Raw genomic sequence first — 126,107 nt, 5'->3', positions numbered from 1 at the left:
GGTTTCCGCCAGAACAGAGAACAAAAAGCTGTCGGGTCCAGCTGGGGATTTAAGGTGGCACTCGGTTAAAGGTGGCGCTCAATGGCTCCTCGCCCGCCGTCATGCACGGCCTACTGGCAGGACAGCAGGACTGTGTAGGTGCGGCTTTTGCTATTTCTGTGCCGATGGTGAGAAAACGGGAGAAAGGGAGGCACAGTGCGTTTCTCTCTCCTCTTAACATGAAGATAAAATAATGTAGGCTATACCAGCAGGAGAGCGCGGTTAACCTTGTTTACATAACCCCCCCAAAAAAGATCCCAGCCAACAGCTTTAGTCTTTAAATAAGTAAAGTAAAAACTTGCCCCTCAGTTTGGACCCAGATCCCGTGAGGGGCTTGCAATACGCTGACGGAAACCCTGATCTTGATCTTCATCGTGGACGTGTCTGTCTTCATGGCATCTTGTTTTTAATGTGAACCTTCTCTGCAGGAACATACGTTACAGTGATAATAAAACGCTCATCTCAGCCCTCACCAAGTGCCAATAGTTCAAAGATAAAGAGTTGGCACATTTCAAGGAGTGAATGAATTTTTTTATTTTATTTTTTCTTATCAAGACCTAAACATTTTCTGTTGTGCTTAATCAGACCCGTTCTTTGCTCGGTCTTAAAGATAACCCATTATCGGTGACTCCACGGCTTAAATGAACACGCCCCGCTAAACTTCACACTCTGAAAATGATGTTTGTAAAGAGTGGTGACCGTTTGGAAAGTATGAAATGGGGCTGTGATTGGAGATTTGCAGGAATCACCGTTTGAGATTGAAGGCTAAACAAGTCAATAAAGCCAAGTTTAGTCACAGCTGGCTCTCGTTCCTGCCTCGTCAATCAGCGTAGACGTCCTGACACCTGTATGTCTAGACATGTTTACTGATATTTGTCTGTTTCCATCATCACCCCATCAATCATTTCATTTTCCACCTCAGACTGCCATTAATTCTCAAATGGAAACCAAAGCATTTTTTCAAGGCTGGGCTTTTCTATAAGAGCCGCAGCCAAGACACATGAACACAATACAGAGACAGAGGTGGAGATGAGGGGGGCGGGGGGAGCTGAGAACAGGAGGGTAACACTGGAAGAAGCCCCCACTCCCCTCTGCTGTAATCCCCTCCACCCGGCCCGTCCAAGAAACCCAACTCGGGAAGGGGGGGTTTCTTTATTTATACGGGACTGATCCTTTACTACAACAAAGAAGGGTATGCTGGGACACGCTGTAGTGAGCAGGGAGCAGGTGTCACATGTTTTTTGTTGTTTTTGCTTTTTTTTTTTTTTTTAAAGAGGATACCAAAAATAAACCCAAACCAAATAAAAACCAAACAAACCCAAAACCCAAGGAGCGACAGAAGCAAACCAAAAAGAACCCAAACCAAATGTGGCTGGAGGGAGGAGGACGGGAGGAGGACACGGTGCAGGAGATGAAACAAACGAAGCATCGCTGTGTGTCTGTCTGTAAGCGTCAGGGCTGCAGTGCCAGCCTGTCTGAAACTGTGTAGCATGGATGGAGGCGACTTAGAGGAGCAACAGACGGCTCCTCCCCTCCTCTGCCCCCCCTCTCCAGCTCAGCTCTCTGGTCCTGGATGGAGCTAAACGCAAATGACCTCACTGAACTGAAATCTTATTTAAAAGGAAAAAAAAATCTGTTTTTATTTTTCTGTTGGTTGGTTCCGATTGTTTTATCTTTGCTGTGTCTCTTGATGCCGTTTTATGTACTGTACTTTAGTGCTTATTATTACTTATTTGGGATAACATACTCGCTTACTTACTACAAGAGCTATTTTTTTTGTAGTCGTGCTAGAGATTTTTATCAGGTGGTTGGAAAAAAATACTGTGAAAATTTAGCTTCCAGATTTTTATTAGATAAAGAAACGGACTGTCTCGGCAGAAAAAAAAACTGAAGACGAACACAATAAGCCAAAAACGAAAAGAGTTGAATAGCAAACCTTAAAAAAAATTAAAAAATGCCAAACCAAATGAACCAAACCAAAAACACAAAGTGGGCAGGGACAGATACCGCCTTTTCTGCACAAGGGTGGAGAAATGTGTTGGTCTCAGTTAGTCTGAGTGTGTTTTTCTGTATTTAAGCGGTGAGAAAAATAAAAGGTTAGCAGTGATCTCTTGTCACTAATCCCGAAACCCAAAGACAGCAGCGTGAAACGCGCTCACAGATACAGAACAACACACACAGCGAAGGCCTCGGTTAAAGTGATGTGTTGCAAGTTGGACGCAAACGTATCCAAAGAATATTTGGTTTGATGCGCACCGGAAAAAGACAGTCGACACACGAGAATCGTTTCACAAACCAAGCTTTAGATGTGGGGAGAAGGGGCGTGGTCGCACCTTAAAGGTGAATCCTTTCCTCCACGTTGACTCTTAGACGGAATGTACCTGTTAGTGCTTCTATAGATTTTGTAGAAAAAAAAGATCTATGTTCTACTGCTTACTTATCGCTAATGTATTAAAAAGAAAAAATGCTTACAAAAAAGACTTTGAGAAAAAAAAAGATCCTTAAAAAACATTGATGATAATAACTTGATTTTAGACCAAAAATTTAAACTATCTCTCTTTGGATTTTTCTTTCTCCTTGTTAATCATGATTTAGACTTTTGATTGTACTATTTATTCAGGGTAGAGTTGGTTTGTTTGCTTGTCTTTATCTTTGCTATTTATTTGGTAATTTATTCCTATAGTTGTTTTTTCATTTTCCTATTTTGGGGATGTATTTGTCATGTTTTTCTTTTCAACACCCTTCTGAGGTTCTTTCTTCTGTCTTCAAACCAAATAATACCAGAAATGCAAACGCAGGTTCTGTTAGGGGGGGTTATATGAAGATATTCCCTTCCTTTCCTCATCGAGACGACTTTCCTCTTAAAGGGGAAGGGAAGCACGCAGCGGTGAGAGGTAGCACTGTGCGGACCGACGCTTCATGATTTGCAGGGGCGCAGGTTTTGTGGACGTACTTTGTGTCTGGGTGTAATTAAAAGAAAAAGTCGGTCTAAAATCCAGCGTCGGTGCAGGGAAAGGATAAATATGATTTGTAGCATGAAGTGTTCTTTGAGGCACAATGCTGCCTCTGTTCTCTATCTTTTCTCCACAGGGAGAACACACAAAGCTTTACAGCTACACAACCAAAAACACAAAAGAAGAAGATCAACTAGGGCCAAGGCTTCGCTGTTTTTTACATGATAGAGAGGAAAGAAGGAGGCAAAGGAGAAAGAGGGTGATTTTGAATTCCCAGCTGTAAATTGCCTTCTAACGTCTCACTTTGTCTCCGTTTCTGTTTTTTCTTTCCGTTTCCACTTTTTGTGTAAGGTGCTTTTGCCTTCTTTTTAAATTTCCTCCATCCACTGTAGGATGTAAAAGAGAGATAGTTCATCATATACCTCATATTCTTTGATGATAAACCAAATAGATGAATGCTTTAAATCGCGGGGCTCCAGTGGGTATTGGGGTATGGGGACGTGTGGACTGTGTGCTTGTACTGACTGGAAGCGGCACGGTGAGGTCAAAGGTCATTATTCTTTATGGACAAAAGGTTTGGGAACAATTTGGGAGGGGACCAAATCCTTGGATGGATTGTAGTTTTGGTGCAGTTTAGGGTTAAAAGGCCCCACTGGTTTACGCTCCAGTCTACACTCTCACACACACACACACACACACACACACACACACACACACACACATGCCTTGTCCCCCTGAAAACCACCCCCGCTGTCTGTGTTGAGCTTTGAACACAGCCCTCTCCTCACATCCTACCCTCACTGCTGCCTCCCTGTCAAACATGCACTATGGGCTTAAAGCTGCTCTTCTGACATCAAATCTGGATCTGTTATAGACTTTATAAAGCTTCCAGGTTTGTGCCTCGGAGCAACTTTAGCCCTCTTTCGCCTTTGGGTCTTTATTGCCCAATCTGATCAGTCCACGTGCATCAGGAGGCGCCGTAGGGCAGGTAGCCACGGGGACGGCTGAACCCGAGCTTGCTAGGTGACGCATCCAAACACGTTTCACAACTCTGTGTGTGTACGTGTGTGTTTATGTGTATGTGTGTTGAGAAAGTGGAAGTTGGAGGGAGAGATGTACACATGATCAAAACATCTGGATTCTTCCTGAGAGTTCAGATGTTTCATCTTTTTTTCCCTACTCTCTGTCTCTCTCGAACCTCGGGGTTTGAGGGACCGGGTGCAAAGTGCAGGTCTCTGTGGCAGGGATACCCCCTTAGCGAATGATACCAAAGTCAATGCCCTGCCATGTGACCCAGCGCGATGTTCACGCTCCCAAAAATCCTGACGTTGCAATAACTGTCAGGCATTCTCCTCCATAAAATCTTTACAGAAGTTGTTCTTTGTTTTTAAACACAGTTGCACACTGGAGGGATGAAATGTTCGCTTTCTTGCAGAATGTTAGATAAGGTTACAGTAGCATATAAAGCCAATGCGGCCATGGTGATGCCAAAGATTGTCTTGTAAAGTTCAGCTGTGAAGCCTCAAGTTTCATATTTTGGTTGTCGCCTTCTTTTAATCAAAAACAAGCCGTCACATTGGCAGAAATGGAAACTGAGGGTGGCTGCATCCTCGGATAGTAGCAACTGTCAGTCACACTAAATCCTCTTGACTTATTTCTTGCAAATGGAAGAGTCTCCTCCTGCTGGCCATTAGAAAGAATGCAGGTCTAAGGCACTCCCCCCCCCCCCCCTCCCCCTCCCTTCTGGCTTGACTTTTCAGACCCATCTTTATATACAGTCTTTAACATTTTAACCACTGAGCTTAAGAGGTGTGGGTTGGTGTTTTGTTTTTTTTAACCTGTGGATTGTAGAGGTGTTGAACTGAATCTTTTCTCAGTCACGCATCCCACAGTGGAGACTAGAAGTGCTGTTGTCAGATCAGCCTTTGTACACGGTAGATCAAACTGGCTAAAAAAAAGCCACACATGAACAGGTTTAGATTTTGCACCAACCTGAAAATAGCTGCTTGAATTTAATGCAAATGTTAACGCTTCTGCTCTCTGCTGGATGTACCAAAGTGCATTTAAACTGTAGTGCTTCACTTAGAGTGAAGCTTTGATGACTGACTGCCAATGCAGTGAGCCAGCATGTGACTGAGGGTAAAGTTGAGAGGATGGTGGTTTATGTCGGTGTGACTTTTCTGTTCATGTTTCTCAACACCAGCTCTCCTTGTGGATGTTAGGAAGGAACCTTGTTGCACGCACCCGTAAAGTATTACTAAGGCTCCCTATAGCACCATGAGTTATTACATCCTGGAACTTAGAAGAAAGTGAATGCTGCTTCCTTTCTTTATGCTACACCAGTCTACCGACAACCCTGGACTGTAGCTTCAGATCTACCCTACAGTCACGATCATCTTATCTAACAATCAGCAAGAAAGCGAATGAGCCCATTTCCCATCTAAAACGTCTGACTATTCTTTCAAAATGTGAGAAAGTAGTCAAATTTTGTCGCTGCGCACGAAGCCATGAGAGATGTAACTGCTGAAGAGTGAGAGACACAGCAAGCTGAGCAAAAGAAAGCTCGTCTTCCTCTGCCCACTCTCATCCACACAGACACGCTCTTCCGCTCCTTCATCCATCCCTTCTCTCTCTCCCTCTTCCACAATGCAGCTTTAATCCAAAGGTTCTCCTGCAACACAGCAAAGCAAGTCAGATGTTAAAGAATAAAACCAAAGAGCTCTAACTTGACCTTCTCTTCTACACAAAGCTTCTCCGCTCCATCCTTCACCTCTCTCTCCCTCGATCTCCATCCCACCCTTTCTGTCGTCTCCCCTCTGAATCCTTATGTCACCTAGCGAGCCGGTCTGAAGCATTAACCTCAGCTATCCAAAGGGATATAATAATAATGATAATAATTAAGATGATGATGATGATGATGATGAAATGTATATTTTTAAGTATTTGTCATTGGAAAAATAATCTTAAGCTTCTCATAATTATGATGATCACGGTGATGACGACGATGATGACGATGATAATGAAGTTTCTCTTGGTATCTTTGTAGCTGTTCTGATCCTTCTTAAGTTTGTGTCCTTTCTGCTTGTGCTGCCAGAGTACTGCTTTAACTACCATCACCTCCCTCCCTCCCTCTGCACCCACCTACCCCTGCTTTTCATTTGCTTCACCCCGATGTTTGGTCCTAACATCTACCTGTATGACCTTTACCCCTGGATGTTTGTCTACACCTGTGTGTGCGTGTGTGTGTGCAAAAGAGAGAGCGGGAGAAAGAGTGAGCTGTAAAACTCTGACGAGGGGAAGTTTGAGATTTTTTTTGCTGGAAGCGGTCGGTGGGCCGACCTAGTCTGTTGAATCTACCTGTGGGTGTGTCTGTGTGTTTGTCTGTGTGTGTATGTGTGTGACTGGGTGGGATTTGGGTCGTTGGAAAGTGGGATGGGTGTGGCAGACAAAAAGATTGTTCTTTGGAGAATAACGAACTCCAACACATGACCTGTTATGTCAACTGTAACGTGCTGTTTGCCAACTTCCCAGTACATGTAGCTTTAATTCCCCCTGCCACAATAGTCCGTGTGTGTGTCTGAGTGTGTGTGTGTTACTGCGGGTAGGGCTGCGTGACTGTCACTCCTCCCCCTTTTGTGTCTTCCATCCTGTGAGCAGCCCCCCTCCCCTTCTGTCTGCCCCCCTTTATTCTCCCTTGTGGTAGCAAGTTAGCCTTTTACTGTATTTATCTTGAAAACCAAAAAAAAAGGAAGAAAAATAACTGCTTGTTCATTGTACAGTGTTGTTCATTTTAAGTCATTTTTGTAACTGAAAGTGTTTCATTCATCCAAATAAAACAGGAGACAAAAACTGTACAGACGATCCCCGGCTGCCTCTCGTCTGTTCTTCTTTCTGTGTTGAACCACAGGTTTCACTTGGTTTGGTGAAACCTCATCACCGAAACAGGAACTGTACCTCAGCTTGTCATGCTGGGATTTATCCAGAGGAGGGCACTGTTAGATTTGATATCTCTCCTAACAGGGGCCCGTTTACCATCCTCAGCTGATGAGCTGACCTCCTCCAGTATGGAGGACAACATGTGCCAAACATAAAATCAGTGAATACTTTAAATAGCTGCATGAATTAATCAGTTTTCCTAACCATAAAGTGACCATGTTAAGTCACTTATGTGACAGTTCCAGATTTTGAAACTGAAAAATGTTTCTTGCCATGTGTTTTTCTGCTGTTTCTACAGCTTTTCATGTTTTTAGCTATAAAAGGCTCTGGGGTATTGTCGTCACCATGGCAGCGCAAACACGCAAATTTGTGAATGTGATAACACGTAAGAATTTGGTGCATCTGCTAAAAGTCTTGGACAAGTTCAAATCGCAGTGACCTTGACCTCAAGGTCAGAGGTCAAGTTTTCTGAAAACCTTGTGAATGCAAAAGCTCAAGAATGAGGTAACGTAGGATTTTGAACTTGATACCAAACGTTTATCTACTAGGAGTGCTGAGGGGCAGCACTTTGAATGCCACCGCTATTCTTATTGCAGGAATTGGCTCACTCATATGGCATGGACTAGAATGTTATCCGATCTTAAACAAAGATTGACAGCAGGGGTTCAAACAGAGAGTCATTTCCTCCTAAACTGTAAACCATTCAGTGAACTAAGTAATGCTTACTTTAACCAATCACGCACTGTATTTCCATATTTCAACGAGCTAAACAACATTTGATCATTAAAAAGTCACACACGTCCTTTCTCTTCCTACTTCCACAATACAATTAAGTTATATTTCAAGTCAAACCACTCAATAAACAGCTCTGTAAACAGCTATACATCATAAACACACACACAGAGCTGTTTATTGATTTGGGCTGAAATTTTATTTTGTTTTATTGTTCTTTTATTCCTTTATAAAGTATATTTTGGGTTGGAGCATGGACCAGAGAGTGTAGAGAGCCAGCTTCACCTGACAGTTTTACTCATTATTCGTGGCTATAAAGTCATCAGGTTAGAAATAAACATCAGGACCGCAGTTTAATTTTTTACAAAGCTTTATGTTAATTTTCATTTATCCTTTGAGTTATTAACCAAAGCTAAACTATAGCGTGTTTTACCATCGCATTTACTAAAAAATTATATGGCAACAAATCACAACAACAGTTGCCTCAAAACACTTGAGGCGCTATCTGTAACTTTTTTCACTTTTAGGTCATTGCTGCAATAACAAATGCAACACACTGGATGGTTAGTGCTTCTCACTTAGTGAATCCATCACTTTTCCTTATCTTGCATTATACACGGATGAATATTTTTATGTTGATAAATAACACATTTGATGGCTGTAGAAACTAGTGCAACAGAGAATCCAGGCTCCATCCTGTCTTATATCAACGCTGAAGGCTGGTGGTGGTGGTGTATTACACGCCACGGTCCAGAGGAGTCAACATCCATGTTTTCCAAAAAGAATTCCAGATTTCCATTGTTATAACTGCATAAAAGTTTGCCGGGTTTAAATGCAGTGGGTCCAAAGACTGCGGGCATCCAGTATTGATTGGATGCAGCCTTGTCCCTATCACACAGAGATTTTTCCAGATTCTCAGAATCTCTTGATGATATATACTCTAGATGAGATATTAAATGTCTTTACGATTTTACACTGACTAACATTATTCTGAACTTGTTCCATAATTTGTAGAAGTTTCTACAGATTAGTGAACTTCTGAAAAACTCTCTACGATGCCCACGATACTGCTCTTTTCCTAGTGGATGTGCTGATGGAGGACATGCAGAGGGTTGCTGTGACAGAGGTGGATGTAGAGATGAGGTGAGATGGAGCAGAGTGTCCACTGTGACGACCTCTAAAGGGAGCAGCCAAAGTAAGAGGAAGAAGAAGAAAAAGATGCAAAATGTTCCAAAAGGGTGAACAAGGGTGATGACATTTTCAACTTTTTTTTTTACCCCATCACAGATTTTTTTGAGACATGTTGCTGCCATCAAGTTCAAAATAATCTTTTTTAAAAATAATATTTTAAACATTTGATTTATTGTTATGTTTTTCTGCATTTTATTGTGACTAAATTAATACATGAAATACGAGGCAGCAAAGTGGTGGTTAGCAGTGTTGCATCACAGCAAGAAGGTCCTGAGTTCATTTCCACCATCAGGCTGGGGTCTTTCTGTGTAGAGTTTGCATGTTCTCCCTGTGTTTGCATGGGTTCATTCCGGGTACTCCGCGCTCTCCAACAGTTCAGAGACATGCAGTTAGTGGGGATAAGTTAACTGGAAACTCTAAATTGCCTACAGGTGTGAATGTGGGTGCGAATAGTGGTCTCTGTCCCTATGTGTTAGCCCTGCGACAGACTGGTAACCTTTCCAGGGTGTACCCTGCCTCTCGCCCCCTAAGACAGCTGGGACCCTAAAAAAATATAAGCAGTAGAGAATGGATGAATGGATGAATGGATGAAATATGGGTTCATGAGATTTGAAAAAGAGGTATTCTGTTGTTCTGTACTTTTGGAATAGTTGTATCACGAGCGACCGATATAGGATTTTTAAGACCGATACCATAAACAGATTTCACTCAGATTTGTTCTGTGTATTTATTTATGATTCCCCTTTAATAATATAAGAATATATAACAATTCAGTTTAAAAGCAATCTTGCTTTACTGGCGCAAGTCATGGATTACTCATTTACACTGTGCTCAGATCTGCTGTTACTGCATTAAGTCGCGCTCCTGGATAAATCGGAAGTCAGAAATTCCGAGTTCCCAGTCAGAAATTTTTTGTGGCGCATCCCCTCAACTTGGATTTACTGCTAGGGAAGTGGAAACAGACAAACGTACCCAGAGTTAGCCACTGTGTGTAAATAGCAGTAAAGATTTTAATCTGTACTGCCACTATTGTGTATTTGTGACTAACTAATCCATTTGCATATAGAGCAGGCTCTATCTGTGAATGTGTTATTAAAGTGCAAGAAAAGAAGTATAATGCTGTATTGCTAGTGATAGGCTCTACCTTGCTAAGAACTAAAACAAAATCCAGTTTTCCTCACTTTTCCTGGAATGCGTTAACTCGGGAGTGACGGCATCCGATTTCCGAGGTATCTGGAATGTGTCATAAGTGGGAAGTTGTAGATGTTCATTTGGTGGGCAAGCTATGCACCATCAACCTCTACAACATAGTTTATTTTTGTGAGTTTTCAACTATCAGCCGTTATAAATACAAACACCGATATTGGCAAATCGCTAATATCAGTGATATCTCAGCACCCACGATACATCGTTCAGGCTCTACTACCTACTGTGTTGTGGATGTCAGGAGTACATGCTACAAGTTAGAGAGAATAAATCTATCAAAGTTGCAAGTTAAAGCTTCAATTTACATTGGACACATTGTTCTATTATCCATATTTTTCATGCTGTAGATAATTAGTATTTTCAGTACTGAGCCATATGCTGATTATTTTAACATCCATCACATGCTTGGGGGGGAAGAGCCATCACAATTTACCACAGGTGATTCCTTTTTCCAGCTTGAACCAGCATGCTATCAATCAGCTGATGAATAAATTGATTAATTGTAGCAGATCTAAACCATATTAGTTACACATGAAAAAAGTGGGTCAAAACAACCCACCGCCTTGAGTAAAACCGATAAAAATAAAAAACATCCTCGGCACACCGGCTCAAACTGGATCTATTTAATGTGAGACGAGCTCATGTAGGCGAGGGCTGCAGACTCTCATCATGTGTCCCCACACCCTGAAGATAAGTTCTCACCCAGCACACTGGGAGGTGGGGAGGAGACAAGAAGTCACGTCATCCTCATCTCTCCCTCCATTTATTTTCTCTCAGCTGCGTCAGGGGGCAGCTGCTAAATGACAAACAGCACTGCATACATTTGGCCTTCCCCGATCTTGTTTCCTCATCCAGAAGTGCATGTGTTTGTCTCCTCGTCTGACTCTTTTGGTGTTTCTTTCCTCGTTCAGCTCTTCCTCCTCCTCATCATTCCTCTCCCTCTCTTGTTAACTCCTCTCCTTGAGTCTGTCTCCCTCTTCCTCTCTCCTGCTCTCCCCTGCTGTGTGGCACAGTAGGTGGATGATTAGGTAGGATGCTGGAGTGTGTAAGTGTGACAGCTTTCAGACACCCACCTCCGAGTTGAGTCACGGACGGCGGTGGTGAGCATGTGATCCTATCACCAGGGTGACTCGGGTAGATCTGTGTTGCTGTGTTGTCGCTTCGATATGTAATGTTTGTTGTGCTCCAAAATGTCGACTTCTTAGAGGTAGCTGAGAAATTGTATTTATACATCTAAAGAACATGAACTTTGTTTCTGATCGTTCATTGCAAATGCAGTTTTCAAAGGCTGAGTTTTCTGTTCCACTGTGTATTTGAGGTTGTTTCATTTAAAAGCTGTTTCTAACCCAATCACAATATGCCTATAAGCATTAAGAACCCATTTATATAGACTTAGATCCATTAGTCTTTGGATGATGACACAATGTTTACAGTTTTTGTCACTGTATGTCATCAGAGGGGATTTTAAATCAAACAATAAAGATGTTATTGTAGTGCAGACATTCAGCTTTAATTCAAGGGGTTCAACAATTTTTATACTTAGTGTCTCCACTTTTAGAGACTCAAAAGTTAACTGTACAGCTGACTGGGAGTTTCAGGTCAGGCTAGTTTGTTATTTCGTGATAAATTAAGCAGACAAACGATCTGGAGTTGATTCCAAGTGTTCAAGTTGAAGGATGTTTGCACTAAAACTCTCAATATATGTCCAAAGATGTGGATGCAAGTGAAGGAGGCCATCATTAAGCTGAAAAAGCCAAATAAACCTCCCAGAGAAATACACTGTAAAACCTGACCAGTTAAGTTAACGCAAATGATTTGGGGAAACCGATTGCACCAATTGATTCAAGTTTTATAACTTAAACAGTTTTGGGTTATTTAAGTACTTTATTAGAGTCCCGAGAACCCAAAGCAAATATGATAATGTAACTCAAATGCATTATGTTTATTTACTCATTGTTTTTAGTATGTTTTAACTTAAACCATTAAATTTGTTGTACTAAGATGCTGTATTTATTCAAACTTATTTAAAGTGTTACATGCTCATATTCAAATTAAGTTAAATTAACTTAAATAGTTGTATTTAAACAACTTAATCCATTTGGGGAAACCGATTGCACCAAATGGTTCAAGTACTATTAACACAAAACCAAGCTATCGTTCTTTCCAATCAGTTTTTATTAACTTTAACTGCAGAGAAAATACAGAATGAATACAACCATACTTTGAGTCATAACCTATGACTGCTAAAGCCATTATCAAACAAACAAATAATTAGGCATTTTAAAACTTGCGCTTTTAGGGAATTTTGAATGTTTTTTGTAGCATTTTGAAAATCAATTAAATATACAAAACACAAATTTAGGTGTACATCATATAAAAAACAATAGTCTAGAGGCAATTAGAGCCATAACAATCACAATTTTAAGTAACATTTAGTATAATAATGAAATCAGATGCACTACAGCAATGCAACTATAGAAAACAGCTGAACTAACAAAAAATATTCTCAAAAGTATTTGTGGCTTCTCAACAGTTTTGCCCAGACCTCGAATCAAGTAAACTGGCACTCATCACACAATTAAAAAAATAAAGCTTGAAAGTATACTGTACATATTGACTAATTATCAGTTATCTTCCAAAAGATTTCCATGTAACTAAAAGGTGTTTTTAGAAATAAGCTTAAGATTACACACTATGTAAAGATTTTTTTCAATCACAAACAAAACGTCAAATATGGATTGTCTCCTTATTCTTAGCTTTCTCCACATTGCTTTTTAGAAAGCTAATTACCCTGAACAAATAAAACTATTGAAGCCATTCACAGATAACTGAAAAAGCATGACTATACTGACAGTGAAAAACAAACATCATCTACACAAGCTCATTTTTTAGTGTCTGCAATTTTGGTTTTAGTTGCTTTCTCTCATCGTCTAGCTTCAGCAACACTACTTGAATGAACTCAAAAAAGCCAGTACACTTCTCAGGATAGCTCAGATGCAGAGCATAGATTAGCCCAAACAAACACACCAGAGCATCAGTCCATGAGTGATGAGTCATAACAACCTGATCTTCAAGTACTATGAACACTTGGCGTGGTGAGAAAGGAACTCCTCCAGGCACCTCCTCTTCATCGACATCAGCAACCAGAGCAATTGTGGCTTCATAGAACTCAATTTCCTCCTATAATACACAGTGCACAATTATTCATCTGTAATACCTCTGTTAAAAGTATAAATACAAATGGTCAAGCACCTTTCTTCAGTTTTTCAAATTCTATATATCATAACATGTTTTAAATTGACAGTGAAGGTTCATTTTTCATTCATCCAGTCAAATCAAGGATGAAAGAAGTTTATAAGTCATTCAACTTCACGTCTTCAACTTTCAACCCAAGTCCAGATGACTTATAAACTCCTTTCAACCTTTTTTAAATTCAAATGTGCAAATTATTGTAATACCCAAGTACCTTGCATGTTTTGAAAATCTCTGAAGAATCCTCCTTGAGGTACATTGGTAGGCCGGCCAGAGCTGCTGTTCTAGTTGCATAGATGTCGTTTTTGTCCTAAAAACAAAACAAATAAATAAATAAAATAAAGATATATATATATATATATAAACATAACAATGGCAACTGCCAAGCAAGCAGAATAATAATTAGTATTTTTAAATACCTGTTTTCCATATGCCAACAAAAGCTGCTCCATCCTTTCACCGACCCGTCCAGTTTTCCTCTTTTTGTAAAGTCCAATCAGCTGAGGAGCATAATCATCCAGTGCAGCATAAAACACATGTGGCAGATTCTGATTGGTGATCCGATGAAATTCAAAGTAGAGCTGAGGAGAATTCCAAAAATATTATAAGCAAAACACAGCATACTATATGAACAGCAAATGTTATATACGTAGTTGTACTTACCTGTGTCTCATGAAAGAGTGCTGGCCATCTGTCCTTGAGCTCTGATACAGGAGGAGAAGTGGTGACAATCTCTTCACGCCGGAGGGCAAAAGTGCGCATCATATGCTGATGAATGAGAGGGATGTCTCTTTCTGCTGAGGTCTTCTTGAACTCCTCTACCATCTCAAGTCTTCTGGTTTCCAGAGACTCCCTTGTTTCTCCAAAAGGATAAGAAGGAAGGAAGTTGACCTCACCTCTCCTAGGTCTTTTAATATTGGCCCTTGGTGAAGCTCCATCTGGGTTTGTTCTGCTGCGCTTTCCAGCATTCACAGCAACATCCATGATGCCAGCTTTAGCCAACTTCTTTCTTTGGTTTCCCATTTTATATCTCAGGCTATTCTTCCACCCTTCCCACCCAGTGTCAGAATTCCTCTCTTTCAGACAGGGGTGTTTTCTAACTAAAGCTTCTGCAGCCTTGCCAATTTGTGTTGTACTAGGGTATGCTTTTAGTTTGTAGATTTCTTCCCCCATTGTCTCAAGTATGTTGTGTTTTTGATCTCGTGTCAGCGTAATTACTTTCCCATTTTTATCAAATGCTGCATTACCCTCTCTTAATACATGTTCCACTTCATAAGAAAATGGCGGAACAATAAAAACTTCTGGCCATCTACTAATACGTTCTGGTGAATCTATGGTATCAGTGCTATCAGTCTGAAGGATTGTGTCATCAGTGCTCGTTGAAATCCGGTCCAGCTCAACTAACCTGACAACTTTAACAGATGCTACAGCTGGCAGGTCTTCTATTTTAACCAAATTACACAAGGCATTATCAAAATCTGGGTCATGAAACTGAAGCCGAAAGTCAAAATTAAAATTTAGCCTACATTTGATCTCATCTATGAGGGCTTGCACACTGTTTGGACGAGATGGCAAAATAAGTTTTTCAGCATTATCCTTATCAAGGATGACCCTTAGCTTCAATATTCCTGTTGCCTCCATCTGAATTTGTTATTTCTGTAACAGACAGGTTTCACATATTATAGTGGCATTTTAATGCATGTTTGTGTTTACAGTTATTTACAAAATATTAATTGTGCAAAAATATAAAAACATTTATGTGAATACAAAAAAACTGAATAGATGAATTACCTTTGCATTGGTTCAGAAATTGGTGGAATCAGCTGATGTCTCAGTTCTGTTTCTTTAGTCAGACACTGGAATGAAATGGTTTGTTGTTAGAATGAGTTCATTTGCTATCTTGTAAGCAACATGCGGCATGTGGTCAGACAGTTGGCACAGAGATTTTACACTGTGACGGAGACCCCTCTGTTGATTCTCTGCTACTTCATATGAACGCAAGTGCTCAACGTAATAAGTGTCATAGTCTTTCAAGAGAAAATAAATGTTGTTTCTGATGAGCAGTACATTAAGAATCTCTTTGAACTCTGGCAATGCAGCATAAGCACCTGTGCATACAAACATGCCAATTGCAAAGTTTGTGCCATTAATTGTAACCTTTTTTGTTGCATATATTGTGTCACTGTCAGCAATACCTGAAATAAATAATTGTGTATCTGCAGGTAATGATGAAATGTACAAAGACTCCATTTTGGATGTTTGCACAGGTGGTTTGAAAAACGTTGATGAGGACAAATAAAATGCCATCATGCTTTGATGTCTCTCTGCCAAAGTTTTTAGTATATTTTTGTAGTTGTGAGTGTCATGAACCAGAGGTGTGGACTCGAGTCACATGACTTGGACTCGAGTCAGACTCGAGTCATTAATTTTATGACTTTAGACTTGACTTGAAAAAATGTTCTAAGACTTGTGACTTGACTTGGACTTTTACACCAATGACTTGGGACTTGAATTGGACTTGAACCTGTTTACTTGAAAAGACTTGATATTTTACCCCAAATATAAAATTTAACATGCATATTATATAGAGATTGAAAATGTGACGTCATTCACGGGTAGAACCGCAAAGGATTCTGGGAACTCGTGGCAAGCGGTACTAGCGCACACAGGCTTTCAATTAAAATCAGTCACACAGCGATAAAAAGAAACACAAAAATGTCAAGAAGCTGTTGTATTATTAACTGCAATAGCCGGTCGCATGACAGCCACGGGAAGCCGACGGGTAAAGAGATCGGTTGTTATCGGATTATGTCGTTGAAGAGAAATTGTTCGAGCCATGTTTCCGAAGTAACAAAGACGCGACGGATGGCCTGGATTGCAGCCATTCAAAGACCAAATATAACGTCCCAGAACACTCCAGCTCACAGGTTAGTCTGCTCCAAGCATTTACACGAAGGTCAGTGTTTTTTAGTAGTTAATACGTCATTTTCATAACATAATTGGTGATATAGGTTACAAGCAAGTCTGGCGCTGAACAGAAATTGTCGCGCTATGCTCCTTTATTTATTGTGCATAAATAGTGAATTGTCCTGACACAATATTGCGTTTCGCTTATGTTATTATGGTACATTGACAAAAACATATACGTTTATTCACAGGATAAAACAGGTTTTTTTGTATCACTAATTGCCCAGTACGATTACAGCATACAGTATTATTGTCACTGCTACATTTCTGTGATGAACCAGAAATTATTTCCACTACTAATTAATTACCGTTGAGCTCAAAGGTTATATTAATAAACGGTTAAGGAATGTGTATTTATGATGACGATTTGTGAGATTGGTAAACTTATGATACGTACGATGGTCTTTCGTTCTACACGGTGCATTTCAAGGTCCTGCACCCATCCGTCGGTAAACTGTACCTGGACTTGTTGCAGTGACCGGAAGTTACTAAACTTCATGAGTGTATGCACTCACTCCAAGAACCGTATGATTATTAATATGCATATAAATAAAGAAGCTATTTTGTGCAAAGATGTCAACTGTAAGAATGCTGTGCATAAACATTTACTCTGCTCCATGTATGATGATATAGTGACTGCTCTGTATAAAAGTGGCACACTGCTTGATAAACAATATAAGCATAAGAAACCTAACATCAGACCTGGCTGGAAAGAACATGTATCCATGTACCATGATGAAGCTCGCATAGCTTATAAATGTTGGGCCATGGCTGGAAGACCTAAACAAGGCCCAGAATTTGAACAGAAAAAATGTGCGAATGCCAGATATAAGTACGCTGTTCGCTTTATAACTAAAAATGAGCAAATGCTAAGAGCAGATTCTTTGGCCAGGAAAATGCTGTGTAATAATACGGCAGATTTTTGGAAAGAGGTGAAAGCTCTTAATAACTGTAAACCATCTCTACCATCAACTGTTGAAGGTGTTTCTGGGGCAGATAACATTGCAGCATTATGGAGACAGCATTACAGTGCGTTGTTTAACTGTATAAAAAGTGATCCATATGAGGACAATCTTGACATGAGTAATGACACAATAAGTGTAAGGACACATGAAGTATATGAAGCCATTCATAGGTTGTCTGATAATAAATCCTCTGGTTTGGATCACATCACTGCAGAACATTTAAAACATGCTAGTGTAAGGCTAGCTCCTCTTTTAGCACTCTGTTTCACTGGGTTTATGATTCATGGCATATTACCAGACTCAATGCTGTGTATTTTACTGGTACCAGTTATGAAGGACAAAGCTGCAAAAGTGAGCTGCTTGGATAATTACAGGCCAATTGCACTAGCCAGTATTTTATCTAAGGTGTTAGAAAGAATCTTGTTTGACAGAGTTAGTGAGTTCATCTCTTCTCTGGATAATCAGTTTGGCTTCAAAGCACGGCACTGACATGTGCATATATGCACTCAAGGAAATAGTCAGTTTGTACAGGGCTAAAAATTCATCTGTCCTCATGTCTTTCATTGATGCCTCTAAGGCTTTTGATCGAGTGAACCACAGAAAACTTTTTGATAAAATGAAGAGATGGGGAGTTCCTCAATACATCGTGAGGATTCTCTCTTACTGGTACGCTCATCAGAACATGCAGGTTAAATGGGGAAGCAGTATTTCTGCCCCCTTTGGTGTCAGCAATGGTGTTAGACGGGGTGGGATTTTGTCTCCAATTTTATTTAATTTGTATGTTGATGATTTGTCCATACAACTGAGAGCCTGTAACACTGGGTGTATATTAGGTAAAGCACTGATAAATCATCTTATGTATGCAGATGACCTGGTTGTTTTTAGTCCAAGCAGTGCTGGGTTACAGGATCTTCTTAATGTCTGTACTGAATATGGTGTGCAATATGACATTGAGTACAATGCTGCTAAAAGTGCTGTTTTGATATGTAGAACCAAGCAGGATAAACAGCTAAATTTCCCTTTGTTTAAACTGGCACAAAAAACTCTTGAAGTTCATAAAAAGGTGAAATACCTCGGTCACTTTATTACTGAGCAAATGAATGATGATGATGACATATACAGACAACGGTGTAAGCTCTATGTGCAGGCAAATACTATTGCACGCAAATTCAGCTTTTGTTCACTTCCAGTTAAAGTGGCTTTGTTTAAAGCGTATTGCACACCGCTATATACTGCCCCCTTGTGGTCATCCTACAAACAATGTAGCATGCAGAAGCTGCATGTTGCATATAATGATGCGATGAGAATCCTTTGCAGGATACCTAGAAGTGGTAGTGCCAGTCAGATGTTTGTAGCTGTGGGTGTTTGGACTTTTAAAGCAATTTTAAGGAAGCTAATGTTCAATTTTAGAGAACGACTGGATGGTTCGCGTAACAGTATAATTTTAGCACTCACAGATCCGACAGTGAGTGGTTCCCGTTACTCATCCAGTCTCAGAAAGCACTGGTTAAAGTGTTTGTGTATTTATTGATTTATTTTAAGTAATTGTGTTTTATGTATATTATGGTTTTATGTTTTTACAAATGTTTTAGATACTTATTTATATACATATATATATTTAATGGTGTATACCTTGTGTTGGGGGGGGGGGGGGGGGGAGTGTTGTGTGTGTGTGTTTTGTTTTTTTTTTGTCTTGTTTTTATGGACATGAAGTCTGCCAATTAAGATTGAATTGAATTATAAAGATCCATTAGAGTGTTCATCATATCGTCCTATATCACTCTTAAATGTAGATTTAAAAATACTGTCAAAAACACTTGCTCTCAGGCTAGAACAACATCTACCATTGTTAATTTCTCCAGATCAGACAGGTTTCGTGAAGGGTAGGCATGGTTTTTTCAACCTGCGCAGGTTTTTGAACATATTACACACCAAGTCAACTACAACCCCTGAAATTGCCTTATTACTCGATGCTGAGAAGGCATTTGACCGGGTGGAGTGGGATTATCTGTTTTATACTCTGCATAAATTTGGATTTGGCCCTAATTTCATTTCATGGATTCAGTTACTTTACTCCTCACCTATGGCACGTGTTAGAACAAATTCGTTATTCTCTTCTTATTTCCCACTTCTCCGTGGTACGAGACAAGGTTGTCCCTTATCCCCTCTTCTTTTTGCATTATCAATTGAACCACTGGCGATTAAACTGCGAGCTGACAGTTGCATTAAGGGCATCTTCAGAGGTGACCAGGAGCACAAAATATCCTTATATGCTGACGACCTCCTGCTGTATATGTCAGAGCCTTTATGCTCTCTTCCCCGTGCTCTTGCCATTTTTGAATGTTTTGGTAATATTTCAGGTTACAAGTTAAATCTGCATAAAAGTGAACTTCTCTGTGTCAACTCTATAGCCAGAAAGATTTCATTTTCAGGTTTTCAATTTAGCGTTAAATCAGGGTATGTGACCTATCTGGGGGTTAAGGTTACCCACTCATACAAAGATCTTTATGAAAGAAACTTTGTCCCGCTGCTTAAAAATACTGAGACAGATCTTCAGAGGTGGAACAATTTACCACTGTCATTAATTGGCCACGTCAATTCTATCAAAATGAACATACTTCCCAAGTTCCTTTACTTATTTCAATGTATCCCATGCTACTTACCCAATAAGTATTTTATAACACTGAATAAGCATATCTCTGCATTTATTTGGAATGGCAAAAGTCCACGAATTCGTAAAGATTTCATGCAGAGGACTAGGCCAATGGGTGGATTAGCCTTTCCAAACTTTCAGTCTTATTATTGGGCAGCAAATATTCGTAATATGCTGTACTGGATGAGTAATGTTACTACAGAGACTCCAGCTTGGCTCCAAATTGAGTCATCCAATTGTGGCAAAATTTGCCTATCAGCTTTGTTGAGTTCAGCTCTCCCATTAGAACTATACACCTATAAACGTAACCCTTTGTTGTATGACTCGCTCAGAATCTGGGTGCAATGTAGGAAAAGGTTGGGGTTACACTTAATGTCAATTAAAGCACCTATCTGCTCAAACCATATGTTCCCACCCTCCATGATGGACTCTGCCTTTAAAATATGGGAAAGTAATGGCCTTAGAAATATCAAAGACCTTTTTGTAGATGGGATTTTTGCCTCATTCACGCAGCTCCTGAAGCAGTTTAATGTTCCTCGGCAACATTTTTTCCGCTATTTACAAATTCGTCACTTTGTAAAGAGTCGATTTCCTTCATTTCCGGAACTACCTGAGGAAACTTCTTTGGATAAAATTATTAATATAAACGTTCATAAGAGAGGGGCGATTAAAGAAATCTATGCTATACTATTAGATCTTCAATCTCCTTCTCTCTTCATCCTTAAAGCACAGTGGGAGAAAGACCTTGGGATGACTATAACAGATGAGCTCTGGCAATCTTTTCTCCAGAGGGTACACTCTTCTTCGATATGTGCCAGGCATGGGCTCCTTCAATTTAAGGTCCTACACCGATTACATATCTCCAAGGAAAAGTTAGCCAAGTTCTATCCAGGAGCTGACCCTCTGTGTAACAGATGTAAAGCAGAAACAGGTTCGCTCCTTCATACCTTTTGGACATGCCCCAATCTTCATACCTATTGGGTGTCTATATTTAACACTCTGTCAGAGATGTATAACGTTAAATATGAGCCTTCTGCTCTAACGGCTATCTTTGGGGTGATACCTCAAGACATCACTTTGCCAAAATGCTATTCGAATTCTATTGCCTTTGCTTCACTTATCGCAAGGCGCCTTATACTTTTAAGATGGAAGCAGGAAGCTCCTCCCACACATGAACAGTGGCTTGCGGAGCTCATGAGGTTTTTACATTTAGAAAAGATGAGATATACACTGGCAGGTTCAACCACCAAATTTCTTAGGGCATGGCAGCCATTCTTGATGTACATGGAAACATTTAAAATGACCACCTTATCATGACCAGATACCATATCTCTATATCGCTATCATAGCTAACTGTACGCTGAATGTCCCTTATACATTTTATTTTTCTATTTGTTTGTTGTTGTTTGTTTGTTTTTTGTTGTTTTGTAGGGGTTTCTTTGGTTTGTTTGTTTGTTTTTTCCTTCTCTATTTCTGTTATCTTTTGGGGTATTGTAAATACTGAACAGCAAACTACTGTATGTTCAATGTTTTGTTGTTAACATGCTGCTGTGACTGAAAATAAAATTTATAAAAAAAAAAAAAAAAGATTGAATTGAATTGAATTGAAATAAATATGCTAAGATGAGATAGCTGACTTCATCTAACTAGCAAATGTTGTCCAGGCTACGTTGGTGATGCAGTTTTTTTTAATGTGTATGATATTTTTGTCATGCGATTTTAAAGCTGGTCCTACAACCGCATCCAAGAATAACATGCAGCGTATCTCAGAACTGTCGGTGAAAATTATTCTTGGAGCTAGGTTTAATTGAGCTGCATTTTAAAGAGGTGCAATTTCACAATTTGTGTATATTTTCTAAGTTCACTATTTTGTCATGTGTTGAGAAAAACAGATTTTAAAATTACATGGTCTAATATTTACATTTAGCATAACTGCAACATTATTTTTTCGTTTTTTTTTTTAAAGACTCGAAAGGACTTGAAATTCAAAGTTTCAGACTTGTGACTTGACTCGGACTTTTACACCAGTGACTTGAGACTCGACTCTGACTTGCCTGACATTACTTGAGACTTGACTTGAGGATAAAGACTTGAGACTTACTTGAGACTTGCAAGACAATGACTTGGTCCCACCTCTGTCATGAACTATTTTTTTGAAAACCTTATGCTTTCCCTCAAATCTCATTGTCCAAAGATGAACTAAGGGACCAAAGCACTTTATTAAGTGTGGGTAATGCTCGATGTAATGATGCTTTGGCCTGAATCGAACATTAGGAAACACTTCCTGAAAGAGTTGTCTGTGATCTAATATTTTACAGGCCATGTACTGAATGGTCTCGTCACTAAAAGTATGAGACATGGCAAGCTGAACTACGTCCTTTAAATCCATTAGCACTTCCCAAAAAGTGTCTCTTTCTGGAACTTTGGAGCCAATGAGAAGAGGCAACAGTCTAAGAAGGGCATGATTTTCATGCCCGTTCCCACCAATGGTCCCTCGCCTGGCAAAATTTGAGGGTATTGGATGAGGGCGATCAACTTTGTCAGAATGTTGGTATGGAAAGCGCAGAATTGCTCTGTTTAAGTCTTCTAAGGTAAAATATCTCTTAGAAATCAAACCTTTTAAACAATGTGCCAACTCCACAGGAACGACACCTTCAAACAGGTCGTGTAGGAGGTCAGGTGGGAAGCCTGTGACAGGATGGAAGAAAGAGAGATGGTCAGAAAGAACACAGGGGTTTTTAACACCATAGTTTTCCTCAATGTCATCATTCTGAAGCTCTTGCACAAGATTATCATGAGCATCTTTTGTTCTCATTACATAATTCCCTGTAACAGCATTTTCTGTTTGCATTTCTGTTTGGGTGGCATGACAAAACCTACAGAAATATGTAGACCTGAAACTCTCATTGAAACCAGCAAGTCCATGGGCAGCAAGGTTGTCTGCCACAACAGAGTAGACAGTGCCTTTAAGACATTCACCAAGAGTCTCAATGTAGACACCTACTTCTTCAAGAGTTTTCAGATCATTTAAGAGTGGTGACAACATTTCCTTAAACCCAAACTGGCGTACATCATTGGAATTGCACAGCAGAGCAAGCTGAGTGCAGTGTAGAGCAGAACGAGATTTAACTGGAAAGTTTGCCAGTGTCCAATAAACTGCAAAGACTTTATGTATTTTCTTTGAGGTACCAAGTGGGTTTGCGATTTCAAAATCATCCACATAAAGTATTATTGACAATTTCTGTCCCTCTTGTGACAGTAGAACATTTTCCTGGTAGTAGGATCCATCACAAAATGACATGAAATGTCCAGGAATCTGTGTGGGTGCTTGTTTAATTTCTTCAAGCACATCATTTTTTTTCAACAACAATTGCAAAGATGTGAGAATAGGCACATACATATAAGTGTGCTTTGACGATTCAATTAAATACTCCACAGGTTTGACATATGGAAAATTTGCTTCGTAATATGATTTCCTCCTCTTTGCTGTAGATAGTGGTCCTTCAGATGTGACACATTTATGTAAAACATTACTATCAGAAACTGCCTGACAAATCTCATCCACCAGTTTGTCCGTATATGTACAGTTGTGCTTTTTCAGTATATCTACAACTGATTTTCTAACCAGAGGTACTGATAACAAAAACAACTGATCAATATGCTCAATAATCTCCTGTGTTGCTCTCTGGGACACATGGAGAATGGTCTGCATTTTCAAGAAAAATCCAGCCAGATTGTATTGCAACTGCTCTTCTAAACCCTCAATTCCACTGATTTCACTGGTGGATGCCACTTGATTGTCATCTGATGACTCTATTGAATCAAGTTGCATGTCATCTTTTTGTTCTACATTTATAACACTTTGCACAATGCCTTCATTGTAACTTGTTGAATTTTGGTGGTCTCTGCATTTGTGGGCATTGAAGGTTGTGTATACATTGGTTTTAAAATTGCAGTTCTTGAAAGGACATGGAACAGTTTCTTTTCGTTTTAAATGCCCCCTCAGATGGATAAACATTTGGCTTTCAATAAATGGCTGCTTAAAATTACACACAGGGCAACAAAATCCATATTTATTCAAATCTAGATAAGAACCGTCTTTTCTTTGTGTGGGAGTGTGCATTCTTGACATGTGTATCTTTAATGAATTAAATGTACTAAATGTACACATGCATGTGTTGTAGAGACAGGGTAAGGGTGAAATTGTGGAGTACTGACCATGGTTGAGCCGATAATGCTTCAACAACATGACTTTTATGGCAGTAGAAAAACTACACAACTTGCAATTCCACATTTTGATGCCAAATCGTTTTAAAATCACCTTTACTGGCTGTCTTTAGTGCAGTGCTGGATGATCTCTCGCATGCTACTGCTCCTTCAATCGTCAGACTGTAATAACACAAAAGCCATGAGGACAGAATGCTAGCAGAACAGTTTTTACTTTTAGACTTTTACTTCACTTAAAAACAGTCAACCTGGATAACACAAGCTTTGAAAACAGTAACTACAGTTCATTTTCAATTCAGGTTGGTCAACTACACTAAATGTTATAAAATAATAAAGCAATTTTACATAAGTGAAGTACACAATAGGCTAACCCTTGGAAAGTACAGAGTCAGAAACGTTTAGGTTTGGTGCAGTGCAGCTTTGAAAAGGTAAATTATTTCACGACTAAAATGCCACTAACCATCATACTTTAAATTTGTGAAGGTGAACTTGTCCAGTAAACTCTTAAAATGAACACTAAATAAATCTTCTACTATTTTCACTGTGTCAAAAGTAGGCTACATTTGAACTTGATAAAGTTCAGAGTCAGAAAAGCCTAAACACTGATTTTACCAAAAGTTTTGTGCCATGCAGTTTGCAAAAATTAGACTACTTACCAACTATTTGATTGAAACAAGCCACCAACCGTTAATTTTTTAAATTGTGAAAGCAGACTCCATACAGCGCTAGGCGGGAATTGTGTGCTGGCAAGCTAAGTTACGAGCTACTACAACAAAGTATGATAAATTACAACAAAGTACAACTAAAACAAAGCAGTCTGATAAATGTACGTTTTGTATGCTAGAAGTAAGCATTAACAAAAAAACATAAAAATAACTTTATCTTGTACTTTCCACTCTTGCAAAATTTCTCTTGACGAGACTTGTGTCTCATGGCCGACAAGTCCAGGCAAAACGCTGGGGGCGGGACAGTTTAAAGCAACAGTACTTAAAACATTACAAAAACATCATGTGTACTTATTACAATAAAGTTATTATAACATATGTATACTTTTGGGTCTACCTAACACACTTCATGAAAGTTACTTTAACTATTTTTCAGAACTGAGTAAGAACAACTTACTTCTTTTAGTAAGATGCACTGTTGGGTTTTACAGTGTAGAAAAATCTTTAAAAATGGTCAAATCAATGCTCCAGCCAGCTCAGACACTTGTGACCCTGTTCAAACCTACACTCATATAACACACAGAGCTGCATACAGAGTCAGGTAAAAGCCCCAAATGTCTTACATTAACAGTATAACAGTAATATTTAAAAAAAATTCCCTGGGAGGCCTGGGAGCTTGTGGGTTCTGCACAGTATCTTTGCTCTTCCTAGGACTGCGCTCTTCTGGACAGAGATCTCAGGTGTTGTTCCTGGAATCTGCTGGAGCCACTCGAATAGCTTGGGGGTCACTACACTGAGTGCTCCGATCACCACTGAGACCAGTGTTACCTTCAACCTCCACATCTTGAGCTCTTCTCTCAGCCCTTGATACTTGTCCAGCCTCTTGTGTTCCTTCTTCCTCATGCTGCTAACACTCGGTATCGCTACAGCTGTCACTATGGCTGTCTTCCTCTGCTTGTCCACCACGACTATGTCCAGTTGGTTAGCCATCAACATGTGTGGTAGGTTAACTAGCTGTAGATGTGAATTTGAGCATGATCTGTTGTCCATCTCTCTGTGTTAGTCTCTCATACGAGGCAGGCTCCCAGCCCTCTGCGGCGGGATAAGTGGTTAAGGAAATTGATGGATTTGCTCCTCTGGAACATTTCCACTTCCCTGAGCACACGTGGAAATTCAGAGGTGGGGAGGGCGCAAGCACGTCCACCAAGAAAGAACAGAGCAAGCATCAACATCAACAGATATGTTGGAACAAAACAGCATGAATGGAAGCGCTGGGCTGGAAGTCGCTTGCAAAGTGGAGGAAACCCACTTGCATGATGGGGAAAATGTAGAAAAAGAGAGAGAGCGGGAAGAGGATAGATGAAGAAAGTTAGTTAATCGGGAAATGCAGTGGATTAGCAAAGCAGAAGTGAGGAAGTCCACATGACATACATGTGCAGGTATGGCAGGGCAGTGGACTTTTTAAAAAGATTGTTTAACACAGTCCTGGAGAGTAAGAGGATGCCCGAGGACTGGAGAGGAAGTGTACTGGTACTGATTTTCAAGAACAAGGGTGATGTGCAAAACTGTAGCAACTACAAGAAGATCAAATTCAAATACCATGAAGCTATGGGAAAAATTGTTCAAGATGGGTTGAGAAGAAAGTTGACGATCAGTGAGCAGCACTGATTTCATGTCCAGAAAGAGCGCTACAAATGTAGTGTTTGCTTTGAGAGTGTTAATGGAGAAGTTAAGAGAAGGTCAGAAGGAGTTTCACTTTGTCTTTGTGGATCTAGAGAAAGCACATGATAGGATGCTGCGAGAGAAACTGTGGTACGGCATGAGGAAGTCAGGAGCATGTGAGGGTGTTGCAGGACATGCACGAGGACAGCGAGACAGTGCAGTAGGAGTGGCAGATGTATTCAAGGTGGGGGTGGGATTACATGAGGGGTTGCCTCTGATTCTCTTCTTTATAGCAGTGGATAATGGAGAGGCTGACAGACGAGGTCAAACAGGAGTTTCTGTGAACTATGACGTCTGCAAATGATATTGTGATCTGTAGTAAGAGTAAGGAGCAGGTGGAAGAGATCCTGGAGAGGTGGAGGTATGCGCTGCAGACGGGAGAAGAGCGGTTTGGAGATAAAGTCAGAAAGGCAAGGCTGAGATGGTTTGGACATGTGCAGAGGAGGGATAGTGGATTCACTGGAAAAAGGGATGCTGAACATGAAGCTGCCAGGCAGGAGGAAAAGAGGAAGACCACAGAGAAGATTCATGGATGTGGTGAAGGAGGACATGCAGAAGGGTGGTGTGACAGAGGAGGATGTTAGAGATGGTGAGAGATGGAGGCAGATAATCTTTCTGTCGTGATCTTTAAAGGAAGCAGCCAAAAAAAAAGACACATTGCTTATTTTGTTATAATATGAATAACCACAGCTCAGTCTGGAAATAGTACTGGATTTACTGCCGAGCTTAAACCACACATGTTTACTTCTTTTAGGTAAACTCTGCTTGTGTGTTAGCTTCTAATGCAAAATAAGATCACTGCTTTTCTCAGATCAAATATTGTTGCTATGTAACAGCTCAGAATCAAAATGTCACGACATCTCTTGATAGTTATCATATCAGGGAGCAAATTATATCGCTGTGGCACTGATAGGGATCATAACTTTCCTCGTGCCACACTAAATGTTTGACATCATCTGCAAAACGACGCCCGTAAAAGTCGCTCTTCATGACTGTAAAACCGCACGGTGGCATGTAACCGGAGAGCCACATATCTGGTTAGGTGAGGAGTCGGTTAACACAGTTGTAATTCCACTGGGTTTGGAAGAATCCCAGTAAAGGTGAAACTGGCTACAAATAAGGCCTCAGTGGTACGCGAAGACAGAATGCCAGCTGTCAGTTTAACCAGGAACGCTGCCAGAGTGTGTGTGTGTGTGTGTGTGTGTGTGTGTGTGTGTGTGTGTGTGTGTGTGTGTGTGTGTGTGTGTCGGTGGGTGCCAGTGAGAGGCAGTGCCAGCGATGAAGTGCCACTAAACAGATCTGGTTTCCCTCCCTGAGGAGCAGTGCGTACGTGTGTGTTGCGTGTGTGTGTATAAGTTACAGTGTTTTGTGTGGCAGCCACAGCTACTCTCAGGTTGACCTCCTGCTCTCTACTAAAGCCCCACAGAGAAAAAATATTGGTTTATTTAACCCAAACTGTGGCTCATGTGCTAAACTTATCCTCTAGAAATTGTTAAAGGTAGCAGCAATACTTCAGTTCATTCTCACATTTGTGGAAAGGGAAAGTTCCCAGTGAGGATCCCAGTGCTGCAAGAACTGTGTCTGGACCAGACATTTTTCCCCTTTTGTTGTCATTTTTCTTAACATATTGTTGTTTTAAAGCAAAGAAAAATGCACTCGAGGACAGTCGTGGAGCTTTTTCCCATTCTCTGGTGCTGCTGCAGCGTTTCTCTAAACCATAGCTCTAATAAATATGTGTCTGTCTGCTTCGAGTGGGAAAGACAAGGACAGTGTCACTGTTTTTAGTTCTTTGACAAAGTTTTTACTTTGTGTTGCTTACTTCTGCGAGAACCACGGGCTGCTTCGCCTTAACCAAAGAAATATTTCAGCTCTTAATTCTTCCACAGAAATCTCTTTAAAAGCATAAAATGAGTCAATTTTCTTCCATTCATCTAACAGACTTATTTGAACAGTTTATAGACATACTTGGCCTTGTCTTGTCAGCACCATTGTTATTCAATCACTCAAAGGTGTACATGTAGAAAGTGTTTAAGACAGGCGTTACTTCCCAAAGCTTCATGGTGGATGAACTCAAAACATCTTGCTTCTTTGCTTTCTTCCTGTCGTCTTTTCAGTTCACTGAAGTGTTTATAATGTATTTCTTCATGGTAAATCTGCAACCAAGATATAATCAGGATTATATAAATATGCCACAGTTAGCAGTGGATATGTTGTATGACTCTGCTCTCTAATCCTCCTCCTCTTATCTCTCCTGTCATTCCCTCTGCTTTCACCTTGTCAATAAAATACTGAAAGCCTGAATGAAAGCAGGATGCCGGCACTCCATGGAAATTAACATCAGAGTGCTCTGGGAGAGATAAGGACGTGACAGCCATTTAGTGCCTTCTTCATTCCTTCATCATTGCACTTTTACGAGCATTTGAACAAACAAACACATAAACTCCCTATAAGCTAATAGTGGGAACAACATGAGGGCCAAACGCCCCCTGATTGACACGTCACCCAGGGCTCCCGGTGCCCTGAGAATCCCTCTCACCTCCTCACAGCCTTACAGATGATGGCTTTTATTTTGTTCACTCGCTTCACTCCACAATATTCATACCGGTCTGTTCAAACGAAATCAATAAGCTGTTCTGACAGCCCCATCTGCTTAGAAAGACGATAAGAAAAAAAAAAAAAAACACGAAAAAGAAGCCTGCCAGTGGACCTTGTGTTTCGATTTTTTTCTTTCTTTTTTGATTATTTGCTCAAAGGTGAAGCGAACCTTCACAGCCAGACAGGAAATACTGACTCATTTGTGGCTGTTCTGAATATTCCTGTGACAATGTTGGTGAAAAGGTTCAGGGGTACCATAGCATACCAGTTTTGATCTGTTATATGTATTCATCATATACTAGAGGATTACAGCTACAATCCTAAAACCAGTCTTTGCAACCAGGGGTCAGAGCACCAGGATCCCCACCCTCTGGCCACCACTCGATCCACAACTGGCATGGAACTTAACCTCCAAGAATAAGCACCTTAAACTCCACGGCTATGGCTCAGCTGAAGTGGAGGAGTTTAAGTATCTTAGGGTCAGAGCAGGAGAATGGCAGACAGATTGGTTGTATGAATGCTTTACTGGCATGTTGTGATTAACAGAGCTGAATCTGAAAGCTAAGCTGTCATTTACAGGTCGATCTATGCTTCCACCCTCAGCTACATTCATGAGCTCTGGATAGTGACTCTAAAGAGCTCTCCTTTAGAGATAGGCTGAGGAGTTCACTCATTCTCAAAAGGAGGCATTGAATGAGCTTTGGGTATTTTCAACCAGGAGAAGTCCACAAGGTAGATCCAGGACATGCTGAAGAGATTATATCTCTATATATCTCTCAGCTGGCTTGGGAACGCTTTGATACACTGCTTTTGATTACACTGCTTTTGATTACACTGCTTTTGATTACACTGCTAACCCTGCTACTTGTACCCAGATAAGAAAACAGACGGATGGATGGATGATTACAGCCTGCAGAGCTTTTAGATACAAGTTAAAGGTACATTAATAAAAATAAATTCAAGATCAGTGAAACAATAAAAACAAGACCAACCTAAGCCTAAATCTCCAGTTAGGCCCAAATCATCATACTGGCTCGAATACTTTTCTACTTAGCTCTTATGTCCTCATATGGAACCTATCCCTAACCTATCGTGGATGTGTCATGTTCTGTGCATCCACAGATAGATCTACTTAGAAATTGCAAGAAATTGTGTAAGAAGTCCTTATTGTCTGTAAATGTCAAATAGTACATTTTAATAAAGTTATATGTATGAACTTTATCAGACTTTTCACATATTGTTACTGTTTACAGGTGTCTCTGCCACAGTACCAATCAATCATGCTTAACATGTAAGCACCCTTTGAGCTAAATGCGAACAACATGCTGATATTTAACAGACCTGTAGTATCAACATGTCACAGTGCTAACATTTGTTAATTACTCAAGGTTTAAACACAATGTACAGCTGAAGCAAATAGGAACAGCATTGCAGTTTGTTACTCCAGAAACAAAGGTCATGTACAAATAGACAAATCTGGAAAAATCAGCAACCAGCAGGTTTTTATGTTATCGTGTGAAAAGCACCCACGTACAGGACACAGAGGCCGATTTAAATAAGTGAATAATGAGCCTTTATTCAGCTCACAAAGTCCAGAGTTTACAATAATACACAAACCAGGAGTCGAAGCAAGTAAAGGTACAGTAAGATCTGGACAAAAGGAAAGACAAAGCCTTATACACACACAACAGGACACAGGACAGAAGACAGGCAATTAACGGCAGGTGAAAACACGCAGGGAGGTGTGGTCGCTTGTTTCTCACACCGAATTTATATATTTTTATTCATTTATTTTTGCTGTCGTCAAGTAAAAAAATCTTTTTTTTTAAATGATCATGTATGCATGCAAAACATTGGTTCATGACCAAAAGGTCAACTACTTACATAGTTTTCAACTGTACAAAGTTTCCCTTCAGAGAGTCTAAATCAGGCCTTACTGACACAATTCAAAATTGTGAGATTATTTTCATTTACGTATGGCAAAAACATTACATTTTCAGTCAAGAATTCAACAAGCTTCTATATGGAGCAGTCATATAGGAGGGAAAAGTTAGGAAGTAAAACTAGAACTAGACACAACAGGAAACTAGCCTACAAAGTAAAACAGGAAGTAACTCAAAGAAAAAACACTAACATGTAAAGGGTAGCCATAAACGAGTAGTCAGTGACAAGGATACGCGGATGACACATTAAGGAGTAGGAGTCAAGAAGAAGGACTAACAATATAATAACTGTAAAGTCACAAGACACAGAAGGATGAGAAAAAAACTAGAACAGAAATAAAGGAACGAAAATTTTAAAAAAAACACAAGAAGAACTGAAGCTCAGGAAAACTAGAGTTATAATAAAATCACAACAATAATCGAAAATTCACAATAATAATTTTAAAAAATGTAAAAGGGCACAAAATATATGTGTGGGCTTGACAATTTACAGTTCATCCTCTGGGATATTTGTTAAACTCTGATGGCAAACCATGTAGTGTTTGTGTTTTTTTAACAAAGCACGACTTTAAAAAACAGTACAGCAAAACTGACGTTGAGCAAATGACAAACGAGGCAGCTATGACAATGAATAATGCTTCACATCAGCACTCGATACACCTGGGTTACTTGATATGACCTAGCGTAACCAGCCAGCCAAAAAAGGTTAATTGCATGAAGCTAATATAACAAGGTAGGCAATGTGAAAGACGGGTACAACAACTTCAAAGACTGCTTATAAAAGTTTACATTTATTGTCATCTTTCTAAGCAAATGGAGTTATCTAAGGTCTTTTCTATCCACTAAAGAAGGCCACGTGAACCAGCTGGTGGAAACCTTGGACAAAGCTAGTGAGATGACCCTGAGTTCAGACTTTTTATTAAACATCTAACAAAATATGTCATGTTCTGTTGTCTCTATTCTTGAATGAGCTGTACTGGGGGAAAAAGGAGGGAAAAAAAAGACACCGCACACAGACCTCAGCAGCAGGCAGGGCAAAGATAATTAGCTGAGGGCTTACATGATGTAAAAACATGAACCGTCAGACCGCCTCAATACACAATAGCACGCGCGGGTCAGAAAAAATGAATCAGCGCCACTGTATAACAGCAGCTCCCACACTGTGAATGAGCCCACAGCGCGGCACCTCCACAAAAGGACCTACAGTACAGCGACGCAAAAACAATCACACACACACACAAAGGCCCGCACGTATGTGGAGAAATCCGACAAAGCAAAGGATGATGGTGATTATGACACATAGCTATGCCACCCACAGTGGTGCCTGTGCGAGGGCAGAGCACATCAAACTGAGCAAGTGTAACACATGCTCTGTGTCAGTCCTCCTCCCCTGCACTGGCATGTAATGTATGACACATAGCTGAACCACCTACAGGCCTGCTGTCTCCATGCCCAGCTGATGATGATGGTGATGATGGGAGGGGTACCAGCCAAGGGGACAGATTCTGCCTGATTGAGTGAAAGAGGAGATAGTGTGCATGTGTGAGTGTTTACTAGCTGATGCTTGAATGTGTCAGAGAGAAGACACGTTTTCGATTTGGTCAAAATGTTTTTGTTTTGGGGTTGCTTTTTTTTATTTTAAAAATATCTCCAAATGTCATTGTAGCATGGAACGTCATTTGCTATTCCCACCCTGGTTAAACATGTGAATCCATGTTGGAATCAGACCTCTGGGTGTTATGTGGCAGCAGGGGCATCTGTCCTGGGCTGAGGGTTATTCTCTGTATGCGAGGAACGTGCGGTATTGGGTGGGCGAGAGGGGGCATTTCAGTGGCTGGTGGCCAAGTACTTCTAGGAGATCCAATGTGAGTGACCCCGGCTTAGCCCGGTGCGAGGATGTCTAATTGAGGATGTGAGATGGGGGGGGAAGCAGAGGGTGTTACTGGATCTGACCCAGACGTCTTCTACAAATACAGTACAAGCCCAACACACACACAAGCACACAAAACAGGGCGTGATCCAGAAACCTAATCTAATTCTGGTCTTGCTGTGACACACATGGATGGATGAGAGGGAGCAGGCAAGTCATTTGTAGTGTGTGGGGGGAGATGATGCAGAATGTAAAATAAACTGCCTTGTTCATTCATTCATTGCGCATATTTTTATTCACGTTATGATGTTGTTATTATTGCAATCTGTCATTTATAGCTCTACTTTTAAAAAAGGTCATTGTGATTACCACTCCATCTGTTTGTGACAAACATACCTTGAGACCTGTGGAGAAACTGGCATGAAATCTTGTAAGCAGATTTAAGACAGAAACGTGGCTATTTTAAGGAATTTCTGAGTTTTTGTTGCTATCTTCTTTTGTCTTGAAACCACCAGCAAGCTTTCCATTTTAAAAAAGGTAACCTCCTCACCATTTATCATATAAATGCTTCTTATATTGCACTTTTATGCTCTACTTGAAAGCACTCAAAGTGCTTTATATAGCCAATATGTCTGTGAAGGTTCTCAGTCATCCAGGTCATCATAGTCTAACGAGCTTGGAAAGAAAAGTGCCTGGATTTCTTTAGGTTTCTTGAAGATGTTTCACCTTCTTCAGTTCTAAGAGCAATTGGTGGAGAGTCCCTGAATTTTTACAGACAAAAACATGGATGTGCCATGGGCTTCCCTGTGTCACCTACTGTAGCCAACCTTTACATGGAGGAAGTGGAAAGAAAGGCTCTTGGCTCTTTTAAAGGATACCTACCCACTGGTACAGATATGTTGATGACACCTGGGTCAAAATCAAAACCAAAGAAGGAGAATCCCTCACTGCTCACATCAACTCAGTGGATAAGTTCACCAGGGAAGACATAAAGAATAGCAGTTTGCCATTCCTGGACTGTGTTGTATGCATTGAGGAGAATGGAAACCTCAACATTGAAGTTTACCGGAAGCCCACACGGACCAGTACGTACTCTCCGACTCCCACCGTCCTCTGGAACACAAACTTAATCAGGACCCTACAACACCGGGCAGAAAATGTTCTAAGCCAGAAGAGAAAAAGAGGGAACACACACGTTTTGAGAGCTACATCAACTCCTTTTGTAATTTGATATCTAATTGCTTCTTTTGTTACAGAAACCAAAAAGCACTAATCCATCATGCTAGAGTAAAAATATGATGACAGTCTCCTTGCAATTAGGAAAAGTCTGTGGCAACCACGACCTCTGGGCAAGTAGCTGTAGCCACCAACTGATCTGTTTGGGTTGACAAGCGCATCTCATCTGGGTGACATCTCTTTGTAACAGGGGACCCGACTGAGATGGTTTCCAGTCGTTTGTATTCTGGTTTAATTCCTGAGCACCTATTTCACTTTGCAACTAAATTGCTGTCTTGCAGCAACTACGTCACTATCTGTGGAGGAAAGTCTGACTTCTATTGCAAATTCACGAGGTTCTGACTGCACTCTGAATGTAAGAAGTTATGGTGAGTTTCTGTATATGAAGATGGCAACATATTTGTGATTTTCTCCATATTATCACAGACAGATTGAAAGTAATTACCAACTTGACCTATTTGATCATAAACTGATGGCGGACTGAGTCCATATTTTTTCCATTTTGGTGCAAAGCACCAAACTCATTTTAAAGACAGCTACTGACTGCAAGTGGTCACAGATCAGGTCCTTTCCTAGAAAGCAACAATTATAAAGGCAACAATCCAGCAAAGTCATTGCACGTGGTTGCAAAACTTGTGTTATGTGTCATGTGGTCTCTAGCTACTGCTTTCCCCAGTGTGACTGCAGCATTGGGCACCGAGAAATTTAAATGCAGCCCAGATTCTTTCATTTCAAGTTATTTCTGTGCCTCTTTTCCAAGGTAGCATCCATGAAAAACAGAGTTTACAAGCCTTATCAGAGTTCAAACTAGTAACAACCTTGCTAACGTGTTGACACATACCATGTTCTGGCTGAGGGGTGTTTTAAAATGGATATTTGCACAAAAAGATGAAAGAGGATTTGAAGGGTTAGTGAAGTTAAGCTAGTGGACATAAATTGATGCGCTACTCCATGGCTAGCGACATTAGGCTAATTTAAACAGGCACAGGTCTTGTAGTTGGGAAAGTTGCAGTAGTAGCTTTGGGGTGAAGGTATTATTATTGAGGGTTAGTCTGTGAGGTAAACCACCTGCAAGTGATCAGTTAGAAAAGATAAATGCTTGCATAAGCAAAACTAAAACAGCTAAGACTGCGAACTGCCAGGGATGAACCCATTCACAACAAGGTTAGTGATTGATGCGTTTCTGCCATCTGATTTGGTCAGTCAGAATCCATCAGCTATAATCTCCTCAGTGAAATCTTAGATGTCCCAAGAGCAAAACCTAAAGGTGTTCTACACATGAACACATAAAGAAGCTGCACAGAGCCAAAATGACAAGTGAAATGTTTTTAGGACTGATGTGTTGGTGCACATAGTAGACTTTTAAATGGTCTGATACCTCATCACATACATCATAACAAGCAGATTGGTTTGTGAAATCCTGTTTTAAAGCCAAGATGTCATCATTTTGTCCTTGTTTCGATTATATTACCATATTTGGAGAGATGATCTAATACTAACGAGCTTAGTCGTTACAGTGCATCTTTAGACTGTATGGGTGAGGTGCACAGAAAAACAGATTCATAATACCAGATTATCTCAACAAAACTGAGCTTGAGCTGGAAGTGAAATTAACCACACAGCATAACTTGTTACTCGTAAGACAGTCGCATTAAAGTGCTCCAAAAGGGATCAGCTCCACAAAGTTGGTGAGACGTCATGTTGAGCCACTCTGAGCCTCTAACAGACAGCCACCTCTGTCGCCACACCTCTCAGCTAAAACAACCACACCCTAATAATTAATAACTTTAAGCCTTGATACAGTTTAAACAGGTGAGTTATAATCCCTCATACCCATTACTGGGTTGACTTGCTTTATTTTGCCAGCCTTAGGTAGCCGAGGAGCTGCATTTCCCACCTGAGAGCTAATACGAAGCAATAATGCCAACTATTTGGAGAGGTGTTTCTTTCCTTTCTATGGTTGCATGTTTAATATTCACTGTCTTATTATTGCTGATCCTGGAAAGTGGTTGCTCTCAGTCTGCTTTTTAGTGCTGAGCCCGTTCTGAGTGTTTTTGCTTAAAACACAGCTGAACAAAGAACAGAGGAAGAACCACAACAGTCATGTTGCCCGCAGAGGAAAAAACAAAACAAAACAGTGAGATGAAAATCAGCGTAAAGTTATTAAGTCATTACTTAACATTATTTTCCCTTCTCCAGCCCTAGTTAGCTGTAAAAGTGACAGCTAACTAGGACCAAGCCTTGGCAAAGGTCTGTCCTCCACTGAGTGTTTAATTGCTGCTCTTACAATAATGATTGCCTCTCATTCATGCAAATAAAGCATAACTGAATTCAACCGACGCAGAAAGAGGAACAAGATAGAAAAGCACACTGAGCTGAAGTGTTTTAGGCAATCGCGCTGAGTGGAAACAGGTAATAAGACGGATGTAGCGGTGACATTGTGGCTATATGAAAATCAAAGTAAGGGGATGTGTGGAGTGAGCTTGCACTTTGGTTGCTGAGAGGTGGAGAGGAGTTAAAGGGGGGAAGAGGAAGCTCTGTGCTATGCCAATAGGAAGAGTTTGTTCCTCAGTGAGATACAGGAGACAGTGTCAACACACACGCTGTGCTCAATATAGCTACTGTCACACGGCCAGGCGTACCTCTCTCTCCTTCCCAGCCTGACACTTGCACCTTTCCTGCCTCGCTCACATTCTTCTATCTCTTCCTCACACAAACAGGTTGCATTCTTTTCCCCCCCTCCTCACTTTTCCTCAGTCCTCCCTCCGCCTCCCTGTCCATCAATGTCACTTCCCCAGCACTAAATTAACTGATCCCTCTTCCTTTGCTTCCCTCTCCTCTCCCTCTCTGTATATATTACAGGCTTGACACCTTGCCAGACATTGGTTTAATATAACACGCATTCTCTGTGCCTTCCACCCGCTCTCACATTACCCTCTCTTTCCAACTCCCACCGCCCCGCTTTCATATGGGCACTGGCCGCTTGCTTTTTCCATACTTTACCCACCGCAAAAGGAGCTTTTTGTTCTTGAATAGCTCCCTCATTGCCATGGTAATCCAACAGAAAGAGAGTGTGGTTTTTCTGTCTCGGGCCTCATGGATGAAAATAGTAAGTCACGATGGGTTTCTTTCAGTGGCCCTGAATCTCAAAACTCAGTCAGTGCAAATCTGAGTCTGAAGTTTAGAAATGAGTTTGCAGTGTGTTTATATAAATGTCATATTTTAACTGAAGCGGTTTCCCACACAAGTGTCCTTCTTTTTCATCATCTTCTTCTTCCAGGTGGACCTCTTGCTGCTGGGTTAACCCTCCTTTTGATCCCCTTCTTCCTCTATTTCACTTGTCCTCCACTATCATCCTCCCCCTTCCTTCCTTCCCTCCCTTCTCGTCCTCCACTGCCTCACCACTCGCTGTGGTAATCCCATTACTCATGTGCGAATACCAGCTGGGGGAGAGAGGGAGGGAGAATGTGCACAGAGGATAACTGTGTAGGGGCCTCACATCCCAGCGAGACGGTTGGACACTGGGCGTTCTTTGAAACACTTGTTTAGAGAGGAGAAGGAAACATCGAGTGACACTGTAGATTGTTTCAGTTGAAATTAAACCTTTTAACTTAGACTTTTTAAAAAAGAAAAAAGAAAAAAAAGAACTAGGTTTGGCTTATAGGTAGCCTAACCTCAGCATCTGTGATATGACTCCCAGCTCGTTAGGTTTTTCTGTTTGTTTTTGCATTTTATATTTTCTCTCTACATCTCTATTTACTTATCAAACGAAGATCAAATGCCTCCTTTTATAGGGCATAGAATAGGTGAAACAGATACAAAGATTAAAAGGGAGCGTCACAGGACTAATTTGACTTGGTGGTTAAGAGTATCAATGACAAAGCCTGGGGGGCATGCAAAAGTATCTGTAATGTTGCCGCTTATTCAAATGAAGACATTAGTGATCCAAAGCACTTCCAGGGGTATCAAATTGTTGTTTCGTATGTGTTTTTTTAAACAATGATCCTATCGCGGGTAAAGACGGTGAAAAACAGGGACAGAGGGAGTGATATCTGGCCGTCTCTCCCTGACTGTTGGACTGGTAAGCTCGAAAATAAACAAGTTCTTTGATGACAAAGAATCCATTGACTCCCTTATTCCGTCTCTCTCTCCCACTCCTTATTCTCCACAGCTTTGCTCTCTTTTCCTCTCTCTCTCTTTCTCTGGCCTTCTTTTGCTCGTGCTGTTTTGAATGGATGAAGTTGGTGGTGGGTGAGCGTGGTGTGTTTGCAAGTGAAGGGGCAGGAGGAAAGGAGAGGGAGGGGCATTAACCGCCACCCTGCTGCACTTGTTGTCCCCTCAGCTGCCGGCTTTTTCTTTCATCCGGTCTGCTCTCACCCACCCATGCCTTTCAGACTAGCAACCCATCTTCCGTTTGCTTTTCACTGTCGCTCAAGTTAAACCTTTTTCACTTCAGTCAAGGTTGCTCCTTACTTGATGAGTTGAAGCAGATTTTTTTTTTTTTTAAATAAGAGTGAGTGGGTGGGGGGACTTTGCAGGTGTTCGAAGTTGATCATGTAAAATAATTTCTTGGAAATCAAGTCAAAGATAATTGTAGCATGGGTGTATGAAAAGAGAAAGTCAAAGAAGGAAAAGAGGAAGGAAGAAAAAAAATGTGTGCACTTGAACGTCTGAGTGTGTGTGTGTGTGTGTGTGTGTGTGTGTGTGTGTGTGTGTGTGTGTATTGTTGCCTTTGTTCAAGTCACCAGTGGTATGAATCATCATCAACCAGCCTATGTAAATACTGCATTACACCTCTGTTGGTTATTCAACGCCCCGTCCAGGAATTATAATCCTGCCTGGCTTTCACTGGTCGCTGAAATCAGGTTTTGCATGTACATACATTTTGTGTGTGTGTGTGTGTGTGTGTGTGTGTGTGTGTGTGTGTGTGTGTGTGTGTGTGTGTGTGTGTGTGTGTGTGTCTGCAGCACTGCCTGTGGTGGCACTGGTTAGTGGGCTACCACACCCATTGTCCACGGTAATTACACTGACTCAAGCCATCTGTGTTTTAGAGGCACAGACCAGAAGAAACCAGTGTGTGTGTCTGTGCGTGTGTGTTACTGCTGACTGGATGCCATGCTACTGTATGAAGCTACCAACCTGACGTCCAGTGAAAAAAGTGTGCTGTCACAACTGATGCACCATCCGTCTTCTGCATCAGTTGTGACCGTTTGACACAGATCTCAGGTGGGTCATCTGTCCTTACTTGGGAATTTGGGAAACTGGGATGGGATGCATCACTTCAGTCTGATGGGAGGTGCGGCGGGGTGGGTGTATAAGGGTGTGAATCTGGGGATGTTCACACCCACTCAACTTATGCATTCACATATACACAAATACTCCAGTGACAAAATCTCGGTTCTCCCTTTCATTCCCTCCGTCTTTCTTTCGGCGGAGCGTCTGTCTGTCATTCCGATTAGGAACGGGCAGAGTCACATAAAGCTGTGAGAGGATGAAAAAAAGGGCGGGATGGGAGATAGAGGGAGTTACGGATGATGCGGAACCAATAAGACAAGGCTCTTCTGTGATACACTCTGTTTGTCAAATTCACTCGCCACATTATAGCTGCGTCTAATCCAGTGGTTCCCAAACTTTTTGCTGCCATGCCCCACTTCAGAAGCCAAAACGTTTCAAACCCTGAATTTGTTTTGAATTTTATATTTCTGAAAGTTGGATTTCAGTAAAAAAATTAATAAAAAAAAAAGCATCAGTAAAGCTTGTTTTTCTTTTTCATGCAAAAATCAGATTACTTCAACTTAGTTTAATACACATACATGTGTATTTTTGCCCTAGTTATCAACAGCTGCACATGTGGGAAATCACCTTCCTCTAAACTGTAAAGCAAAAGCTTCTGAACACCTTAATATTGCCTCATTTTACTTTAGCTTACAGACAGAATAGATAGTTTCCAATCTAAATTTAGAACTGATGGAACATTTTTATACGTTCACATCAAACAAGTTACAGAAGATTTATATTTTTATAGCACCGCCTCTGTTGCGTTTACATTCAAAAGCTAAAAAGGAAATGAGGAGACGAAGACTGACTAGTGGCCTAACTGATGAGACAAAAGGACACCTGGCTGCTTTTAACCCAGGTCTCTGAAATCTTTACTTTCTTAAGCATATGCCGCAATATTCAGACATCTGTACTTTGAGCTCTTTACTTCTGTGCAAGAATATATAAATATAATATATGTGCACTAATTGGAGCAGATATTCTCAAGTTATTTAGGATGTTGGTTCTGAAATATTCAAAGTTCCATTAATTAGCAAGCTCTCACATCACAATTAGGCTTTTAATTATAACAGTTTAAGGACGAATGAACTGTAAAAGTCCACCATCTGTTTAAAAAGTAATTAAAAGAAGAAGAAGTAAAACAACAACAACAACAAAAAGACAATAGAAGCATAAAGTAGAGGACAAATACACTGCCAGCTAATTGTGCCTAATTGCAATATATAACAAGCTCTTTATACTGAAAATACAAGTTTCTTTACTTAGTTTTCACAAGTCTGTCAACCTTGTAGCTATAGCAGTGACCTGTGGAGAAAAGGTGAGAGCTGGTGTGAGGGAAGGGAAAAGAGACGGAGGCACGGAGAGGTGGCTGATGATGGAGAAGGACGAGGAGGAGGAGGAGGAAGAGAAGAGGTGTGAGCGTGCGGGAGGGCAGATGGGCACATGTATGGATGGGTGGTAAAAGACAACAGAACAATGCAAAGAGGCAATCGGGGGAGAGAAATGAGGAGAGGTGGATGAAGAGCCAGCGTGAGGGAGGAGGAGGTTGAGGAGGAGGAAGCGGGTAGGAGAGAGAGAGAGGGTGCAGAGTGAAGCACCGTGTTTATCAGTGCTCAGAATGTACTGTGCTGTCGGTAAATGTCATCTCCTGTGCTTGAGTTACAATAGTCACAGACAGAGGCACACGTGGATAAGCGTACGCAGGAATATCAAACAGCAGAAGCCATTTGTCCACGCGGCGTTAAATCGCTCTTACTCGACTGTCAGATTTTCTTGTCCCCCGTCAGATCTTCAGCTTTTTCCCTCATCTCCCTCTGTGTGAAGAGCCTCGGAGAGACGCTGTAACGCTCTTCACCTAACCCAGACATGCAGACATCTGAAAATGCAGAACAATTGATAGATATGTGCTGGAGGCAAGTCAAAATAGATGGCAGCAACAAACAGAGGAAAGGGCAATGGTGTGACACTTGTTCCCAGCTGATTGCACTATTGTCAGCTGCACTGTGAGAAAAAGTCACACAGGTCTCTCCTGTGGTCTTCCTGCTTCTGAAGAAGACAGGGCAGGATGGGAAGAAGGTTCAGTGCCCAGTTTAATGGATTTCTTTTAGTCCAGTTCCTTATCAGGCACAGCAGGCTTGGTTTCCTGAGCCTGTCAGAGAATGGCCAGCAAAGGGAGGAGAAATCCTGTTTGTAAATCACACCACAGGGACTTTGTTACCATCAGGGGACTGTTTACTTTGTTTTACTACCACTGTCTTATCCTGTTGACAAGGCAGTGCAGTGCTGTGTGTCGCTGATGTAACAGTGCGGTCAAAAAAAGAAGAAAAAAAGGGGGAAAAAAGCACAAAAACATGCTCTTTAAACCTCCATCCTGTACACCAGGTGCTAGTGTGCAAAAAGGCAAAAAAACAAAAAGAAAAACGGAGATGCACTTCACCTCCCATGTGTGACGCCTCACCCATTACCGGCACAACATGACAGCTTCATATCAGCAGAGGAGGAAGCAGTGTGCGAGCTAACAGTGGCACGACACCTGTCCACTCAGTTAAACAGGTCATTCTGTACATCCAATCAAGACCTTACAAATGGCCAGATGTCTCTGTGCTGTCAGGTGTCTGATATGCACACATAGCACTCCTTTGGTCAGTGTGTGTGTGTGTGTGTGTGTGTGTGTGTGTGTGTGTGTGTGTGTGTGTGTGTGTGTGTGTGTGTGTTTGATGGTGGGTTAAACTCCTTATTGGCTGCAGTTAAAAAAAGAGAGAGAGTAGCACGAGGATTCAAGTTTATTTCTCAAAGTAACCACAAGTTTTGTTTTTGCAGAAAACTGAAAAAAAATGTTAAAACAGGGTTTTTTTCAGTCTGTGCCAAAACTGAAAACAGCAGTGATGTCGAGACAATCAAGATGTATGTTTAATTGTGGTCTCACTGTCCTGTTAATAAGAAACAAGTCAAAGAAACAGCACACACTAAACATACCTAATAAAGCTTCAACACAAATGGGGATTGGCATATTTTACGAATGAGGTACATGCTAACCAAAAGAAACAAGGTGGCATTACTAATGAGAAATATAAAGAAACCGATGCGATGGAAAACTGTTAGAAAACCGACAACATGTGGGTGAAAGTGGGGACAAGTGAAAAGTCTGGCAAACTTTTTACTAGAGAGAGACATGTTTTATATGTATATACTTTAAGAAGGCAACAGGGGTGTGGTGGTTAGAGCCACCTGGTTCCAGCCTTCTGGTTGGAGTTTGCATTGGTTCTCTACTCTAATGCATTGCTGGTTTCCTCCCACAGTGAAGAAGCAACTTGTGTATGGCTACCTGTGCTACCTGTCCAGTGTGTACCCTGTGGCAACTGGGATAGGCTCCAAACCCCACCCACCCCCGGAGATGGATGGCTATACACTCAAAATTATGTGGAACACAGAGCAACACCTTCATAAAGGTTTTGTATGCCTTTTCAATTACCTGTGTATAATACTCGTTTCAATTATGCAAACCTTTCCCTTCAATTAAATGTTCTTGTAGATATAATCTACTATATTAATGCCTCACAAAACTTTTTGTCACACCATCAGTAAATAAACTTAGTTATCTTAAATTTAAAAAAAAAAGTAAAATTACAAGAATGAACTGAATTGAAAAGAAAATACAAATACAGATAAACTAAATATACTACAATAAGGAGCTTAATAGGTAGAAATGTAACCACAAGAAGTACAGGTATTGTGCTATGAGGTGGTGAAAAGTAGTGACTGAGTTATCTTATAGATAGGCTGTATTCTCCATGGAAATAATAATAAGCAGGTGAGAATCGAGTGTGTCTGTACATAACTTGTTTTTGCTCTATTTTTCTGAATATGTTAGCCACCGCTGATTAAAAATTTGTTTCACTTCGTAAAACATGCGAAAAACGATGAGTATATGCCCCCTGATGTCAGCATTAATCACTAACTGACGTTTTCTTGTTGTTTTTCTACTTTAATAAGTGTATCTATCCTCATAGGAAGAGGCCTAATTGATACCTGACTGACGTAAATGAACGCTGCGAGTCAAGCCGCTCTCGCGCCTCTCTCTATCCGCAAGATTCGACGTGAAGTCACCACGGCAGCGGCGCGCTGTAACGGTCTCCCAGGCAACGCCGCGTGCTGCAGTGACGCCAGCCCGGGTCCCGGCTCGTGGTGAGTGGGGGCGTGACTCGCCACGTTTGCCCCCCCCCCCCCCCCTCCCCCCTCCTCCCTCCCTCCTCGTCCCCCGTCAGTGTGGGCGGGCCCCGCTAAAGAAGAGAACGAGCGAAACACGACACTCCGAGGACGGAGAGAGGCACGGGGGGAGGAGAGAGTGAGCGCCGAGTGGTGCGAGAGTGAGTGGAAGACTGAAAAAGTCCGTGAAGAAAGAGAGGTTCCTTTTTAACGTTAATTTCTGTCAGAGAAGTAAGGCGGGTTCGCGGCGGAGAAATGTCAAACAGCGACGAAGATGCGGTTGAGACGGAGTAAACAGCTACCGGACAGTTAGCGAAAGAAGTTGTTGGAAGAGAAGAGAACGACACTTTTCGCCTGGCTCGAGTCGGGACGGTTGACCGTCTTTCTTGAGCAACTTGAGCAGATTTGAGGCTGCGAGTTACGGGACGAGAGGACCGACGAGGTGCGGGCATAAAGCGAGTCCTACTTGTGAGATAGCTGGTTTAGGACCGCACCGAGAGATAGAGGTTGGGGGGGAGAGAGTGCCCGGCGGCGGCTTAACGAATAGAGAGAGCCGCTGGAGCTGAAGCTGTAAAAGTTTGCCTCGTATCTTCAGCGAGTTCTTGACGAGATTGGAAAGCAGAGCGGGAGGAAGAGGCCGAAAGACTGACTTTTCTTTCCACAAGCAGCTTTGTGGAATTTTCCCAGTTTAGCAAACTTTAGCTGTCCTGCCGAAGAGCTAAAGCGGAAAGAATGAAAACACCTGGAGATACTGGTAAGCTTTCGCCTCTCCCCTTATTACGGTTATTTTATTGTTTCTTTTTTTACTTCCAGAGGCTGTAGTCTGCAAAGCTCCACAGTAACTACCGGCACATAGCTGATTGACTAACAAGGCAAGACAGTTAACCACCCGCTTCCAGCCTGAAAGCCACAAATGAAAACCTGTTGATTTGACTCGTTTCTCACGAGCGGCGCAGCAGCCAGTGGTTTCGCTTGATAAGTAATAGCAATCTGGTCCAGGTTAGTACTGTACTCCAGTTTTAAGAGGAAGTGGTTAAACTACTGTACAGTGGTGAAAGCGACATCCTCCGTGTCACCCAGACAACCTGATTTCTCCATCCAGAAACTTTCAGAGAGCTCAGTAAAAATCCTAGAAGCACAATCTCTACGAGATGATGAGGGAGCAGTGTTCAGGTGATTGGATGAAGGCAGGTATGCTCGTAGCAACGTGATATTAACTCAGTAAGGAGCATTGTCAGGTCTGTCACGGTGTTTGAAGTGAGGAGTGTGTGTGTGTGTGTGTGTGTGTGTGTGTGTGTGTGTGTGTGTGTGTGTGTGTGTGTGTGTGTGTTGGGGGGGATTCCCAGCAGTCAGCTGAGGTCTGTATGGGTGTCTGTTTGTCTAATTCCTGAAATGCTTGCATAAGTTTGTTCTTGTTGCTCCCTTTCTCTATTGAAGCCAGTGAATTTTTTTTCTCTGCACAAAAGAGGAAGTGGAAGTACACTCGTGTGCCATCTATGCATTTTATTATTTGAGGACTAGCCATAAAGTGTGTGCCTTAAACTATTCTTTCTCCATTCACAAAGCTACTATTTGTTTCAGCAAAAGTGAAGAGATTTGAGGTTCAAGAGAGAGTGGATAACATCTGAAAGTATATCTCAGTCAATTATACTGCAGTGTTTAGCGTTTTGCACGATTTTTATCTTAGTATTGTTATGCTTAAATCAAAATGCCCGCACCAAATAGACTGAAAAGACAGCAATAACAAGGAACTAGAGCCTGAGTAGTCTCATAACTTACGAATAGTAAGCAAATAATCTGATGCCTTGTCCAAGCTTTAGAAACAAACACTTATTATTAAATAATTTTAATAATAAGCGTGTATCTGCATCTTTAATAAGTGTGCTCTGCTGCCAGAACAATGTGGTGACTTTCTAAGCATTTGGCGTGGGGGCATGTCAAGCAGTGCAGGACACTTCCCACTCGGGACCCCTTCCCCCACCATCAGCCCCTTTACCCTCCACATTCCTACACACACACACACACACGTTCACTCAAAAACACACACTCCCTGCAGCAGCCTGAGTAGGCTGCCGTGACATCACACCACATCCCACCACAAGTAGCCCTTTTATGACAAGGAAATGCATGCTTGTGTGGCAGCAGATAGCCTGAGCCCATGTGGGAAGGCAGTAAAAATTGATTGGGTTTAGGTTATAGGTTTGATGTATGCTGCTTGTGTGTGTTTGTGTTTGCTATCTGTTCAGTAAAAGGTTAACTGTGGCTCTTTTGCATGACATGATCCAAAGCATACACAGACATCCCACCAGTGTTATTTTGCATTTGAGTGCACCGATGGTGAGGCAGTCTGTAAATGACCACTCGTATTTTCTTAATTTCGTTAACATTTTAAGCAAATATCAGTGTTTTGTTTTGTTGGGGTTTTTTTGCTTTAGGAGGTTGGCTGCACATGTAAACATTACTGTTGTGCATGTAGTTAAGGCAAACTGTCTGTGTTACCTTACATAACAGAAGTCTGTGCATTTTACTCCACTTTTTTTTAACCTATATGATAAACAACAGATGTCTTTAAGCTTGAGGAAATAAAAAAAAAAGAATTGGTATTTAAATAGAATAATGTTCCTAAGGTGAAAAATCAAAAGACTACAATTTCTTTTTCATAATAAGCTCAACATTAAGGTTTTGCATTGCTTAAAATTTGAAAAAGTTGTCTGTTCCTCATGATATTCATCACAGATTTCACAAATTTGATTCATACTGCTGCTTAATCATTTCAGCCGTAGTTTATAATTATATGCACGTCATCTCAAAGTCATTATGTAACAGCAAATCTTATCCTATAACAGCACCTTTAAATAGTTGAATTATTGAACTGGCTAATCTGTGCCGCTCTCTTGATCTGTCTGATCTCCTGTTGTTGCTGCCGTTCGTGATCGGCGCTTTAACCCTTAACTCTTTTGTTGGATGTGGAAGGAGCCAACAGCAGTCCGTGGGTAATGTGTGGGATGAAAAATGTAATCATTCATTCCTGGGACTGTTTGATGTGGGATTTATGTCCCATATGATAAGTTCTGCCTCTGTAGAGCTTACGTTCTTTTCTCTCCAGCACTTCCTTTACGCTTTTGTTTTCTACGCCCGCTTTATTAAGCTGAATACATGATAGGATTACTGTTTTGGAAAGTATCCCCATTTAATCATAATCACTGCTGTTTACCTGGTCTTTGTTAGTGCTTGATGTAGTCTGGGGGGATTGGCTGCAAGCATTCCAAGTTTTCTTCAGGTTGCATTAGTCAGCAGTGAGGTGGTATGTACACACATCATTAATCTATCTTTGTGTGGCCCTTGGAGGGTGTGCTAATGATTGATTGAGCTTGGGTGATAAGAGCTTACAGAAACAAAATAATAACTCCCTAATATGTTATCTGCACACTCACCACATAATCTGAACTCTAGCTTTTGTATCTCACCTATTTTCCTCCACTTTTGAGCCACTATCATTCGTTTCCCTCTCTGATGTGATAAGGACTGGTTTGTGTCCTTGTGTGACAGGATTGCATAGTGGGACCCTTGGCTCTGGAGTGGCCATTGTGCGTGTGTGTATGTGTGAGTGGAGTGTGGGACAATGGTGGGAGTGGGGCAGGGCCTGAGAGTGATTGTGTGTGGACTTGTGGGGCTGGAGACCTCTCTTTATGATAATAATGGTGGGGAGCAGCTCATAGTTTGGAGGTGCTTTTGACACACGAAGAGACCGCACTTCAGCATGCCTGTGAAATGTGTGTGTGTGTGAGAGAGAAAAGTGAAGTAAATTTGGACATTTTGACCTGTTTGTCACCAGTTTTAAATGTGACTGTTTTATTCTTCTCCTTGTTTCCCTGGAGTTTGATATGGCAGGACTGGAGACAAAAGGGCTGTTTGTGACCAATGATTTGAGAGTGGATATTTCGCCATCCCTCCCTGTGTGGGTTCACATGTGTGATTGCTAGCATATGCTTTTCAATCTCAACTACTGCTGTGATGATAAGCACAGCGATTAGCCTTATCTGTGAAAACTCCCTTGCAGTGCTGACCACAGCAAAACCACTACCTCCTACTATCCAGTACAGTTTTACAGCCTGCTTTATGGGACAGAGCCCTACTGTGATCAGGCTCAGGAAGCATACTTTCCAAAGGTGTCGTATCATGGTAATTGTTCATGTGAAAAGGCTTGTAAATCTGCAGAGAATTGACTTTGATTGTGTGAACTTACAACTTCTTAGAAATAGTTTAGAAACTATTAAGCTAAAGTTAGTAAAACAATAGTGGACCAAAATTTTATGCAGCCCTTTATCCCTTTTATTGTACTTTTTATATTTTACATTTATATTTATTATTGAATCTTGCACTAAGGGAGTGGCACTCCAATTTCGTTGTACTCTGTACAATGACAATAAAGGCTATTCTATTCTATTCTAATGTATCTGTGCAGCACAAGAAATGAACAGAAATACATAAAATTTTAAAAAAAAGAAGTCTTTAGAAAATATAAATAAATAAATAACTTGACCTATATTTTATGCTTTCAAAACTAACTTCAGTAAAATAAAAATAAACTGGAAGTGTCTGCAGTTTCATTCTTTATCTGTGTGGTCAAATTTGTCAACCCAAGAAGAATCAGGAAGCTTTGGTTTGTGTGTTTATTGAGACACCAATGTTACATATATTTTAACACTTACTCTGAACTTCTGACAAATAACACTTCCATTGTAATCCATTTGCCAAAGCTGGGATCGATACCTATTTTCAGGTCCACATGCTCCTTTAGTTCCGAGCAAACACTGAGGTGCCACAGAGAGTTAAATATTCTTTCAAAGTGTGGCTCAAATGTCATCATATGGCAGGAGAAAGATGCAGAAAAGTTGGCAAAACCTCAGCCCACAAAACGTGTAAACGGACCCATCCATAACATGAGGCTAGTCATTAAATATGCCACTTCATGGTTGGCGTATTTCTCTCTGTATGAAAAAGTGTTCATCCCAAGCTTAATGTATTGCTTATATTGCTTGTTTTACAATCAGTAATAGGTTGATTTTCTAAGCAAGATGTTTCTAATGCACTTGCAGCTTCTTCTGTGTCACACTCTTTTTTTATTGTAAAAGTTTTAATATCATGCTTTGTAGTTGACAAATGACTTCTGGTGTGTGTGTGCTGCGTGCGCGGGGGTGGGGTGGGGGGGTCGTCTTCAAATGTCTGTATTTAGCCAGGAATTTCACCAAAGGGAACAATGTGCTCAGCCAGTCGACACTAATGGACCTCCCCATCATTAGTCCTGTGCCGCCCTTGACCAGGGAGACCAGAGAGAGACAGCAGCCAACAAGGCTGCATTACCCTTGATAGTTCGAACGCCTCTGACCGCTGTCCAGCACCGCTCTCAGCACATTCACCCCCGTGCCCACCCACCCCTGCCTCAGAGACCCACACATTAACCTCACATCTGACCATCTAGTCCTGTAGTGTGCGGAGGAGGACAGAGCGAATTCACAAAGGCACTACATACCCTGGGCACCATTTGTTTCAGATCTTATGTTTGGGTATGCAGTTAAATGTATTTTTAAGTGCTTGCATAAAGTGGGCTTAATTTAATCAAGCATAAAACACATTTTTTGTTTATCAAACAGTCAGAAATCACAAGAAGATCCATAGATATCTTTTAAGATAGGTAACAGTGTTTTTGCCTTGAGATTATATATACCAATCACTTACGTGCTTTGTCAGCGCCCCCACCCAAAAGACCCATTTTGAACCAGGAGAAAACCCAAAACAGTTTATTTTATTGTACAGATTCTTACAGATTACACTTTCTGTGCAGTATTTTACCCCTGTGAATTTTTTACACCCTCCTCAAGTGCACCTTTATAAATATGGTAATCTAGTATTCTAATATTTCATATCTTTTGTAAGTGTTGCTATTTTGTTTTAGTGGCACAATAAAAAGAAAACTTCTTGCATCTTGGTTTCACTCTTAAAGAACTTTTAAGTTTATATAGAAAACCCCTGCAACTTAAGTAAGCGTGTCTTCAGGCCGTGTGCGTTTGTCTGCAGTAGCAATCTGAGCCTAGTTTTACTACGAGATCACTGGCTGGGGTCACTGTATGACCCTGGTATTGGCTTTATTGGTTATTGGTCAGAGGTGGTAATGGGGTGGGTCTGCATGTCTGAATGGGATGAACTGTTGACAGATAAGTGTAACACTTTTGAAGAACATGTGTGTAACATACACAAACACTCGTACTCGCTGCTGCTTTTTATCGGAATTCTTGGACCTCCCACATTCCTGCTTAGAAGGTTAATAGTTGCCGGCTGTGTTGCATTACACATGAGGGGAAAACACAACACTTACTATCTCTTCAAGCTTCTCCTGAACACAGTGATGATGATGTAGAGATATTTTCAGTGCCTCATAAGGATACTATGTGTCTGTTATTCTATGAGAGTAGTTGTACTCTATTTTAAAGCTAGCTGCAGATCCACATACACACAGACAAGGGTCCCTTTTCAAATGGGTATCAAAATACATGTTGAGAATGCAGAGGGGTGTGTTGGTGTGCATGGGTTGACCTGCACTGTTCAGCAGCTGCCTGCGTTTGTGCATGCATGTGCATTGTAATGTAATACGGGGAGTTTACGGAGCTGTGGAGTTGACTCGGTGCGAGGTACAGAATGGCATGTTGTTGTAGAAGAATATGAAGTGTGTACATGAAGGTTTCTGGATGGCCAGCTCAGTAAAGGTATTACTTGTTGAACAAAGCTTGTACAGCGGCACTTGTGGGTGTATGTAACGGCTTTTTGGTGACGGCGGCGCCACTGAAACTGAGCCGAGTCTGATGCCATACACACACACACACACACGCCTGTGTGAAAACCAGGTAACTCTATTCCTCTGATCCTTCCAGATGAGAGGTTTTATTTTGGATCCTCACGATACAATGACCTGTCCTTTAAGTTTGAGCCTGTCTTGTCACCTCTCCACTAGTTGGAGTATAATCAGGGTGTAAGGTGTCAACACTGTGACAGCACTTAGTCAGTTAGCTACCTCTTCCTTCATCCATTACCTCCTCTAACCACACCACAACTGCCTGGCCTGCTGCACACATATATTAACACAGAGTAGTTTGTTGCAATCCTCTGTTGACAGAGCTGCACCCATTGGTTGCTGTTTTTGTTGGGCTCGGCCTCAGGGGTGTTGTAATCTATACTGGTAATCTAGATTAACCCCAATAACAGTGGTTCTGCTGGGGGCATCTTGGCATAAAGGGGTCAGCGCACAATGTGGCTGCTAATTTTCATACCAAGCGGGTTCATAACAACAGGACAGCTTTAAAACAATCAGAACTATGTGGAATTCATGCAGTATGTGGGTCTTGCATGTAAGGTGAATGTGTTTATTCAAACAGTTATGTATGTGTTCAGCAACTGTTAGCTGTATGGTAAAGTATGTTTAATAATATGCTGTTTTTTAACCTCTGTTTTTCATCATGTAGAATAATGGCAATTTGTAGGTCTAGACTGCATCTGACATATGTGCGAGAACTCGGCCTTTTTAGCGTTTCAGTCACAGAAGCATAAAAAGTGATATATCTGGCAACAGTTGAACTCTAGAGGTGTGTGTGTTTGTGTGCCATCTTCACAGATGCATTGAAGCCCATTTTCTAAATCTAAGTACTACTGCAGAACTGTACTGTGCTTGTTCATATGGCTGTCATCCCGTCTTATTATACATCTTGCTTGTTTTCAACTTCCCATCATGCAGAGAGAGAGAGAGAGGAAGAGTTAGTACCGGCGACATTGTGACATCTTAGAAGTAACAGGTAGCTGATACTTCTAAGCTGGTGTTATACATTAATAAAATAACCAACTAGTATTTTTGGTTCTGACTAGTCTAGCCCTCTGTCCACACCCCCTTTGGGATTGGACACTAAACAGTTTTCTAACCTGCTGATGCAGTCTCCCACCTTAGTACCTGCACATATGTCATGTCATTATAGCTATAAAATGAGTTCGACAAAACCTTTAACTGCCCCTAGTTCTTGTCAATACCCTGATCTTAAAACCCTAAGTCATCATCAGTGATAACCACACCCCTAGCCCCATCCCCAACCTTTAGAGAAGAGTATAAATAAAGAAGAGAATAAAGGACTTTTTTTTAAAAAAGGAATTAGTATAAATAATTTTTGATGCATGCCATTTAGACTGTTCCTTTTGTTTCCTGATTTTAAAGACTTTTTTTTTTATCAGCTTTCTGAAGCCAAAAAAATATTTTAACAGCAGAGGGTTGAAATCATCAACCTGTCATATCCGACTGTCCCTGCGTGAGAACAGTGCCAAGTAACTGTCTGGTGTATTCACAGTGAGGAAGTGGGCACCATGGTTCCTGCCTCCTGCACGCTCTAACCAGGCAGCAACTTTGCCCAAACCAGAGTATTTCCAGTAGTGAGAAAGTACCTCGTGCTGTGCACGACATTTGAGAAAGAGCAGTTTTCCACAATGTCTTGGCCTGATTCTAATGTGTGAAAAAGCTTGTGTGTAAGTGTGGCACCGACCGGACTGTACCACTGTCCTCTGATTCAGGGAGGTGCTGAGTAGAGCTCCTAACCCCTCTCTAACCTCTTAAGTCCAGTGCAGTCAGCAGACACTCCCTGCAGAAAGGCAGCAGTGTTTGAATAGTTCCCCTGGCTATTTTTATCTGGGAATCTGCCTCTGTGCTGGACCCAGGGAGCAGGGGTAGAGGGCAAATATCTGATCTAATTCTGGATGATGGGAAGTCACCAAAAGGACTTCTGTGCCACTTGCAGTGCTGATGCTGTGTGTGTGTGTGTGTGTGTGTGTGTGTGTGTGTGTGTGTGTGTGTGTGTGTGTGTGTGTGTGCCCGTGCCTGTTTGGTTGGCTGTCAGCCGGGTTTTGAAATGCTGTCTGGCGCCAAGTTAAACTTTCTCTCTTGTCACCCTCCTCCTCCTCCTCTACCAACCAACCTTTCCCTTCCCCCTTCCTCCCTCTTTTTTCCTCGCTTCTCCTTCCTTCCCTTCACCCCATGTAAGGAATGCAAGATCACATTTAGAGTTTTCTTTTCAACCAGTCTTTCCTCTTTCTCCTGTCTGTCTATTCGCTCTGCTGGCTCTCTCTGTCTGTCTTCCTCCATGTTCAGACCTGTTCTGCTTTGTACGTCAGAGCTTATTTTGCACTTTGAGCCAACTCATCATAGAGTAAGCATGTGAGCGGGAAAGTTATGTGTATTTTGACAGCAGTAGTTTAACCGTAGGTAAACATTGTGCATTTGAATGGAATAAAAACTGCTCTTAATAGAAAGATTTCCTCTGTGTGAGCATTGTTAATTATATTTCAGATTTAAAATCTCCTCTTTTAACCCTCTCGAGGCAGGCGTTGCCGATTTGCAACAGTTAAAAACGAACTACCTGATTACCCCACATACATATTTTATGAGTTTTTTTTTACTCAGAAGTACCACTGCAGGACTTGGTTGTGCATTAGCAACAAAAAGTTTAATTTGAGTCTGAGAGGGTTAACACTGTGAGCACAGGCAAATAGTTCACATTAGCTTTTTGCAGGTGTGTACATGCAAACACCCCATAATTGCTAGGCAAATGTATCCGGTAATAGTAGCAAGATCTTTTTGTGGCACGAGGCTATTGTCTATCTTTTATCAGCAGTTTCTGTTTAATCTGATGTTGTCTTTTAGACAACTTTCTCTTATGGACAAGATTTAGAAACACAATGATTCACTGTATCAGACAAAAATTAGACCCATTAATGCTAATATACCCTAAATCAAAGGACTGCTGCTGAATCCCACTCTTTAGCCTGACTTCTGACTTTTCAGCCAGATGGGGTCACTCTGTAAAGTGTGTGTATGTCCAGGAGAGAGAGAGAAAGAGAATGTTTTCATTTCGAACAGACACACATGCACATGTCCCTGTAGGGGAGTAAAACCTTTTTAGGCATCGATTGACCCTCCCATCCCACCATCCTTTCTTCCCTCTCACTTTCATTTCTGTGTCACCAATCCATGGGTTAATACCCCAGTGGCAGCTCCACTTCCATTAGCTTTCTCCTCCTCTCTCCTGCTTCATGTCACCCTACACTGTCTCTTTTTCTTTCACTGGACACCACTGATTTACCAGATAAGTAGATACAGCTCAGCTGTCTGCCAACATGGCTCGTGTAATATATAAAAACTGTCTGTCACGGTCAAAATGTATCTGAAATAGGTTGTGACTAATGTTCACCTTCATGAATCAGCCTGAAAATTCAAAGAAGGAGCTCAAAGTCAAGTCCAAGTTAAACACATATGTTGTACACATAAACACACACACAGTACTGAATTTCTCCCAAGATGTGTGAGCAGAATAAAATGTGTTGGATTTTGCTCTCGGCTGGAGAGAAATCGGACTTTTTTTGCCCACCTTCTTAAATGTTCATGAGACTTCCTCGCTGCAGGACGCTGGCTTTTTCTGGGCTCTCCAGGTGTGTGTTTTGTGTGTCTGGTCCTCCGCCTGTGTATCTGTGTAGGCCAGTCTAAAAGAAACTGAATAATACATTGGATCATTGGAAAGGTATTTATAGGAAAGCAGAATGATAAAACTTTAATGATGGAGATGACCATCAGTGCTACACACACACACACACACACACACACACACACACACACACACACACACACACACAGATTCATCACACATTTCCCAGGGGGTTTGTCCATAAGTGTGCGCTAGCCAGTCTTGTATGGTCTACCACTCTCCACTCTTTAAGCGACCCAAACATACACTCAAACTTTTTAGATAGTTGCGCTGTTGGTTAGTTGACATTTGAGTGAATTATTAATGCTGGAGAAACATCACAGTTACTCAAGAACAGTGATTTTTTTTTTTTTAAATTCCAATTTATATAATTTTAACAGCACTGTTGTGCAAAACAGCCACTTGGAAAACCTTATTTTTATTAACATTAAGCTGCACTGCTGAGCAGACACGTGCATGTGACTGCCTCTTGACCATGCAGGTATGCTCTTATAGACTTAGCATTGACCTGAGAAGTGAGGTGCACATTCTCTACTTTACAGAGGTTTATGCTACATCAGTTTTTCAGTTACCTTGTAGTTAGTGTTGTCTAGTATGACCAGAAATATGTATAACTATGTATATATTTTTTCACACTCTGGGGTTTGACACTATATTATTTTTTGCTTAAGTGAGTCTTTATAAATGTTTACAGTGGCTGATTCCTATGTCAAGAGTATATAGAATATACTATATATGGAGAAAGATTTTTAATATTTTAATCCATTCATCCATATTCTTAACTGCTTACCATGTCAGGATCACGGGAGAGGGCTTGAAATTATCCTAGCTGTCATTGGGTAAGAGTCAATGCACGCCCTGAACAGGTCACTAGTCTGTCATAAGGCTAAAGGTGCCAATATACCCTCTGCAGTTGTCGCTTTGCTCACTGCCACTCTGTCATCATACAGATGCAGTCATTTATGCCTGCTGTTAAGGTGGAAGAAGCTGCTTCTGGGATTAAAAGACAAAAGAATAAGGAGGAGCTTCCTGCTGTGAGCGCCCTTCACAGAAGCGGTCTCATTTTTAAAACTTGTGAACAGCAGACACAGCTACTTTCTCAGTTACAAGTTCTTTTAGAGCTGCTCTGGTTGCTTTTCTTCATCCGCATTTTGTAGAGTCCCTTGTTCTTATCATATTGTTATACTACCTGGTTAGTTAGGATTATGTGTGCCATAATGTTCATCCCGTTGAAGAGAATTAGCTGAGGAATTTTATAAGTTTTAAATAATACTCTTTTGATACTTTTCACTGCTCTGCTGGTGGCCAGTACATTTAACTGCCTTGACAAAACCACAACAAGCATTTTGTCTATTCATGAGTATAGAGTTTAAATAATGATTGCCTAATGCAATTTTTATCTTTAATTTACAAATATCCAGAAGGATTGAAATGTTTAAATATGATTCCTTTGGTATATACTGCAAAATAGTTAGTATTTCATTCGTACAAATCTTAATTGAGTAATAATCTATTATTTAACAATACCAAAGTTGGATTTTTAGTTGAGGAAATGGTTCTGAGACTTAAATTTGTGGTTAACTGTTAAGCAGCAGGCTCAGCTCTCACTGTATTCTGTGTGTGCTGCAGCACCTCCATACAGTAGTCCTGCCCTAGGTCACAATAGTTTTATGCACGTCCATTTTTAGCATCAGATGTGGCCCAGGGAAATTACGTAACAGGCATGCAGTTGCATGCGGGTGGGCGTACACACATACTATACTAATACTGTACATATACGCAGTGATTGTTGGTTTAGCAGATTAAAGGTTTTGAGAACAGTGAGCTAGATCCCCTGACTAGTCACAGGATGAGAGGGAAAATGAAAGTAGGGAAGAATGAATCAAAAGCAGCAGAGGGATTTTTAAAGCTTCAAAGAATGCAGTAAAAGGCAGTGAGCTAAACAGGGGCTACCACAGGTGTGAAGATAGATAATAATGTGGGCTAAAGGTGCTTCATCTTCAGTAAGAGATCATTAAGAGAATGATGTGGGAATTCAAGCAAGCTACATGTGTGACTAATTAAAAGCTAATCTACCTTCAAGTGTTGGGACCTTAGTTATTGGCCAAAACACATTAATAACAGTAATAACTTGAGCAATGGCAACATAAATCTTGAGCAGCAAATCAATGTTGTGGATGTAGACAAGCAGATTTTATTTGCATATTCTCAGTAACATTTCATGTCTGGTTTGCAGCTGCTAGCATGTGCATTTGTGGTAAATAGTAATGCTTTGTATACATGTTGCCTTGGAAACAAGACCTAAGTGCAGCATCAACAGCTTGCTGAGAGATGCCAATCAAAATATTACACTCATGACTGCAGGCTAGAGAAAGACCGTAGAAAATGAATTAGAGGTGCTGTTACTGTAAATTAAGTGAACTGCTTTTACCCATACTCACACTAGGGTCTTTGTAGTCTCATACATTTTCTCCAGCTAGCCCCCAGCAAGTATCCTCACCGTGAGTGTAGGCGTCATGTTAGTAGGTTTATTGTGTTTGTCTGGCCCAGGAATTAGCCAGGGTCTGTGCTAAGGTACACTCTTTCCCTTAGGTTAGTTGTGAGTGGAGGCAGAGTGCAGAGGTGTGTGTGGGAACGTGGGATCCGTGCATGCGTGTGACTCACTGATGTCGGTGTTTTGAAGTAAACTTGTTTGCAGGAATGAACCGATTGTGAATTTCTTGGTTGTTACAGATTTGTCTAATAGCCTTAATGATACAAGAACAATAATAATAATAATAATAATAATAATAATACACTTTATTTGTGTAATGTAATTACACAATATTTCACAGACCACAATTAATTAATGATAATAAAAAATACAATATACTCGTATAAAATATAAAGATTTAAAACCTGAACAAACAGCATGATTAATATAAGAGGTAGAATAAACAACTAGAATGACAAGAAAGAAAGAAAGAAAGACTGGATGGATGGATGAAAGGATGAAAACAGATTAACTGTAAGATTTTTTTCTGTAAATTTAAATTCTGATGAGTGATTTGAAAGTAGATGATTTTGCTAAACTGATTTGTTTTCTCTTTGCTTATGTTCATTTTGTTTTTATTTTCATTTTTCAAAAGATTATTTTTTCATACTTGAAAATGCTGTTTTTCAACATTTCGCCAGAGCAGAAGTCATATGACACAATAGAAAAATATCAGCCATGGACATTGTTAAATACCATCTATTTTCAAAATTGGTTAATACTAATATTTGGCTATTAATTTGTGAAAGTTTCAGTTTTTCTAGATTTGGGTCATAGACAGTATAAAAGATGGATGCAGTGACCGCGATGTCACCCATTGGTTTGTGAAGTCCTCTTTTGAAGCCTTTGAGATGAGCTTTTCTGCCTGGATGTGAACAGGAAAGTTTGACTATAAAATCGCTTTTTCATTGGCTAATGACTTATGATTGATCCTCAACCAGTGAGCAAGATACTAATCCGTCTTTTTGACACATGGGGTGACCATAGATAGATTTAAGTTTTTATTCTGTATGAATGAGCCACTGCTGAGTGACTTCTGGTCCTACATAGGTTTATGGGCCTTCTGTAGGACCACAAATCTTTTTGCTACCACAGCTGTTGCCATCTGGTGGCCTTCGGAACGAATGTTGCTTTAAGCACTTCGTTAGTTTCATTTTCCCATCCAGAAAGCTACATCTGTGTTTTTTAGTGTCTATGGTTCAGGTCCAATTGATGTAAAGTTTGTCATCAGATGGTGACTATCAATATTTTGCCCCAGTATGGGATTATTTGCTTCAAGTTGACTTGTGACTTGTGCAGCTGTTTTCAGGTGTCACATATAAAGCGATTCACTCATCACGCATCACTCTGTAGCTTATGGCTGCTCACCAGCAAAAATTGCAGGCTCGTGTGGTTGAGATATCCCTCTAAACTTTTTACTAGCTTTTAAACTATTGCAGTTATTTCCCTCCGGTTATTCATATTTTATAACACAGAGACTGTGTAAATACATTGAGTTTGGTCTGTTGTATGCTGTGGAGGTGTAACCAGAAGCCAGTGCAGCTGTCGCTTCATGGGAAACCCCCAGTGCCACCTTACAGCCTGGATGGATGATCAGAGCCATTTGAGCGCTCAGGACAATAGATTTCATGTATGCCATTGGTACAATATGTGAATTCAGGTCTGGGTGCGTGACATGTAACTGAGAGGTATCACCACTGTATGCTCACACTCTCATCCCTACACCCACACACACGCCACATACAAGCACAAACAGGGAGATTGCGCCTCATGTTATGAGTCCTACCGAGCGGAGGTAATCGGTGTGTGTACACTCAGCTCTTACATAACAGTATACTAACTGACGGGAGAAAGTTCATCGTGCTCTCTTTCTCTCTTCCAATCAGTCTTTTATCTCTGTGAACTTCCTTCCCCATCGCTCATTCATTTCTCGTTTTTCACTTCCTTCCTCTTATAGTCTTCTTTCTGTGTCTCCTCACACCTGTGATTTTTTTTTTAAATTTGCAGTTTGCCAAGAAAAAAAAAGTACAAATCTTGAAACATCCACTAATAAGTATATCTATTGTAGCTGGTTTTCACATCACCAGTGTATGAAGTGGGTAAGCTCACTGTTGATAAATATTTATAACAATTTTTCTGGCGGAAGAAGAACATTTACTTTATTATGTATGAATAACATGCGACTTTATCATGCTGTCCAGACCCGGTCCTTGTTCTAACACCCACTTTCTGCTGTCATTCTGGCTCGTATTTGTGTTAAAGCTTTTAATAAATGTTCCTTCGAATGACTTTCCTGTCCCCGTGTAACCTGTCAACAAGTTGTAAATTAGAGAGCAGGAGCAGCAAACAAAACTACTTTGAGTAAATGGTAACTGACATGGAATTGTTTTCAATTAATTCACCCCACATATCCCAGTTCTAAATACACCATCCAGTTAGCAATAATTTTATTTGCATTGTATCAGCTGCCTTGCTGGATGATAAGCTATCAGCTAAATCAAGATTTCTTGTGTTGATAATATTATAATGTGGAATCCAAGCAGCTTCTAAACAACACCAGGATAGAGGGTTTAGTGTCAGGATTAGATGTTTACTTCAGTGCATTTAGAGAGAGAAGAGCACTTGATTAAATTAGTGTAGGACCACAGGGCAAGCAGGATATCACAGTGACAGCACATTTTACCAACACTTAACAGCCTGTCGCACTTTAGTTAACTTACCATTGATTGAATATTAATTTTTTTTCCCAGGGGTGCACAAACAGATGATGTAATTGCATTTGGTCTTTGTTTCGCTACGTTGTAACATTACCAACTGGTGATAGTGTGACAGTGTTGCTCTATGATTTCAAAGACCAGGCAGAGACTTTTCTGAAAATCATAAATCATTATGGTACAATGTAAATACAACAATGTAATGGAACTTTACTAACCTGTCTATAACGTTATATCAAAGACAGAGTAATGTTACTTTATTATGTTATCTAATGTAAAATTTTCAGAGTGTAAATGTAATGTGTTCACATCACTATATTACCATTGCTGCGTTAGGGCTTAGGTTACTGCTAGTATTAAGTGATTTTAAATGTTAAAGCAGATGTAAGACCAGTAGGATAGGTTAGATCTTCTTTGTCCCCCACCAAAAAAAAGATAATTTATGATATCAGGGCAGATATTTATCTTGGTGTGAATAACCTTTTTGCTCGCAAATAATCAAAGACACTTTTGACAAAGAGCTGGTCTTTGCTTCCCTTTAAAGAAAAATATTATTAATTAACACAATCATCATTATTGGTATCAAAGTCTCACCATCAGTGCATTTCAGGTGATAATTTAAATTGAACATAATAAATACAACCCTTTTATATCACAATAATGATATATTCTAACTTCTGCAGCACTTCAGTAACCATTATTCACATATTATCTGTTTTACAATTTAAGCAGTGGGATAGTGTTACTTCCACTGCATTCACTATCCCTGCCTCTCTGCGTTGGTCTGACAGCCCAGCTGAATCACACTGTAGGTTAAATGGGGAACACAATCCCATATGTGTCACTCAGGAAAGCCTTAATGAAACCAAGTATAAGTCTGAGATTAACCTTACATTATGCATTAGTCTGGTTTTGTGTGCTGTTGGTGCAAAGGATGTGCAAGACTGAAGAGGACTGCTCTCTGCCAGTGCAAGGCAGCTGTGTGTTTACAGCTGAGCTCATTGCGTAGCAGTGTAGATCAGCTGCTATTGTTTAGAAGGGTGGCTGGAACCATATAGTACAGTAGGGTACATATTTCAGGCTACAATGGACCTTGGTCATCTGCTCTTATCACAGCTCTGTCTCTTTATCTCTTTCTCTCCTGCTCTTCATCTCTCTATTTTGCTCTTCTCTCAAGTTACATCATCATCAGCCTTTCTCTCTCTGTCTCGCTTTTTCTCTCTCTCTCTTACTCTTGCATAACGTCCAGCTTTATTTGCTCCAGCTGAGGTTTCTAATCTTTCCCATGAGGCAGAGCGCGAGAGCAAACCAGGAGAGGAGAGGAGCCGGCCGAGACAACCTTTTTAACCTGCCTGTGTGCACTGCCACATTAACTCAATCACCCCACCAATTAATCTGGTGCAGGGCTTTCTTTACCTGCACCACCAAAACAGTGTTTAAAGCGCATGTATGCGTGTGTGTGCGTGTGTGCACACCCCTGTGGTTGGTAGGATTGCGCTCTCTTCATTTATGCCTTCGGTCTGTCACATCAAGTATGTCTGTGTGCTTCAGTGTAGGGGTTGCGTTGCCTCTCTTGGCAGCCCAGTGCTAAGAGGGGCATAAGTAGTGATTATCTGCACACCATGCAACAGGAGCAGACACTCGTTTGTCCAACCCTGGGAAGACCCCAATTAAGTGCACGCTCCAGCATTGTGGGGCAGATATGCTCATATCAATGAGATCATGCACTGACTTAGCGCGTGTGCTTGTTGCAACTGCAAATACACCATGCAGTGCAATGTTCACTGAAGTAGTTTCCTTCTCTGATTTCTCCAAATCTCTTGCACACACATACACAGAGCCAGAAAGACGGTATGCTGGCTGGCTGACTTGCTGGCTGGCAGCGGTGTCTGTGCGAGGTGAGTGTTACGTAAGGCTGATCAACACTACTTAATCAGCTTTAGGAGACATGCTTAACAAGCTGACCAAGTGGGTTGGGGTTAGAGGACGAGAAAGAGACTGGAGGAGGTGAAGGTGGGGGATGGGGGAGGGGATCGAGACGAGGGCAAGGGCACAAGAAGTTAGCGTAGGGCAGAAACTGTGAAGGGAAGAGGAGAAAGTGGTGACAGGCGGTGACACTGCATGTGTCTCTTGTCCCTGTTTACGATGGGATAAGCGCACACACATAAACACGCTGCGCTCTGCCCTCTGTGTCCCCCTCGCAGCCCACTGTGACGCACAGCGGTGACTGCCAGGATCCTGTATGTGTGAGTGCTGTGTGCATTTGCAGGCCGGTGAGTGCCTGTCAGTGTTTTCTCTTTCTGGACGTTTGCTCTCTCCATTCTAGGTGATGAAGTACAGGACCGCGTCAGACCACACTAGTTGAGACAATACAAGTCTTTGTTTGTGCCACTTGCAGCCTTTGGTTGCAGCAGAAAACCCAATAAATGTTAATTTCATGAACCAGCCAGAATTTGTTGTTGCAGCTCCATTGATTCAACACCTAAACACCAGATTTACAGTGTTTACGTAGCAATGCACCGTTCCACCTGCTTCCAATCAAATAACCTTGCTTTTGATTCTGCTGGTACCATGTACCAATACAATGTCAGTGTTAAATTATAAATGTGTATCCTCACTGTGAGGATGTTAGGAATAATTTCAGTAAACACAAAAAGAAAAGTTTTTGGTGTTTCAGATATGAACCTACACACTGTTGACCCTTTGATGTTACTTTAGCTGCTGACGTCACATAACATAAGTTGTAGTAAACACAGAACAACAGATCAGATGTTGTCGCCTAATCTAATCCAACCCCTTGAGCCAGCTTTTTTTCAACATTCGGAGAAAGTAAAAATCAGTCCAAAATTTGTGTTATTAACTCACAGTTTGAAGTTACATATGTCAAAATTGTAACTTACTAGCTAAAACCCCTGAGGAAATATCTCAAAATTAAGAAAATATGTCAAACGTTTGAGATAAAAACCTGGATGGCAATAGAGTTTTTTTTATGTACAAATGTATCAGAGTCCCCAACCTCCCATTATAACATAACATTGCAGTCTGTATTCCAGCAGACAGCATGATAAATGTTGAATTTACTGAATCAGCCAGCATTTGTTGTTGTCACTCTCGTGACTCAGCGCTATAAACACAAAGGAAAAGGATCATTTTACAAGGACCAAGCTTTTGCAAAAACAAAACAGTGTTAATGAGATATTTGTTATTTATTGTCAAATATAGACAAAAGTTTTAAACTTAAACTCTACTTCTGTAACTCTAGCAAAAGAAGCTGGAGGGTAATTTAAAACGGCATTAAGAAGCCTGGGTCACCTCTTATCCTGCTCCTGTAAAAAGAAATGTGAGCATCCTTTGTTTGGCTCCTGTGGCCAGCATTCCAAAACTAAACGTTGTGTGTCCTCACTCTCTTTTGTTATAGACTACAAATTATTCCCATTTGGATGATTTCTGGTCATTTGGGTAAATGCTGTTTTTGAGCTCTACGCCGTTACATTTGTCCGCTTGTCTCCGTAAATCAAGCAAAATTATGATGCTTTGTTTATTTCACATTCTCTCTATTTGTGAAGGCAGTTTGTTTCTGTTATGGTTCACCACTGCTGTGTGACTGTAGAGGGAAACCCTGTAAATCGAATTGTATATCAGTCACGATGAACGTTTTGTTCTGGTTGGGACGCTGACTCTGTCTTTATCCTGGTTTCTTTTATACCTTTCCTTTTATTTGCTTTTCAGCACCCATTCCACCTTTTACCAGTTTCCTTTCTGTCTCCTCTCAATCCCAAACACACACATACACACATACACTCGCACACATCTTAAAGAATGACTAGCAGATGTGGACAGAACCTTTTCCTTCATCTAAAATTAGCTGCAAAAGAAGAATGGCAGGAAAGCACACAGGGTTGGATACATAAGCAAGAGGGGTGTGTTAGTCAGGGAGTGGGGGACTGATGGAGGAATAGACTAGGAGTGGAGGAAGGAATTGCTTGATGGGACCTAGTGAAGTAGTGTGTATTTTTGATGCTGTTCACACACATTGCTGACGCACAGGAACCACTGAGGGCACAAAGTCTCCTAGCGTCAGAGGCATTGAATGTGCATGTATTTCTGTGTAATACCCACTGTTTGGTATTGTTGTAGGTGTGACAAAACTGAAAGCCTTAAGGAGCAGTAATTCAAGTGATTCTCTGAGTGCTCCTTTAAACACTTTGTCTGTTATGTAATGTATTTGAGTCCACATAGCTCCATGAAGGTAATTTAAAGGTGCTTTTGTCATAGTTCTTATAACTGTTGAAAGAAGTAACTTTTTTTGTGCGTCTGTGCTGCCAGACTTGAGGAGGATGGCAGTAGAAATCAGTTTTCAGGGTCTTTTATAGTTACTGCATTAGTGTGGTTAATCTCCCACCACAGTGACATAAGTGACTGGTGGAGGATATGAATGCAGCAGTGCCAACTGAAAAACCTGCGTAAACAAGCTGATAAAAAATAAATAAGAGAGAAAATAGCTTCAGGGTCTGAAAAGTAAAGCCTGTGGGGAAATGTTTTAAACCTGCATTCTTTTAAATATCTCTCTAGTTGCAAATAGAAGTCAAGTTATTCTCCCTCGGCTTTGTGTTCTCTGATCTCAGTAAATACTTGGCTGAAGAGTTTACAGTTTTTATCACTAGTTTCAAGTACAAAGCCTGGTCCATCCATAAAGCAGCTGATCGTTGATCTATTAGACATTTCAAAAGTTTAACTCTGCATCCACCCACATTCCATGTTGCTACACTTGTCGCTACAAGTTGCTTAATGTCATTGCCTTCCTGTGATCACTGGGCCCTACATTGCTGCTAGTCTCGTAAAAGAGTTTCCAGGTCTCAAAAGGGAAGCCTTTTGGGAAGTATCTTAAAATTGCATTGCTTATAGTAATTAGTAGGGTGTGACCCCTCTGGCTACAGAAAGAAGAAGTTGTAAAGACGTCCGCCCTCAGCTTCCTAGGTCTATGACCTCAGTAAGTTAGGTCACAGTTTTAAGTCGTAGAGAAAACAATACAGTGTTCATTTTATAAATTTTGGCCCCCATCAGAGTAAAAAAGTGATAAAGATTGGGGTATCGTTTTGGGCAGGGGGTGTCAATAAATCTCCCCAAGGAGGCACATGAGAAAAAGTGGGACTGCTGTGGAGGGCCGCTCTAATAATCTAAATTCAGTTCTGCTTAATATTAATTTTTATCTCTTCATAAGCTGTGGCCCCCTGGGAAAATGAATTGCCCACCCCTGATTTAGGCCATAATTGATGACTTGCTAGCGAGTGTCCTCAGTTTCTCTCAGAGTATTGAACTGCTGGTAAAGTCTTTACTGAGTCCACATGTGCAAGGAATTAAATTTAGTCTTAGTCTTGTATACCAATCTTGGGGTGTACAAGACTAAGAAGGTATGTACTTTGAGGTTCCCAATGGGTAGTTACCCCAGGGAGATACCACAACTGCAGAGTCCAAAAGCACCTTTTGTAACAAAAGTAACTTTTGTAACATTGTAATAGAAAGTATCTTATATTTGTCATAAAGGAATTTGAATTAAGCATGTGATGACCCTAATTTTGATCAACTCTGCACTGCTACTCCATTGTAATTAGCTAAACGGGATAATTATGTTCAGTGTTTTTCTCTCACTGTCATCATGATGCAGTTCACCAGTCAAATCTACCATCCCTAATTTTTTTTTTAGCCATTTATTAGCACCTTGGAAGCAGGATGTTGTACTCTGCTCCAAATATGTTCTCTTCCAAGAAGCAGAAAGGTGTTAAGAACAACAACGCTGGTTGGCAAGCTTCCTGTGTTCCCTGTTCACTCAGCACCCAAGGGCCTGTTTAAAATACCAGGCCGCCAGCCCTCTGCTTCACCCTCAGGTTTATCTCTCCCCTGTTGAAAGTCTGCATGGGAGCGCTCATCAGTGTGCACGTGTGGGGCAGGGATATTTTGACCGTGGTCACCAAGTGATGCTTTGATGTTTTCTGCACACAGTCGCACACATTTGTAGAAACTCCAGGTAAGCACGTGTGCGTGTGTTTGTTTGTATCCTACTACTCACTGTGAATGCTCACTACCATCTGCACAGTTAGCAGCACCAAAGGAGTGAGAAAAACATGATTCCCATGGGCCAGTTACCTATTCAACTCTCACCTCCAGTCTGAACAACAGCACCCAGCTCATAACAAACACGCACAGACATAATACATCCCCAGGTATTCTATTTGGGAAGATCTTTATTTTCTTCTTTTGCTCATTCGTCAGGATTTAAAAGTTTATCTGACCTCATACGAAACATGCAAAATAAAATTAATGATTTATCTGCACATGCATTGTAAGGAGATTATGAAGTCTAAGTGTAGGAGTAGTTAGAAACTTATGGAAGTGATAAAAGGGCTCGTTCAAGTTGTACACAGCCGAGTGGTTTACTAAAGGTTGAAATATGTAGAAACAGAATGTGTCTGGAAACCTGTGGCTCCTTCTCTCTTTGTAATGATACACTGGTCAAAAGTATCAGGAAAATGCACAGATTTCTGTTTTGATCAGTTGTGTTGCAAAGTCAACCCTAAAAGCCTATTTTGAGCAGAAGAATTAACAAAAATATACGGGACAGTGTGCATCCCTAGAATATTACAGAGACACATGGCACAGATCATAATTGCGTGATTTCCATGCAATACAGACTAGTATCAGAATAAAATATGAGTCTGTGAGGTTCAAATGTATCCGTAGTATTTGCCAACTGACAGCAACATTAGGAGGTTGGCAAACTATGACAAAGTTTAAGAAATAATCTTTTCTTCACTTTAAAAAAAATATATATATATATAAGATCCATTAGTACATATTCATGGAGATATTCTGATAGCTGCTATTAGCCCTGAGAACAAAATGGCATAAAGAAAGCACACGAGGGCCATGCATTTCATTCTCAATAGATACATTAGCTTTCATCTGTTCAGAAGCAGGAGCCAGATGATTCGTCCCTGCAGTGAAAGCCTTGCTCTGTTTACTAGGAAACATAAAGATGGCATTTCTGCTTCAGAGCACCATGTTTGTTGTACTACTAAAACTTATTTTAAGTGATTCTAAATTCCTTTTTCAGCAAATGTTGAATTTTTTTCCTACAAGTTAAAATAATTTGTTTAATTCATCCACATCCAGTCGAAGAGTATTTAAGGAAGTGGGTGGTAGAAGTTGATGGATGATTCCCACACTGTCTTTTTGGCTCACTCGCGTGACTGAATTGCAGCGATCAATCAATTCTCCTTAACTGTCACAACCTGTTGCAAGAACGTCACGTCACATGATGTGGTTGTTTACTTAGTTGGTAGCTGGACTGCAGGAAATGAAAGTTTTTCTGCCAGCACACAAATGACAGCACTTTTCCTAGAACGGTTCTTCTAGGTTTAAGCCAAGCCCAACTTGGGCAGGGCGATATGGAAAAAATATTTATCACGATATAAATTATTTTATATCACGAAAACTATATATATATATTACGATATACCACCTGACCTGTGGTCATCTGGAAAGTACGCAGTCTGTAAACAGCGAGCGCAGAGGGTCCAGTCTTTGTTACTGAAATGGATGGTTATGCTCATGTAGGGCTGCGTATCTCTGCTCGTCCATAGGTCAGTCGTCAAGGCATAATGCACGACACTGCAAACAGCCTTCTCTACTTTGGCCCGGCAATGCGTCATATAAGCGAGGCAACTCGACTTTACTGAAGTGCTTACGACCGGGCATAACGTACCTCGGATCCAAAACTTTGACGAGGTCCTTCTCAACTACATAAACAGGGGCCATGCCTTTATAAATGTAACGCGAGATGGCTCCTGTGATTTGCTTATGGCGCTGGGGCGTTTTTTCATACGCGTGCCTTGTGTGAAAGACTGCTGTATCTTCAGCTCGTATAGTTTTTCTTTTCCCAACTTGCTCCCGTCATTCCACAACTTGGTTTAGCTCGGATTTTCTGCATTCTTGAGTTTTCTTTTTTGTGGACCTTCTGTAGGTGATAGAAGAGATTTGTTGTGTTGCCATCAGGTGCAGGAGTAGTTTTATAGCATAGCTTGCAAATTGGGCGTCTTATGCTCTGTGTTGGTGCTGTTGAACCCAAAATGTAACCAAATCACAGACGTACCCCCTCTTTTCGGTAAAAGTGCTTCTTCTTGGGCTGCCTGTGTAGCTGTCTCTCCCTGTTGCATGTCCAGGCATGAAACTGCAACCGGTCGCACGCCCATTTTCAGTTACTGTAAAGCATGTCGCAAATCCGGGTGCACGCAAAGCAGCGCCATGTCGCAAAACCACAAGATGGAGTTTCTTTGTGAAAAATATCATTTTTTATACTTTATTTTCTCTTGCATAAAATTAAGAGCATGTATAGTGAGAAGACAACAACAATCTAGCATATAACACAAGCTTATGCTGTTTTTGTTTTTTGCTTTTTTTCCTGGTTGAGTGAGACTTTCAGTGTTATTTTACTCTTTATATAACTCCAAAACTAAACTATGTAAAAGATAGGTGGACAAATCTGTGGGACTCAACTATTTTGTCAAAGCTGAATTTTATGCCTTGTTTTAATCAATTTTAAATCATGCTTTTTATTTGTTTTTGTTTCTAATGTCTCTGTAAAGCACTTTGAATCACCTTGTTGTTGAATTGTGCTATACAAATAAACTTGCCTTGCCTTCATCCATCAGGAAACATTCAGCAAAATACACTAGTTTTTGGTTTACTACACACGACTTATTAAAGACTAGTGCCTTTAGGTTTAATTAAAGAATTTAACTCCAGTCAAGCCTGATTTTCTTCAACACCCTCAGACAGAATCCACATGCACATAAGTAGTAGATTTCAGAGGCAAAATACTAAACTTTCAAATATCTGCCTATTTAAAAGCATACAAATAATCAAATAGTTGGGTCCACCTCTACTGAACCTTTTATCTGAAAAACTATGAATACCCAAGACATCTTAAACAAAATAAATTTCGGATTTTAATCAGATTTGGAGCTCTTTTTGTGTAAGATATTGAAAGTTGTTGGCTGCAGGACTTAGAACTTGGACCCTTCATAAAGAAAAGCTTTACTAGAGGACCAACTCTGCCCTCAGTAGGTTTACTACCTTTTTATCCAAGTATACCATGTCCTTCGGCACTCGCTTTAAAGACCTCCATTTGTGTAAGAGGTTATGCCATCAACATTTCAAAAACCCAATATTATAACAATAGAACTTGTGGAAGCAGGTTTATTGGATTAACTCTTTATTCACCGATCTATATTAGACTCAGAGATTCATTATTTAACTTGTCCTTCAATGAAACTGTTATATGAAAAGCAGAAATCCAGGTCAGGGACAGGGTGGTGGGAGTGATGGGAAGTCAATGTGCTTTGTAAGAGAACATAAAGGTTTTCACTAATGCTTAAAAACTTAGCTTATGGAAACTGAATGGAAACAATTATAGGAAAGATTGTAAAAGCAGTATTAAGATATAACAGTGGCTCTTAATGGCGCTTTATTTACTTACCTTAGACCTAAAGTTCTACTATATGGTCCATCTGTCACTCCTGCACTTTTCCCTCAGCCCTTCCAACACACATCAGAGTTTTTCCACCAACAAAAAGACCTGGTGGGGAAGTACAGTCACATTAAGCTCTGATTTAAAAATCACTCCAATAGAGAGAATTATCCTTGAGTGCAGTGAGCTTGTGTGCATGCGCCTGTGCTCCAAGTGTCGGTTATATGTGGAGATCTGACATTAAACTATAATGAAGCAGATTCAGTTTATCGTGACCCTCAAAATAATGGTATTAATTTAATGCATTAGTGGGGAAATGAGTTGCCTTGATTTGTGAAGTATCGCTGCTCACTTTGACAGTCAACCAAATATATCTATGTAAACCTTCAGGCTTCAGTTTTATTGTAATTATCCACTACTACATTGTAGTGTTTTGAAGTAAACCATGAATAGCATACGTAGGCTTAGTTTTGCAGACTTAGGAAGTCAAGTGCTAGACCATAATTTTTTTCTTGAAGTTATTTTAGACTTGGCCTAAACATGTCTGTGAAACCTGCTGCTAGAGTGGCAGTTTTGGTAGACACTAGGCACTGCTTTGTCTCTCTACTTTGAAAGGCATAGTGATAAATATTCTTGCTTCCAGAGCACAGTCCTGAAATGTTTTAGAAAGAAGCAGCTCATCCTAAATTGTTAGACATCTGGTGTAAAGATCAGGTGTCTCACTGCTTTGTCTCTCACTTGTCATTACGCATCCAGAATGATAATTCATCGTAAAACAAGTGTCGGCAATGTGTCGCCTTCAGACAAGACAATAGCCCTCTGTGTATGTGTGTGTTCATGACTCAGTTGTCTTTCACTGTGTTTCATAAGATTGTTGATTTTGTGTTGCAGGAAGCAGAAAAAAAAAAAATCACAATAGGAGCGTTTACAATCAAAGAGCGAGTGGCCTTGCAGAGTCGTTTGACGTGCGACATGTTAGCGGCAACACACATGATGTGCTTCAAAACTCCCACACCCTTTGTTTTCTTTGCAACAAATTGATGCACATCAAAATGGGTTCAAACCATCATGCTGGTAAACATTGTTGTTGTTTTTAAGAAAACCATGCAACTTTTATTTGTAGTTTTGTCGCAACTGGAAACACAGTAGACAAAACAAACCCTATATTTGAAGTTAAAAGAGTAGGCAAGGTGGCCAAAAAGATTTAAGCCACTGACAGGCCATCTGTCCATGCTCATGTCTTCTCATTTTCATCCTTGACTGAATCCTAAGCTCTATTCTTACACCTAAGAGAACAGCTACACTGATCATTGCATTGAAGCTGAAAGAATTTGGACTGTTTCTAACTCTCAGCGGTTCCCAAGTGTTTGTTTGCTTTTGGGAACTTGAAAGAGAGGTTTTCCTAATAAAGGAGGAAAAAAAACAAATGCATACACTGGCAGAATCTAGTCACAGTCTTTCTAGTCAATTCCAAGGCTGTCTGATCGACCTTGTGCATAATGACTGATTTAGACCTCTGCGCGGTAATCTTTGTAGAGCCCACGACGTAACCTTCGTAAGTGGCTGACTTTGTTGCCAGCGTTTGTACTTGTGCCGGTGCATTACGTGTTAATTTCTTTGTGCTCATGTCCCTTGGTTTTCTATGTGGTGCCAGCCATTTTAGAAAAAAGACTATGTAGATTGTTATGCTGTATGATTTAAAGATATGTGGCAAAAAATGGGAAATGCACAGGAGGAATCGATGGTACTGGACAAGTGAGGTTTGAGTTGGGTTTATTTGGCGCTGAAGAGCAAAATGAATAATGATAACCCACCATAATGATGTGCTGTGTTACCCAGGCAACCTGGAAGGTAGCTTCATCCTGATTCATTCAGAAGTCATCCCAAATTAATAAAACTTTGCATGGTTTTTGAGCCCTAAGTGCAATCACCAAAATGAAAGGCAAAGACTTGGCTAGAACTTAGCTGGCCTGTGGTCTCGGCTGCCATCTTAGGTGCGATGGTGTTGAATGTCTTAGGGAACCTCTGTGGTGTCTTTAAGGCACTTATCAAAGAAATTTCTAAATTCACCAGTGAGATAGCTATTTGCATATTTTATGCTTTAGAATAAAACATAAAATACAAACTTTCCAGTGTCTAGCCAGAAATCTACTGTATTTAAAACAAGGAAAGGGAAATTGCAAAATCCCAGTTGCCTGAGTAACACTCCAGTGTATTTACTACCCTGTTGTATGTCAGTCACCAGCATCCTGTGCTGTTACTGGTAGGCACTGCAATCGCTCACCTTGAAGCCAGACAACGCGAGACAGAGCGCGAGTGTCTTGCACCAACAGCACTTAATGTGTGGCTACAGGTTGCTGCATCGTCTGACATGCATGCCGAACCATTCCAGTCTGGCAGTCACAAAAAGTCAGCAATGTGTTAATGAATCAACAGGTGAATTACTGCACCTGTACTACTATTTAATGTGTTTCCAACAGAGGGCGCTGTATTTATTATGGCAAACAAAGGTCTTTTTTGTGCTATATTACAGCACCATAAATACATAAAGTTGGAATTAATGGCACACTGTAAAAATCCAGCCCTGCCTACCAAGTTCATGGAGTTCATGAACTTGGTGTGCCATATTTCAAGTCATTTGCTTGCCTTATCTTAGTCAGTATGAAAAAAAAAAAACTGCCTTTATGGGTTATGATTTCACAGAAGTGCCTTCTCCTGAGGTATGTTTGTTAAGCAGTAATAATATCATGCTGTAGATATACTCTCCTCCAAATAAGCCATAAAGTATTTGTCGTAGGTGGTGGAGTGTTACAGGTGTCACATGATGCTGCCTTTTGTTCTCTTTAAACTCTGCTTACCATGAACCGTGTTGCAGGACAACTGAGTTGTTTTAACGCTTGAGTCTATGTTTGCTTTGCCCGGCTTTTGGAAAGGGTGGAAAAGTTCCTGTGTAGCACTCAAAAGCTAGTGGACATGCATGCACACCCTCTTTTGCGCGTGCACACACACACACACACACACACACACACACACACACACACACACACACACACACACACACACACACACACACACTGTCATGTTGTGCAGACCTCCATCTTCTGACAGCTACCTGTTGCTGGCAGATTCAGACTCCCACTCTTTTTCTCTCTTGCGTCTCTTTATCTTACTCCCTTGCTCCAGCTCTGCTCTTTTCTTTCTAATACCTGGCCTATTTGAGTCCGTGTTCCAGGCTTGAAAGGATTAATTGCCATTTATGCTTTATTTTTTTGTTCTGTTCATTTCTGAAGGTTTATTTTTAGGCCTTAAGTGTCTGGTTGCTAGGAGACAGAGAGTTAGAGAGGGCGAGAGAATGGAGGAGAGTTTGCGTTGTGAAGGCTGAATTACAAACACATTCACGCACTGAGTCAGCACTGACGCACAGTCACACACATAAATATACACACACACACACACTGGGTGTTTCGGCCTGTAGCTGTTATTGTGGACTTGTTTTTCTGGTTCTGTGAATCTTTTCAGCAGCTCTGTGTGTCACTGTCATTTACTGTTTGGATGCCAGCTCCTCTGTAGCACCTGTGCTCACGTGCGCAATGTGTGAACGTTTATGTGCGTACATGCAGATTTTCTGACAGAATACTTGTGGGGATAGTTGCATTCAATTAATGTAGCACCGTCAGCTACGCCGCTAATTGTGACGCACGTAACAGAGGAATTATGTGGATCTCTGTACACTTATGGAGGAATGGGATTTTATGTTTTTACTAGTAGCCTGTATCAGCAAGAGGACTCTGGGTCATTCACATCCACATCAAAGAGTAGGGCAACATTTCAAGGCACACTATTATATATAGTGAATATCAATGAGAGTTTTGATTATATTGCCAGATGAAAACACTTTTGAGCATTACATACAGTTTATTTTGCTTACTAGAAGCTCCACAAGCTTATAACTTATACCCATCCACTTATGAGACACTTTCAGGCAATCTCTTAAGTGTCTCTCAGAAGATGTTTGGTTTTCAAGAGCCTCTTTAGCTTGATTGACACCATGTTAGTATTAGTTAATGCTCTAAGGCTAAAGGCCATTGATATCCCCGGTACAGCAAAATCTCAGGTAGCATAACATTTATGTGGTTTTATGTGTTTTTATTCACACGCATGAAACCTATACACGCACATGTATAATAAGTATTACAAGCTGATAGTAGAACACGGTCACATGGTGTAAGAAGCATCAGTGTTGTGTTATAGTAATAATTTTTAATCTCCTCATCTATGCTTATATATAGCAGTTCTGAGATGCAATATCGTTGTGTAATTATAGGACAGTATTGCCTGCAGCGGTTTTGATTTGTTGCCTGATTTCAGCACATATCAGAAATGACATGCATATGCACACAGGAAACAGATCTGTTGTTGTGGTGCATACAAGAGTTGCTAACATCCTGTCCCGCTCTAGTGGCACATTCCAGGAAACCACCTCCCAAAAGTGCCACCTATCTCTTAAATACACACAAATTTTCTAGACCTGACAGATATGTAGCTGGGTGGTGGCACACCTAATTTGCTCCTGTGTGACAAAACCAACCTTTTGACCCATTGACCTTTTAAAACACAGTGACAGTAACAGTAACCTACACGTGTTTTTTTCCTCCCTGCGTATTTATATATAGTTTTCAGCCAACCAGTTCGTCTTTTAAAGGTGATCTGGATCTTTCCTATTTTTTTTAAATAAAAGCTTAAAAACACACATCATATAGATGTTGAGTTAATGCTGTAGTGATTTGGCAGTTGTTGAACCCATACGCTCCTACACACAGATGTGTGCACAGAGAGTTATGGGCAGTAGTGAGTGTAGGCAGTGTTTTGTTGAACCAGAAGTGGAGAGTCAGCTGGCAGCTCTCTCCCAAGCTGTTGGCCGGGCCAGTACATTAACACCAGCCTGTGAGGTAGGTACACAGAGTGAAGGAGATGAGAGAGGCGCCTGTAGCCTTTAACATGGCTGTGTTAGAGCGTAACAGCTTCTCCCTAAAAGTTACTTTAAAGGAAATTATTAACCGTTTTCACACATGCATTGCAGCCCTCATCTTTTTCAGAAGGTGGTGTGCGTGGGGATGCAAATGTTTGATCGGACATTAAACGGCCTTTAACGTGCTAGGGCTCCTCGTACAGTCTGTGAATAATAGTAAGGCTGGATGATTAATCTGATTTTAATTTTGGCTACAGTGTTGTCATTCAGTGATTCATAAGCAAGATTATCAGGGGGAATTATTACTTTTTGGCAGTTGTTATCACTGCGAAGCTCTCATTTTGTTTTGCGTCGCACATTAGGAGCAGATCTTTCATTTAAAGGCGTGCATTTTGGTTTCCACCTTAAAGCCCAGACTTACAATGACAGAAAGCCAGCATTTGGTCGATAAGAACTGTCTAGAGGAAGTAACAGTCTTTAAAGATTTCTGTAGATTTACCTGTGAAAAGGTAATTACCAGTTACAGCTGCCTTTGTCCTCAGTCTTAGAGGGTGTCTCACAGGTCACACACTGTTAGTTGTCAGCTTCAGTTCTCCATTGCTCTCCTCATGGCTATCTGTTGGTCCCTTGAGGTCTACAAATCAACTGCTTTTTGGACTTCTTTTTCCAGTCATCTACACCTACGGGCATCTCGCAGCTTTGGAGGCTGCAGGCATTTAGAGACTGATAGCTGACTTCGCAAAAGTCCACTTTTTTTTTTCCATTCATGTGTTTGTTTTTCATATGCAGCCTTATTTAGATGGGTTCACCACAGCAGATAGCTCTGCGTGTTTTGAATTGGCAGATGGCTTTCCTGACGTAACCCCAAAGGTATTTGTGTCCCTTCCCAGGATCGAACCATGGATCTTTTGCTTGTTAGATGAACGTGTAAACCAAATAATCTTGTTAAAAAAATCAACATGGTCTGTCCTGTCAACTTCTCTACCATTTGGAGTTGGAGTTAATTTGTAGTTAGTGTATTGCAATGTTAATTCTCTGTGGACAAGTCACAAAAAACAGGCAGGCACACAGGCATCCTCAGACCCTTGTGCTCATCACTCAGACCTGAACGGACCCTACTGCACTTGCAGACATGGAAAGTATAAACATGTATAAGACCTCACAGGGTTAACTGGAAAACAGTTTCTGTTCCACAAGAGTCGCTTCCCTCAACAGTTACCCTCTCATATCAGGCTAAGTTTTTAACTTTTAGATTTAGATAAATAGGTGTATCTGTAGGAAAATTGGATTGTATTTTATTGTAAAGGAGAAAATTCAAAGCCCTGCTCACACATCTCCCACGCACTAATGAAAACACTGTTGACATTTTATCATAAATGTTACAGCAAAAGAAACAAAGAGTTGTGCTGAAAGTGATAAGACTCTTGTATAATCAAAAACCAGCATTATAACTGTGTTTAATACTATTATTTGTTTTACCTCCCAGTACCTCAAATACAAAGACCACGAGCAGTGTTGACACATTATGATTAAGAAGCACTCACATTTTATTCCAGTGTTAATGTCACATTGGGATTAACACTGAGTGTCCTGTTTCCTTTGTCCTTTATCGTAGCGTGCTTTGAAAGTCACCCACAGTGTTACAGTGTGACGATTAAAGCTCCTGCACAGTTTGAATTCTCCACATTTAGGTTTTGGGGTTTTCTCTTCTTCATGTGGCCCAAGAACACATGATTTTGATAGAGGACGGCTAATATTTCATGCATCTTTGCTGATTGTCACAGTTAGAAACTGAAAACTGAAACACTTCATAGTATTGCCGTTGTTTGTACTCAGCCAGACATCGCAGTGTTGCACCGCTGCACAATCAGATTGAGACAGCTACCAGCTGATGCATCACGTAAACTTCACAGGTCATATTTTCCTGGGTAAATTTTCATTAATCAGTAAATTAGGTGGACCAACTTTTAGTTAGAGAAAGTGGCCGTTTACAGGAATTCAAAGCTGTCTTATGCTATAATTAACGTATTTAATAAATGTTGGTAATTTCAAAATATATATCATATAAAAGTGTAACTTAGATTTTTTTTACCTTGGCTTTTGTGCCAGTGAAGCATGTAGGTGCATGCTTGTGTGTGTCTGTGTGCATGTTCATGTCTTAGGAGAGACGTTAATGTCCTGGGAGCAGACCGTCACTTTGGTGAGAGTAAATATACCTAAAAGCACCCTGAGAGCAACAGGACTCTTCTCTCACTGACACAATATTATTCTGCTGTTCTTCACAAGCTCTGGGGAACTCGTACACACACACACACACACTTTCTCTCTCTCCCACCAGGCTTGTTTATGAGTGTGATTACACAGAGAGAGGTCCGGTTGTCCAGCTCACCTGAGAGCGCATCAGGTGCAGTGCCCTGGGGCTTTGTGTCTGTTTGTGTTTGGACAGTGCTGTGTATTTTTTGGAACGGCTCACTTTTTGTGCCTGACAGTGAGTTTTTGTTTTTGTTTCCTGTTTTATTCCTTCTGTTACTGTGTGAAAAAGAGAGATAGTGTTTGTTTAGGTGTCCCATGTGGTTAGATGCCAAACTCCTGGGTCCTAAATTCAACCTCTCACAAACAGTGTCAGCATCTTTAGCATCCAGGCGACTTCTCTAGGGTAATTAAATATTTATTGCCTTGGTTTTGCCCGGTGTTTAGTCAGTTGACGGATATATAAAATATTAAATGATCAGTAAAAAAGTATGCTGGACAAATTCACTGGCCAGCCGCTGGCTGATTTGAGCTAGTCATTTTTTTTCACAGTATAAATGATGTGAAAAAGAAAGTACAATCACTTTTCATGCTAAGCTTCAGTATTAGGACGTAATTAAAAAAACAGGTTCTAAAATGACATAAATACAATCTCAGATAAATCATTACATGACACAGATTACACTGTGCCATTATTTATTTAACAAAAACCAAGTTAAAATCCAGAACAACTCCCACAATCCCACACGACTCCAAAACATCATTTTGATTAAGAGATCCTTAACAGCACCACACAGTACTGACCCACACATATGGTTCTTACACACACACTGGACTTTCTGGACTTTGTTTTTGCACAACACTGGTCACTATATTCTTCATTTCCGGTTAATACTTGTACAGCTGCTGTTATTGTGTATATATTTATTTATATTTAGATTTCTTCATACATTCTTATATAGTTCTATATTGTGTATTGTGTACTTTGTTGTACAGTTATTTTATTTTCAACTTTAATTTATATATTTTATCTTATTCTTCCCAGTTAAATTTACCCTTCATTCTAATTTGTGTTGTACAGTTATTTCATTTTTAACCTTAATTTATATTTTATTCCTTCCTAGTTAAATTTACCCTTTTTAATTTTTCATATTTATTTCCTATCTTATTCATAGCCTTTCCTTTTTTGTTTTCTTTAGGTCACGAGCAGTTGTCCAAGCATTTCACTACATATCGTACTGTGTATGACTGTGTACGTGACAAATAAAATTTGAATTTGAATTTGAATTTGAACAGCAGAAATTGCTGTTATATTTTTTTTATGCCACACTAATTTCTAATTTCTAAGAATACTTTTTTTTTAACTGATTTCCCAGCTTTCAGACAGATCCGATACTGATTATAATTTTTTTCTTTTTTATTAACGTTGGGAATACCGAATCTCTGTTGAAAACACTGTAGCTCATGCCCTACTTTAAACTTTCTTCAGGGTGTCTGAAGTTAATCAGAACTTGTGCATCCATTTTATGCTGACTGACACTCTGCAGCTTTCAAAGTCATTTCCTGAAATGTGCACATCAACTGTACCAGTACTAAAACACACTAATTTAGTGCTTAGTCAGTTGCTCAATTAGAGTAAAACCCAAACCACACTCTGTTCATAGTCTTGCCCTAAACTAATGGATATTTATGTTGTGACTTAACAAGCCCTTTACAGTTTAGCAGTGGAGCATGTAAACCAGACCTGGAGGGCTTGTTCTGGAAGAGAGAGTCCCTATGGACGTGTGTGCATTTTCTTCCTCTTTACTGCTCCTCCCCTCGGTTTCCTGGAAAAGACGTCTGTGTGCGCGCTAGAAGACGCGCTGCACAGATCCGAGCCGAGAGAAGCAGGGAGACCAAATTGCTCATCTTACATCATCCTGTCCTCAGTCTCTGTGTCACTTGTGTCCTCATCGCACTTCTGTACTTTCCCTCTTCCCCCGGTCCATGCTGTGTATTCGTTCTCTCTCTCTTTGGCTCTCCCACTGTTGAACAATAACCCCAGTGTGTTTAAGAGAGTGTGTGTGTGTGGCGCTATTTTTGGCCCCTCCAAGGCCACAAAACACTCTCTACTCCTTTGCCGCTTCTGTTTCTTTCTCCTGGCTGCTATATAACAGTAAGTAAGACCCTATGGAAAGCATAACCTGTGGTGACCTCTAAGGTTACTTGATGTTTGTGCGTTTTTGTGACTAATTTGCCTTTGTGGCACCAGGTGAGGTGCAGGGCATGAATGTTCTTGGCTCAGGCAAGACCTCCAGCAAGAGCAAGTTCTCCAAGGGAAATTACCCTCCATCTGGATTATTCACAACAAGCTGCATTCCTCTGGATAATTGTTTCCCAACAAATAAAACCTTCCCAGCATGTTTTCGTAAAACCGCACCGATTTCAAGCCTTTGCGGAAAAAAAGTCAAACAACATCTAACTCAAGTGCTGCTGAAGTTAAAAAAAGGACATTTATTCCTAGTTTTATTTATCTTTTTTTGATATTTCTAATCCTGACTGCTTATGTGTTCAGAGATGTTTCTAATTAACTAGTTCTCTGATCCAACTGAAAAGAAAGAGAATAATGATAGTTGTGCTGCTTTTTTTAATCAATTTTAGAACAAAAATGCCAAATATTCTCTGCTTCCAATCAAGATTTACTGGTTTTCCTCACTCTGATAGGATCGACTTAAGTATTTTGTGAGTCTGAGACTGTCTGAAGCTATCTGAAAATGTCCTTTATAAACCATACAATGAACAGCTTGAAAGACAATCAATGGTGGCATCTAGGTGACTGTCTTTAATGACTTCAAAAAACAAACATCTGGACTATGTTTTTCTAGAAGTTCATATTTCGAGGAAAATCTTACATTTACTTTGAATAAGAAAAGACTAAAGCATTCAGAACTTTTCCCTTCAATCTTTGTGACAGGTTGTCGTGCTCCTGTCTTTTCTCTCTGTATGTCTCACTTTTCCACTCTTCTTCTGGTATTGGCCCTAATGAATTTTTAATGGACTTTGTGGGAAGAGTCCAGACACTTTGGGATTCAGGCATATGGGCTCTGATTACCATCCTCCTCCACCTCCTCCTGCTCCCGTGGAGCCCGCCCTCCTCTCTCTCTTTTTTCAGTCTTGCTTTCTCTGTCTTACCCCTTTGAGCCTTTTATTATCCAGTTTCTGTCCCCTCTGTTCCCTCTGCTCAGCGCTTCAGGCTGTTTCAATCATCCAAGCATCTGTGACAAAGACAAGGCCGTGTATATGAATGTGCTACAGGCAAATACCAACCGACTGTCTCTTAGTTTTAGTGCTTTTACAGGCTGTGAGTGAGCCGACACTGACCTCACCCCTCCTCGTCCACACACAAACACACTTACACTAGTTGTTTCCCAGATCCACACTAAAGCTGGGTTGAGTTAAAGCAATACAGTGCCAGCCAACTGCCGCTAATGGCTGTTCAGAGTCCCCGTATAAAAACCCTGAGTCTGCAACTCTGCTGTTAGTTTGGCACAGGCCTGTCAGTTGATTTGCTGCTGAGTAGGACTCACAGCTCTGGGAATCTCTCCTCCTCATCTTTTTTCTCACTCCTATACTTTGTCTGACTGCCCGTCTGTCTCTGCCTCCTTCCCATCAGCTCTATCCTTCTTGGCAATTGAGTCCCAGGCTGGTGATCCAGGCAGTTACTTTTCCTGTTAATTGGAAGATAATTTCACCAGCAGAGACCAAGGGGCATTTTTGGTCAAGGTGATCAGAAACTCCCTGGGAAGCATGGCATCTACCCAGTCAAGACTTCATCATCACTGGTTAAATGTGAACACTGTCTCCATGTAAAGTGGAGATTGAGGAATGCATCAGTTTATTGCATCAAGAAAATGAAATGCATGTTTCTTTGTTTTTGTAACACAGCAAAAACTAAATGATTACCAAATGGTTTGGGACAGAAGCTGCCTCATTAGTTGCATGATGAACTTTTCTTCGAATTGATTTATGTACTAGATACTAAATGTACTCCTTTATAGACTTCTCCTTTTCTTGATTACAACTAAATGAAATCCATGTACAGTATATTCATGACTGTTCATGCAGTCCCTGATCTATAGTTTTTGCCGTGTAAGAGAGGATCTGAGTGGAATTAAACTGTATGTGGAAACTGTCAACATGTGCAGCTATTGCTGTCATACCACAGCATGTTCTAATGGGAATGATAACAGCACTCTTGTAACCATGATTGCTGGGTAATGTTGTCAGAATGGCTTTTGGGGTTACACAGGAGAGAGAAGACGCAGATTAGGGGTGGTAAAAACTGCAGCGACACATTAAATTAATTATAAACTCCACGAAAAGAGATCCTCTTGAGAGGCTGCGACTTATGGAGCGGGCATCCATAAGAGAGCTCTCGAGCAGCTCAGCACCATTTCTCCTTCTTCCTGAGTCTTGTGCTGTTTATCTTTCTCTCCCTTCCACTCTTTCCTCACTTACTAGCTTTCATCTCCTTGGGCCCCTCCTTCTCCTCTTGCATTGTGGAAGTCATTGTTGGACTGGTGAGCAGCACACATAGCTGGAATAGCAGCAGTGTTAGAAGTCTGCTAGGGGGCTTGCCGCCAATATCACACGGAGGAAAAGAGGCATCCGCACTCTCAGAAAGGAGAAGGAGGAAGGAGAGAAGCAGTGAAGGAGGAGGGGAGGGGATAAGCAATCTGACCTGGATGACAACAGACTACCAGACGAGCAATGATCTCATCGCTCCCTTAATCCCCCTTTCCCTCCATCCACCCCCTCTCTCCTCTCCCACTCGAGCCATTGTCTCTCTCTTTCTTATCCCACTCTTGTTTCCCAGATCTCCCTCCCCTGTCTCTTTTCTCCTACTTTCTTTTCTCTGTTCTCTTCTTGTCCTAGAGCTCACCCCATCTCGTCTTGCCTTCTTCTCTTTCACTTCAGCAACACCCCCATTACTCCCTCCCTCTCTTCCCCCTCCTGCTCCTCTTCTCTGTCCCTTTTGCATCACTTTCTACCACCTGCCCCTCAGTTGTCCCAACTCACAACACACACTTTTTGACACACTCACACTCTCTCCAGTGTCCCAGGGCAGAGATTAGGCGCACCCCTATCGTCAACTGCCACACCATTTTCTACATTATTGATGCAGTGTGTGTGTGTGTGTGCGTGTGCGTGTGCGCGTGCGCGCGCGTGCGTGCGTGCGTGCTGTAAAGGCTATCTGGTGTCTCCCCTGGGAGGGAGAGTGGTGAGGGAGGAAGGGAGCCAAATAGACAGAGAGTCGAGGTCAGAGAGGTTAAGTGTGGTGGTGGTGAGTGGAGGTTAGGTCATGGTCTGCAAGCTCTTCCCTACTCCTGCTTTCCCTGTGTTAGTCATCTACACAGGTTGTATGATAAAACACACACACCGATTCCAAGATTCCCAAACTTCTCCTATCAGTTGTATGAGGCTGAAGCAAATCGGAGCGTGTGTGTGTGTGTGTGTGTGTGTGTGTGTGTGTGTGTGTGTGTGTGTGTGTGTGTGCGAGCGATAGCTGATCCTCTGTGACTCAGGACTGCTTGGGCTGAGTGGATAGAAGGACAAAGACACCTGTTCTTGCTCTCAGCATTCCTCTAAACATAATCCTTACCATCTCTGTCACGCACACACTCGCTCACAGGGTCACTAAAGAGAGTCGCTTATGCTTTGTCCTCTACCAGCACCGGGCAGGCATCATATGAGGTCTTTGATGTTCAGGATTTGACAGGTAACCGATGAGTTATACATGACAGCATGATGTATGTAAAGAACATACATGCACGCCGGTGCATTGTGCTCGTAGCTCTTGTGTTTTTTAAAGCGCTGCTGCTCTTGACAGTGAATCATTAGGCCTTGAATTTATTTTTAGCAACACTGCTGCCACTACATGAAAAAATTAATGTACACAGACGAACAACAAAAACAATAATAGTAATCATAACAGGGGGCTTTTTTTGTTTTTTTTAAGAGACGACATTTTACATAAAACGCGAAGGACAGCAATGCATCATAGTTTTAGCAAAGTTTTCTGCCATAATTCAGCACTTGAATTTGTCCTGGGTCTGCCCCTGGGTGTCCTCCGAGTTGGACATGGTCTAAACACATCACCTTAGGGGGATGCTAATCAGATCCTGAACCGCATCAATTTGGCTCTTTCCGATGTGGAGGAGTAACCTCTCTTGAATATTATAATTTCATTTATCCTTGAAGAAATCTATATGCTAAACATAGTACATATACAGGGAGTGCAGAATTATTAGGCAAATGAGTATTTTGTCCACATCATCCTCTTCATGCATGTTGTCTTACTCCAAGCTGTATAGACTCGAAAGCCTACTACCAATTAAGCATATTAGGTGATGTGCATCTCTTTAATGAGAAGGGGTGTGGTCTAATGACATCAACACCCTATATCAGGTGTGCATAATTATTAGGCAACGTCCTTTCCTTTGGCAAAATGGGTCAAAAGAAGGACTTGGCAGGCTCAGAAAAGTCAAAAATAGTGAGATATCTTGCAGAGGGATGCAGCAGTCTCAAAATTGCAAAGCTTCTGAAGCGTGATCATCGAACAATCAAGCGTTTCATTCAAAATAGTCAACAGGGTCACAAGAAGCATGTGGAAAAACCAAGGCGCAAAATAACTGCCCATGAACTGAGAAAAGTCAAGCGTGCAGCTGCCAAGATGCCACTTGCCACCAGTTTGACCATATTTCAGAGCTGCAACATCACTGGAGTGCCCAAAAGCACAAGGTGTGCAATACTCAGAGACATGGCCAAGGTAAGAAAGGCTGAAAGACGACCACCACTGAACAAGACACACAAGCTGAAACGTCAAGACTGGGCCAAGAAATATCTCAAGACTGGTTTTTCTAAGGTTTTATGGACTGATGAAATGAGAGTGAGTCTTGATGGGCCAGATGGATGGGCCCGTGGCTGGATTGGTAAAGGGCAGAGAACTCCAGTCCGACTCAGACGCCAGCAAGGTGGAGGTGGAGTACTGGTTTGGGCTGGTATCATCAAAGATGAGCTTGTGGGGCCTTTTTGGGTTGAGGAGTCAAGCTCAACTCCCAGTCCTACTGCCAGTTTCTGGAAGACACCTTCTTCAAGCAGTGGTACAGGAAGAAGTCTGCATCCTTCAAGAAAAACATGATTTTCATGCAGGACAATGCTCCATCACACGCGTCCAAGTACTCCACAGTGTGGCTGGCAAGAAAGGGTATAAAAGAAGAAAAACTAATGACATGGCCACCTTGTTCACCTGATCTGAACCCCATTGAGAACCTGTGGTCCATCATCAAATGTGAGATTTACAAGGAGGGAAAACAGTACACCTCTCTGAACAGTGTCTGGGAGGCTGTGGTTGCTGCTGCACGCAATGTTGATGGTGAACAGATCAAAACACTGACAGAATCCATGGATGGCAGGCTTTTGAGTGTCCTTGCAAAGAAAGGTGGCTATATTGGTCGCTGATTTGTTTTTGTTTTGTTTTTGAATGTCAGAAATGTATATTTGTGAATGTGGAGATGTTATATTGGTTTCACTGGTAAAAATAAATAATTGAAATGGGTATATATTTGTTTTTTGTTAAGTTGCCTAATAATTATGCACAGTAATAGTCACCTGCACACACAGATATCCCCCTAAAATAGCTAAAACTAAAAACAAACTAAAAACTACTTCCAAAAACATTCAGCTTTGATATTAATGAGTTTTTTGGGTTCATTGAGAACATGGTTGTTGTTCAATAATAAAATTATTCCTCAAAAATACAACTTGCCTAATAATTCTGCACTCCCTGTACATAGCGAACATAAATATCTTCACAGCAGCAGTATATACAGTATTAGATGAGACTTTACTTTTTAAAATAACAGTACCCTTTTGCATCTCTCTTGCAGCTTGCTAAACTCCTCGTTCAGAACTAAAAGTAAATGCTCTTTTTACTCATGCAAGTTAAATGATTTTTACATGCTGAAGGTTTTGCCAGTCAGGTGCTTGTTTTTGTGTGCAAGGACTCTTGATTTTGTGTGATGTGTAAACACCTCACGTTGCAAGGATGCATCGTTTACCTCAAACAGCCTTTGGCCTCAGCAGCTTTGTTTCGAGGTCTGGTTTCCCAACCATTCTGTGGTTTCAGTAAAGTAAAACCAAAACGGCTGATATGAACTGACGTTTGACATTTGCAGAATTCAAGTGAAAATCTGCTACCTGAATGTTTTCTACAATGAGCTTTACTTATAATACACATGCACCCAAATAATTTGTCACGTGGGCGCTCTATAAACCTCACCGACATATGCATATGAAAGGCGTGTGCTGTAGAGGCCGATAATGTGTCGTTTTCAGTTGGAAATGTCTTCTTTTTTCACACACATGCTGTAGCTGCCGGTCTTCTAAGTGTTTGCTGTGTATCAGTTTCACCCAGTGACCTGAAGTGTGATGTGTCTGTACAGTGACCGCTGCCAAAGTCCCCCCAAAAAAATCATTACGGATATCTTCACACAGAGTTGCTGCCAGCACAATATTTGCTATAGCAGCAATACTATTTTCTTTGCTTTCCCTTTGAGGTTTATTTTGCATTTTCTTTTTCTTCCTTTCTTTCTTTTCTTTTTTTTTTTTAAAGAGCCTTGCTTGGACATTCATAAAAACTCCCTGCAGACAGTAGGACTCCCAGTAAACAGTAATCAGGGCCATTCCAGATAAAATCAATCAAATCTGTGAAAAGATCCCACCTGACCCCCTCCAAGTCAGCTTTGGCATATTTACTGACACCATGACAAATTTTGTCTTCATATTATTAGGGCTGTGCGATATGACCAAAATCTAATATCTCGATATAAGACATCTATCGTCCGATAACGATATAAATCACAAAAATTTTACATTTTCTGAAAATTCTGGGAATCTCGGGCAGCTCAACTTGTGTGAAGTGTTTCCAGCTGGGCGTCGTGTATCTGGAGTCCAGTGTTTTAACCGATGCATGAAACGATACATTTTTAGACATAGGTTGTAACAACTGCCATTTTCTTTGTGAGTATTTATTACACAGCGTGCTGCGGGGAACAGCCTGTTCTAACGTTTGAGTCGAAGGTTTATTTTTTAGCACCTGGCGGCTCTTTTTTGCTTCTCATCTGTAAGCACACGACATACAGTGGGGCAAAAAAGTATTTAGTCAGCCACCGATTGTGCAAGTTCCCCCACCTAAAATGATGACAGAGGTCAGTAATTTGCACCAGAGGTACACTTCAACTGTGAGAGACAGAATGTGAAAAAAAATCCATGAATCCACATGGTAGGATTTGTAAAGAATTTATTTGTAAATTAGGGTGGAAAATAAGTATTTGGTCAATAACAAAAATACAACTCAATACTTTGTAACATAACCTTTGTTGGCAATAACAGAGGTCAAACGTTTACTATAGGTCTTTACCAGGTTTGCACACACAGTAGCTGGTATTTTGGCCCATTCCTCCATGCAGATCTTCTCGAGAGCAGTGATGTTTTGGGGCTGTCGCCGAGCAACACGGACTTTCAACTCCCGCCACACATTTTCTATGGGGTTGAGGTCTGGAGACTGGCTAGGCCACTCCAGGACTTTCAAATGCTTCTTACGGAGCCACTCCTTTGTTGCCCGGGCGGTGTGTTTTGGATCATTGTCATGTTGGAAGACCCAGCCTCGTTTCATCTTCAAAGTTCTCACTGATGGAAGGAGGTTTTGGCTCAAAATCTCACGATACATGGCCCCATTCATTCTGTCCTTAACACGGATCAGTCGTCCTGTCCCCTTGGCAGAAAAACAGCCCCATAGCATGATGTTTCCACCCCCATGCTTCACAGTAGGTATGGTGTTCTTGGGATGCAACTCAGTATTCTTCTTCCTCCAAACACGACGAGTTGAGTTTATACCAAAAAGTTCTACTTTGGTTTCATCTGACCACATGACATTCTCCCAATCCTCTGCTGTATCATCCATGTGCTCTCTGGCAAACTTCAGACGGGCCTGGACATGCACTGGCTTCAGCAGCGGAACACGTCTGGCACTGCGGGATTTGATTCCCTGCCGTTGTAGTGTGTTACTGATGGTGACCTTTGTTACTTTGGTCCCAGCTCTCTGCAGGTCATTCACCAGGTCCCCCCGTGTGGTTCTGGGATCTTTGCTCACCGTTCTCATGATCATTTTGACCCCACGGGATGAGATCTTGCGTGGAGCCCCAGATCGAGGGAGATTATCAGTGGTCTTGTATGTCTTCCATTTTCTGATGATTGCTCCCACAGTTGATTTTTTCACACCAAGCTGCTTGCCTATTGTAGATTCACTCTTCCCAGTCTGGTGCAGGTCTACAATACTTTTCCTGGTGTCCTTCGAAAGCTCTTTGGTCTTGGCCATGGCAGAGTTTGGAGTCTGACTGTTTGAGGCTGTGGACAGGTGTCTTTTATACAGATGATGAGTTCAAACAGGTGCCATTCATACAGGTAACGAGTGGGGGACAGAAAAGCTTCTTACAGAAGACGTTACAGGTCTGTGAGAGCCAGAGACTTTCCTTGTTTGAGGTGACCAAATACTTATTTTCCACCCTAATTTACGAATAAATTCTTTACAAATCCTACCATGTGGATTCATGGATTTTTTTTTCACATTCTGTCTCTCACAGTTGAAGTGTACCTCTGGTGCAAATTACTGACCTCTGTCATCATTTTAAGTGGGGGAACTTGCACAATCGGTGGCTGACTAAATACTTTTTTGCCTCACTGTAATCTTTCACGTGATTCAGTTTATTTTGAAAAGTCTCAACAGGATCTTGAGCTTTATTCTGAAAGGTTTATGTGGAAAATAAACAAGCGGACACGCGATGATTTTAGCGTCGTTGTTGCTAACGACATCACATAAAAACAGGCTCTTGTCAGTCCCTAGTGTGGTTATATTAAATATAAGAGAAGGAGAGAACCTTAAGAAATTAATATAGCCACTACAGTGACCAACAAAACGATGAAAAACTGTAAGCAGTTTATTTTGCGACACCACGAAACAAACGATAGCGTAAAATGAAACGATAGACGTTTTTAATATCGTCATCCAATATATCGTTATATCGAACAGCCCTACATATTATAAAAAATATTCTGTGTTACAGGCCCTCAAATCACAGAGGTTTGTCTAAATTTGCTGCTTTTGAATTCACACTATCTTTTCCAACATTTTTAAACCCTCTTATCTTCTTAAATACAGGAGATGGCCACAATTTTCAAGGCTGAAAAACAGCAACCAAATCAATTTTACACCCACACCCAAGTGTCATAATTTAAAGCTGAAATCTTGCACCCCCTCAACTTTAAGCATCATGGAAAGTATTATAATTTCAACAGCAAAAGTGCATCATTTTAGAATTAACAATGTTGAGTAACAGAAACAAACATTTGACCTTTATCTGTTTTCTGATAATTCTTTGGAGAAAACTTCAAAAGGTGAATTTTGTGTAAACTTTTAAGAGATCATATCATCACGTGGGATAACTGGCTGGTCAAAACAAGTTATAGCATGTGAAAGGTCCTGTTTTAACCCTTAATCTTTCTTTAAAGCAGAATCTCAGGGGTCATTTGTTAACAAATGTTCTGCACTGCTCACACATTTCTTTTCAGTCACATCTTTTAGCCATCAGCTACACACATTTAAGTCTATTTGGGAGTTAAAAGTATTTTTTCCTTTGTCTGGAAAGATGGTGTTGTCATGTTCAGTAGGAGTGTTTGTGTGGGTGATTATTTAATTTTTTTTTAAAATCGTTGCAGCAGCACGCTCAGTGAGCCAGTATGTTTATGATAGCCGCAGGTCTCTTCCCCTGTGACTGTAGGGTTTGATCATGCCAAACGTGTTTACTTGAATATTCGAAAGAGAAAGAGGAGGAGGAGGAAGAGGGGGGTGGGAAGTGAAAAAGGAAATAAAATGACAGTGAGTGAGTGTGGTGCCATTTGCGTATTAACTGCTACCTACATATGCAAACCTGGAAAGTCTGAGAATATACAGCCACGGATGACACAGTTTGCAGCTTTTTGCTTTTTTTTTTTTTTTTTTACACCCATGGTCATTTCACACAACTAAACAATAATCTTTAGTTTAAACAAACTGGCTGCCTGCACAGCTGCCGTTCGTTGGCCACCCACTATCTACATAAGAGTCAGCGCTGATAAGATCCTGTCTGGAGTTTGTAGAAGGAAAATGTGTAGGCATCTTCTACATACTTTGAGTGATATTCAAAAATCTTTCTTTTCAATCACAAAATGACTCCTGAGTAGGTGGGATGACTGAATGATTCACTGACCGTGTCTCGCAAATACACTGTGGAGGAAAACCACCAAGAAAAGGTGGTGAGAAACGAGCCTACATTAGATGAGTAAGAAGACACATAGGAAGAGCTCTTTCCTTTTCTGGTTTTATTTTTTAGTCTAAAAAAACAAAGGAAGCCTAAATGCACTAGTTAAGTTACTCAAGGTGATGAAATGCTTCAATAGCAACTAGGGCTGCACGATTTTGCATAAAATGAGATCACGATTCTTTCACGATTTTCTTTTCCAATATAAATATTTATTGCACTTATTAACTGCACATCAACTTCGTAACAGTTGAGACTGAACATAAAACAACAAATGTCTCACATTTTGTTGTTGCCGCAAAATGTTGTACTGCTTGAAATTCCGTCTCCACTGTTGCTCGACACTGCGTGTATAGAGCAGGTAGTGCAACAATAGAAAAATAGTTGCGGGACAGCACTGTGTAGCGTTTGTCTAGGGTGTTGATCATTTTCCTAAATCCCTCGTTTTGCACAGTGTTGATGGGAGCCATATCTTTGGTCAGGTGATAAGTGATAGCCTCCGTAATTTCTTTGTGCCTGCGGGAGTTCGACGGGTATAGGGAAGCGCTGTATAAGGTTCCCGTTATTGATGTTTGGGTGGTTGACCGGGACGGATTTTCTCCTGTCACTTTCTCGTCATCCCTGACGTGCTCTCCGTTGTTTTTTCCCTGCTAATTTTAGCATCACACGGCACAGCTTCTGTGTCACGTGGTATAAGGCTCCGCCCTTGTCATTTGTTGAGCAGGAAGAGTGAGCGCTTGTTTTCATGCAGAGTACGTCCCGGATCAAAATGCGGTACAATCGTCGTCTTTTTTTTTTTTTTTTTTTAAATCGTTGTCATTTGGAAATGAGATCGCACATAAGTATGAATCGAGATCGCGATTTTCTAACGATTAATCGTGCAGCCCTAATAGCAACGCTTACGGACAGATTTATAGATGTCTGGCAGATGTGCTTTGAATGAGAGAAGGCTTCTGCTATATAAAATCTAATTTGTAGAAAACAAGACTGGGAGATATTGATTCATGCTCCCCCCCCCCAACTTTATAGATACAAAGCAAATATCAAATACAACAGGCCAACAGCCAGCTAAACAGTTTAATACTATAGTTTCAGCTATACTAGCTATAGCCCAGAAAAATGAGAAATTAAACTCCAGCAACAGACATAAAGACAGCTCTATCAACTATATTCAGCTGTAAGAGAGAATCAAGCATGAGATGTTAACCAGAGAAGTTCATTTTTATCTTCAGTATCATGCAGCTCCTGATTTTCATTAGTCCTCTCAGTGCTTTGTCAGTCATCACACTCCTGATCTATGTATTCAAGCATCATAAACTGCTGAGGGAGGCTCAGCACTAATAGTAGATATGGGCAGAGGTCACTAACAGCAGCTTCTGTGGTTCTCAGCACTCATCGTAATGATTTCACCACTACTTTTTATGGATTCTCAGCAGAGTCTTCAATGCTTTGGATAATTTGCTGTCTACTTTCAAAAGGCAAGAAACTTTCAGCTGCTCCCTTATTTGCAGTGGATCACCATAGTGGATGGATGCACATGTTTTGATTTGGCACACATTTTAATGCCAGATGTACTTCCTGACAAAGCCCACCCATTCATCTATGCCTGGTGACCAACACTAGGAGTACACTAGCTGGTGACCCCCTGAAACTAACTGGTTTTAGTTTTGAGGCTGCGTTTGTGCCTCCTCCCAGTCTCGAATTACTACACCATGGAGTAAGTCTTTTTTCAAAGTGCTAAAAAAATGAAATACGTTTTTTTCATTTGCTCATTTCTCAGCTGTTTATCAGCTTGCCAAAGGAGGATGAAGCCAAACATGATTCTCAAACACGTTAATCGGGTATTAAGATCCATATACAGGAGCTTGTGTTGTTAAGATTGCATTTAAATAAATGCACAGTGCATGCAGGATGATTATGGCTGCTGGCACCACTGACCCCCGTGTCCCTTGTAAAATAATATCCATGTAATAAACCCTCATTAATGCCAGAAAGGTATTGATTTAACTCTAGGGTTAATAGTTTTATTAGGGCAATATCTATGGTAGTTACAGCATTCTTCCATCAGATAAATTATGAGAAACGCTTCTTAATTTAATCCACTGTGTCACACAGTAAACACACAGCAGCCTTTTCATGGCATTGCATGATGTTACATGCAGGTCCTTTTGCTCGGCTATTTTTTTCGGAGTAATCTGACACTTGTGCCGTTTGCAGAACACACAAAAAAATCACACAGACTATATCGGCAGGATCGAAAGGCATTAAATGTCCCGCATAATGACACTTTAGCAGGGTGGATGCTATTTCTTCAGCGAGACAACCTCCTCACCGGAGCGTCTGTCAGAGCTCCGATGATAATTGTTGATAAAATAAAAGTTCAGTCCAGGATACGTGTGGCTAAATATTACAGTGCGATAGTCTGTTTTGCTCAGTCGTGTCACATTCTCTTGACCACCCAGGCGACAGAATGTTAGTGGGAGACTTGCACAAACATTTTCAAAAACACACACACGCGCACTGGCACAAAAACTCTTTCAAACTCGTACATTTGGGCGCACGCATGCTCATGCAAACAGTCATATACCCACGCCCACAGTCTCATTCTGCCTGTCTCTTGCTCTGCATTTCCTTCGTGCCGAGGGTGGAGAGAGAGAGAGAGAGATGGAGGGATAGGCAGGGGAGATGACTGGCCATGTTGTTTTGCTACAGTCAGAGGAAAGAGTGACAGCATGAGAGGAAAGAGGTGGAGGAGAGGTGGAAAGGTTTTTCGTGTGCCTAACTGTTCCATGAAGCCCACTAACGCTGCAGCTTTCAGTGTTGTAGTTTCAGTGTGCGTGTGTGTTTCCTGTAAAGAGCCACTCTGGTGAAATTGTGACCTAATCACAGCAGAGGAATGTGTTTTATGCCAAAGCTTCAGACGGTACAGATTAAGACAATTAAAGTTACAGGGGGCATGCTGGGGTTGAGCAGGTCGAGGCATGCATGCACCGATTACTAATAAGAGCCAGTCAGGTAGTCAGTCATGTAGCAAGAAAATATGGATCAGAGTGCTGAAGAGGTTTAGGTTGCTTCTCTTCTCACATCCTTGCTTTTTATTTTCATCGCGCATGCATTAGTTCAGGGGTTGGCTGCAAAACATATGTGAGCCTTATAATGACTGTGACACAATGATGAACGTACATTAGACTATCAAGATTACTAATAGCCAATGGGTTTCACTTAAAGTGAAAAAGTTTAAAGGGAAAACTTCTGTTTGCACATTTAGGCAATATTAAGCTATTAATTCGGCTAAACTTAGCCTACTTTGATAACAAAAAATAAAGCTTTATTTTGAGTCTAGATGCAGATCAAACAAACCTGTAAGCCAGCAGCATTAAAACCTAGCCTGAAGCCGTACTGATAAATTCTCTATTTTCCTCAACAATTGGATTTGATAACTAGCCACAAACTAGCAGTTTATCTTCATCTGGTGCAAATGAAGTTGTGACTCACTTATGCAAACTTGTCATAGTCACAGGTAGCCACTAAAAATGGTGTCTTGTGAGGTTCTGGAGATATAGATCCATGACCTGTGTTAATACCTCTACTGTTATCAAAATTAGGTGCGCTTTGTGTCATCAGTACAGTCATCTAAACAGTTAAAGTGAATAAAATGTAACTGGTGTAAACGAATCTTATAGAAACATCTTAGACCTTTGTTAAAATTTCTTCCGGTGTGGTTAGAAAACATCTTTGAGATTTCAGAAATTTCCATTAGGTTGGTGTGAGGTGTTGATTATTAGAATAAGTCGCAAATGTAAAAATGTGTGTTTGTGCTTCATCTCGTCTGTTTTACTCTTTTCTTCTCTTGCTGGTGTTTCTGACTTTTCTGTCCACTTACGTATTTTTCACAGGTCTAATTTTTACTTCTCACAGGGTCTAACTGCCCAATAAAAGAGAAAGTATTTTTAGAAAAAAGCCCTGCAGTTTATCTTATTTTTTTCTTGCTGGAAATACAGGGAGGACTTGGAGAGTAGTGACGACAGTATGAATGAGAGCAGTGCACTCTGTACTAAGCTGCACTGTTGTATGTGATCTATACTTGGCCAGACACCTGTAATCTTCTTTTCCCTGTTAGCGCAGTCACCTGAAACTGCTCCTGACTCATAACTGTAATCATATCTTAGTCTTTTCTTTTGCCTTCCTTTAAACTAGTTTTCTATAGCGTGTATTTCCCTACAGAGACAAAAGGCGAGTCATCCGGGTGCACTTCAGTTCATCCAAAAAGATGTCTTTTTACTAGAATTTATGAATACGACCCGCGCTCTCTACATCACCATTCACTGTTCTTGGCAAGGCTCGAATGACCCCCCTCCACCCAACACTAATATCCCCACTCTCTTTATCTCTGTATTACAGGGTTCGCCTTCCCAGAATGGGCTTACAAGCCCGAGTCAAGCCCTGGTTCCAGACAGATCCAGCTGTGGCACTTCATCCTGGAGCTGCTCAGGAAAGAGGAGTATCATGATGTCATCGCCTGGCAGGGGGACTATGGCGAGTTTGTCATCAAGGATCCAGATGAAGTGGCTCGACTCTGGGGGGCCAGGAAGTGCAAACCCCAAATGAACTACGATAAACTGAGCAGGGCTCTGAGGTATGATGACTGAGAAATATACTGTTACCGTAAACAGTTATTTTCACATAAAGTTGCTAAAACAAAAGGACTGTCAAAACAAGAACCGTACAAATTATCTTTAGTATTCATTGACATATATTAACTAATTTTAGAAAGGCAGAATCTTTTCCTTCTTGCATCTGCAGTGGTGTGTCTGAGGCTTAAAGCACTGAGGGCTACACCTAGGCCCGTGCCAAACAGCTGTTCCAGCTTTGACAAACACAGTGTGCAGTGGAGAGCGCTACAGTAACCCCTCAGCAGCACTGGGTTTAACAACTTTGCTCCAGCCTATCATTCATTCGGGACACAGCCAGCCTGCTTGTAGGGTTAACTTTTCATTCTTGTCAGTTTATAATTTTCTCAATTTAATGTTTTGCTTTTAGTAATTTTAATATATTGAAAGAAAAGAAAAAACTAAAAAAGGAGAGGCATGAACTTGTCCAGGTTGCTCCAAGCAAAGAAGGAGAATTTCTGGCCACAGCTTGAACAGCATTTTTCTTAAAGTCTGGTTTATATTTTTATTTTAGTAAACTAAAATGGTTTTGGTTTTTATTTAGTGTGATGTAATGACCTCACAGCGGACACATTAGAATCCTCAGGGGAAATTTGGCATGTGCAGACTTTGTTTTTTTGAGGGTGTATTTGGTGACCTCATTGGCTTTAAATGCCACTGACCTGAGCAAATTTAACTATGAAGGAGTTTCCTGTGGTTGTTGATTATTAATTTCAGTTAACACCAGTGATCCTTTAATGTCAAGTACTGACTTTATCATCTGATTTGTACCTGTGGATTACTTCCAGTGTGGCTTTTTGTGAAGATTTGGGGTGTATTTGAAATTGCCCGTCGAATGATTGGTTGAGTTTATTATGAATAAACTTACTTATTATTTTTGAATTGTGTTTCCTACGTCTTAGGTTAATCAAGTTGGGCTTGTCGGTAAAGGAAATGGCATTAAGACCAAATAACCCTATAAAACAAATCAAATCTGAGCCACAGAGCAGCTGCTTTTCATTGTGTTTATTTGGCTTTTATAAATAGACTTTAGTTTACAGTATTGATGGATAGATGAAAAACCAATAGAAGTTACATGTTAACAACAACTTTCAGCATATTCAGAGCTGAATATTACAGGGATCACATACCCCAAGGGGCTCTTCTCAGCTGCTCGCTGTAAGCACTGTATCTCATTCACTGTGTCTTGTTGTGTACTGCCAAACAGAGCCAAGATTAAGCTAAGCACTTTAAAGAAAGCCACATAGGCCATTAAAGGAGGGAAATGCTTTGAATTGCTTAATTTAGGGCTGGGAAGGCTTATGCACGCTCATTTACACTGCTGAGATTAAGATAACTTCTACAGATGGTATCCTCTGGGGACAGAGGGAATTAACATGGACTTCTTATGTGCGCATACAAACATTCAGACTTGCAATCTGGATTTAGAAATCCTGAATTAGAGAGAAAAAAAGAACGTGGACGGGGATATTTCTGGTCAGGCTCTGTATTTATAGCACGTCCATCCTCTGCTGCTGTAACAGATTTGAAGCTCAAGCTCCACTAAGTGCTTATATATAGTGGGTCTTAGTGCCCTCTGATGGACCAGACTTAGAGCCTGATTATCAACAAGGTCCCCACACAGGAGTTCACTCCTGTTTGGGAAAGTTCACTCCTGTGTCCTCATCCAGCTTCCAGCAGCCAGGTCGTCTCCCTCTAAAGTGAGCTGGCTTATAGCGATAAGGACAGTCAACAAAACAACACGCACACAAACAAACATGCACCTTTGCGTTGTCACCTGATTTGACACCGGAGCTCCTTCAGTGCCCGAAATGAAGCCTCTCAAGACACATTAATAGTAATGTGGCAACAGGATTAGTGGCACTGAAGACTGATGAAGTTATAAAACAGGCATGTGTGCATGGTAACAGTCCCCATATGGAGTAAACTGTTGGAAAACAGGCCACCTCGCGTCCTTCATGTGGAGAAAACCTGGAGTCTGCTAATAATGGAGACCACAGTCGACATGTGGCAGTTAGCCTACACACACATGCACACACATTTAAAAGGCGGGCTTGTTTTGAAGTGTTCGTTTTATCACTTTGGACTGTGTAATTATTATTTTTACCTCAGTGATCTTGTTCTTTCCTGTCTGCCGTGCACATGGTGGAAATTCCCTTAATCAGGACCAATGTATTGTGTGCGGACTTGAGCATATGTGTGTTGGCTTTCCGTTGATGGGACGCAGCCTCGGCCCATGCGTCATCCTGGCCTCCCGCTCCCACGACCACTGTGAAATTCCCACTCCTGTTGAGAGGATTACGCTCACACTGCGCGAGTGTGTGTTTATGTGCGTGGAAATGTGCGTGTAGACGTTAAAGAGGTTAGACTGTCCTGTTTTTTAATTTGATAATGAATCCGTTCTTTTGCACCGAATCAAACCAAAAGAGAAAAACAAATTCAGGCTGTCGCTCTTTTTTTAGATCTTCAGTCTCAACCGTTAAGATCAGTGCTGCCTGACATTTCAGGTGGAGTTAATGAATGAAAGAACGGGCGCAATCTATAATCCTCAGCTCCAATTTAATCATGAGAAATAAGTCAATAGGCTGGAGAAATAAAGATTTCCACTGATGAAAAGACCATGACTTAAACCTTCCTCCTAGTCCTTGCACCACTCTTTGCTGTCATGAAGTAACTTAGGGCAAATGAAGCCTTTTGCCAATCATTCATTGCAGAGTTTTTGCTTAATGAGTGCAATCACGCTAAGAGGTCCCAGCTCCTTGAAACCTCCAGGTCCCCTGCCTGCCAGTCAGCAGCCAGCGTTAATGGTCAGAGGTCAGCGGTATTGCCATGCACAGCTGGTAAAGATTACCAACACGGCGCATGTGTGCATTCAGATGCACAAATGCACCATTGTGCAGACTCTCGGCCAAGCATGGATGCTGGAACACATGTTTTAAGCGCTTGCTTCATTGCCAACATTTATTTAATTGTGATGGGACACCACAGCTGAAAGGCTGCCACTGCAGAAGTGTGCATAAATAGAACAACAATTGTTTTATTGTAGGCTTAAAATTACATGAGAACATGCACTTAACATGGGGACCGAACTAGAAAACACGACTTCACATTTGTTATGAGGATTTATTTATAAATGTGTGGAAGTAAGCACTAACTGAGAGGGAGGGAACCAGTGGTTGGCGGATAGAGATTACTGATCTGTGGTTGACGCAATCTTAACTCAGTTGAGGTGGAAGTCCTAGGAATGGCCGAGCTAGGTGTAATTGTCGGAGCAGGGAGGATAATTAATCCAGAGTGGAGTAGTTAAGTGAGGTGGCGACTATGGAGAACACAGTTGGAGCAGGAGTGGTTCAGAGGCGGGGGCCAGGCATGCCAAAAACAGGAGCAGAGGAGAGCAGACAAAGTTAGAAAATTGTTCAAGTAGCAAAAACAAGTGCTGGAACAAAACAGTCGCTGAAACTGAAAGCTAGCAGTGCGGTGGAGTTGCAGCAGTCCGACTCCCTGAAACCACTCCTGTAATCAGACAAACGCACACAGTAGCGAGATAAAACACTTCTAACTAGAAGGATGAGGAAGCTGAGGCAGTGAGTCTGACACACAATATGCTGTTTTTGATTACTTTGGGGGCAATTAATCATATTTTATTTACAATGACAATTTTAACTACCATCAATTATTGAAACCAGACAACTGCTCTAAAGTGATTACTGTCCCACATGCAGCTTTGCAATAATGGTCTAAATTTGCCTTTCCTTTTGGCCTTCCATAAAAGTCAATGTCCACATTTATTTAGTGTAATCAACTGATTAAAGTTCAAGGAAATCCACTTAGTATAAAAAGCAACATTCTTCTTTTTAAAAGTATAATAAAGCAACTATTTATGATTCTTATTTTTCAGTAATCCAGCAGAACTAGGCCAAGCTGCCACCATGTTTGTGTTTCTTGGCCTATCTTTTCCTGAAATACAGTAGTAATTTAAAAAAAAAAACAGCAGTAAAACAGGTTATGATTGGCGCTCACGAAGTGTAACCTGATGACCACATGTAAACAGCTGGCTGCAGGAAATATTGCTGCCTATGCACACCCTGTTACTCACTCAGCTGGCTGGGCCTGTTTGTAGGTCAGAAGGTCTTTAACTGTTGCACTGCTTTGTGTGGAAACTCCCAGGGCCAGAGAGAAAGTGCAGAGGGAGCACCCAGCGACAGTACCACTGTATCACTTAGTGTTCAACATATGTGCATTGTCATTCCATTGTCTCAATCTGCAGCATGTATGTGTTTAGCATACATGAGCACTGTGTGTATGCCTTTGTCCCCACTGAATGAGGCCTCTGTTTTCTATGAGGGTGGAAAGCACGCACACACCAGAGTGTGCTCGAATACATATATTGTACCGGCCGAGCATGTGACCGGCCTGATCGGACCCTGACACGATCTTCCTCTTCACACACCGACACACACCATGTATATTGATTGATTGATTGATTGATTGATTGAATCTTTATTTTGAACATGTTGAAAAAGTATAAAAAAAATAGAATTAAAAGAGACAAATGAACAAAGCAAACAAAAGGAAAACGAGCAACCACAACTCCAAATAACGTCCATGTTCAAAAAGGAGCAGGAAGAAGCATAAGCTTATTTAATCCCACCCCTTTTCCACTATCTAGTATCAATAGACTACAGAAATACCTCCTTGCAATTACATTATATGTTATGTGTAATTTTTTTTTTTAATATATACACATATATGTTTCTATCTATCCATACATACGTATATACACACATACGCACATGTACACATTTTCAATAACCCCATTAACACCTCAAGGATACACAACCTACAATTTTATATATATATATATATATATATATATATATATATATATATATATATATATATATATATATATATATATATATATATATACATATACACCAGGGGTCTATCACACCAGGCAAGACCCCAGGTGCAGGCTGTGTAAAGATGCCCCAGAGACAATCCAGCACATAACAGCAGGGTGCAAGATGCTAGCAGGCAAGGCATACATGGAACGCCATAACCAAGTGGCCGGCATAGTGTACAGGAACATCTGTGCCGAGTATAACCTGGAAGTCCCGAGGTCAAAATGGGAGATGCCCCCAAGGGTGGTGGAGAATGACCGAGCTAAGATCCTGTGGGACTTCCAGATACAGACGGACAAAATGGTGGTGGCTAACCAACCGGACATAGTGGTGGTAGACAAACAGAAGAAGACGGCCGTAGTGATCGATGTAGCGGTTCCCAATGACAGCAATATCAGGAAGAAGGAACACGAGAAGCTGGAGAAATACCAAGGGCTCAGAGAAGAGCTCGAGAGGATGTGGAGGGTGAAGGTAACGGTGGTCCCCGTGGTAATCGGAGCACTAGGTGCGGTGACTCCCAAGCTAGGCGAGTGGCTCCAGCAGATCCCGGGAACAACATCGGAGATCTCTGTCCAGAAGAGCGCAGTCCTGGGAACAGCTAAGATACTGCGCAGGACCCTCAAGCTCCCAGGCCTCTGGTAGAGGACCCGAGCTTGAAGGATAAAACCGCCCGCATGGGCGTGCTGGGTGTTTGTTTTTTTATATATATATATATATATATATATATATATATATATACCCATACCAACAAACCCGTGCATGCGCACACACATGAAAATATTAGACAAGAACACCCTATCAAATCTCTACCTTTTCCCTGTACCCTGTAAAAACCATATCCTTAAACCGCTTTTTAAACTGCGCCATGCTTGGACATTGCTTCATATCTTTACTTAGTCTGTTCCACAGCTTCACTCCACACACAGAGATGCAAAAACTTTTTAATGTTGTACGGATACGAGGATGTTTTAAATTTAATTCCCCCCTCAAATTGTATCCCCGTTCCCTTTTAGAAAACATTTTTAGAATATTGTCAGGAAGCAGGTTATTTATTGCTTTATATATAATTTGTGCTGTGAGAAAATGAACCAGATCTGTGAATTTTAGAATTTTTGATTTTAAGAATAGTGGATTTGTATGATCTCTGTAACCAGTTTTATGGATTATCCTTATGGCCCTTTTTTGTAATATAAAGATTGATGATAGCGAACATTTGTAAGTATTGCCCCAAACCTCTGCACAGTAATTCAAATACGGTGCAATCAGGGAACAATAGAGAATGTGGAGTGATTTGTGGTCCAGAATGTGTTTTACTTTACTCAAGATTGAGACACTTCTTGAAATTTTGTTATGTATATGATTTATATGAGACTTCCAGTTTAATTTATCATCTATAATCACACCAAGAAACTTATGTTCAAGTACTCTTTCAATTTCCACACCATCTACATGAATCTGCACTTGTGCATTTCTAAGGGAATTCCCAAATAAGATAATTTTAGTTTTACTTAGATTTAGCGATAGTTTGTTCCTGTTAAACCATTTTTTAATTTTGCACATTTCTGAAGTAATTGTATCCAGCAGCTCCTTTAGATTCCCCCCAGAACAAAAAATATTTGTGTCATCTGCAAATAATACTAATTTTAATATATCAGATGCCTTACAAATATCATTTATATAAATAATAAATAATTTTGGACCCAGTACAGAGCCTTGTGGAACACCACAAGCAATGTCCAAGCATGATGAGGAATGGACACCCAGCTTCACAAATTGTTTCCGGTCACTTAAATAATTTTTCACCCATTGCAGTACAACCCCCCTAATCCCATACCGTTCCAGTTTATTAATTAATATGTCATGATTGATTGTGTCGAATGCTTTCTTGAGATCCAGAAATACTCCAGCTACATACTGTTTCTGATCTATAGCATTCGTAATCTCCTCAATTGATTCGATTAATGCCAGAGATGTTGATCTTTTTGATCTGAATCCATATTGACTGTCAGAGAGTAATTTATATTTATCTAAGAATTTGTCTAATCGTTTATTAAACAGGTTTTCTAGGATTTTGGAGAATTGTGGTAGTAAAGAAACAGGCCTGTAATTTGTGAAGTGGCGTCTATCCCCGGTTTTATACAGCGGCACAACTTTAGCTATTTTCATTTTGTTTGGCACTTTTCCCGTCTGAAATGATAAGTTGCAAATATATGTTAGAGGTCCTACAATTCCTTCAATGACCTTCTTGACGATTTTCATGTCAATATCATTACAATCAGTAGATGTTTTATATTTACACATGTGTACAATGTCAATTATTTCTTTTTCCTCCACTGATGTGAGGAACATTGAGTTAGGGTTCCTATCAATCAGGTTTTCACTACAGTCTACTGATGGCAGTGACTCAGGAATTTGTTCTGCCAGTTTTGGTCCAATATTTACAAAATAATGATTAAAGCTGTTGACCTTATCAGCAGTGTTTTCCATAATATTGCCATTATCGATAAAGTATTGTGGATAACTTTGTTGTCCAGAATTATTTTTAATGATACCGTTAATACACGTATAATATTGGTCAACTTATTTTTGTATTTTTTATATTTATTTTCAGCATCTTTTGTTCTTTGTTTTAGGTATTCCCTATAGAGTGTATTTTTCTTTTTACATGCATTTTGTAAACCCTTAGTGAGCCATGGTCTATCTGAATATTTGTGCTTTCTGTTGTATTTTATTGTTGGACAGTTTTTATCGTACAACTCCATGAATATTCTTAAAAATATGCCATATGCAATATCAATATCAGCTTCTTTGTACACATTGTCCCAGTCCTGATTTAATAGATCGTTCTTAAATGCAGTCATAGTTTCTTCTGTCCTTACACGTCTGTATCTCAGTTGTTCTTCATGCTGATTTTTCTTATAATTAGTGTCATAAACTGCAAAAACTGGTAGGTGATCACTGATGTCATTAATTAATATTCCGCTCACAATGTTGTTTTCCATATTGTTAGTGAAAATATTGTCAAGTAAGGTGGCACAATGTGGTGTAATTCTGCTAGGCCTGGTTATTTTAGGATGTAAACTCAAACTGTACATAGTGTTTAGGAATTCGTCGGTCATTTTATGCTTTTTTGGATTCAACAGGTCAATATTAAAATCACCACAGATAAACATAACTTTTTGATTTGTTTTAGAGAATATTTCCTCTATGAAGTCATTAAATACTTGAATACTAGAGCCAGGTGTTCTATATATACAGCTAATTATTACATTTTTTTCTTTTTCCTTATAAATTTCAATTGTTATACATTCTAGTAAATTATCAATTACAGTTGTCATACTTTCTACCACCTTGTAGTTTAGGTTTTTATCCACATACACAGCTACTCCCCCTCCACTCTTGTTCCTTCTATTTACAAAATTCACTTCATATCCCTCCAGTCCAAAGTCCATTCCTTTCTCCGCATTGATCCATGTTTCAGAAATGGCAATAATTCCAAATGGATTTGCCAACTCATTTAGATATTCCTTTATATTGTTGAAGTTGGCATACAGACTTCTGCCATGTATATGCTCATCGCACCACCACCCAACCAACGCAAACGCATTTAATTTCCTTTTTTTGAGTCAGTAAACACTTGTCAAATGTAGCTCCCACACAAAGGACTTTTTATCTCTGTAATTTGTACACACCTGAGTGTGAGCAGCTGGTGTGTGTGTATGTGTGCATATGTGTAGAGGAAGATCTAGCTGGGATGTGTGTGTGTGTTTGCGTGTAACAGCCAACGCTGACGAAAGAGGCAGAAAATAAACATGGGACGCATGGGGAGCATTGTAATCCCAACTTCCTGTCACAGTCAGCTCCTATTTACAGCCCAACAATGGCAAGGCACAGCCTGTGCAGACACACGTGCACGTGAGCGGGTGATTCATTTCATTTTTAGTGCTGACATTTGTGTGTGCATATGGAGAGATAGTGGAAAAGATTTTATACAGATATCATAATAATAATTTATGGAAAAAGTGGGAATAGTGGACAGGTCTTTAGCCCAACCTCAGTGTTTGAACTAAACGTGCAATACTTTATATTTAATCACAGATTACTGCCTTAACCTTTTAAGGCAATTCAACTTTTTGCATTTGCAATACGATGCATGTGGGTATTTGTACTCATCCAATACACGTGTTAATGAGTTTTTATGTAAGACAAATAAGATATCTTCTGAGTTTGGAGATGGTGGTGGTATCAATATACACCCAATCTCAAACTGGGGCTTCCGACTACATCTGGAATGCACTATTAGGCTAATTAGTGATTCTAACTTAACTGTAGGTGTGACTGATTGTCTCAGTCTATGATGCGACCTGGGCAGGGTGTGCCTGCTTCTTACCCAGTGACAGCTGGAATAGGCTCCAGCCTTGCTGCAAACCTGAATTTAAGCATTAAGGAAAATCAGTGCTTGGATAAATGATACAAAGAAAGTTCCACCCCTAACCTCTGGTCATGAGATTTTGTGAATGTCCAAAAGAATAAGCTCCTAAATACAAGAGGTCCCAACGAGATTCCTCCATAGGTTAGATATTTGGGTGCTTCTTTCTGGAGGTTTTCCAGGCAAACCAAACTGGGAAGAGACCCAGGACCCTTTAGAGAGATTATACATCTCATCTGACCTGTGAACACCTCAGGTCCCCCCAAAAGGACCTGGAAAGGGTTGCTTTGTAAAAACATGGTTTCGAGTACGGGTTTCTGAAATTTCTCTGTCCGTTCATTGGTATTTAGTTGCTGCACTCCGGTGTGTGTTTCCATGCTTTGATCATAATGTTTTGGACCCCAGCACGTCTGTGTAATCGCAGCCATAATCCCTGGCCTAGAATCACTCGCAGTAACAAGTGAGTTGATAGAAAGCCTCCCCCTCTGTTTCCCCGAAGGCTTTGCCTAAATCCATGCTCGCACTGATTGTTCAATCTACTCTTTTGGTAGAACAGGGAATGGGATAAAGCTGTATCTCCTGGATGATACATGCTGGAGTGGGGGCACACATCCACCCCTGCGTTTGAGTATGTCTGAATGAGATGGCACAGGATACAATAGAAATGTGTGTGTGCATGCATGCATTTGTGCGTGTAAGGCAAGTGCGGTGGGCAGCTAAACACAGGCACTCAAAGAATCTCTTTCTTCTCTTTTGAAGTGAGTTCAAATGCTCTTCAAAGACTGTCTGCCTGTATGACGGCGCAGGGGGGTGGGCTTGGAGAAAGACCGGGTGACCATGTGCTCTAAACGCAGCTTCATTCAGAGCACATGGAAAGTTGTTCTATTTCCAACCCTGCATTTCAGCTTTATGTACCCTTGTAACATCAGAGACTTGAGAGGGAAAGTCAAACGATCCCCCATTTTAAATGTGTAGGAGGCAAAGATGGTAGTAAAAGTATAATTTCCAGGAAGAAAAAGACCTTTTGAATCCTTATGTAGAGGCAAACTTCTCGAGGATTTGACTGTTATGCCGAGTTTATTATGAGTATAATAAAGAACGTGGACAAAACAAAAATGTTCTCTAAGTCAGGATGTATTAATAAGAAGTCCAAAAATAATTTTAAAGAAATAAATGTGACATTTGATAGAGCTGCATCAAAACCACAGCTTGTGAGCTCAGGTGTAACAATGTTTGTGACATTTTTTATATTTAGGTCTAAGTCACATCGTAGCACAATGAATGAAGTCATACCTTTTTGTTAGTAGCACAAACACAGTGAAGAATAAAACCTTAGATTTCACATTTCAGCATCTTAAATGACTCAAAAAACTCATGACTGTGAAGTCCTCCTCCCTCTGGTGGTGTAATCACTTCTGCAGATGATGAATCTTGGATCGCAGCTCCTCCTGCGGCCTCGGCCACGTTTAACAGACCTGCAACAGTTAACAGCCCAGAACTCGTGCACTTAATTTCTAACTTTAACATCCACTCAATGGTTACGTTTAGGTACCAAAACTTAGTTGGTTAAAGTTAGAGTTATTTGGTTGGTTATACAGCCAATCTATGACATTTTTAGGCAAATTGGAGACGGTCGAGCAGAAGACCCATGATTATTTATGATGAAATGACCCAACTAGACTAAAGGCGTTCTCATCTGAAAGGCACTGTCAGTCATAAAAGCTGATGGTGAGTCCCAGGTATTTAAACTCTAATGAGGTTGTCACTTTGTAGGTGGTCCTGAGCGTCATTGACCCACCCTGCCATCATGTGAGTCATTAAGGTCACATGATTGTGACCTCAGTGACTGTGAGCCAGGGTTGAATTGCCTGGGAAGAGATTTTGAGACTGATCGTTGGTGTCCCATGCCACCACCTCTGTTCAGTAACAGTTTTGCCTAGATGTTTCTTACATACCTAGGTGAACATACAGCAGATAGCCTTCTTTGATAAACTGTCAAAAATATGCTTCAATAAGTCGAGGCTGCTGGGGGCTTCCCATGCTGATGAATGTTCTTCTTAACTCATCTCTTTTCACTGTGTTGATACACCACTCTGCATTTAATCATTAGTTATTATTAATCTCTGGCTCTTTTCCACATTGTGTCTTTTGTGCTGTCTTCCTCCCCTCACCCCATACTGAACATAGTTTATCTGACATTAGGAGGGGGAACCAAACACTTCACTTATTGTCATACTTATACGACCCTGGTCCTTTCCTTTTGTTTCTATTTGTTGCCATCCTCTCATAGATATCAGCATGATCCACCAGTCCTTCCCCAAAACCGCAGTGGCCTCCCTCACCTATCGTTCATCTGTCGTCTTCACTATCAATAAACGTTTGTCATTCACATTCGAGGTTTTATGTCCTTGCTGCTGAGTGTATTTTAGATGCATGCGACTTTGTTTGTTTTCTCTGTATTTATATTGGACCCTATGTGGGCCACAGCACATCGCATTGACTTTTTCTATCATCAGCTAATTCAATCACAAGCCTGTTGTGGTTTTAATTCTGCTTCACTTCCTGCCCGCCTGTCTCTGTCCGTCCGTCCCCCTCCTTCCCCCTCCTTCCCGGCCCTTGTGAGTGTCTCCCCTAGAGCAGAAATTACATGCTGCTTTGTGCCTGGCGTAAACAATGTTTTCAACAGTGCTGGCTTGTCTTGTCTCTTTTCTCCCTCTCCCTCTCTCTCTCTCTCCTCTCTCCCACTGCCTCAGGGGATGAGTGGAGAGGGCAGGATAAAGAGGGGGGAGGCGGATTGATGAGAGAAAGAGGGAGACAGGGGGTATCGGTAGGATAAAGGGAGAAGGAGGAGGGGAGAACAAGTGAAAAAGAGCAATAGTCTGTTCCCAGAGTAAAAAACGGTCCAACAAGTCTGAGTAATAAGCATAATAAGAGGGGGTGAAGGGCAACAGACACCGGCACACAGCGCCGTCTCGATAACTACTATTCAGTGTAACGATAGTCACTGGGCTCTGATTAACTCAACATTACCTACATACCCTGAAGCCCCTATCTTTGCCAGCACTCATCACTTATCATGTGCCATGGTGGAGGAAGAGAAAGCGGCTAGTCTAGCACTATAAAAGCAGGTAGGCATGCAGACAGGAGAAAAGGGCAGTGTGGTTAAACCCTGTGTTTAATCACCAGGGATAGTGGTGAGAAGGACAGGTGGTAGTTTTGGTGATCTGGCTTGTTTTCTTCGCCCCTCCCACCCTGACGGATCAACACATCAGGGTTTTTTTTTCCTTTCTCCTCCTCTTTCTTTTGCTCGGTTTCCCTCGGTGTGTGAGGGTTGTCAGCCAGGGATCTAGAGGTTACATAAAGTGAGTGTGGATCCGAGGAAGAAAGCAGAGAGATGTTACATAAAGAGCTGTAGCTGGACAAAGGTTAATAAAAATCTAGCCTTGCACTGTAGGCAGGAGCCATGGGAGAGAGAAAAAGCATGAAAAAAACTGAGAGAATGGCCATTACATAAACAGATAAAGATGGGCTGAATTATTGGTGGCTTTGCTTTGCTGTTATATAAAGAGACAGGTCCACCAGCAAAAATGAAAGATGAGAATGAGTTGTGTATGTGTGTGTGTGTGTGAGAGAGAGACCACTCATCTGACCGCATCTGAACTTAAAAGATGCTTTTTTCATAATACCTGACCTTTTTTTTTTTGATTGCTAGCAAAGACGGTTGAAGCAGCAGGATTATCTCAGCGGCAGAAACTGAAACGTAGCTGGACAGATGTTGACATTGTTTCCGAGTACAATAAAAGTCCAGACACACCAGCTCTCACCAAGCATTTTGGTGAAAGCTGTTTCTTCTATTTAGACGTGATAACAACTCGCAAAAAGTAACTTTATTCACTAGGGGTGGGGAGAAAATCCATCCATCTGGAGATCTGTTTTTTAGAGCGTAAGGTCAGGAGTTCAAGTTGCCCTCAGTGTAAACATGCTTCTTCTTGGTGCTCTTACTTTTCTCTTGACTAAGAACGTTTTGTTTGCTTCCTTTTTGTTCTAGTCTTTTTTCTTCTCTTTTCTTCAAATTTGTCATAAGAGGCAATAGATACTCCATTTTTAAAAACTTTACATTTTTGGCAATTATGTCATGGTTCGGGCTTTAAAGGGTTAAACACAAATGCTGCCCTGCATGCACACCTGTTAAATGCAGATTCAGAACAGCCCAGCGCTGCTTACGCTGGCTGCTGATCTTTTAATTATTTTCTTATCCTGACGCACAACTTCACAGTGCTGTTCCTCAGCTCAGTGTATCCTCATCCTTTTTGCTTCCCATCCCATCCTCCTCCTCCTCCTTTCTGTGTCTGCTTTGTGCAAATGTCATGCAACACTCTCTAATATCTGTCATGATGAGGGGGGGGCGCATGAAAGACTCGCTTATTAAAGTGTGTGCTTGACTGTGCAAGCTCATCTGACATGGCCTTAAAGATCAGAAGCACAAAATAGTGTTTTAAACACGAGGAGCTTATTTTGGAATGAAATGTTTTGTATGCTGTGTTTGATTTTAGTTTTCTCCTTCTGTTTTACAGATATTACTACAACAAGAGGATCCTTCATAAGACCAAAGGGAAAAGGTTCACCTACAAGTTTAACTTCAACAAACTGGTTTTGGTCAACTACCCCTTCATTGATATGAGCTCCACTGGTAAGCCTCGTCTGTGTGTGCGTGTGTAAATATCTCCTAATCCCACAATAGGATGGCATGACTACATGGGATTATACAAGAGAGCACTGCAATTCATTTCTCTGTACTCTGCCCGTCTTTTTTACTCTTTTTCTTATCTTCTCTCTCTTGCCTTTTACATCTACAGGAAGTAGCGTTCCTCAGAGTGCCCCTCCTGTGCCCACCGGTGCAGGGACCCACTTCCGCTTCCCTCCTTCCACCCCATCTGAAGTCCTCTCCCCTAACGAGGACCTGCGCAGCCCCGGTGGCATGTTCAGCTCCGTGGCCCGACGAATGGCCCGTGGCTCTGTCAGCGACTGCAGCGACGGCACTTCAGCCAATTCTGAGATCGAGGAGGGTAACACGGGAGCAGGAGAGGAGAGGGGGGAGAGAGTTGTGAGTGGAGGAGGGCCAGGTGGTGGTGGAGGAGGCTACCGGAGCATCATCCACCCCCGTTTGGCTTCTCATGAAGCCCTGTTCCGCATGTACGGAGGGCCGGGTAACCCTGCAGGGCATCCAGGCTCCCGTGGCCCGGCAGCACACCGCATCCACCCAGAGCCCCTGTCCCCCTTCCCTGCTTCCCCCCTGCCAGGTCCAGGAGGAGCAAGCCTTCTAGCTCCACCTTTGTCTCCTGCACTCTCCATGACCCCCACATCTCACCTCCCCTACACTCCCTCGCCCACCCTATCACCCATGTTAGGCTCTCACTTCTCCTTTAACCCAGAGGACATGAAGCGCTACCTGCAGGCCCACACCCAGTCGGTGTACAACTATGGCCTCAGCCCCAGAGCTTTCCTCCAGTACCCCAACATCGTCATCCCCCAGCCCCACCGGCCCGACAAGGCCGGTCTGACTGCAGAGAGAGGAGCGGCCGAGAGGGCGGAGAGAGCCTCGACTGTGGGGGGAGGCGAGAGGGGAGGAGACCGGCACCACCATCCACCTCTGGGTCACCCGACCCACCACCACCCGCATCCTCACTCTGCTCACCCTCACCCACATTCCCACCCCATGCATCATTCACTTCACCTTGGTGAGGAGCCGCCGCACATGTCCCCCTTCAAGTTCAAGCTGCAGCCGCCTCCACTGGGCAGGAAGCAGAGGGAGGGGCAGAGCCAGAGTAAAGCCAGGCAGAGCTCACTGTCCTCGGGTTCAGGATCCGGGTCCATGTCCTCCACCTCTGGCCTGGGCTCCTCGCTGTCATTCGGCAGTGACTTGAGCTCTGCCAGTGGCTCCGGGCTCATCTCCGCCTCCTCGTCAACACAATCTCTAAACAGCGCGGGACTTCCCAAGATAAAGGTACCCAGACCCAAACATCGCTCACATTCCCACAGTTCCCAGTGATTTAGACTTTGTTTGTGGCTACGTGTGTTTCAGAGAGAGCATGGGCTGGTATTTTGTTTCTGATTGAGATAACTTTATTAAACCCAAACACAAGCATTTCGTTTGCAGCTTACCCACACGACTCACAGTCCTTACACACTAATCACAGTTGCTTTTTAAGGAACAGAATGATAAATAATGAGGTTAAAGTAGAGCTGGGCGATAGAACGATAACGATATGTATCGCGATATAACTTTTACTCGATAGAGAAATTAAGCTATCGCGATAGACTTCGCCGCTCTTGTCCTCTTAAAATAAAATTTTTTTTTAAAAAAAGGTCAGCCAATCCAAATTAAGCAGCGCAGAGCCGAACCAATCACAGCCGCAGCGTCACGTCGCGTGACTTGTTACGTACAGCACAAGTGCCAAGCCGCATGTGTGTTTGTTTGGGAAGCAGGCAGTGGGTAATGGAGCCAGCGCGTAATGGAGGAAATGAGTGTGCCGACTAGAAAAATCAACCGAGCGTGACCGAAGAGAAAACAGATGACGGTTCCAATGCCGGAGAGATTGTCGAACGGAAGAGCCATAGAAGTTCCGTAGTGTGAAGGTATTTCGGCTATTTCAAGTCTGACAAAAAATAGAGTAGCGTGCACTGTAAATTGTGCCGAAAGCAAGTCTGGAAATACAATAAACTGGTGCATGCGTCACACTGCGCCACGTTATTGTTTCGGTGAAATGAATTTCTATAATACTGTTACTGTTAATTCTACTCTGCAGTGTTTAAATGCTTACATATACACACAGTTACTGTCCCTCCACACATACGACTCGGTTCTGCTTCTATGCCCCAGCTTTGTTTACTTTTTCCCACCGAGGCTTCTAGACTTCTGATTGGCCAACATTTCTGCACGGTTAGGAATCTAGCGCCACCTGCTGCTTTGGCATGTTCATAGCAGCGTTTTCCTTCATTTCTGCCTTTATGTGTGGACGGGATTATTTTTTAAAACGAAAACGGAAAATCTCCGTTTTCAAAAATACCCGTGTACGTGTGGACGTAGCCTCAGTCTCTGACTGGAAGCGCTAATTCGTCATTCGGCTTTTGTCAGACTAAAGTAACTGTTAAAACTGTTTGAAAAGCTAAGCTATACAACAAGGAGAGATTGAGAATTTCCTTTTAGTTCTCAGTTTATTTGATATTGACAAAAGTTAGTCAGTTTTGTCTGTTCTTCTGTAAAACAAACTAAGATTTATTTTTAGAATTAATATTTTGTTTCTAAGTGGAATTGACAATTTAGTCTGTTTCATTTGTTCTATTTTGAAACTTAAACGCTTTAGCGGCTGCCTTTTGTGTAGTTTGCAATATTTGCCTTTATTTATCTGAAAAAGTCTCATGTTCCTTAAGTACATCTACCCTGTTGAACTTATTATGGGAAATAAATATTTAAATAAAAACAAGCTGCTGATTATTTCACATTTTACTTGTGAGCAACGGCACATTTAAATCTTACAAATATAGTTATTTGGCTTATATCGTGATAGATATCGTTATCGCCTGAAATGAAAAGAACATATCGTGATATGAAAAAATCTCATATCGCCCAGCTCTAGGTTAAAGGAAAGAAAAATAAATAGATTACAAGGATGTGTCCAAAAATGAACAGTCATCGAAAAATGAATATAAATGACCCCGTCAGAGTTAAAGTCATCTAATAGCCTGAGGGAATTCAGGATTTTAAGTACCTGAGAGAAACTTCCTGAACTCAAACTCCTCTGTCTTGTATCTGGCGATGGTAGTCCTTGTTATGCTTTGCTTGGTGAGCTCAGCATACCTATTTCTGCAGCTTCTGGTTAGAGTGTCCCTCGAGTACGCAGATCACCAGAGCAGGATTGCTGCTGCTGGCTTTACAGTTCAGGGCGAAGTCTCAGTCAGTCTGCATGACTGTAGTTGTGTCAGTCTGGCCAGTTGCAGCTCACAAACTAAACGTGCATGTAATCAAGCTCTATGAAGGATATAAAAAACAATAAATATGAAAGTGAGTCACTCTATATACTCTGTCAGCTCTCCCAACTAAAGTCAGGTTGGGATTTAAGCATTAGTAAATTTATGTATTTATTTGTGATTTATATATTTAATTACCAACAGCAATCCTTTTTTAAGTTACATTTTTGATCAACTTCCTTGTCCCTCTGTTTGAAGGTTGAGCCCATCTCTGACATAGACTCCGAGGAAGAGGTGGAGGTGACTGACATTAGCGATGAAGACCCAGATGAAAGAGATGAAGAGTTTGAGCTCTTCGCCCCTCGCCACCCGAGAGCATCCGACCACCACCACCTTCCTAATGGCTCAGCCCGGGCCCAGCAACAACCCCACACCGACGAGGACTTAGAAGAAGATGTGTTCAAAGCCCCCGCTCCTCCTCCACCCGGCCTGATGCCTTTCTTCACCTCGCAGCACACGCACTCCGGCGTACATCGCATGCTGCCCGTCATCAAGAGCGAACCCGCCGAGCCCGGGGAGAGCAGCACACCCCCATCTCAGCCACCCGCGGCGGGGGCTCCCCAGACGAAGTGCATTCCTCTCAAGCTGCGCTTCAAGAGGCGCTGGAGCGAGGACCAGCGCATGGAGGCCTCGCAGGAGGAGTCAGATGATAAAAAAGTACGACCGGAGGAAGAGAGGGAGCGAGAGAGGCAAAGTAACGGACAGATGGAGATGGAGGAGGATGGGACGGGCAGCGGAGGCGGGGACAGTCCTCCTATGCTGGCGTATGAAGGCTCTTTAGCAGCACCCCTGGCCTTGCACAGGAGGGTGACTGCCGAGCTGCACCGCGCCACTGCACAGCTGTCTCTGGAGAATAAAGACTGCTGATGAGAGCCTCAGTCCAAACACTACTGCTCCAGCAGGGCAGGAGGTGGTGCAGGAGTATGTAAATGGTTCCTCTGTAATTCCCTCTCCTCACACTGACAAACTAGAATCAAGAAACCTCCACTGACCCGAGAGCACACGTCAACATACACATGAAAGTAACGCCCCAAAGACAGCCCGACACCTTCTCATCTCAGGGTGCCAAATATGGCCATTTTGTCAGCCGCTGGTGTCACAGACGGATGCGCGTGAGGTCTCTTTTGGTGTCCGTGATGCAATGTTTATGTTTATTCTTAGTCATTGTATAACACCAAGACAGTGTAAACCAGGGGTAGGGGAACGCCAGGCCTCAAGGGTCGGTGTCCTGCAGGTTTTAGATGTCCTTGATCCAACACAGCTGACTTAAATGGCTAAATTACCTCCTCAACATGTCTTGAAGTTCTCCAGCCGCCTGGTAATGAACTAATCATTTGACTCAGGTGTGTTGACCCAGGGTGATATCTAAAACCTGTAGGACACTGACCCAAGAGGCCTGGAGTTCTCTACCCCTGGTGTAAACAGTGCATACAGAGTTCCTGGTAGTGACTGAACGGGTTTAGACAGCCTGCGTCTCAGAAAAAGATGCACTGCCCTCCAAAAACAAGAAAAATAAAAACCAAATCATTCACATTTGCAACCCTCAAAAATATCTTTGAACACCATTTGTTTGAAAACTAAAAGCAGAAAACAAATTTTTTTATTCGTGTCAGCATTATTCCAACAACAGCGACGCATCTTTACTGCTGCAGTGAGAATAGAAATACCGCTTAAATCGTGTTTGCTCTCTTGCTTTGAAAATCACCTTTGTACACAGTCTTGAAATGACTTTGAGTTTGGTTTTTTTTGGTTTTTTCTGCCGGCGAAAGCGAGCCTGGTGGTGGGGGAAAGTACAAGATACTCTGCGTGCTGACCCGTTTGGTTGCTCTGTGTTTCATTTTTACTCGCGGTTGAGGTTTAGGCACCAAGAGTACTTGCAGAAAAGGGTTAGGCACCAATACCAAACGACACTTCACGCATATCTCTGCAATGCAAGCAGCTTTAATTGTGGGGAGACAGAGAAAAAAAGGCCACTATTTGACGCCCTGGACTGCCCAACTCTTGCCTCTTTTTGTGTCAGACCTAAAGCCAGACCATTTATCTGGATCAGGGCTCTTCTGGGACGCAGCCGTGTGCAGGAGGGACTCACTCAGACGCCACACCAGGCACAGCGATGGTATGACTGACCTGGAATCATCAAGTTCACCTCCTAACAGATGCCCTGCCCCTGTAGCACAACCCCCCCCCCCCATCAGTAGGATCAGCAGCCAGTCAGCACCTTCCTCAGGGGACACACACATATGCACACACGCACACTCCCCAATGACGATCCAGGATGATGATGATGATGATGTGCACACCCACGCCACTTTTTCCTACAAACTGACGGGACTTTAAGTGCCTGTATCTAAAACCATGGGGGGAAGAGTGTGAGGGGAGGAGGGAGGGCTACTCAGAGTGATCACTCTGTGAACATGTTTGTTGGATCAAAAGGAAAAAGTCTCTAAAACTGATACAGGTGGGAGGGGGTGGGGGCGGTGGGGTGCTGGGTGTTGTCTGACTGACTCTTAAAACTGGCCCACTCCACTCAGGGAAGCCTATTGCTGTACGTTTATTGGATTCACGCACACAAACACACACACACACAAAAAAAAGCAACAAAAAAAAAGAAAGGCCAACAGTGAATGGGACTCAGTGACTACGGACACCAAAATCTGTTCACTGCCACACACACAAACTTTTTTTGACTCTTCTCTGAGAGCTTCTGACTTTCACATAACCTTCTGTCTCTCTGCTGTCCTGCCCTTCTTTCTCTTGTGGACCACCTGTGGAAATATCACAACTCTGCTCACAGACACAAGTTCAGCCCAGGGAGATGTGAGGAGGGGAAAATGATGAAGAAGACTGCAGAAGAGGAGGAGGAGGAAGAAGGGTTTTTGCAGGGGTTCCAGCAAGCTGTTAACCAGCCTTCTTACCTCACCTAACATGGCTTGTACACTGAAAATTATTTCCCTCAGCAGCACAGAAACTTAGTTCACCAGCTAGAGCTCGTCTAACAATCATAGATAGTGTTAAACTAAACCAGCAAACACACACATTCGCACAGCACTGCCTTCAGCATGCTCCCTCTCCCTCGGACCAAACCTCCGGCTCTCTGTAGCGCATCACCCTCTTAGGTCCTGATGGCGTGTGAGGCTGTTAGCTACGAGTGTGAGAGCTCGAGAGAGCAGGGAGCATCTCTCACACACACACACACACCTGCTCACACACACACACACACACACACACACTCTGCCTCTCTATGCCTTGTTTTTATAGCATGTACAAAAGTGCAAACTGAACTCTAACAAACATACATACAGATTATATCTTTATATATTCTAAAGGAAATTATTAAACAAAAGTAAACTTTTAAAAAGCGTTTTGATGACGTGATTGATTCAGGATTTTTTTTTTCTGTGACATGGTATCATGGAGGGCAGACTGAAGATGCAGAGGGGGCGTGGGTCAGGGTTTTTTTTTTTTTGTTTGTTTTTCTTGTACATTTGTTTCATAGATAAACAAGCCAGAGGAAAAACAGCGCAGGCCAGTCTATCACAAGAACACGAACGGCGAGAAAAAAGAAAAAAACCCATCAGGACTCGAGCAGACTGCTAATGAGTCAGATGTGTGGTTCACTCTGCTGTTCACTTTGTTTCTCGTAGCTTGCCCTTTCAGCTCGCAGCGTTCTGCTCTTTCCTGTCTGCAGTCCAGCTCGCCTCAGCAGGGTTCTCCCTGGTTTCAGCTCCCAGCCCCCCTCTGGCCCTGGGCCACCTCTGCAGGCCGCCTGGGAGTGTGTGAGGGTGTGTGAGCGGGTTATTCGTGGAGTAGTAATCCCGTCTCTTCTCTTAGATCAGTTAGGGCAATGCTCCAAAGTTCACAGCAGCTCGGGGATGGGGTTAATCAGTTGGACACCCTCTCCTCAAACTATGCATATTCTCACAGACACACACACATGAAACACATATATTTGTGACATGTTTCAGCATCCAGCCAGGCGTCCAATCGGGGGGTGGGGGTCTGTCTCCTGCCTGGCCAGCAACAAGACGGATCTATAGCGGTGAGCTGTGAGATAGATGGCCTGCAGGCGGTCTGTGTAGCCGGGCTGATCGAATTTCCTCCTCAGACCCCCGTGGTCTGGACGGGAGCATGTCACAGCCCGCACACACACTCACACACACACCCGCCAGGCCCTGTGTCTGTATCTGAACTGACAGCTGCCTTACTTCTACTACTTCTCATATCTCAGCAACAGAAAGACATCCGTCTCTCTTTCTTCTCTGCTCTCTCTCTCTTTCATTCGCGCTTCTCGCTGTTCATTTTTTTCCTCGCTCTGCTTCAGGCGCCGTCAGACTTCCTGCTAACGGCAGCGCGATCTGACTGTCGCGATATATAGCGGGGGCAAAGCGATTGATCGGAGTCTGGGTGAGACGCAGACTCTCCCTCATCCTGTTTCAGGTCTGCAGACAAACAGCACAAAGATTGCATTTCTCTATTTAGAAGAAGGAGAAAAGGTTTCTCGGTTTATTTTTCTGATGTTGTGATTGTTCTCATTGGGTTATTTACCTCTCCAGCTGGCATTATGATGATGATGATTAATATTATTATTGTTATTATTCCATGGCTCTGTTAGCTGTTGCTTTTTATGTTGTGTACATCACTTTGGATGATGTTGATCGACCCCAAACTCCATTCCCTGTTTTCAAACCTTCTAGCCTCCAACACCCCCCCCTTTTGCTGTCTTTAGTTTTTGCAGATGTAATATAACTAAAATGTCTAATATTTGATGCTGACAGAGAAATAACATCGGGTTTTGAGAGGGAGGGACAGTGGAGGATTATTTGGGGGGGGGGGATTTTATCCTTTTTTTTTGTCTTGTAATTTTAATTTTATAATGTTACTTTTTCTCTCTCTTGCTTGTATATTTTTTATCTTTTTTTTTGAGGGGGGATGTTGTATCATTTTAAAAGACATGTATTGTTTTACCATGTAAAGGTCTATCTTTCAGTCTTTCACCCCCCCCCCCCCCCCCCCCCCCCAAGCAATTACCTAACACTCAGATGGAGACGAGAGTTAATACCATGATGTAACATTGAATTTTTCCACTTCTTTCGTGTTTTTATGTTATTTTTTTCCCCAAACTTGTAATTAAGCTGTAATCAGGGTTAATTAAAACTGGTTAAAACCCAATATCAAACTCAAAGTGTTTGTTTATGTTTCTTCTTCTTCGTTCATTTTTATTAACGCCACATAATCCCCACAGTGGAGTTTTATTACCTGGTTATTTGTAAACAAAGAGATTAACCCGTCACTTTTTGTCTCATCCATAGTGAGCCACCAGTCATAAAGAAGGGATTTTTGTATTTCAGGATTACAGTTAATTATAATAAATGCAAAGTGTTTCTAAAACAGTAAAGACGCTGTTCTTTGGCCGTCAGGGGACCGAGATATTACCAAAAAGTATTCACTCGTCTGCCCTCACATGCATATGAACTTGACTGACATCCCATTCCTAATCCATATTGTTTAATTTGATGTCGACCCAACCTTTACAGCTAAAAGAGCTTCAGCTTTCCTGGAAAGGCTTTCCACAAAGTTTAGGTGCATTCTTCCAGAAGCACATTTGTGATGTCAGACACTGAGACGTGAAGTTCTGGCTCGCAGTCTGCGCTCTAATTCATCATGAAGGTGATCTGTCAGGCTGACGTCGGGACTTTGTGGAGGCCAGTCAAGTTCTTCCACACCAAATTTGCACATCCATGTCTTTATGAACCTTGCTTGGAACAGGAAGGGGCCAAGCTGTTCCCATAAAGTTGGGAACATGAAATTGTCCAAAATGTCTTGGTATACTGAAGCATTAAGAGTTTCCTTCACTGACACTAATGAGCCGAGCCTAACTCCTAAAAAACAACCCCACACCGTGATCCCTCCTCCGCCAAACCCTACACTTATAACAATGCAGTGCCGTTCCCCTGGCAACCATCCATCAGATTGCCAGATGGACAAGGGTGATTTACCCCTCCAGAGAACATGTCTCCACTCCTCTAGAGTCGGGTGGCAGCGTGCTTTACACCACTGCATGTGACACTTTGCATTGCGTTTGGTGATCTGAGGCTTGGATGCACCTGCTCGCCATGGAAACCTATTCCATGAAGCTGTCTCCACACTGTTCTTGAGCTAATCTGACAGTCACCTGAGGTTTTGAGCTCTGTAGCGATTGACTCTGCAGAAAGTCGGTGACCTCTGAGAACTATCAGCCTCAGCATCCGCTGACCCCACTGTGCTTTTACATGGCCTAACACTTTGTGGCAGACCAAGTAAAAAATAATTGGATGGCTGCATTTCAATCATGTCTAGATGGTTTAATTCTAAATCCACTGCGGTGGTGTCCAAATCCTTACGGAGCTAACTGTACATTCACACAAATTTCATACATGGGGTAAATTCACTCTCACATTCTTCTTTTAAAACAATGAATCTTCTTCATTGAATTTAACAGTTATAGAGGAAAAGTCCATCTTTGCCTTGACCTGGTCTCTGTTAGCTAAGTGGATGTAACAAACACACACACACGGCCGCTGTGCTGCAGAAGCTTCTCAGGTTAAACATTTAGCCGTCATTATGGAAGCACTTTGTCTGCGTGCTGCTGCCCATTCACCCACATAATGCTCTCGATCACCCGGGTACCTTTAACCATGACGTCAGCAGCTGCCTGGTCTTAAGCACACTTACGGGCAATTTTGTCTGTGGGGAGGAGGAAGACGAGGATAAGCTGTGGAAGTGATGGTGAGGAGTTGCTGCCCTTAAATGGCCTTCTTAGATTTTTAATGAGGTGGGCAATCAACAGCCCAAACACTTCCTAAACTTTAGTTTAAAAAAGCAAAAGAGAGTATAAAAGCCGTAAATTAGGTTACAGAACATGATTTTGTTGCACATTGGATGTTGTGGGTCAAAGCCTGAAGCTCGTTCCTGAAATCCACATTTAAATCTCTGCTGCAGACTATTTTGAAAGTCATTTTTATCTTTGGCATATTGTTTTTTTCATTAGGTGATCATGTGTTTTTCCTGATGAAAACCCAAACAACTCAGTTTTAACCTTAAATCTTTGTATTTCTTTGAAAGAATAAAATCCATGGGGAAGTTAAGAAGTGCCTTTATCCCCCAATAATCTCTCTAAATCTGGATCAGCACCTCTCCGATGTCAGCAGGGGGACGTTTATTTGAAGGCGTCCAACTTTTTTTGTATTTTGCAGCAAAGGAACTGAATGAACAGCTGAAAATGCAGCTTTTATTAAACCTAAAGGAGGTTAAAACCTTATTTTAATCTAATGTTATGAGTAATTATTGTGTCATGATCCCAGGTTTTTGTTGAGTTTTGGGTGTTTCTGGTGACCTGAGTGTTTCTTCGTCTGTCATTGTGTCACTCCAGGAATTTGATTCTATTCATCTGGACTTAAAGCTTTCATTGGACGAAATGTTTTGTCACTCAAACCAAGTTACTTCTTTAGTCTCTACTCCAACGTCCAGATCAACAGAATCAACTTTGTGGGATTTCCTCACCTGGATAAATGAGGATCCATTAAGACATAAATGTCTCCTGTTCACTTTTAAAAGCCAGCCTCTCATTTTTCTCCAGTGTGGCCGTCCTCACCTATTGATCACTGATTTCTCCCTCCTGTGTCTCATTGTTCAAACCTCATGCATTTCTCAAATCGTCTGGTTGCGCTTCCTTATTTTCCCACCTGTTCTCCCAGCTCTCCTCCTTCTTTTTTTCCTTCTCCATGCTTCAGTCGAGTTAATGGACTTTACTTTTAATTCCCCTGTTGGATTATAAGATTCTCCTGACAGTTTAGTCTTGTGCGTTCTTTGTTCAAATTTATTTTAGTCAATAAAGCTCCTTTTTGTACTAAGAAGTGCAACATCCGGAAACTTGTAGCATGTTGGGAGATATCCAGGACCGCAGTGGCTGTGATGCGATCCCCTCACAGCACAGATTGCAATATAGAGCTGAATGAACTGAAAAGAAGGAATTACAGAAACTCAACAACATTTTTATTTTTTGTTTTAGTAGGACTAAAACCTCAGAGACCTTCTGTTCCTTTGACTCTTATGGTGAAGATGCAGCCTACAGAGCAACGCGAGCCCTGAGAGTGAACAGAAACCTCTCGTTCTGCTGTGTGAGGGCTCTTATTAGAGCTGCTGCTGTTGTTGCACCAGTATCTTAAAAACTGTTTACACCTGTTGAATCGTGGGACTCTATAATTAAGTTCAATAAGGAAGATCAGTTCTCTTATACTCCTCTGCATGGGCTATTCTTGCCGCTCTATTTTCTTCATCACATCTGTTTTCCCACGCCGTCAGTCACGGCTCATGCACCGTACTTCTGTCCAACAGTGTTCAGACTATGGTGGGATCCCGTTGCCAGCACTAACCTCAATCTGCAGTTCTGCTCCATGATGTCACTTCTCCAGTTTCTTTGCAGATTTTTTAAATAAACGTCACCCTTGGTAATACAAGTATTTGGTTTGGACACCCTTTTGCCTTCAGAACTGCTTTATATCTCCATGGCATACCAAAACCAGACAACAGTTTTACAATCTTCTGCTGTCTGGTTTCGCTGATCCTGTGAGGATTGCAGCCTCAGCTTCTCGTACAGGAGGGGCACCCAGTGCTGCAGCAGACCATCTGCTTCCAGCTTCAACGTCCTGTCCATTCAGAGATGCTCTTCTGCAGCAGTCTGGGCATTCTCTTCTGAACTCTGATGTCAAGAAGTCATTTTGGTCCAGAAAACAGCTGCTCACAGGATGTTTGATCTTTTTCAGAGCAGTCTCTGTAAACATGGGTGATGGGGAAAAGCCCTCATTCTGTTTGAACTCAAGTAGGTCATCTTGGCCATGTCTACACATCTGCATACACTGAACTCTGAAATGTGATTGGCTGAGCAGATATTTGTGTGAACGTGCAGTTGAGGAGGCATACCTAATAAAGAGTCTGTGGCCGTACATTTAGCGCTGATGTTCATGTGTGTCAGATAAATACTGCAAAAAGAAACCGCGCAAATGTCTTCTGATCTTTAGCTCGAGTGAAACGTTTCACAGCTTCTGGCTCTGAGTTATTCAGCGAACACAGACTTCGAGGAGGAAATCACTTCAGCTGAAGTGTTAATAGGATGTATTCAACCCGGGAGGGTGTGTCACATAGACGTTGCTTCACTTAAGGGTCATGAGCCGACTAAAAACAAGTGTTGCTTTAAAGGAGCAACTGCCACGCAAGCCTCACATAAGTATGTCAGTGTGTGACATGTGAGTTATGTAACCTTGGTGAGGGTCCCGGCAGGTGTGATTGTGCATGATCCCGGCCTCCATTGTCGACACACCAGCCATCCAGGTGCTCCATAGAGAGAGAGAGAGAACGAAAGAGAGAGACACCACAGGAACCAATGTGCTCGCTCACCTGTGCCACATCCCCCTGCCTTCGCTTCCTCTGAACGCCTGCTTTCGCGGAAACCTGTGCAGAGCCAGCTCCGTCCTCCGCATGTAACCGCAGCCCGTGCATTATGCACACGCTGCACAACAAGAAGCCTTTCTGAATGTGCACACGTGACCGTCGCATCCTCTGAGAGAGTTATGGTACGGTAACTAAACATACGAAGGCCTGCTAGTAAGTTCACCACATCCTCCACCGTACAGAGAAAAGCTGCACCGCACAGGAGTGAGGCACTTTCACAGTGACGATACACAGACATGTGTGAGCGCACATTGATGTGGTTTGTTTGAAGCTCTGGTGCTTCAATTTCCTTTTTCAGCTTCCTTTCCCGCCAGTACTTCTGTTTAACCTATTTGACCCCAAACGAGAAACCATTGTAAAGTTTCTCTTTGTGAGAGGAAAGAATGGACTTTGTAAAAAACAGACTTTAACCTTCACTTGTATTCGCCTCCAATACAGAGCAGCTCCACTGTGCTCTCTGTGTTTGGTCATTTCAGATTGAATGTCTCCCCCTGTTGTTGGGATACTTAAAATGCACATTATAAGAATTTCTGTTGATTTAATCCACGTTGTTTATTACTGTTGGTATATAACTATCAGGTGAACACATTCAAGAGATCAGTTTTTGCCTGGATTTGTCTGCTTTTTCTCTTTTCAGGCTTCTTTACCTTTCATAAATGATCTCAGTGAGCATGACACATCATTGTTATCCACTAAATCAACAAATATGCCTACATTTTTGATTATTTAAGCACACCTGTGATTCTTTTCTTTCTCAGCCATTCTGTTGTAGACTGTCTGCGGTGCTCGGGATCATCGTCCTTCTTGTTACGCCCCTCTTAAAACGTTATGTTGTGGCTTTTAAGACAGGTCGTCAGATGCTGTGTGACCAAATTGTGGCCAAGATTTAGCTGGTAAGAGAGATTTGACTCTAGAGTATTTGACATACAGAGGAGCTCATGGTCAACTTGGTGACAGCAAGGCGCCCAGGATCTGCGACTGCAAATCAAGCCCAGACCGCCACCCCTCCGCCGCCGTGCTTCACAGTTGGTATGAAGTGTTCGTGGTGATATGCAGTGTTTGACTTTATCCAAACGCGGCTTTGTACATTATGACCAAACATCTTCTCATCTGGACGTTGTTCCAGAAGTCTTGCGTTTTATGCAAATGCAACTTTGCAAACCTAAGCTGTTGTAACTCTTCCAAACAAGCCATACATTAACACTAATTTATTTTGTTTAATGCCCTATAAAGTACATTTCTTAATTGTTTGAGTTATGTGCAAACAAACAGACCGAATCAAACTAATCACATAACCTCTTTAATTGAGGTAACAAGATGGCAGTTAATGCTGAGATTGTTGTTGGCGTACTGAATGTGCACAGCTGGTCTCGTCTTCCTCACCTTTTCTCTAATGCAGGGAGGAATCTGTGTGTCCAAGGACACCTCTCCATGAGACTCCTGTCTTCAGCTCCGGGGCATGACGTGAGCCCTGAGTAACAGCTGAGCGGTGTAACGTTACCGTGAACAAGAATGCGGAGAGCACAAAGGCCTACTGTTCACCATACTGCAGCCCGTATGGATGCCGACCTTGTCAGACTTTAAAGACACTCTGATACGCTTTCTGTGTCTTTTGCAGCCACTTTGAGGGGTCATGGTGCAAATCGCTTCAGCATACAGTGGCCGTTTGAACTACTGCATTAACCTATACATAAGAGAGACTGTTATACGTTTCCTTTATCTCAAGCTGGTTTTATCTGTGGGTTTAATGCCACTGTGAACTGCCATGACCTCCCTAAATCCCTAACCTGACAGAGTCTGAGTGCACCGTTTATCAGATATTATTAGACATCGTGAGCTGCCTCCTTCTTTAAGCTACAGGAACAAACCTGCCCTCTCCTGACACTCGGCACACAAAAAGCATTGCCATCCCTTCAGTAACAGACTCCCTCCCTCGAGGCCCGAAGTGAAGGGTGCTCAAATTTGTTGTACAAATCTATTCAAAGACGCTGGGCCCCTTATGTAAGAATGCTTTAGCAAAACCAGGAACATTAGAAGAGAGAGAGAAACATGGATCTGAAGGAAATCTGGGAGATGCCTGCAGCAGCAAAGATCATGTTAGAGTAAAACATCCAGAGGGAGAAAATGTTTTTATATCCATGCAATAACCGAGAAACAGTTTGTGTGTTTGCTGATAGTTGTGGAGCTGCTTGAAAAGTTGCATTTGAATGTACCTGCTCTGTTTTTCCTCCTCTTTCTTTATAGCTAGCTGGATGCTGAAGTGTGCAACCGCAACTTTCCATCTGCATTATGAAGCATCACAGGGATGAGAAAAAAAACAATGTAATGAGGGTATGAGTGGCTGTGGGATGTCATTATTTTCTTATTATTGAGCAGGTTTCTCCATGCGGTCACTGTAGGACATGACAAATGAACTAATTTGACATTAATGGCCAGCACACTCGGCTCACTTTAACCCCTGAGTGTTAGTTATCTGCAGCAATATGAACAGTGCAAATAAACTATTAAAAGTGTCTAAATAACACTGTAAATCAATAGGAGAAACACAACGGTATGGCAATAAGACATTTATCTGTTATTGGAAAGAAGACTTGCACACAGTTTGATTTTCTCTGTGGTCACTTGTAGTTGCAGAAATGAACAAGTGGTGCTCGAGACAGATTTTATCAATACCAAGGACCAACCAATTAGTCTTGGTAGAACTCAACCAACAATGTTGCCGGAAGGACAAATAACGAAGAACAAGCATTATAAGAACAAGCTACGACTCGCCCATTTCTAACATGTCATCAGAAAGAAAGAGTAGTTAAAAAAAGGACATCATGACTGGAGGAACTGAAGGACCGCCAGCAATGAGTTGGTTGTACACCATTATAAGAATAAGAAGAACTCTGGCCGTACTTATCAATTCACACAGGATCAATCTTCCAGTTTAATGTTTATCCACCAAGTTGCTATGGTCCAGGAACAAACCCTAACTAATAATAACAGCCTTAAACCATATTTTTGACAGAATTTTGGCTAACATAATTATATGAAATTTTCTCCCGGTCCTCCAAATACTTAATGTGATATTTTTATATGTGGACCCCCCCTTTCATCAAAGTTGTCTTTTTCAGTTGTCTTCCTGACTTTAGTGAATCATTCACATTAATTATTTGACGTGGAAACTTGTCTGCATGAATTTATGTTATGGTGTGGCTACTGTTCACAATATTAGCCTTCTCAGGTTAGCATGTTAATTGCTAACATGCAAGAAAGCACCTAAAACAAAATGGAGCTTAGAGGACAGGCAAGTCAGCAGTTCCCCAGGTAGGTGCGAACCAGAGTGGGCAGCATCAATTTAAGAAAGTAAGTAAAGGGCCACACATTGAATTAAAACATGTTTGCAGGTTAATTTGAAAAAAGAAATCCACCTAGCTGCTTTATCAGCATCTAAATTAGCTTACATCCTGCCTTTAGCTGACATTTTAGCTAAATGTATCAGCTAAATGCAAATTTTTGGGGGGTCATGACAGTGCTAGAGGAAAGTTAACTGACTGTTAAGTTAATGAAAAAGTTGCAGGTCATCAATCAAGTTTATTAAAGTTAACTAAAAACGAAATTAAAAAGTGAAACTATGTGTGTACAAGAGAGTTTGGCTGTATGGAAGCTCATTTCTGCCACTGAAAATAATATTTTGAAATGTTTTAAATATTTTTTTTAAATAATAAAATATATATCCAGGGGCACTGGAGCCTATCCCAGCTGTCATAGGGTGAGAGGCCGGGCACACCCTGGACAGGTGGCCAGTCTGTAGCAGGGCCATAATAATATATATATACATTTTTAATTGCTATAATTGAAAATTCAGTCCATAAATAAGTTGTTTGGCGATAATAACCCAAAATTTCTACTTAGCTCTTCCCAGCTGATTTGTTTTGATGTGTTTTTAGTGGTGGAGACCATCTTCCATGCTTTTGTGTTAGGTGAATTTATTAAAGATGTATGAAAATCTTTCCTCATTGATGTAGCACTAAGTGATTTACTGTGGGTCAGACTGTGTTTTCAGCTAACCTGACAGCATCTATACTTTTAAATGTTTTTCAGACAATGAACTTCTGTAAGACTGCCGTAGCCCTAATAAACCCACACAATTAAAATTACCAGTCTAAACCTAGCTTAGCTAAATGGATTGGTTCTAATATAGCACTCTTCTACTTGAGCACTCAAAGCACTTTATGCTATGAGCCTCATTTACACTCGTACAAGCACTTTTATCTATCCCTAAGTGCTTATATGTAACATTCACACATGAATGCCACAGGAACAATTTGGGGTTCACTATCTTGCCCAATGACACTTCGGCATACAGACTGGAGCAGCTGGACTGAACCACCAACCATTTTATTTAGTAGATGATCAGCTCTACCTTCTGACCTACGCTCGACACCCTCTGACTTTCTTTAAATTCTCTATAGAGTTTGTCTTTTGGATTTGTACTTTGTACGTCTACATTTTTAGTGAGTTCTTGTAGAATTGTTACCTTTGGCAATTTCTTTAGTTCTCTCTGGTATACATTTTGTTTCCACATCATTTTCCCTCTGATCTTATTCTCGTGTTTCTGCTTTGATGTTGTTTATTTGCTATTTTACTTTGGTGGTGCAACATGTCTTGTGCCATGTGTTAAGCGTTATGTCCTCTTCATTGTTTGATTGTCTTCACCTGTCCGTCGTCACCCAGCTGTCTCACATCATTGTGTGTTTGTATACAGATCAAATAAAAAACAGTTGCACTCAAATAGACTAGCTTTGCATGATTCATAGTTCAAAATAATCCATATTTAGACTTGTGGCAGCCCTTTGCTTCATCCTCAGTCTGAAAGAAGCTGCTTCAATTTCTCGCTCGTTAAGTCTGTGTTCAGTTTGAGACAACTTTTTGTGATTGGACGAGCCTCACTAACAAAAGGTTTTAACCTTAGGTGGATTGGATGGAACTGTCTTCCTGAGATGACCATAAAAGCATTTTATACTCTGGGCTGATCACACAGAGCCAAGAGTATGAAAATCCTTGAAGCCATGCCGCTAACATGGCTAATAATGCTAAACTTTGCTATCGTGGCTCAGCCTGTGTTGTTGTAAAGACTCCATCCTCATGCTGGGATTGTCTGACTGTCAGTTGAAGCCATAACTTCATAGTAGAATAAATCCAAACTTAGTTTTACTGAATAATAATATCAGAGTTTTATTGTTATTTTTTATTGCAGCCTGCTGTCCTCATGACTGCAGAGCTGCTGGTTTGAGAGGCTTTTAACCTTTTAAATTTCTATCTTTATCTCCTGTCCTGAGTTTGATGGGGCAGGAATGTGTGGGTGAAAGGTCAAGGTGAGGGTCACAGGTCAGAGGTTATGCTAATGTGAGTGTCTTGCTTTTAAACCCTGAGGCGAGAGATTTGTGCGATGTGATTCTGACTATGTGTTTGGTGTTGTTTAACACACAACATGGGAAGAGTTAACCATAAACTAGTTACTGTTTTGGACCAAATATTTTAGAAATACAACTTGTATACTAAGTTGTTGCTCTCTAGTAAAGTTTTCCACTTAATGTTCCTTCTTTCTTCCCTCTCAGTGTTTCCCCTGCTGTTGTCTGACAGCAGAGCCCAGCAGGAGAGGAGGGTCTGTGGTGTTTGACTGACAGCCAAGTGATGAGCACACAGGGAGAGGGTTAAGGGTGAGGGGTCAGAGGTCAGGGTCCTATGGAGAAGAGTTCAACACAAGGGGGACTTGCTAACAAGGTACAATTGCATGAGGGAAAAAGACGTGAAAAGCACCCTGAAAACAAAACAAGGGGATATCAGGGCGACGGAGCCACTGTGACAGCAAATTCTGGCCCACTCTTTTTTACAGTTCATTCTGGATTGAGATTCTGCTGTATTTGGGATCATTGTCCTGTTGCATGACACAGCCTTGGCCAAACTTTAGGAGTTCATGGTCGACTCAGTGACTGAGTGAAGTTAAAAGG

The 126,107-nt window shown here is 41.4% G+C and overlaps 2 protein-coding genes across 2 annotated transcripts; one reads left to right on the top strand and one right to left on the bottom strand.

The window, feature by feature from the left end:
* Positions 1 to 12,929: 12,929 nt before the first annotated feature.
* LOC146622831 (uncharacterized) lies at positions 12,930 to 14,498 on the bottom strand. The gene is made up of 4 exons (XM_085365440.1): positions 13,974 to 14,498; positions 13,730 to 13,891; positions 13,525 to 13,620; positions 12,930 to 13,238 (listed from the first exon to the last, which is right to left on the bottom strand). Exons 1-4 carry the CDS (start codon positions 14,481 to 14,483, stop codon positions 12,930 to 12,932), a joined length of 1,077 nt encoding a protein of 358 aa, XP_085221566.1. The 5' UTR covers positions 14,484 to 14,498.
* Positions 14,499 to 43,767: 29,269 nt separating this feature from the next.
* On the top strand, positions 43,768 to 112,960 carry erfl3 (Ets2 repressor factor like 3). Its single transcript, XM_085366428.1, has 5 exons — positions 43,768 to 44,390; positions 92,993 to 93,227; positions 107,169 to 107,284; positions 107,451 to 108,598; positions 110,821 to 112,960. Exons 1-5 carry the CDS (start codon positions 44,369 to 44,371, stop codon positions 111,487 to 111,489), a joined length of 2,190 nt encoding a protein of 729 aa, XP_085222554.1. The 5' UTR covers positions 43,768 to 44,368; the 3' UTR covers positions 111,490 to 112,960.
* Positions 112,961 to 126,107: the final 13,147 nt, after the last annotated feature.

This window comes from Diplotaxodon limnothrissa, linkage group LG11 (genome assembly GCF_057381915.1).
Source record: "Diplotaxodon limnothrissa isolate DT_005_m linkage group LG11, D_limnothrissa_male_GT1.1, whole genome shotgun sequence".
Lineage (NCBI taxonomy): Eukaryota > Metazoa > Chordata > Actinopteri > Cichliformes > Cichlidae > Diplotaxodon > Diplotaxodon limnothrissa.
Note: the sequence above shows the minus strand (reverse complement) of the source record. Positions and strands in the feature narration are given on the sequence as shown.

Excerpts from the sequence above, each read along its gene's own strand:
- LOC146622831 (XM_085365440.1), bottom strand. The coding sequence starts at position 14,483 with ATGGGGGAAGAAATCTACAAACTAAAAGCATACCCTAGTACAACACAA. Across the intron at positions 13,892-13,973 it reads CACTCTTTCATGAGACACAG|CTCTACTTTGAATTTCATCG; the intron begins GTAAGTACAACT and ends AATTCTCCTCAG. Across the intron at positions 13,621-13,729 it reads TGTTGGCATATGGAAAACAG|GACAAAAACGACATCTATGC; the intron begins GTATTTAAAAAT and ends TTTTGTTTTTAG.
- erfl3 (XM_085366428.1), top strand. The coding sequence starts at position 44,369 with ATGAAAACACCTGGAGATACTG. Across the intron at positions 93,228-107,168 it reads AAACTGAGCAGGGCTCTGAG|ATATTACTACAACAAGAGGA; the intron begins GTATGATGACTG and ends TCTGTTTTACAG. Across the intron at positions 107,285-107,450 it reads CATTGATATGAGCTCCACTG|GAAGTAGCGTTCCTCAGAGT; the intron begins GTAAGCCTCGTC and ends TTACATCTACAG.